The sequence below is a fragment of the Paramormyrops kingsleyae genome, chromosome 14 (assembly GCF_048594095.1).
Source record: "Paramormyrops kingsleyae isolate MSU_618 chromosome 14, PKINGS_0.4, whole genome shotgun sequence".
Lineage (NCBI taxonomy): Eukaryota > Metazoa > Chordata > Actinopteri > Osteoglossiformes > Mormyridae > Paramormyrops > Paramormyrops kingsleyae.
Window position 1 is genome coordinate 18,476,249 of NC_132810.1, and position 142,700 is coordinate 18,618,948.

The 142,700-nt window shown below is 45.1% G+C and overlaps 6 protein-coding genes and 1 long non-coding RNA gene across 12 annotated transcripts in view; 4 read left to right on the plus strand and 3 right to left on the minus strand.

Moving 5' to 3' along the window:
- Window positions 1-7,370: 7,370 nt before the first annotated feature.
- On the minus strand, window positions 7,371-52,925 carry prkd3 (protein kinase D3). Of its 3 annotated transcripts, XM_023808045.2 has the most exons (20): window positions 52,810-52,913; window positions 52,624-52,680; window positions 51,059-51,891; window positions 30,576-30,714; window positions 24,756-24,887; window positions 23,617-23,774; window positions 22,331-22,523; window positions 21,891-21,968; window positions 21,487-21,670; window positions 21,273-21,396; window positions 20,181-20,258; window positions 15,181-15,457; window positions 13,675-13,727; window positions 12,809-12,881; window positions 12,508-12,614; window positions 12,132-12,293; window positions 11,635-11,733; window positions 11,287-11,554; window positions 10,211-10,296; window positions 7,371-10,090 (listed from the first exon to the last, which is right to left on the minus strand). In XM_023808045.2, exons 3-20 carry the CDS (start codon window positions 51,347-51,349, stop codon window positions 9,917-9,919), a joined length of 2,676 nt encoding a protein of 891 aa, XP_023663813.1. In that variant the 5' UTR covers window positions 51,350-51,891; window positions 52,624-52,680; window positions 52,810-52,913; the 3' UTR covers window positions 7,371-9,916. The 3 variants fall into 3 exon arrangements, with proteins under 3 accessions (XP_023663813.1, XP_023663826.1, XP_023663804.1); XM_023808058.2 differs by having other exon boundaries at window positions 13,675-13,724; window positions 52,624-52,925; XM_023808036.2 differs by having other exon boundaries at window positions 52,624-52,925.
- Window positions 52,926-54,476: 1,551 nt separating this feature from the next.
- mocs3 (molybdenum cofactor synthesis 3) lies at window positions 54,477-63,281 on the minus strand. Of its 2 annotated transcripts, XM_072698752.1 has the most exons (13): window positions 63,041-63,281; window positions 62,622-62,748; window positions 62,371-62,463; window positions 62,040-62,160; window positions 61,384-61,461; window positions 60,774-60,888; window positions 60,509-60,617; window positions 60,151-60,213; window positions 59,286-59,449; window positions 58,412-58,459; window positions 57,408-57,504; window positions 56,720-56,821; window positions 54,477-55,079 (listed from the first exon to the last, which is right to left on the minus strand). In XM_072698752.1, the coding sequence occupies exons 1-13, from the start codon at window positions 63,131-63,133 to the stop codon at window positions 54,922-54,924; spliced, it is 1,368 nt and encodes a 455-aa protein (XP_072554853.1). In that variant the 5' UTR covers window positions 63,134-63,281; the 3' UTR covers window positions 54,477-54,921. The 2 variants fall into 2 exon arrangements, with proteins under 2 accessions (XP_072554853.1, XP_072554854.1); XM_072698753.1 differs by lacking the exons at window positions 56,720-56,821; window positions 57,408-57,504.
- A 64-nt stretch (window positions 63,282-63,345) lies between these two features.
- On the plus strand, window positions 63,346-72,540 carry qpct (glutaminyl-peptide cyclotransferase). 2 transcript variants are annotated; one of them, XM_023807530.2, is made up of 7 exons: window positions 63,351-63,846; window positions 68,472-68,618; window positions 68,705-68,986; window positions 70,045-70,212; window positions 71,095-71,194; window positions 71,438-71,554; window positions 72,169-72,539. In XM_023807530.2, the coding sequence occupies exons 1-7, from the start codon at window positions 63,730-63,732 to the stop codon at window positions 72,312-72,314; spliced, it is 1,077 nt and encodes a 358-aa protein (XP_023663298.2). In that variant the 5' UTR covers window positions 63,351-63,729; the 3' UTR covers window positions 72,315-72,539. The 2 variants fall into 2 exon arrangements, with proteins under 2 accessions (XP_023663307.2, XP_023663298.2); XM_023807539.2 differs by lacking the exon at window positions 68,472-68,618 and having other exon boundaries at window positions 63,346-63,846; window positions 72,169-72,540.
- A 6,340-nt stretch (window positions 72,541-78,880) lies between these two features.
- On the plus strand, window positions 78,881-107,829 carry LOC140578306 (connector enhancer of kinase suppressor of ras 3-like). Its single transcript, XM_072698758.1, has 13 exons — window positions 78,881-79,211; window positions 92,342-92,505; window positions 96,358-96,560; window positions 97,695-97,782; window positions 99,781-99,822; window positions 101,049-101,168; window positions 101,427-101,486; window positions 102,690-102,758; window positions 103,314-103,460; window positions 104,695-104,819; window positions 105,112-105,296; window positions 105,798-105,884; window positions 106,510-107,829. The coding sequence occupies exons 1-13, from the start codon at window positions 79,151-79,153 to the stop codon at window positions 106,803-106,805; spliced, it is 1,647 nt and encodes a 548-aa protein (XP_072554859.1). The 5' UTR covers window positions 78,881-79,150; the 3' UTR covers window positions 106,806-107,829.
- A 6,522-nt stretch (window positions 107,830-114,351) lies between these two features.
- On the plus strand, window positions 114,352-124,287 carry ipcef1 (interaction protein for cytohesin exchange factors 1). Of its 2 annotated transcripts, none has more exons than XM_072698759.1 (11): window positions 114,352-115,155; window positions 116,880-116,933; window positions 117,611-117,647; window positions 117,832-118,001; window positions 118,308-118,381; window positions 118,829-118,900; window positions 119,287-119,345; window positions 120,032-120,114; window positions 120,897-121,215; window positions 122,268-122,449; window positions 123,229-124,287. In XM_072698759.1, exons 1-11 carry the CDS (start codon window positions 115,117-115,119, stop codon window positions 123,424-123,426), a joined length of 1,287 nt encoding a protein of 428 aa, XP_072554860.1. In that variant the 5' UTR covers window positions 114,352-115,116; the 3' UTR covers window positions 123,427-124,287. The 2 variants fall into 2 exon arrangements, with proteins under 2 accessions (XP_072554860.1, XP_072554861.1); XM_072698760.1 differs by lacking the exon at window positions 114,352-115,155 and adding an exon at window positions 115,190-116,719.
- Window positions 121,103-133,089, minus strand: LOC111842233 (uncharacterized). The gene is made up of 3 exons (XR_002837856.2): window positions 132,806-133,089; window positions 121,867-121,956; window positions 121,103-121,239 (listed from the first exon to the last, which is right to left on the minus strand). It is a non-coding gene; the product is annotated as an uncharacterized lncRNA (long non-coding RNA).
- Window positions 124,521-142,700, plus strand: part of LOC111842177 (SR-related CTD-associated factor 8) — a 27,481-nt gene continuing 9,301 nt past the window's right edge. The window contains exons 1-3 of the mRNA XM_023808536.1: window positions 124,521-124,704; window positions 126,548-126,631; window positions 142,675-142,700. The exon at window positions 142,675-142,700 is cut by the window's right edge and continues 19 nt beyond it. Of these exons, the coding sequence (XP_023664304.1) occupies window positions 124,675-124,704; window positions 126,548-126,631; window positions 142,675-142,700 (140 nt within the window). The 5' untranslated portion in view covers window positions 124,521-124,674. The remainder of the gene's footprint in view (window positions 124,705-126,547; window positions 126,632-142,674) is intronic.

The window sequence follows — 142,700 nt, forward strand, 5'->3', positions numbered from 1 at the left end:
AGTTCAAGTGGTGTAATCCCCCCTCCCACAAGCCAGGAGTCCAAATTGATCCTGTTCACCCATAGCGTTCCCGGAAACAATTTCTCACTTGTTTGTTCGGTCGGTCTTAAACATGGGAGTACCGCAGAGATCCATCACGCCGAGCATGTGACCCCTAAAGGAGGAGGGGAAAATACATATGGGGCGTGGCCATACAAGTGACACGGCCTGACACGTGGGATCAGCGCCAAGATGGATCTGTGGTTCTGCCAGGGGGCATTTGGGCACGTTGCCGATATCGCCGGAGGACAGAGACACTAACGGCAGCCGTTTGTGAGAAATCCATCGGTGCCTGTCATTATACAGCGCTCTTCCCCGGCCGGTCAGGTGCTGGACGCCATGAGTCAGCTGATTCACGTTAAATATTTGTTCAGTTCGCGCTTTGACCCACATCAGCTTACATACTGTATCATACAAATCGACAGGCGCTGAAACATCTGGCCATTTGGGGTTAGGTTCTATTTTTAGGGGTAAAACAGCAGTTCGACCTTCAGGGATGAGAGACAAACAAGGTTCCTTAACCAGTACAGTGACCTCCTTTAACAGTGGGAAATAAAAGAGCAAAAACTTTCCACACACAGGTTTTAAACAATCGTTGACTTATTAGGCTTTGCTAGAACCTTTTAAGCATGTTTCACCGTATCGCTCAAAAACATTTTGACAATATTTTCTATTTTGGTTTTTTGAGTGGAGGAGGTAGCAAAGAAAGAACGTTTTAGCGAAACAAGAATTTTACAAATAATCCGTGTGTTGTCCGGCATAAACGAAAAACGTTTTGGGCAGTACTCATGTAAGGAATGCACTTTAACTCCGTTTAATTGCACCTTAATTACAGCCATTTTTCTGCTCTGTATCTCCTTCGGGTTATTGCTTGTATATAAAACACTTGCGTATCACACTTTCCTGGCACATACTGGCATGAGGGTAGTGGTTCTCCACCTTTTTTGCATCACGACCCAACCATGCCAGGTCAGACGCGACGCTATATATTAAGTATAGGTTTAAATTAACGCCATGATCGAGCGCACAGTGCACTCTGCAATTTACGCTAATGTGTTTATGGCACAAATATGATTGGATGTGCCAGTGAATTTTAAATTAAGCGTCCGTGGTTTGGCTTCTTGGATTGGTTGAGTGTTCACTAGTTTTGCGCTAAGCATTTGCAGACCCAACACCATTTTATATAGGTTAATTCTAGGATTGGGGTTGGGAATACTGATCGTGGATCAGCATAGGAGCTTTCTGGTTTTAAAACAATTCCAATTCTGCCTCGCGACCCTTTCAGAATTGGCCGCGACCCAAATTTGGGTTGGGAATCGCTGCACTAGGCATAGTCTTGGGTCCAGATTCTTTTTGTGCACCATCTGATTAGCACACAAGTCCATATAATCTTTTTTGTGCATGTTGAAGTGTGGTTGTGGGGGGAGCGTTATCTGTACGCCTCTCATTGGATTAGACGTTTGTGGTTTCCGGTCACCGCACGGATTCGTTCCTTTCATTCACCGAGGGATTCCACAGTCTAGTTCGTTCACGACCGAAATACACTGAAATAACTAGTAGCCTAAATAATGACATATGAAGTATGTAGAAAAAATCAGAATATTCAGCAACTATAATTATATATTCAAGTCGCACCATTTTAAAAATAAAAAGAACTTAATGCCATTTCAAACATCAAATGAACCCGCCGATGCGAATACGTTCGGGGGTGGGGGCGTGTGTTGAGTGCCTGAGCAACTTGCCCCCTTTTGCCCGAACGATTGAAAATACTCGACTTTTGAGGCGTAAGGTGTCCCGTCTCGATCATGAAAAATATACTAAGGAGTTCCCCGGTCGGCAAAACTTGCTGCTGCCCTGGTCGACCTTATTCCTCTCGAAAAGTCCCTGCACGGCCCTGCCCTGATACATCCAAGGGTAACCAGAAACCTCGGGGAACGAGAAATATCTAAACGAACACGTGACAGATGTAAATGAATGATTCTAAACGAATCGTATCGGTGAACGAACAATAAAGAACTGATGCACCGAAAAAAATCGTGATTTCCATCTCTAGTATAAATGGTATGAGAAATCCCCTGCTGAACTTAATTAATCGTCATGCATAAAGCGACACCTAGCGGAAGACTGGATGGCGTTTACCGGGCACTTCCCCCCCTCTAATGCTCGCAAGCTACAGTAGTTCATATAAAATATTTTACACACACCGCATAGTAAAATTTCTTCGTCCACCTATTATCAACACTTCAAACTAGAGAATAAAAATTCTTCCTTATTTTTTTTTTCTTTCAAAGACTATAAGGTGGCTGTGATCTAAACACTCCTTAAGATTTGGGTCGGATCATTTATCGCGTCCACCCTGTGATCGCAGGAGTGTTTATAGCGGAAGCGCACCAATCAGGTTCGTAATTAAGGGTTTTTTCCCCGTGTTTTGAATTGTGTTATTTTTAAGGACGGATTGCAAACAGATGGGGGCAATCGCATAGAGAAAGTTATGGTCTGTGGCTTTGCGTAAAAATAAATAAAGCACTGTCGCAAATGAATCCTCTTTATTTGTTAAAGATCATTTCGATAGCATTTAAGAAGTAATGTCTTTTGGATTTGAAAGGCCACGCCAGACAATGTGTCACATTTCAGTGTACCATAAATAAAGTAGGCCTGCTATAAATTTAACTAGCGCCTTGGTATCCACGGAATCTCAGAAATGCTTAATGAGCTATTGTCCAACTCGAATACAGAGAGGTGATTACGGAGCATCATTCTAACAATGGTGTTAAATTCCTTCTTCAGCGACGCACCAGATGTTACGGCTGCGCGTTTTCCCCCTTATTCTGGAAGGAGGTTGTCATTGAGAGCGGAGAAAAATAATAAGCCAGGGACGTGATTCTTTTGGAAGTGGTTCTATTAAATTTAATCCTCCTTTTTTGAAGTTCGGAGATGTATAGTGTTATCGTATCAAGTGCACCACACAAAGCATGTACTCTGCAGCGGCAAAACGAAGCGTTTTATGTTTTATAGGAAAGGTTTTATAGCCTATTCGAATTGAAATATGATAGAGGTATAATCCGGTGGCATTTTAGTGTCTGGTAATCGTTCCCTCTTATTTGAATAGTATCGGTACTTCGGGGATTTAGTCCAAAAGTGGAAATCTCCTAAATAATACATTAAATCATTAACACATTAATGATTCCAACATGGATGGGTGTGTGAGGTTATTTGAGTTACGTCAGTTTGATTTTTAGGCACTATTATGATTTTAAAGGAAGTTATGATTTAAAAATGTTTGAAGTATTACCTTGGGGGTTCGAATCCCACCTCCGTTATCTGTGTATTCATCTGAATGCGCACTTTGCTCCTTCTCTCCCGCAATCTAAAGCTAAGTTGGCAGCTCTGAAATGGCCATAGTGTCGGCCCTGTTCTGCTTGTTAGGCTGCGGTCTGCCTGAGAGACCCCGTCCAGTAGAAGAGGCCCGAAGATGCATGAGTAAAATAACAGCAATAGGCATGTGCAGGCTACGAATGAGTTAATCGTTAAAGTTTCAGAGTCCAACAGAGGAGGGCGCTGTTTCTCATTTTTGAATTAAATGTCGAATGTATGAAGTCCATCCACCTGAATATACACATAAGGAGTGAAAACACAAAAGAAGCTGGATTTCCTATACATGTATTCAAATTATATTTAATCATCATGTGGACAGAACAAGTAAAACAGAAGCGTAGAACTTTCTCCACGGAGACATTCTGCTACTTTATTCAGTAGAACTCTGGACTGTTATTTGTGCATTTGTCATGCTTATTCTTTATAAGTAATCTTTGGTATCTCATATGTTGTCATTGATTGCCTTCATTCATTGCCTTGTGAATACATTACAAACTTTATAATTGTGTGTTAAAATAACGCATACCAACAATGCCAATTCAGTTCACAAGGTAGTGTGCTGTAGTTTTGAAGTCTCAGTCGATACTGAACGATATGAATTAAATATGTAGTCATGTATATATAAATAAATAAATAAATAAATGTATATTAATTGGTTTCAATGGAAATATTTGTTCAGTGAGCAAACATGGATGCAGCGCAGCATAATGCATCGTCTGATGGTGTCTAGGTCTCTGTGGTTTGCTAGGAAAATGGATGACCGCTGGCAGGGAGTCGCGGAGTACTCTAATCCAGAGGCTCCCAGGCTGCTCGCGTTTGTTTTGGTGCCAACGATCACCGCAAAGTCAGCAGCGCTCCTGAGACGTGAGGTCTGACGGTTCAAAACCATCACCTTCTTTACTTACCGTCTGCGTGTGTTTTTGAGGGACCGGTGACAAGGAGTCCTGCTACTGTCGAGGAATCGAACATCAGCACAAAGTGTTTTTTTTTTTTTTTATATGGACAAGTTAATATTTGTCAAGGACAAACTCTTCTCCTTGGTTTTTTAAGTCGCCATCTGTTGTCCATTACGCGCGTATACAAACTGTATACATTACAAACTTGTTTGATCTGGGTTTTCTGGAGAAGGTCTGAAACTTTTAATGAACTGCCAAGTCTTACATCATGAAGGCCTGCTTCAGTTCTGCTTGTAGATCTTGGCAGAAGAGCACAGTCTAAGCCACTGGTTCTCGAGTTTCACCAGGCTATTGTCTGGTAGCTACGTTCATGTGGCCATTTACATTATTTTAAAAGCTCCCCATCTTAAGGCTGGCCAGCCATTTCTGCGTAGACGTCTTGGGCAGAGAGGGTAGAGAGGTGTTGCATATTCTTGAGCAACAATCATTGGCCCTTACAAATATTCCCTCAATTAAAAAAAAAAAAAAAAAAAAAAAAACAGACACCTACATTTCCGCAGTAGCCTCTTCAGAGATGGCTGCATTCCGGGGGCAGACAGGAAGACGCCGTCATGTGTCTGCCAGACCTGAAGGGGGCAGTCTGATTCATAGGATGACTCACTCCACGGAGGATGGAGAGGGGCTGCCCTGATCACAAACTGCACCCACAATGCAGACAACAGGCGGATCCATTAAGAGTGGGCATTTCAAATAGAAAATGGTTAAATGTAGGCCTACTATAAATTTAACTAATTTAGATGCAGTAATTTTAACTGCCTAAGCTTGCGGGATACTCTTTAATGTGGTTTAACAGGGGGATCATTTCAGAAAGAAGTTAAAAAACAGAAAAATTGAATCCTGAGTGGTATGGAGGTGCTCTTGCTCGTGTGTGCATTTTGCTCTTTGGATACAACAGAATTAGACTTAACGCTGCCCCTGTTTGTTACTCATTGAAACCCCTAGTGCCACATCAAAATAAAAAAACAGAATGTCTGAGGGTGGCTGGAATCTTAAACGGGTCATGCGGCTGACTCAGGAAACTCGCTGCCTGTACGTGACAAACGCCACATGGGGGTGAACATTACAGAAGTTTTGCGCAACAGCAGGTCGAAGCCCACCTACAGTACGCTGGAGAATGACGACCCCTCCCCCACCGTAAACATCACCCACAGCTTTAGCGGAGCCGAGTACAGTAGACACTGAGTTATCTGCGGGGCCTGAGGCGAACATGGCGGTCTCTAGGACTTTCTGGAGAGCACCGAATCTTGTCATTAACTGAAGGCCGCAGCCAGTCCCACATGGACGTCAGGTCCAGACTCTCCTTTGCACATCGATTTTTTTTTTTTTTTGCATTCTGAAGTTTGAAACCCAGCAGAAACCTCCCATTCAGTTCCCCCACAGGCGTGCTGCTAGTGATCCTGGCCCCTGTGAAAGCCTATATATATATTATAATGGGCCCCCAACTCAGACCAATCCAGTTATGTTCCAATTTTTTGGACATCAGAGGCCCTTGGAATCATCCTAACTCCCCCTCCACTTTATGGCGCCCTTGATCCCTCCCCCGACCCCACCTTAGCTCCACGTCAAAGTTTTGGGTTTTGCTGCCATCTTCCATCGTCATTATGCTGGCCCACAAACGGCAGGGGGGGGCGAGGATGACCGCAGAGGCCCAGAGAAAGCCCCCTCGTATAAAGATGGGGAACGCCATGCTGGCTCGCAGCATAATTATTCGGTAGGATCCAGAATTGGCGTATTACTGCTGCAGTGGACTGGAACTGCCTCCCCCCCCCCTCCCCCGCATCCCCCGGGGAACCCTCACATCTTGAAGCTATTAGTGACATGCAAGACGTTTAACAGGCCCCTGCCGACCACCCTCCGGGCTGCTGGCTCGCTTGCCGCCATGACAGAGCCACAATTATACGATAAAATTTCAGTGGGCTACTAGCGGCAGTGAAGAAATAAGCAGGTGTATCGCTGAGAGCCCCCGGGGGAGAAAGTGCTGAATTTAACAGGGGGGGGGGGGCATGGCACAGCACACTAGCGATTATCTCAGGAGCGGCTCAAAAAAAAAAAACACATTACCTGTGTGCAAATGGCACATCGTACGCCATTGCAGATATCTATGTACTTGTTTCAATGCAAGTTCATTGTTTAAAGTGGATGAAAATATTTACTGTTACTCATAGCTGTGATTCTCGAACCCAGTCCTTGGGGACCTCAGGACGGTCCACATTTTCGCTCCCTCCTAGCTCCCAACACCAAGTACTTGGTACAGGGAGCGAAAATGTGAACTGGCTGGGGATCCGCGAGGGTTGGGTTGAGAAACACTGAATAACAGTACAAATGCTTTTACAAAGTGCCCTTTAACCTATTACTCAATGCACTATCGCTCGATGATGTGGGCAGATAATTGCGTGAGATGCTCAGTGATGAGATGAACCCTTCTTCAGCTTCTGAAAAGCATGTCCTGATGAGTGATATATTCAGGGCTCGGTGCCACATCCCCCGCCGATTAATGGAGCCCCTTCAGACATACGAGCTCCCTCAACTCGGAGGGCTCAGGTGTATGGGCCTGCGAGCCAGAACACATGCGCTGGCGAGCAGATGGCGCGAAGGGCACGGGAGGCCGGGGCTGGGCCACAGTTAAGTTCGGGGTCTGGCCATTAGCCAACAGGTTTAATGTCGATTGAATTTCAGACAGGAAGATGGATTGAGCACAAGCCAAAACGGGGCGGGGGGCACATGAGGACAGATGAACGTCGTGGGTTCAGCCACGTATGACTCATGTAATATAATGTTGGTCACCGCCCCCCCCCCACACACACACACAGTGTGACGGGCTGCAAAACTTCCCAGCAAAAGCTACTTGCGGTTCAGAGGTGGTGGTGGGGGGGGGGGGGGGGTGGGTGCACACACCACGTGATGTGACTCATTCACTGGTCTCCATCACTCGGCCGTAATAACTTACAAAAATGCCAGATTCACTCGCAGTCGGGGAAAGAACTACAGCGAAGGCCATCGTGATGTTACAGGTACACATCTTTTATTAAATCTGTAGGCACTAAACTATACAGACACTGACCCCTGTCAGTCCAGTGGCAACACAGAAGGCCTGTCCATGATTGTGAGATAGATTCTGCTCCCCGCTCCACGTGCCGATCGAGGCGTGGGCCAAGCAGGTGCCACATTTATGCTCTGTTGGTGACCCGGGGCAGGGTCCAGCCCAGGTGCTGTCAGCTGTGACCGAGTAGGTGACAGCAGTCACACATGTCGAGAATCCTTCTTTAAGGCATGGGCGTCGGTTTGTGCGGTCGCCGGCTCGTGTGAATGTTACCAGCCGCTCAGACTCCTCCCGTCCTCCCCTTAGGTCTGCAGGCAGCGTGAAACTTGCTGGACTCAGACGCAGAAGGTGCTGGATGATGGGTATTTCAGAGCGGCTCGTTGTGCAACACACAGACACACAATGTTCGGGAAGTGTCACGTTTGAGACGGAACCTTTTTTTGCTCAAAATGGCGACGTTTGGAATTGCTCACGCAACACGAGGCTCTCCACTGGCGGCATCTGCGCTACGGCAACAACAGTGCACCCCACTCCACGTGTTTATTAAGGCTGCAAGACAGCGTGTCAGCAGAGAGAGCCGGTGAGGAATGTACTGAACAGAGACCTACAGGCTCTACAGGGCCTGAGTCCTTTTCTTTGGATTGCACTTTCCAAGAAGGTAAAAAATAACAATAACATAAATAATAATAAGCATCTGAAAGGCCTGAGCAAACCCATGCATGCACACAATCGGAATGTTCCAGAATGCCACCCGCTGACCACCGTACACAAGCTCCAGTCCAGATTTAGAGTGCATCAATCTTCTAGTTCTCGTTCACGTTAGATGATGCTGCTTAATAAAAATAGAAAATGGAGAATCCTGCAGGGAGAAGGTGCTTCCTGACACAGTTTGTAGAAATGAAGGGTTTTGTGTTCCTTTGCTCTGGCTCATTAGCCATGAGGAAGTTGTCTAAACAGAGTGTTTTGATCTCAAGTCTTCATCTCTGTTACATCAGTACCGGTGGATCCCGATTCAGATTTAGGACCCAAGATCACTGATGTCCCTGAGACTCAGACTTCTCCTCTGCCAGCCCCCTCGATCCAGAGTCCCCACAGTGCATTGTGGGATACCCCGGCCGTCACGTGGGGCTCCATGGATTAAGCACACCCTACAAACTGTTTCCTTCTGCTCCCCTCTTGTAAACACACAACTCTTTGATAGCATCACAGACTGGGGGTGGATGATTAAAAAAATAACAGCTAACGCTGTAAGCCACTGGGGATTGTTCTAAGAGACAAGTGGCAATTAGAAATGAAAAGATTTAGATTTAGATGGGTGGTCAGTAAACTGAAAAAAATAAAAGAGAATCTTAAAATGGCATTTTAGTAACAAGAAACCCCTTGTGCCACACGTATTTCGGTTCTCAGTAATTATAACAGTTTTTAAAAATTGAGGTCTTTCAACTGCATTTCTGTATAATACGGCCAGTTTCAGCTGGGTTAACTGGCATGGCTGGTATATATCAAAATATTACAACGATATTACAAAAAACACAGGAGAGGAGAAATGTCACACACGGGACACTTGAAAATGTCACTCTTGCTGAAAATAACGCCACCATTAATATCCATCACAAAATGTCATTTCAACAAACAGGTTAACAGGAAACACGTTCACGTTTGCCACATTGATACACTTTGGAATAAATAACTAAAGTAACTGTTAACCCCACCCACCCCCAATTGTTTTTAGGGACACATATCATCTGGGTAGCAGCTTTTGATTTCTCCAACGTCTTTGTCCACAAGCTGGGGTCAGTCGAACACCAGATAATCGAGCCATGGTTCAGAAAAGCAACATAAATGCCAACCGCATTCATAGTACATGTTCCAGTTAAACGCCAATCAACACAATCATTCAAGAGAAACGGCTCTTTTGAAAACAAAAATAGCACTTTTAGCTTAAGGAAAAATGAACCTACTAATGCAGAGGTTTTTAAAAACATCTTTATGAAAACAGCCCTTGCACGACGTGCTTTTAATCTTCGGTTTGCTCCTGGATTTAGCCCTTCTCTGGGTTGAACGAGCGTCCAGTTTCGGTTACCGAGCGCTCCCACACACAACAAATATGACTCAAGTTTCGAGCGAAACTTTCAAAGTTACCGGTATTATTTTTTTTGTAGTCTACTGGAGGTGACGAGAACCTCTCCCGGAATGTCAGGAATTGTTTAAAAATGGGGAAAAGAGGAAAGCCCTGAAAATTAATGTCACTAGTCAGTAACGGGTTCATTGTTCCCCCACAGTGCCACACTGCTAAAGCACCTACACAGTGCCACCTGTCTGTGTCATGTGGTACTGCATGTTCTGGCCCGGTTCGTCCAAGCCTGCCCCCCTTCGTTGCTCCAGCTCAAATCCCACACTCTCCATTAGCTGGTTTCTGGTGAAGGGAACAACTCCAATCATATTTCACAGGAGTGTTGTCCTATATCTACCTCCCTGGCGCTTGCGACAGGCAGTCCTCCCGCCTCTAGGGGTCCTCGTCCATGTCATCAAGGTTGGGCGCCATGATGAAGTGTTTTGGATAAGGCAGGTTGTGCTCATCGGCGTACTCCTCCCACCGCGCATCATCACTCTCATGGGTGATGTAGCGCTCCCCCCTGCGTGTCTCGAACTCCCTGAGGTCCAGCCATGTCTGATAGTCCTGGGAGACATTTAGACACCAGTTTGGTTCTGTACTACAGCGTCAAACCAACCTTCTCTCCCACAGTCCTATAACTTTTGGCCAGTTTCTGATCAAAGTGCCACAATGGAAGAATGTTACCTGCAGCCAGGGGTGACTGAGAGACTTGTCCACGCTGTAACGTTTTCTCATTTTCACTTGCAGAAGGTTGTTGATCAGATCAGTAGCTGTTGATGCAAATAAATGAGTCAATTATGTAGAATCCACAGACAGAAAAGCACAATGTTTTCACTCATGTACAGATAATTAGTGAGCTAACAGTCTGTATTAATCACCAGTGGCTGGGGGCAGCGTAGGTTATGGACTGCTTTGCTAGCACAACAGAAACATCCCATTTGAATCTGCAGTAAAGATAAGATCTCTCCTATTTTCTCATCTCTTGAGAATGAGTTAAGAATGCATTTCTTTTTTTTTGTTGAGGAGGTGATGGGCAATGTTGAGGGAGAACAGTCCCCCCCAAGACATGTAAGTGATTTCCCGTACACACTGAAGGTCACGGCTGCTCATTTGAGAGCTGCCACAGCGTCTGCAGAGGCGTAGGTGGGCCAGACGGCTGGCCTCACCCAGCCCAGCCTCCATATACGACATGAAGACGGGCCACTCCTGCCTCCCGCCTGTCCACTGTGATTGTAGTTCACCTCAAAATATCCTCCTGTGGCATCCCTGCCCTGTTTTTTCTGTGTCCAGATGCAGTAAATATACATTCTAAAACTTCACATCATATTATTTATACATGTATACATAAAACTTATGCATGTAAAAATATGATTCAAGTATTTTTAGTTACATAACACCCACCACACCTGGTTTTAACCTTTTTTGGGGGGGTCAGCTCCACTGGGGCTCTTTAGTAAGTCAGCTGAAATTCCTACACTAAATGGAGACCCATAGAGACCAAATGGTTGTATTCACCATTGCAACCCAAAATGCCACATGCAATTCTAAAGTACTCTTTGTAGTTGGGTTAAAGTTAAAGGCAGTTCTTCTGTCTTTTGAATAAATGTTAGAACTTTTCGACAAGGTCTAGCTCGAGAATTAAATGTATTTAATGAAAACATTTTTCGGTTTTTGTGTCTGAGGACCGTCACGAAGCTAGGTGCAGTACGCATTGTCAGGTATCCAACGGCCACAAGTGAGCCATCAAATGCCGCTTTTACCTTCTCTGGAAATTTCTTTCCAGGGAGTGGGTGGGTACATGAAGGCCGCGTTCTGGATCTGGTCATTGATGTCCTCGTCTTCGTTGAAGGGGAAAGTGCCACTCAGGCTCACGTAAATGATGACGCCCACGGACCACATGTCCAGTGAGCGGTTGTAGCCTTTGCTGCGTAGAACCTCAGGTGCCAGGTAGGCTGGCGTGCCGACCACAGAGCGGCGGAATGACTTCTCGCCGATGATGCGAGCGAAGCCGAAGTCGCACAGCTTCACCTGGGGAAGCAGGCAACATTCGTCACGGAGGTCGCCGGAATGTTCTGGAAGCTGTGCTGCGGCAACGTGCGGGGACTCACCTGAGGAAAGGGCTCGGCCGATGCCAGGAGCACATTTTCTGGCTTCAGGTCACAGTGTACGATGTTCTTGAAATGCAGGTGTCTTAGAGCCACCAGGATCTGTGGGACCACCAAGCCCAGTAAGTGAAATCGCATGAAAGAACCCCACAGAATAACATGAAAGGACTCGACGGCACCATACACAGGCCGTTGCTGAACCGTGTTCATAGCCAGACTCTGGCCAGCTTGTTTAGCTTAGGGATTCTGAGGGCGACCTGTAAACCACAGGTTTGTTATGGCCCAGCCACTAATTGTGAGCAAGCAAATCCATGCTAAATGGAAGAGCTACTGTTGTTTACATCATCTAATCCTACAAAAGAAACAGCATCAAATGGCAAGCTGTGGCAGACTGGGCTGGGACGCGGCCCAGACCGCGCTTTTCGTAAACAGACACACTTCCGGAATCAGAAACGTAAACTCAAGTAGTGAATCACCGGCGCCGTGGCACCAGCACCAACCTGCGTGACCAGGAACTTGGTTATTCGCTCTGGCAACTTGCTCTTCTCGCTGGACAGGATCATCTCCAACATGTCGCCGTGGAGCTTCTCCATGACTACGAAGACCCTCTCTGGCGTCTCGAACATGCACTCTAGGTTTACGATGCCGGGGTGGTGCAGGTTCTGGGAAGAGGAGGAGATCTTAGTGAAACCAAGGAAACTGACCTTCTGTGGGAATCACTTGCACAGTTAGGTTATCAGGAATTATGACAGTTTTTAGACAGAAATGTCAAAGCAGACCAGCAGAAAAACCCACGTTGGCCTATAACATATTGCTTGGTTACCAACACCATTGATAAGATGTGGCAGTTATGGCTCTTTCTGCTTTCCTCCTCACCTGCAGGATGGCGACCTCGTTTCTCAGCTGGCTCTCCTGCTTGGTGGGGAACCTCATTTTGTCGATGACCTTGATGGCCACGTCTCTCCCCGTCTTCCTGTGCTTGCCTGACAAACAGATAACTTTCAGCAGGATGGCTAGGCTTCCCTAACATGTATGGTAAGCACGAGCAATCACAAACTACACAACAGATATTGCACACTTGCTGTTGTCACGATTCCCCTTGCTGCTCAGAGAGAAAGATTCCTGCCTGGTCACAGAGAGCTACTGTATGCTGGGAACAGGGGAAGGATCACCATACCTCCATATACTATCCCGAACTGTCCAGACCCCAGAACCTCATCCGCAAAGATCTGGTAGACTGAGCTGATATCCTGCGGGTGAAACACAGATCCTTCCTCTTTAGGCGATTATTCAATGTCATTTTTAATGTGTCGGACATTTTGGTAACATTTTACTCAAAGCATTATAATGGTCGGTATGGGAATTAATAAAGTATGACAGCATCTTTTAATAACAGTCATAAGGCATTATAGTGTTGATTATAATACTTCATAAGCTATAATGCATTATACATACCTTTATAATGCATTATAATGGTCGGTATAAGCATTAAGGATGTTTTGTACTGCATTATAAAGGTATCTATGGGTCATTATAGATGAGAGCTTCATAAAGCATTCATAATGCATAATAAATATATCTATAACATGTTATGCCTTTTCATAAATATTCATGGAAATGTTTACAATGAGTGCATACTGAATGCATTATAATGAATTCATAATAATGTGTTATGAATGTATTCATAGATTCTTACAGACATGGCATTCATAGAAAGTGTTACCAAAATAGTTAATTACAGCCAGCAAAAATCTATCTTGTTCTGAATCTCTGTTTTGTCCTGGGTGTAACTCTGAAAGTCAGCAATTTCACCAAAAGATCCCCAGAAAATCAAGGAACCTACTCTGAGGTATCAGCCTTTATATAAAAATAAATTCTAGTCTCTCTTTCTCTAACCTTGTGATTATCTTGCCCTTTCAGTGGGTAATGCCACATATGCCCACCACGCTCCTTATGGCGTCGATAAAATTGTGAAATAGACCATAAAGAAGAATTAAAAGAGACCCGATGGCTGTAAACGGTGAACAAAAACGCCGCACTCACCACATTCTCCTGAATCTGGCAGTTAGACACGGATATGCTGATGGACAACTCTTCTGGTGGCAGAAAGACATATACACGTGATGTCAGTGAAGCGTGGCGTTCTGGTGGCGTTCAATGAGCAAGTGAGATGAGGAGTTTATCAAAAAGAAATCAGCAGAAATATTACCATGAGCACAATTTACAAATTCAATGCAACTAGGTCTCCGCACACTAGGTCTTTGTAAACACAAAAACAAATGTCTCGATAAGGGTCAGACTAAATATGCATTACTGTATTATGATAATTATGTAGTAATAGCAGAAGCAATTATGCCCGTGTCTGATGATAATTACAATGCAGGCTTTTGTATCCTATACCTTAATGTTTTCAGTGATGCTTTGTGGCAATCGATTCTATTCGCAAATTACAAGGAGATATTTTACCCGAATTGCGGCACGTGTCACGTGGTTATAAGGACCAGGGAAAGAGCCCACCAACCTCCGGTCGAATACGGTCGCCGTGACCGCAACACTCGGGAAAAGAAAGAACGGCGGCGGTTTCGGAGACCGCCGGGAGCGCGCCGGCATCGATTATCATGGGGGGGTTGTTCTCCGAGGCTAGGAGGGGTTTGCCGCTGGCTTTCAGAGCGGTTAGGGTCAGAGCCGGAGAAGGAGCCGGCCGGCTGCTGTTTCAAAGCCCCGAAGCGAGAGGAGGCCATGCTCATCTGGTTCACTTTACTGCGAGCTGAGCGTCTGGCTCGCGCAGGGCTTGGGGAGGGGGACTAACTGCATCCAGACGGTCCTGCGGCTGGGGGGGGGGATCAGGCTTCTTTGTCGATTCCCTGCATCCCCTCCCCCTTTTGTACACACAGATATTTTCACGTATATAACTGAAAACCCCGGTTTGTGTTGTGCAATGGCCCCCCTACGCTCTCTTTCATTAATCACCCTTTCTGGAACACTTTCAGACATTACAAAAAGTGATTACAAAATGTCATTACAAAATTAAATGTCAATTTTCCCTCATGATGCAATTCCTTTGCCTATAATGGAAGGTGACGGTCGTGTAACCGAGATGACGGGTGGCACATGGCACGTTACGCACACATCAGTCCCACAGAGTTGCAAAATAGGAGATAAAGAGAGGCGAGATTATCAGGTGTTCAGGCTCTGCAGAAACAGCAGCCATTAGTGGTCTAATCCAGCACTGTGACCCGGCAGGGCTCTTCTGCCCCCACCCCCTTCACTGGGGCACACATCAGACATGGCTGCCAAACAGGCACCTGACAGAGAAGGGGGTCCCTGGCCGCCTCGCCTCAAGCCAGCAAACCCGTCGTTCTGCCTCACAGCGCCGGTGACTTCTGGTTTCAGAACCCGTCCCCCCAGGAATGCGGGATTCAGGTCACAGACACGGCACGTTTTCCCAAGGTGGGGAGAAGCGGAACTCAGAAGCAAAGCGGCAAGGGAAACATGAGGCTGGCATCCCCCCCCCCCCCCCCCGATTCCCTAACCCAACTGGATACTCACTGTGGTCCTTGCCCTGTCCCGCCGTCGTGCACACGCTGGGCTGGGGGGTGACGGGCATCAGTGCCTGTCGGATGGCCCTCTCCCAGCCCTGGGCCACGTCCGGGCCCACCCCCGAGGCAGCCAGCGCTGGGTTGTGGTACTGTCCACCGCCGGTCTCGCCCACATAGTACACCATGGTGTCGGTGATGATCTCGAAGCAGTGGGGATTGCTGCCCTGGGCCAGGCTGCTGAAGTCCTTCGCGGCTTCCACCTGCAGGATCTCTGACAGGGGAATCTCCTGCGTGGTGGGGGCGGCGAGGGGAGGTTATCCGTTAGAGTCCCACTGTCACGAGGGGCAGGCGCCTGGCAGGGAAGTCACTGCAGTCTACCCCGCTCTCGCCCCGCCCCTGACGCCGCCACCTGTGTCTGCAAGCCGGGAAGCGCTCTGGTATCCGTCCCCTGTCGGGCCCCGGCAGGCAAATGAGGCGCCAACGGCTCGGCCGACTTAAAGATTGTGCCGTCCCCTTCGCCTGTGCCGCCGAGCACATAGAGAGAGCCACCAAAGCCCTCCCCGGCCAATCGGAGCGTGCCTGCGCTCTCGCCGCGGAGATCAGATGAAGTGCTTGTGGTTTGCAGCACCAACCACGTGACCCCGCCCCTCCTCCCTCAACGCCCCCCACTGAAGTGCTCTCTGATTAGAGGGCATGCTGGAAAAAAAATAAATAAAAAACCTGGGCATGAGCCAGACTGGCAGCCGAAGAGACAGAGCGGCTGCTGTTCCGGGGTGGCCCTGAGGGGACGCCGGAGCCCCAGGGTCCCCAAGGGTAGCTCTGCTCCCCCCCCCCCCCCCCCCCAACTAGTCAGGGAGGCAGTGCAAAAAAACCACAAGTACAGGGGTCCCAGCTTCAAAGAAGCAGCTTCTATAGCTTCCAAATGTATAAAAAAGAGAAACGCAGTGAAATCGCTCCCATTCAGAATGGACATGGAAAAGCAAGGGATGAAAATGAGAGGCAGACACACGCTGTGGGGAAACCTCGCCGGGAGCGGCTGAGAGGCCGAGCGGCCGATCGTAAGGTCAGAACCGAAGAGAGACACCCCAGGAAGAAACAACCGAGCTACACGCTTCTCCACACCAAGGCGTTCTAAAAAGAGCAGGCCAGTTAAAACACACACACACACACACATACGCACGCCGTGAGAAGCGTGGCGGCCAGAAGAGCTGACAAAAAGCCCTTTACGGGCTGCTAGCCTTCAATTAGCCACCTCTTTGTCCCAAAGCAGGTTCAGCGCCAAGCTGATAATAAACACCCTTATGAAACGACGCCTGAACACACCCTGCAGTCCCAGTAAAGCAAAGGAAAGTTGCTGGGAGAAGACAGTAAAAATAAATAGATCTGGTGGCCGTGGGGGGGGGGAAGAAAAGGATTGGAGTTCCCTGACCAAGCAAAAAAATAGCCCTGTTACATACTTACTGTCAGGCTATGCAAATTCACCCCGAAATACAAGTCAATCAGAGGCTCCTTGGGGACACCCCCCTCAACTAAAATAGTGCTTATCATTGTGATTTCTTCATTTTTTTTTCAATAGGCTGAAAACCACAAGGGTTATGCGACTCACCCCTTTTCAGATCTCCTCCGAACATCAAGTCATTATTTTAGCTACTGTATTTCACACTAAAAGCAAATTCCCTTAAATGCGCTTTTGCGAATTGAACAGAGGGTTATGAATGACATCTATTTCCGTTCTTATAGAGAGAATGCACCTTGGCCAGAACTACTGCCCACAACTTACAGCAGACTTCCCAGTGAAGGGAATAGCCCTCAAAACCACCTAACATCTCACACCAACGGGGGCAAAACTTTCCAGGCAAAACTTTACGAAATAACGTACCAACCTCCTGAAAAAAATTATACAAGCAGTAGCAGGAATAAAAACAGCGATTTTTCAGACCAGGATGGCTCAAATATCATACTACAGAGAAATAGACACACATATCTACAGGTGTGAAGAGTCTTCCGATAAGGCGGATGCACACGTGCCCCGACAAACGCACACTGCTCTGACACACACCACAAGCCTGGATCACATTTGGAAGCATTTTACTGGGTCCGAGGCAGGGTGGGGTCCTGGGTGGTTGGGAGCTATTTCCCAATTACAGTGCTATAAAGCCACTGCGAGGATGCTAACGGGACCCCAGGCGGGGGCTTCTGGGGGGCTCGGTGGCCCCTCTCATGCCCGCTATCACGTACATGGGCGAAAGGGGCAGTTGCTAATGCGAGAGTCATGCTGAGGCGACGCACAGGTGCCGTGTTCAGTGGGCTCTCACATATTCAATGTGATTTCAGATATGACTAAGTGATAAACTTTACACCGGCTTGATGTTTCACTGGGGAAATCCTTCCACGTGGTGTCAAATCAAATGCAAACACTGCTGTCACCCACACTGAATCTTAACGCTGCATTCATACACCTCATAATAATATATCTGTTTACTTACAAACGTACGCAGTTTATGCATGGAGATACACTATATGGACAAAAGTATTGGGACAGCTGGCCATAACACCCACAGGAACTTTTACGACGTCCCATTCTAATTCCATAGGCGTCAATATGTAGCTGGTCCCCCCTTTGCAGCTACAACAGCTGCCACTCTTCTGGGGAGGCTTTCCACAACATTTTGGAAGGTGTCTGTGGGAATTTTTGCCCATTAACCCAGAAGAGCATTTATGAGTCATTGATGTTGGACATGAAGGTCTGGTTCATAGTCGTTCTGGTTCTAGTTCATCCCAAAGGTATTCGATGGGAGGTCAGGGCTCTGTGCAGGTCAGTCAAGTTCTTCCACACCAAAGTCACCCAAACATGTCTGTATGGACCTAGCTTTGTGCGCTGGGGCACAGTCATACTGGGACAGAAAAGGGACGCCTTCCCCAAACGGTTCCTACAAAGTTGGGAGCACAGAATTGTCCAAAATGTCTTGGTATGCTGAAGCATTAAAAACTCCCTTCACGTTCTCCTGGCATCTGCCAAACCCAGACTCCAGACAGAGAAGCGTGATTCGTCACTATACAAAACATGTTTCCACTGCTCCAGAGTCCATTGGCAGTCCGACGCTTGGCATTGCACTTGGTGATGTGAGGCTTGCATGCAGCTGCTCGGCCATGGAAGCCCATTCCATGAAGCTTCCGGCGCACAGGTTTTGTGTTGAGATCAATGCCAGAGGAAGTTTGGAACTCTGCAGTTATTCAGTCAATAGAGCGTTGGCAACTTTTACGCACTATGCAGCACAGCACTTGGGGGCCACTCTGTGGCTGAGTTCCTGCTGTTCCTTAACACTTCCACTTTGCAATAATACCACTTACAGTCGATCATGGAGTATCTAGCATGGAAGAAATTTCACGAACTGACCATTTGCAAAGGTGGCATGCTATGACAGCACCACACTTGCATTCACTGAGCTCTTCAGAACGACCCATTCTTTCAGAAATGTTTGTACTGTAAACCTGACTGTATGGCTAGGTGCTTGATTTTCTACACCTGTGGTGATGGTCTGAATGAAAGACCTGACTTTAATGTCCCAAAACTTTTGTGAATATAGTATATGTGCAGGGGGGAGGAGGTATCCCACTCAATACCATTTAATGGAATTAGCCATGACCTCAAACCAGCACAACTCAAAAAGACTGAAAACAAAACTGATCTGGTATTTTTTTAATAGGATGTAAAATAATAAAAAACAAAACCTGTCCCCACTGAAGGTATGATATGTGAGGTAAATGCATCATGATCCGAGATGTGCTACAATCAGTCAAACTGGATAATGTTTCATGTCCCTCTCGGTGTTACTCAGCTTATCATGAGACATCTGTAGGTTTTGAATGTCTGTCTGTCTCTCCAGCACTTTGTTAGTACGAGAGGTTAAAACAGTGCTTCCCAATCCAGTCCTTGTGGACCCACAGACAGTCCACATTTTTGCTGGTAGGGAGCAAAAATGTGGACTGTCTGGCAGGAAGATCAGAGGGAGCAAAAATGTGGAACGACTGTGGGTTCCTGAGGACCGGACTGGGAAACACTGGGCTAAAAGATAGTTAAGTCTGCAGTCTTCTATCGTTTAAGACCAACTTAAAGATTCCTGAGACCAACTAATTCACGGCAAAAACCTGCATTTATTATGTAATAAGCAAAGTCATAAACTTTGCATATAACATCTATGTAAACATAAAACATTAATAATGATGAGTTTGAGGACTCATCTCTCAGAGGGTCCCTGTGATACAAGGACAAAAACAGTTATTATTAAAGCAAAGATCAAAATAAGCAATAAAGTGAGTAAAAACCAAGAGTATTTTTTCTTTTTAATTGAAAGAGGCTTCAGCTGTACTAGTAAGGACAGGAATTACTGGGAATTTTCGCAGCTGAACTGACAGAGAAGTGAAAGCCCTTTCACTCTAAGGGAAACTAGCGGTCTCAAGGGGATTTTTCACTGACCACGCGGTCGTTAAGGCCCCCCACCAAGACAGTTCACCGCAGTAAAACCTACATTCCTCTTTTAGTCAGACAACGTGGGCGTGCCCTGATAGGATGACCTTTTTGTATGCATATCGCCAATAGCTTCAAGTTCATCACTCAGAATCCTTCCGCAAATGCAAAAATTAATGCAGAAATATTAAAAATACAAAGGTTAGGGGCCCTACAGCAGTCGTGCCGTGGTATTTCGTTTGACGTAAACAGGAAGTACCAGGCGGTTTTCTGAAAGGGGCGACATCTGCACCGCAGAGCCCCAAAGGCAGGGGTGATACTAGGAATTTTTAATGCAGTGGGCATAAGAAGGGCCAAAATTCATACCGGGGGCCAATCTTATCTTATCATTAGCCAATGATATGTTTTGCATCGGTGTGTGATAAGAGAGGGGGGCCCATCCAGGGGCCAATCATCTTTCAGGTGGCGCCAGTGTCCCTCTGGCCCCGCCCGAGTATATACCCCTGCCCAAAGGAGGTAGAGAAAGAGTGTAGATGTCCCACCTTGTAGTATTTGGCTGCAGTGTCATTCTGAAAGAGCGTCAGGCTCTTGCTGTCTAGCCGCCAGTAATGCCTCTTCCTCTGAAGTGAGAAGCAGAGATTAGTCAGCCCAACAACCAGGAACTCGCATGATACCACTCAGAGATATCCACTGGTCTTCATGGTGGGGGGTCGCTACTCCTTTGACATGTTTCTTCATTGCTCTAAAAAGCATATTGTGTCAGTGCTAGAGACTGTATGACTAAAAGTCTTTTAAAAGCTTATTTCACTACAGTATGGTAAATTGTAGTAGACTTATAGTCTAGCATGCCACAGTATTATATTCAACAGTATAGTGCAGTATACACTACCAGTCAAAAGTTTTGCACACATTGAGATTTTCTACATTTGCATGTTACTTAATATTTACTAAACGTACACTCAGTATTCTTTACTGACAAATAAAGTTGCAATATCTTTAATTTATCAAAGTAATCTCCTCTAGCAGTTATAACAGCAGAGAAAATTTGAGGCATTCTTCTTCCTACAAGGGACTGCTGTGTTTCAGGGGATGAAACAGTTAACTAATGCATTTAAAGTTAAAGGACAGCCTAGAATTTGACTACGCCATCTCCACATAACCGCAGGATGTCAGACGTGCACTGTTACATACTCTTCCCATGTTTAAAGGAAACTTGTTTTATTTGACCTAGATTTTCCTTTACAGTTGTTCACTCAACTTTCCAATTCTTAACAAGAATAAAAAATCTGCAGTTTATGAAATAATTGGAAAAGTAGTGAAAAGCAGTGGTGTGCAAAAGCTTTTGGCTGGTAGTGTAGGCTAATGCAGTTACTTCTGTACTTGTATGAACTGACTGTAAGTCAGTCTGGACAAATAAATATCCTGATAAATAAATGTAAGATAAAATCATAGTTATTTTTCTATTTTTTACATATAAAAGATACGTATGGATTGCGATGACGGAGATAAAAGTACAGCCAATGATGCCATAGAACAGGCTCTCTCTTATTCACGGGCCTGGAGGTTTTAGAGAAGAAAGACCTGCAGATATCCCTGTGGGCCCCCCCGGAGAGCCGTCCGGGCCCCGCCCTCACCAGGTTGTCTCTGCTGGTGTAGTGTACCATCCAGCCCTCCCGCACCACGGTGGAGCTCCTTCTCTTGGTGTGCTTGACGGACTGCACCACTCGCATCAGGGGGATGTTACTGCTGGTTGAGGGGCTGAGGACGGCACACGCAGGAATGGTTCAGGTCGAACAACGCCGGAATGTTTAGTCTTGAGACACTTCTTGAGTTCGACAGAGCAGCTACCTGATGGTCTTCACCGGCTCCTCGTCCTTCTCTCCATCGAGATAGGGGGAGTCCATGAAGAAGATCTTCTCCTCTGGAGTGGAGGGCTCCTCAGGGTCATCTAAGCCTCGGTTGCCATCGCTGTTCATGTCGTTGCTGTCCACCTCCATGGTGGTATCAGAGTCCGGCCCTGGGCTTGCTGGCTCTGGGGGTTGGAGCCAAACCATCAAAATGGCAGCAGAGCTGCCCACTAAGCATACATTCTGCTGCTATGGTTCTTCTCCTGCCAAAGTCTAAATATAATTTTCAGACAAATTCCATTACAGTGTTCTAGAATACATGGTTCTGCTCTGTGCTAATATGGTTCTCCGAAGCTCTCCACTGTACAGTGGTGATCACTGATCAGTGATTCAAAAAGTCCTTACCTCCATTGAACACAACTTCACCAAGACAGTCTCTGGGTACTTTTGATGCACACCGCTTGTGACAGTTAAACTTGCAATCTGAAATGAAAAGTGATAAATAAAAAAAGCTATTTTAAGCAGTGATTGTAGAGTAATGCAGATGTCAAGATTCAAGAGGTTTATTCATGAATGTAAACAGTACTCATAGGATTATGGGCTCTCGTACACAGTGTGCACAGAGTGATGTCAGTGTTAAAGTGACTGAAGAGTCACTGTACAGTCCAGTGGAAGACCTAGGGGCACTGAGACTTGTCCTGGTTTAGGAGCCTTATGACCTGGGGAAAAATGTCAATTTGTCCCAGTGGAGATTTATGAGTAACGAGTATGAATTCTCAGGTGTGTTTAGTGAATGATGCAGTACGGTTTAGTAAGGTTTAGTAAAGTTTGCCTAGAGACCCCACCTTTGCACTGCATGCCCTGGCGAAAGAGCCCCTTCAACAGGCATTTGCAGTACTGGCAGATAGTGGGCCGTGTGTATGAATGCACCACAAAAGTGTGGGGCACCTTCACCCGACCCAGGACCATCTTCTCCATCCAGATAGGCCTGCCGCTCCACGACGGGATGCGCTTCCCCGCCTCCTGGTGCGACCGTTGCTAGGGGGAGACGGAATTGTATGCGGGGATGTTTAGGTTCAGCACAGGCAACCGTCACGAAATATTTTGCCAAAATGTAATCAATCAAAGGTAAGTACAATTAAGGATGGATATAAAACTTCTACAAAGATAGCTCTCAACAGCGTTTTTTAAGAAGAAACACAGAAGGGTTTGCAATCAAAGTGTACAAGTACTCAGCGTGTTACAAGCAAAGCTTAGAGTCAATTTAAGAGGTAGGGATTAAAAGAACAACAGCGGAATAAAACAAAAAATATCAATAAGACTATATGAGGAGCATGTGACCTGTAATTTTGACAAAACTAAACAATAAGGGACAAAGACTTCCAAAACCCATCTATATAGTGGAAGGATTTTATTAGAACATTTCAGGATGACAACCATGTTGAAGGGTCGAACAACAAGGTCCTGCAAACCTTCAGATTACAAGGCAATGTCCTTATCCATCACACAATCCAATGCATTAACGTCAGTGGCGGTGTTCCTCAAGGCACCAGTCTTGGACCCATATGGTTATCAGTATACATGCATATATCTTCCTCTGATCGATGCTAACAGTTTCAGACATATTGCGACTTTTTCCTGCTAAAGAGATGGCATACATGTACATGTATTACTGAAACCAGATTAATCATTGCTGTTTCAAAACTGGCAACAAGATGAAAAGGACTTGACATATAACTTCCTGCCATTTTTCTTGGACCAAGACCATGATCTTAGGCCCTCACAAACTCAACCAAATCAAAAGACATTGCCGTATCTCTTCCCAATTAATGATGTTCCTTTGAAGGCTTGATCAGAAACATCTGTTCTGTGTCCACCTCATGACTCATGTATCCACCTATGGCTAGAGCACAAGATTTCCTCTGTTTCTGCTACTTATTGGCCCAACATACTTCCTTACTTGGAGTTCACAATATTACACTGTCAGCCATTTATGCTTCTGGACAGGTTCAGAAGACAGTCCAATTAAGCACGTTTCATTTTGTCCAACAGCAGTGCTCATCTTGGGATACAAACACCCAGGCGCTTTTTGGGTTTAAATGATGAGCGGGCCGCAAAATAATGGACCTACCTCCTCCTGTGCCACGGCAACATGTTTGGCTGGAGTGGGCCGAGGGACCGACAGCGAAGGCCCTGGCAGGGACACGTTGGACAGGCGGCGCTTCCGTACCCCGCTGCAGTTGTTTGGGATCTTAAAGGCGCAGCGTTTGTGGTAGTTGAGCCCACATCCTACCAGGAATCACAGCAGAGTGAGTCTCCCACAGAAGTCTCAGAAGTATAATATAACGTTTGTATCTTATAGACAGAATTCATTTAGAAAATCAAGAATTCAGTTGAGCTTTATTTGAAGGTTTAATTCTCAACTTTAGCCACTAGAGGTCTCACTAGAGCCTATAAACGGTAAATGTAGCATAAACCCATGCTAATAACCAGTTTGATAATGTTCTCTGAAACACTCTCTGAACACTGAAGTTACAATCATCAAGTTTCTGTCTAAGAAGCCATTGAATAGTGTTATCATCATAATTTGATAACTCAGCTAGAACATTTTAATGCTACCTTTTTCAGTTAATGGTGGAGTGGATATGAGCAGGCAGTGTACTCCCCGTGCCATGCCCTTAAATTTTACACCCCTGACCCTCCGCTTGCCCTGCCTTCTGGGGAGGGAAGAGTGGCAGCACATGGCACTGCTCCGCCCGGTTTCACCAGCGCCGTTTGAAGATCCCGTCCGGCGATTGCCGACGCACGCTGGACTCCATTCAAAGATCCAGATTTGGGCTTCAAAGGCCTCTTTCTGTAATGGCAGGAAGTCGCACGCTCGGTGGGGGTACCCTGCAGCTCAGCGCCATGTGCTGCCATCGACCCCCGCCCACTGCCCCCATCCCCAGGGCAGAGTGCAGAAACGTGACGGCTGACTTCTCTTGGAGTCTTCGCGTAAACTTCTGAGGCTGCTGCTGCCCCCTGGCTGTGTCGTAAACAGTGGCCAGAGGGCCAGTCTGTGGATATTCTGTGGCTGTGTTGGTCTCCATGATAACGGTCTTATGTACGGATGCTAACGCACCTACCACCGCACTTAGGCGTTCTTTAGTGCACAGGTAACCCTGCTGCTTTGTCTGCATGTGTGTTAGTGCGTCAGCCAGACGGTTTACATCCACGTGAGTGTCCACGTATGTGGGCCGCATTGCCAGTGGTCCGGGGTCTTGCACTCACCTTCACATTTGAGACCCTGACGAACTAGACCCCACAGCATCTCCCCACAGTAGTCACAAAAGGTGGGGGCCTTGTACGAGTGCACAAACAGGGCATGGGGCCGGATCTGGAAGTCCTCGACAGTAGCGAGAGCTGCAAGGCGGGCAGGAAGAAAACAGAACTCAGATTTCATGAATCATTATCATACATTGTGTGTGGCTCTGGGGATAAGGACTCTGTACCTGTGGCCAGACGGTCATGGGTTTGAGTCCCGTGGGTGGTAAACTGAGTCACTCTTCTGTTTCCGGATGTAAACTTTATTTACAAAGCACTTTTCATACATGTGGGATTAAAATAAGGAACACAGTATGCAACTAAGGTACAGGTCAAAAAAAGTTTGAATGAGAAATGTATAAATAAATGAGCAAATTAATAAAATGTCAAATAAAATATAAATAAATAAACAGGGATGCAATACAAAATAAAAACATAACTGAACAGGATGGAATCTGCAAAGACTGAATTTCATTCTACTTGCTACCTGTACAACGACAATAAAGAAATTCTCTTCTATTTTCCCACACTGCTACTGCTTTGTGTTTAGGTTAATTTTCCATTACATATTGCATTATTTTATCAACGCTGCATTATGCAACAGCAGTGGATTAGTCATGTCCCCACTGAAAAACATTTGGAAAAATAAGCTAGCTGATCCAGGGGTCAAAAACCAAGATTGAAATTACATTTATGTTTGACGTAAAAAAATAAGTGAAACGAGGGTAATGCATTTACCAAAACAGTTACACATTATAGAGTCCAGCGAATGGAAAGCACCACAGCCCTTACGACAATACAAGGGCCTTGTAAAGTGTAAACTAATTACACCGTGAACTGAGTAAATAGCTAGAGGGTCGTGCTGCAGTGACAGAATTCTGACAGTAGGGGACACTCTAATTGAACAGTACAGCAAGGAGAGAGCGACATAAGGTAGGAAGTGGTGGGGGTTTCTGCAGCGTGCTTCTCTGACTGACTAAGGCAGAATATGAGCCTTTTCCCTCCCCCAGGGCCTACGGGGGCCTGTGGCTTATCACATTATGCATTCTCTCTAGCAAAATAAAGGGTGCACTGCAGTCGGGGGTGCAGGAAATCACCACAGACGAAGGGAGAGAAGTGTTTGCACAAAACATTAAACCGAAACACAAGTCTGGGAAGCCATAGACTGTGCTGTGGGAAGAACTTACCAGGTAACTCTATAAGACAGTCCTGTAACTATGTTTATAGCGGAGACACAAGGTTAAATAAAAATCTCCTCGTCAGCACACTGCTTTCTGTTGCTTTTACGGAACTCTATGAACCATGCTCATTATTAATTTATTATTATTATTATTATTGACTGCAGCTATTGGTCTGGATAAATGCACCCGTTTACACAGCTGGATACAAGCTGAATCTATTCACAATAGACACCTATAGCAGTGTTACTCACGAATGCAGGATCTAGGCAAGCTTTTCACCACAAGCATAGCTTCATAGAAAGCAATGCAGCTGAAGGCCAGTCTGCTTTGTGCTCCAGCAGAGTGGCGAGATTGTAACCCGCCAGAGGTGTCCTCTACCACTGCCTTATTGGCCACCGAGTCCCCCAGTCGGGTCACTGATGGAACAGGAACATTCCAGAATGGTGCAAAGGTGCACAAACAGCTGCTCCTGACTGTGATTTCAAGAAAACTGTCAGCCTTCATTCAAAAATGTTACATTAACCTTCCTTCAAAAACACAGACCGACTGAGCATAACATACATAAGGTGGATTAAAAAAAAAAAAGCTTGCAAGATAACCAGTGCTTAGTCTAGTGGGGGCTCTGCTGACATCACTTCCTGTATGACAGACATTCTGGGCCACACATGACGAGACCTGACAGAAAGTGTCTGCTATCTAATCACAAGAAGAATATACCTGGAAAAAATCAATCTGCAGAGACGTTGTGAAAACCGAACGGCATCACACTCTAGATACAAGGTCCTTCTTACAGGCACAGACAGCCAGGCACAAAACGCCCAATCCAGATCTCCCCTGGTACCAACTTATTATTCTAAATTAATAATACCTCTATGCTACTGTGAAATTGCGTCATTACACACTGCAATCCAGCATCTTGTCAGCCACACGAACATAACGCGAACAAGTGACCTTTCGAAGCCTCTGAAAGGAAAATCAGCTTGTTGACAAAACCATGACTGCAAAGAACCAACATACCTTGGCTCTGATGAGCATGAACCCCCCCCCCAGTTCTGCCACGCCCTCAGCTCCCCCCATAACGTGGTCATAATCCTCAGTACCGAGGCTACAGGCACTAGTTACATTGACTTAAGCATCCCCCCCTCACAGGGCCATCTCCCTAACCCAGATTTATGCCTCAGGATACAGGAGATCCCAACACCAGCCAACAATAACCGGGCTCCCTAGTCCAGGATCTAACCCAAATCACCAAGTAGGCTGCGGGGGTTGGCTTTATATTTGCACAGGGTCCAGCTGACATGAATGGAAATAGCTGATTGATTCTGTCTTCGTGACAAGCGTTTGGTTTTTCTGAGAAAGCCAATCAGCGCTGGTCTGTCACACGTACCACGTTAAGTAAAAGTTCAAATAATCAACTCTTCCTAGTTCCTGCTTTCAAACAAAACCTAAGTAACTATATTTTTGACAAACAATTTCGGGGGAAATGGAACAAACACATTGGTCTGTTTGCAGTGCCATGACAACAACATTCCAGCGACTTACTTTGAATGTGAAATTGGTGCTAATTTCGTCTTTTCGAACAGACATTAACATGTTTGCTGTTTGCCACAGGACAGGGAGGATTTCACCTCCTGAAAGACTCTCTATCTTGCATAGTAAACAAGTTTGTGCAGAGAAATCATAAAACAAAAGATAAACACCAAGAACTAGACCTTGGCAACAGTGTTTTCTTTATACAATTTACAGAGCATCTGGATAAATGGATTTTTACAATCAGAAAAGAAACCCACAATTCTTCAACTGGCAATAAGTCATTTTTATAGTAACGGGGGTGTGGGGCGAGATTCCTGAAAATTTCCTTATAAAGAAAAGTCAAGAACAATGCAGAACTTAAGCTCATCATTACATTGCTGAAGGTCTTACGGGCAAAAGGCGAAAACAACTGGAGACCAGCAATATGAGGAGAAAACCTTCTGAGAAGTTCCCTACATAACCTCTGCTGCCACCGAAAATGGCACAGCCCCCTATCACATCAACACCGACGAGCACCATAGTCCAGGAAAGGCCTGAATAGACATCTGCGAAAGCCAGCATGAGGTCGTGGAAGAGGGCACCACCCCAGCCTGACACAACCTGCCCTAAGAGGCATGAGGTGTCCTGTGGTTCCGTGGCTGTATGTAACACATGGACACACATTTGACAGCTGTTCTTGACATACACACAAAATCTGAGCGGGGGACACAAAGGTCCGATAAGGCATACTTAGGGTTTCTACAGAGAGAGTTGGTTGGAAGGTGGGCATTGTGAGATACAGGCAGGTCGCTTGTCCATCTCACCATAACAGACAGGGCCTGTGCAGAACAAGACCACACTGTGCAGAGACAAGCTGAAGGTATATTTAGTGCCGCCAGCTATGCGTCTGCAGGAAAGCCCAGTACGTTGCAGGCTGTGGTGAGTGGTTTTTTTTTTCACATTTCTCTCAAGATCGGCACCCTGCACCAAAAAAAGCTGAGAGGAAGCGGCCCACAGTAGCACCATAGCGACACGTTTTGCTATCTCTCAATACTCTGGTATTCTCTACCGAAAAGAGATAAAGGTTTTTGAGGTATGTTGGGCCCTGGTTAAGTTTTGTACCTGGGGGGCTAAGAAAGAAGACAACAGCACAGTCCGGATGAGGAAGGACAAAACACTTCCTGGTAAAATCCTTCCGGAAGCCACTTTTATTTATTTTGGAGGATGTGTCTGCTGCCAAAACTCCCTAACAGCTTACCAACAACAGCACAGCTACTGTAGTGAAGAGTTGCCCCTCTGTCCTTAGACCACTGCACAGGCAGCTGAGACATAGCACCTCCTACTGGAGACAGCATTTAAATCCATTCATCTCCCATGGCCATTCATTCATTCATTCATTCATTCAACTTCCTGACCTATACAGGGTTACGGGGGTCTGGGGCCTAAGCCCAAAACCAATGGGCACAACAGGGAATAACCCAGGATGGGGTACCAACCCATCACAGACACACACTACATGGACAAAAGTATCGGGACACACCTCTAAATCATTGAATTCTGGTATTTCACTCAAACCCACTGCCAAAGCACCTAGCCACACTGTTTCTGACATACCCTTCCAAGTCAAGCTGTATTTTCTTACAGCTTAAAAACTGCCCGCATCTCTTCATTGTGCCCTGCATATGCCACGTAATGTTATGTCTTAAATTATTTGTTCTGTCATCCATTCATATTTAACGTTTTTCAATAATGTAAAAACATAACGGCAGCAAAAATCAATGACCACACTTCTGTAACTAAAAGAGCAGCACAACTTAGTGTGTACAAGTCGCCAATGCTCTGTTGACTGAATAACTGCAGACTTCCAAACTTCCTCTGGCATTGATCCCAACACAAAACCTGTGCGCCGGGAGCTTCATGGAATGGGCTTCCATGGCCGAGCAGCTGCATGCAAGCCTCACATCACCAAGCAAAGTGCCAAGCGTCGGATGGAGTGGTGTAAAGCACACTGCCAATGGACACTGGAGCAGTGGAAATGTGTTCTGTGGAGTGACGAATCATGCTTCTCTGTCTGGCAGTCTGATGGACGAGTCTGGGTTTGGCAGATGCCAGGAGAACGTTACCTGCCTGACTGCATTGTGCCAACTGTAAAGTTTGGTGGAGGAGGGATAATGGTATGGGGTTGTTTTACAGAGGTTGGCCCCTTAGTTACAGTGAAGGGATCACTTAATGCTTCAGCATGGCAAGATATTTTACACAATTCTATGCTTCCAACTTTGTGGGAACAGTTTAGGCCCTTCTCTGTCAGCGTGACTGTGCCTCAATGCACAAAGGAAGGTCCACCAAGACATGCTTGGGTGAGTTTGGTGTGGAAGAACTTGACTGACGTGCAGAGTCTTGACCTCAATCCCATCAAACACGTTTGGGATGAACAAGAATTGAGATTGTGAGCCAGGCCTTCACATCCAACATCAGTGCCTGACCTCATAAATGCTCTTCTGGATGAATGGGCAGAAATTCCCACAGACACACTCCATAAACTTGTGGAAAGCCTTCCAAGAAGAGTGGCATCTGTTATAGTTGCAAAGGGGGGGCAATCTCCATATCAGTGCCTGAGGATTTAGAATGGGATGTCATAAGAGATCCTATAGGTGTATTGGCCAGGTGTCCCAGTACTTTTGTCCATGTAGTGCAGGGTTATTCAAATCACGGTCCTCGAGGTCCGAGCACTACTGGTTTTCAAGCCTTCCTTTACCTGTCAGTCAGGTGTGAAGCCTCTGACCAATCAGAATCAGAAATTATTAAACTAACTACCTGGGAGAACTGAAAACAAGGCCTGGATTTGGAATTGAGGTCCAGATTGGAAGAACCACGATGTAATGTATAAAATATATTTCAAAATATAATTACATAAAATAATTTCATAACAAATGTCTTTGATATCCTGCTTTCTACCTGACTACAATTTTATCAAAACCATAAACCTTACTGAAGACACTGTCCCAGAACAAGAGACACGGAAAGGGACTCTCAGTGGGGGCTTCTGATGTGGTCCCAGACTGGGGTTACCACAAACCACGGCGACCATGCTCACCAGAGAGGACGACCTCAATCAGGTCCCCCTCGTGGATATCCTCAGCCGATGTCAGTCGCTGCAGCACATTGTCGGAGCTCAGGTCATGCCGGAACAGCAGGATCTTGTCGTAGAGGCCGAAGAAGCCGCACTCCGGGAACTGGGAAGAGGAGGAGACGGGATAGTCATCAGCAAGTATCCTGTTTCTGCTCTTAGATCACGGACTTTCATCCAAGGTTCGGGGGCAACATGGCTGATCTCCTTCAGGCCCGTGCTGCCGGATCCGTAACGGATGTGATGACGAACACCGTAACGAACGGTGACAGCTGGGAACTAAGTGGAGCTGTCCGCAATCCCCACTCCCCTACCCCCACTGTCATCCGGCGTCATTCTCACCCACCCGCCAGCCAACGCTTTCACACCGAGGTGCCGAATCACACCCTATGGCTAGAAGCAGAGCTAGCACCAGTTTCAGTTAACGTACACAAGATCGGGCCTTCCATCTTTGTCAGGCAAACAGACGAAACGGCGAATGAACAAGGCCGAACCCTCATACGCCACGATGAGCCAACTTGACCCATCGTTAGTTCAGGGATGTCGTTTAAAAATGATATGATGCCTCCAACAGTATAGAAACGGTGCAGCCAGCCGGTTCGTCTCCAAGACGACTTCCATGGAGCCAAGAGGGGTGAGAAACCCACGGCGAAAGCGTGGGCCCAGAATGAGCGTGGCCGAGATCACCGCAGGAGGTGGTGGGCTGGGCGGGGTGTTTTGAGGGCAGAATGAGTCAGGCTACAGCCCCTACACCCCTCATCCCGACGTCACCAGGGATAAGTCAGCGTCGGATCTGGGCTCATGTCACAGCAGAAGAATAGAAAAAAAAAAGCAATTGTTCGCACATGGTGACAGGATGTGCGGAGCGTGAGGGTGAGGATGACCTCGCACTTTCAGGCGATGACAGAACACAAGGAAAGTATCACGCGGACAATCAGCGACACTGCAGCATGCATCTGTGAGTGTATGCAACATGAATAAAAATAATCACTGCTCGACGCTCTTCATCGTTTCGGCGATGTTTCGGGCTTATGTACAGAGATCATTCTGGGGCCGGGAGCATTACAGCTGAGGTCACGGGGGAGGGAGGGGCCTGGCCTCCCCACACCATCATGCCCCGGAAGCCGGCAGCTCCATGCTCTGCAACGTCGAGGTGACTCTCCAAAGTCTGGTTAGGTGAGAGAGAGGAACCGCAACGTATGAGAAGACGATAAACATCCTGCCTCACCCCCCCAAAGGGGAGTCGCAGGGTACAGTCTGCCAGGGATGCGCCCAGACAGCCCCCAGCCCCTTCCTCCTGCGACATATTCTCAGGGTTCTCCCCTGCTCATAGCCCCCCTCCACCCCCCGGAGACACTAGGCCCCTCGTATTTCACCTCTACGTCATAGAGTCACACTCCCAGAACACAGGAGGCACCTTCTTTCGGCCCTTTTCTGAACTGGGTCCGTGTCAGCGTGCCGAGGACCCCACGTGGCTGTCCCTTCCACTGCCTGTTATTAAACACCCAATAAAGCGTACAGGGTGATGAAAACGCGAGGTTAAACTCAAAGGCAGCACATATCTTCTCGCTCATAAGAAGGGGAAAAAAACAACAGAAGTGGCTAGAGGGGAGAACAGAGAATTGAAGTGCCAAAAAACTACAAACACGTATAAATCGTGACAGAACGCGACAGCCAGACTGGGTAGTATTTCGGGTTCACTTAACCGCCATTCCATCTAGCTGAGTCGCTCACTTTTTAAACCCAATCAACTGGAACCAATCTCCTGCCGTAAGGTAGTAAATAATGTCAAAATAAGCTTGAACTCAGGCTCTGTGACCCCCGTGCTCATGGATGCAGCTCTTGATGCATCCTGTTGACGCCGTCCTCCTGCACTCGAAACTCTTTTAATATTTCAGGGACCCGGGCCATTATTCCTGTTAGACAGGCTACGTGGAAACGCAGAAGCACAGAGAACAGGGGGGCTGAACACTGAGGACGCTGCTCTAAAAGCCTAGGGGTCGCCTTTCCCGGGCCGGGCCTACATTACTGTTAAAAAGGCTCCTTTGCTTCCATGGTGGGGAGGAAATGAGGGGTCTGAGTGCCAGGAAAATCAGCCCCCCCGCAATTTTTTTATGAAGCACAGCTTCACTCGTCCTTCATTGTGAAAGAATCGTATTTCCCTGCCCGCCCCCCCCCCCCCCCGACGCAAAGACAGCTGGCCAGCAGAATGGTGTGTGTTTTTCTTGTTTTAAATCAGTTACATTTGATAAGCTCAGGGACAGAGAAGGGCCTGAACGAACGCAGGGCCCATCCTGTGGGGTCGGGATCAAAGTCAGGCCCCCCGGTGGCGAGACTGGTTGCGCACAGAGGTCGCCATGCCAACCAGGCATTCTGGAAAGTCCATCTCGCGCAGGTGCTTCCCCCAGCAGCGGCCCGCCCCCACACCACAGTCACGGAACAATGCCACTGGCGGTGTTCAGCGAGGGAGGGCCTGCCGGGGCCCCTGGTACCGGTGCTGGCACGACGGGTGTGTTGAGAGGCTGCACCTGTGAGGGGTCCCTGGGAGAACGCCAGCGGGGGGGGGGGGGGGGCGTGACACATTCAACGGAAGGAGGCCCACAGAAAACAACAGCGCCATCTCCAGGACGAGGATGGCAAAACATGTGAGGGAAAGGGCTCAGTGCTGGCTGTACCCAGACAAACAAAGCCACATACTTGTTCACTATATAGTAGGCGAAACATAGTATGTGAAGTGAGCAGTATGTCCAAGTCCTCAGTATAGATGACAGTAGGTGAACGAAACCCGGATGGTACACTACATTTTGTGAAATTCCAAAGTGTGCAACCGATGGATGCTACGCTATCCCACAAGGCCACTGGAGCTGCGACCAGAGATGAAAGACTGCTGCTTGCTCAGAAATTTGTGTCAAGATGGCGGAGGAAGAGCCGTCTCTGTACAAATGTCAGTAGAAAACAATACCCAGTTGCAAAAGTTGAATTGAATATGTATCTTATTTTGTTGATAGTTTTCAATTATTTTTACCTATCACTGGGGTCAAGCTACATCATTGTAAAATACCCGGGGTAGGTAATATGCAAATGCAGTATGTTCGAGTGCATGCATACTGTTCTCATACTACACTAACGGTCAAGTAGTAGGCTTCTAACTAATTCAGTACGTACTGTGTAAGTATGCAATTTCAGATGCGCCTCCAGACTCAGAGGGCTTCTCAGCATGACAGCCATGCGGACCCTCAGAGGTCCGAACTCAGCGTCTGCCCTTCAGTCTACACCCATCTGGAGAACTGGCCCATTGGGCTACGACGCCATGTATAATTGATCTGCTTCATTCTGACGTTCATGCAGTAGTAATTACTTCCCATTATCCTGCCATTCGAGCAATCAGAAAGGTAGGACAGAAAAATGGCCCACAAAAATTCAGCGAAAAACGTATCCCGTAATTCAGAAAAAACCTTGCTTCCTTACATATTAACATTTATATGTTTTTAGCCGACACTTTTATCCAAAGGGAAGAATAGAGAGCACAGGGTCAGACAGTTCCTAGAGAAACTGGGGTTAAGGGCCTTGCTCAGGGGCCCAAGGGTGATTCTGCTGACCACAGGGTGTGAACTGGCAACCTTCCGATCACATGCTCAGCGGCCTAACCCTAACCCTAACTCTAACCCTAACCCACTGAGCAGCACACTGCCCTGATACTACACAACTTCACTGAAACAGAGCTGGTCACTAATCTCCAGATCTCCATGAGTCACATCGTCCTGGATGACCAGTCCACCAGGCCCATTTCTCAGGGTCCTGGAAGCCTGTCATGTGAGATGCAGCACTTACACCTAGCCATGGCGATCAAAGCCATAAGAATACCCATACATCTTCACAGGAACACATAAGATTCCAGGGAAACACTGACTCTACTCCTCGAGGCTGGCCGTCTGAGTGGAGCGAGTACGTGGTGCAGGCCCACAGTAGAGAGCTTAACACACGTTAATCCCATGGTGGCTTCCGACTGAGCACCATCCCCGGCCCGAATGCTCTTCCCAGCATCAGCTGCCGCTTCTTTATGCCGATTTCACAATTTGGCCTCTGCGGAACACTGTAAAACGAATGTTTCCATGCCATAATCACGTGGCATCATCCAGGCTAGGTCATATGACGGGGGTGACTTCACCTGATGACCATCCTCAAATCTGACTGTATTAAACAGCATCACGTAGGAAGCGGTGATGACATGGTACAGAAATACCTTGAAGGGAAGACTCCCACAAAAAAGCAAATTACAAACTTACAAGCCGCTCCGGCACTCATTACTGCGCAGGCAAAGGGACTGGGCACCTGGCGGCTCGCCCACCTGTACCTTATTATAACAAGGTAAACTTCAACCCGCTGACCTCATGTCCGCTCTCCACAGTTAGCAGAGGAGTGCCACATCCTCACCACCTCCCTTTGAGTCATCCGCTTTTCACAGGTTATTCAAAGCACTTCCATTCTTCAGACCCACTTTCGTGAGTAGGCCGACATCAACGTCAAATGACATTGCAGCAATGATATACTCATAGCAACTTGTAATTGTGATATTCTCACCCATGGTATTTAAAGCAAAACCGACTGACATCAAAATGGATTTGTCTTTAACATAACTTCCAGAACATACAGCACTATAATCTCAGAGAAGGTAAAAGCAGCTGTTGGGTTGAAGAAAACCTTTGAAATTTCCTGAGGTGTTCTATCTGACGGCAGGGGTTTGGGGAGAGGTGATATCGGGAGGTCGATCATGATTGCGATCCCACAAGCCGCAGGAGGAGGTTATGGAATCTTTTGTAGGTGAGCAGAGGAATGCCGCAGCTCCTCACATCATATAAACTGTTTGTTTTACAAGAGAGTAAACACAGCTCAACGCTCCGTTGTGTCTTTCCACATCATACGTGATATTAATCTCCCTTTCTGGAGATTTTAGCAACTCGAGGTCACGTGAAATGGGCTTCCAGTCTAGATTAAAGGCTACTGCTGTGCTTGCGAGGTAAATCTGCGCAAGGTGGAAGTACAACTTCCAGAAGCTGAAGGAGCCACGGCCAAGACTTCTGGCAATTAAGCATCTTTAAAATGAAACGACGGAGATATAGAGAAAGAAATTAAAAAGCCCTCAGATATTTGATACTTGGGGGGTGGGATTTATGTTATTGGCCTCATGTGATGCCATCTGGAAGACATGCTTGCGGTTCGGGGCTGTATATCACACGTTCAGAGCATGAGTGTAGGGCCCCGCCCATCCACCCCCCACCCCCCGCTTCCCCACGTCTCTGTGCCCTAGTCCCGAGAGAAGATCATCCAGCCCCGTTGGCCCGGCCGGCGAATTTCCACTCCACATGTTTTTCCATTCCAGCGAGGCAGCTGGCCCGGGCTGCGCACTGGCCTGCATCTAAGCCAAACTGCTCAGATCTTTGCAGGGAAAAAAAAATGTGAAAATGAAGACTTGGACAATGTTACCTTTGCTCTTCCAGTGCCTGTTCTTTTTAGCACCATCTCTGGCATCTGACAAAGGACCCCTTTCCACCCACATCTAAAACATCATTTCATGGATGCTGGTATTTTTGGGAGACGTCTTCATCATATCATACTACATTCAAATGGAAAAAAAATTGCAATCTATAGTCTTTGAGAGTATCGGTAATGAATGTCAGTAGTGTTTTGCAGCACTGCCTCTGACTATTATGGGATGCATGCCTGTATATTCATTCATTCGTACTGCTGCTTCATTTGGTGCCTGCAGGAGCCCTGAAAATGAGAGACACCTCGGGACCTAACACACACAGATTAACGATCCAGACTAATGGGACCTCATTTCCTCGGCCCACGTCTGCTCGCCACGGCGCCACTCATGAGAGGAGCCGCACTCATTTGACCATTATTGATGGGCTCCTGACGCCCCTTTACGCAAGCAGAGAGGCCCCCGGGTTCTGCGGTATTGGGGCGGAGGCAACGTGCATGACTTTGCGCGATCAGGCAACAGAGTAGACGCCTTTCAGGTCTTCATACAATCCTGGCGCATGAGGCGCCACAACACGAGAACTCTGCTAAACCCCCCTTCATGCTCTGCAGGTGAAACATTTGCTCATAGCCCAGCCCCTTCGAGCTGAGGGTGGGGCAGACCATCTCATAGAGGGGAAGGGGGTGAGGGCAAAGAAAGGCTCCATGTCAACATGGTGGACACAGGTTTTCATATGATGCTCCCTACAGTCTCCTGTCTTCCAGACTTCGTTATATGTAGGGAAACTGGATCGAGCCAGGGTTACGGCTACCTCTTGACGAGGTGGAGAGTGCCAGCAGACACTGAGACTGATGCATAGCCTGGGGTAATGATGGCAGCTGCATGACATGATAAGTGGCACTGCAAACCAACCCCAGAGACCCAGTGCCCGGACCTGGGCCAGATTGACAACGAGCACAGAGACAGCTATCATCACAAAGCCCAGTGGATTCCAAGCACGACATGAGGAAAGCAAACAGCAGCATCCATCACAATTTTCCATATTCTAATGCTCTGTTTTCCTAACCCAGTCCTTGGGGAACCCCAGACAGTCCACATTTTTGCTCCCTCCCAACTCACAGCCAATTGAGAACACTGAGTATCTAGTACAGGTGGACTGTCTCTGTATCCCCAGGCCCGGGTTAGGACACACTGTCCTAATAGAGATCGATATTAGGCCTCTCATATTCCGACCCCATCTACATAGGAGTGAGAAGGTCCTGCGCATAAAGCCGGGACCTGAGATTTGCTCGGACTTCATCAGAAGCACTTAGAACAACATCGATGACCCAGCGTCAGCTAGATTAAAGATAGAGACTTCTGGCAGTTAAAGAATCGGACCAGTGAATGGGCAATTTTCTCTGTGTGCTCATTAAGCGGAAGGCGGGTGGGATTTGGATGTGGCATCACTCCAAGACAGAATAAAGCAGGAATTAGTTGCTGCATGGTGCTCCCGCAGTCTGTTACCTGACTGAAGTGCTTGATAGAGGCCGGGGCGGAAGCCAGCAGTGCAGACTGAGATGCTTATCAAATCATGGGCACGGGGGGAGGGGTGCAAGCAGTGCTCACTACAGGGCTGTCAGCTGGGGATCCGGGCCGGGGCTGTAAGGGAAGCCACCCCCCCCCCCACTACCTCACCCCCATGAAGCTCATGTCACATCCTGGAACCACCCAGCACCGGCATGGTCAGATCACCGCGGTGACAACAAAGGGCCCGTCTTGCTTCCGGAACATTCCAGACAGGCAGCATTGAAATATTTTTTTCATTTCTATCATATGTGAAAACTGAGTTTTTATAAATTTAAATTCTGTTAGTGTTAAAAAATGGCAAATTTTCTTAACGGAAATGCAGCAGGCAGCACAACGGCTTTGAATGTGGCCAGTAACTTTGACAATAATGCTGTAAAAATGGGTGAAAATTGTGCTTTGGATGAACAAGTCACCTAGGTAACCAAACTGTATTGTACACATACACAGCATTAAATACTGCACACACTGCAGTAATGACTGCAAAATGACGGCCATCCCACTGTTTCTTTGCTTATTAGCTGTAATCCACTGTAATGCAGCTTGATCTACCCGTGTGTTCGGAACATACACACCAAGCACACTTTCACATGGAGTCTGGTTCTCTCAAGCCACTTGCCAGTTTCATACTCCACAATTTAGCGAGACATCAGCTTAAAACTGACAGAAAATGCCCCTCATTTATAGGAAATTTGTTTTGATCTATGTCATTTATTCTACTCCATAAAAAATTATGTTTAAATGCTAATAAGACACTTGGGGTGTTTTCGCCATCATGGAAGCCAAATGGCATGCAACGCAAGCGCTACTGGCCTTCTGCATTTGCTACTTTTATACAGAGATCAAGCTCATGCCAAATTAGCAGGAAAGCACTCTGAATGCCCGCAAGGACTTGGGAAGGGCGACAGACGTATGCAAGTCATTACTTCTTGCACATTCCATGAAAAACAGAGGCTGCAATCTCGAAAACAAGGGTGCTCCAGGTTAGATGATGAATTCTCTGCTCTCATAAGACCTTCAACATAACTGGAAATGTTACCATTACAGGGCAAACAGAGCAGGCTGCTAGGTTTGCACTGGCAGAAGGCACTCTTGGGAATTATGCACTGTTAATATAAAAGCACATATTTGCCATCTGTAACCTGGTGCTACAGTACTTAACCTCTATTAAATCATTAACATACAACAGAATTACCAGCAGTACCGTCATACTACAAAACTGAACAGCAGAATTTACCCTGAAGTTTACCATTTAACAACACAGAATTGACTTATCCTTGCATAATATGCGCATGCACATGTCTTTGAAAAAAAAAGACAACCTTAGATGGAAGTCTGGGGAAATGCAGGGTCCCGTAAGTTAATCCTCTCAACTACGGTGCATGAGTCGTGTTGGCCGGCGACAAAGGGAGTGTTTGTTTGTTAGGAAGCACAAGGCCATCCAGTGTTTCTGTCACAAAAAAAAGCATTTTCCATGCGAGTTAGTTATATCATTTTGGAGGGGAAAAAAGCACACACATGACAGCTTTCAAAAGGGAAAACCATGAAAACAACAGCGCATTTCATGTTTTTTTAAATGGGGGCTGGAACAGAACGTGCTCTCCTCCATGCAGTCATTAATTCACACTCTGAGCTAGTTCAGTTCTGATGGCAGAGTTATTAGGACACTAAGGAGGCTGAGTGGACTCTAATGCTGCTTCGAAGAGATGCTGATACTACATGGGATTTTTCTATGCATGGAATGCGGGGAACGGTATTCTGGGTATTCTAATGTAACCACGATGTGGACGTCACTGTGTCATTTTGACATCTTTCACCCTACCAGGAAGGTTCAAAGTGACAGCAAAAGTGACCTCACGAAGAAATGGACTTCAATACTGTGCCGTGTCATATTATGTAAAACACCCCCCAAACACACACACACACACAAACCCTGTTTGCGAGTTTCCCAGGGGGGCCAAACCAAACATGCTCACAGCTGGAGCAATAGACTCCCAGCACCCTAGCTACACATCATTACTTGCATAGCTTGCATTTCACACCAATTCCACTTTTGGTCCAATTTTACTCCCTTGTCAGACACACGCCACATTTTCCATAAGGGTAAGCTGAAACCGATTTTTACCCATAACGCACTGGGATACACTCAGGTGCTTTTGATCCAATACATAATATACACATCTAAAGAATAAGAAAGAAATTAAGAAGGAACTCTGTTCAAGAACATTTTAGCCTGTCAGTGACTAGGTAGCGATTTTTCTCCATAAAAATTCTTTTCCCTGTGCCACCAAAAAAATAGTATCTGCAAAAAATTGTTGGTGTAAAGACAGTACGGGTCCTAGACTGCTTCCAAGGAGGATCCCTTCTCAGAATTCACGTTAAAGATGAGCGTCTGTAACACGCTTTCGCCTGCAAGTGTCGGGCAGCTTAGGGGGCAAGCGGGCTGCCCCCAAGCAGGGTGCACCGGGCCAACACATTCAGCCTCCTGGGCAGGTCCATGGTGTACCGGGGAAACGTTTCACCTTCCAAGCCCTCAGAAAGATGGCCGTGAGATTCGACTGGCAGGTAACATGACCATACAACTGAAGGATGCTGTTCCACAGCTAACACAATCATGTTTTTACACTGAGCCCTCCTATGTTACCCCCAGTTACCCTTTTGGCTCGCAAGACATGAATACACTCCAGAAGATCTTCAAGGCGAGTCTTCTGTCCCACTCCCGACAGATAAAGTCGGTGGTGTCCACTGACCCTTCCAATGGGCAGGAAGCACTAGGGGACTCCACCATTTGGGTCGATCCAACAGCCAACAGAGTTAAATGTTCCCCAACGAGAAGCGACTGGGCCTGAATAGAATTTACATGAGCCCTCACCGGGTGTGCTGATCATCGGCATCAGAGCCAAAGGGAGGGGGATGCACGTGGGGTTCTGATTGTGTGAATTAACATAATAGCAGGAAATCACTGCTTTTCGGCACATTCCCACTCCATCTGTTGATGCAGCAGATGCCCCGAAAAAGCCATGTTGATTGACAGGAAGCATGACATGATCCAACAGATGGAGGCGCTAGCTAGCTAGCTTGCGACTGACTACCCCATCACGACTCCTGGCAGAGCCATGACATTGCAGGTAAGAACATGGCCCCCACTGTTTCCCAGATGTGTTTATGGGGGACAACAACAAATGTCCAATGCATGAGCATGACAGATGGGCTGCATCAGAATCAGAGCAGAGCCAGCAGCATGCATACTGAGGGAATGTATAGGGTACCTTCAAGACCTGACCACAGGTCTCTATATACACTCTCCCATCAAGAAAAAGTTCGACCATGAACCACAAAAGCAGCATGTCGCTGATACTCAATGGCCGGAGCCAAATAAATTAAATAGCCAGTACCTGAATCCACAATCAGTTAGCTAAAAACACATATCACATATCTATTAGACAAACAAGGGAAATATAAGCCCTATGAGGGCGAACCTGCTACATTAAGATGTTGTGAAACCTCTCCGATGTTTCAATAAATGACATCACACATCTCTGCTACACTCTATTCCACCAGCTAACCAGTCCACCAGCCCCCATACCTTCCCCCCCATGTCCTGTCCATCACATCGATTAACACTAAAGTTCGATTGCAACAGAACCTCGGCTGACCCGTGAAAATGGATTGGCCGGTGGCTCAGAGGTTGTCCAATTAGAAAAGTGGCCAGGTGTACATGCATCGCACATGCTACAAGGATCAAGCATTGACCGTAATGCTTGATCCTCTTGGTGAGGGGTTTGGGGGAGGGGTTATGTAATGGTGCCCTTTGTTGGCCTGACCATGGCATCCAGTCTACTACATGAGGGTGCCCATCACAAGTGGGTGGTTTGCCTCGGTCAAAACAGGTCTCTCCTATCTCATAGCACATGCCTTCTTCTTTCCAGCATGAACAAACTCTTTGCGTCAGAAGCTTGGCATACAAAAATCACGTTTGAGACAGAATGAACAAACAAATAAACAAACAGAGGGCCCAGCCTGAAGTTGATCAAGCCTCCCCCTTTCTGGTTTTGTTTTTTTACTCTTCTGAAAAACTTTGATCACAGGCTTTGTCTTGGGTTCAAAGCGGGCTGGCCTTCGTTAAAACGGCCTCGCACCTCGTTACGCCTGCTCCACAAATCGCCCGGGGGCCCCTCCGCCGCCACCGTTAGTACTCCTAATTACCATAGGGCCTGACCAGAGAGCACAGGCCCCGCCCTTCATCTGGGTCCCATCTGAGCACCAGCTCGAGTCCAGCTGAATGAGATATTTCCCCCAGTATTGAAAAGTGAAACATGTTCCCTTCTCGTCCTGCATCAGATCTGCTCTGTTTGATTATCCTCCCTCCTATCCGTTCATTCCTTTGGCCAAAATGGTGGAATGAGGGTTCAGCACCGCCGAGCCAAAGCGGTTTGGGTTGGAGGGGGGCGTCCCAGGTGATCCTGTCTCGCCAGGGACTCTTCCAGCCACCGTCAAATGCCCCCCCGTCAAGCCTTACTCCTCTAACCCCTCCCCCCTTCCAAAGCAACGGCTCCGCAGCCCCGCGACCGGCTGCAATGAAATCGCTGGTGCAGATGGGAGAAATTAGACGGCCAGCTCAACTGGAGGGCGGTTAAATCTCAAATTACTTTCAGACGCGTGGCGCGCGCAGACCAGCGGCACAGCCAGCGGCTCCGGGTCGAGTGCGAGTGAATGCAAGCCCGGCAGGAAGTGACTCCGGAGCTTCGTCGGGTCTCACTTCCTCACTGTTGTAAACCCCCCACCCCAAACGAACGCCCGTGCTCAGACAGCACGAATCCAGCTCCCCCCCCCACCCCCCTGTCAAAATGTCACCACACTGTTAGATTTCAGATTTCTGACTCACTTTCGGTACTCCAATGACACATCACGCGCGGGTGGTGTGTGTGTGTGTGTGTGTGTGGGGGGGGGGGGCTAGGCAGACGGACACAGAATCCGTGGGAAATTGCAGGCAGTCTCACGTTAGCACGAGCGCTAAGCGTTAATGAGCCTGACACACAGACACGCTGCTCACCGGCACTCCTCACTTTCCCACAGGATCGCTGCTGCTGTTCCGCATCTGGGGCCAGAGGTCCCACTCTCCTGCCACCCACCAGATCGCAGCATTCTCCAGACTCCTGCCATACAGCCCTAGTTACCATGGCAACACAACGCTTTGACCACAACCATCTACGCAAACCTGTGAAAGAATAGCTGGGAGCTCGAGTTAGCATTAAAAAGTGCCCTTGAAAAATCCCGGCTTGCGTTTTAATATTTAAAAACATAACGTGCATTAAAGCTATTAACATTCCGGCAAAAAAAAAAAAAAAAAACACCCACCCCATACACGGAACAATACTGCCCTGAAATTAAGAGCATTTTAATGCAGGATATTGATGTGCTTAGCAGAGAGACCAGCACGCATCCTGGAAGGATTAGACGGTGCGTATGTATATGCACATCTAAAGTCTACTAACAGCAGCTTCAACAACCTGGTTCTGTAAAACCCTCAAATCTCAACAGATTTTAAGTGAAGTGCAGTGGGTCGAACTAAAAACAGGGGAGCGGGTGTGATTACAAAGGCTGTCGAGGGTCATTACTCTGCAGCATACATGTTAAACTTGGCACGGGACACACTGCAAGGGACACAAATCATTTTCATTCCACTGTGGGGCAGTTTAAGTCGGGCAGCGTGGAACCCCTAACTGTGAATGCAGCTGTGAGACCTCCCCCCAGACATGGGCTGCAGGAGGGGAGGGGGGGATGAAGTCCAGCATGTCTTTGACACATTACTCTAGCTGCCTCTCAGAACCAGCTAAAATATCCCGGGGAGAAGCAGGCAAGGTGAAAACGTTAGTGAAACTGCCATTTGAGGAAACGTTTGCTTTCTTTTTCCTTTATTTTCCCATGTAATTTGTAAACTTTTTAGGACTGAAGTCTGAAATCCTAAAAGATGAGGAAACAGAGTTCAGCGTTTCCAGCCCTAGTCGACTCCACCACACCTCAACATGGCGGCAACATCAAGGCTGAATTCCCGAGCCTGCGAGCTGACCCCAGCAGCCCGCAGAATCACGCCCGAGGAACGCCTTTGTTCTTTGTTGTACTTCTTTTTTTTTTTTTATCGGAGTCATGAACTTCCGTCCTGGGAACACCCCCCCCAGTCTCGATGCATGGGACAACTTGGGCGACACCAAACAGGAAGCCCTACGTAATCAGATGCTGTAATGTTTATTTCCATCCATCACTCTTGGCCTTCCCCAGCACAAAAGCCCAGGCACCGGGGCACATGGGGGGGGGGGGGTGCCTTCCTCACTGTCACCTAGGCCTCATGCAAAAGAACCTAAAACCATTTTGCTTAATTAACATCCTAAAACCCGCAGCCTGTGCTCTCGTACTTAAGCTCAATAAACCATCCCTTGTTGCGCATACAATTCCGGTGAAACTTTAAAGGTGAAACAGTCAGGCTGCTCCAACAAAAAAAACCTACCACGCAGAGTAGAATAGCATTACAGGACAATTATCCCAATTACAGACATAATTAAACTGTCAGAGCCCTGAAGGAAAGAAAACTGCAAGAAAGCAGGCCGTCGCTTCCTGCGTTTAACTTCAAAAGCCTCCGTCTGCTAATGTGGGCCCTTGTGAAGTTCTGTTTTGCCTGAGTTTCCAGAAAGATTACATCATCACGAGCAAAAGAAGCGCAGAAAATCGGCCGTCGCAAACAGCAAAGACAGAAACGGTTATTTTACGCATTTGGATGTGTTTTATGTAATTCAAGGACTCCTTTTCAAATCTTTCTGACAAATTTTAAAAAGCTAGACACAGGCATGCGTGTTCATTACATTAGGTAGAGAAAAGTTAAAGAGCAGATTCCAAGGCCAGAGTGATCTTCAAGGAATATGACCTCAGTTAACATTAATCCACAAAGCATGCCAGAAATGTGTCACCACAAACGTAGCTACAACATTTTGCTACTCCTTGCAAAACAACTTCCTTCGACAATCTTCTATCCAACGATTCGATACAAAGAAAAGCAACCTGCAGAACTGGAAAAAACACTAAACAAAGCAAGGCTTCTCTGGGGCGAAGCTTTTCAAACAATGAACTATACAGCTGTTCGTTTGTCCCCACAGCCAGAGCGAATTTCAGAATGGTTATTCACTAAGTGGTGGCAATCAGCAGAGATTTATCTTGTGAATTAAAGAAAATTAGGGGGGTTACATTTTATTGGATGAAAGTATTGACCCACAAGGGCACTGCTCATCTTGTTTTACATACACAGTTGTACGTGACGGTTTTGGAACTGGGAAGGGATTTTATGAAATTCCATCAGAAGTAGGGAAAGGAATTGATGTGTTTGCAAGCCACAGCAGGTTCGGACGCTGTGCCTGTGATCAGTAGGTCGCTGGTTTAAATCCTGTGGTTGGCAGCTTGAGCTCAGTGTTGGGTGCTTGAGCAAAGCCCATACCCCCCAAACCAGGCACTGTTTGACCTTGCTTCCTCAAAAATATAACTTTGGAGAAAACGACAGACAGATGATAGACAGACAGATTAGTTAGTTCGTTTCAAAGAGACTGAGCAACTGAGGGACCCCAGATATAACCCAAGAAGATGTTGGTCTACTGACGAGAACACGGGCCAAGGTAGAAGAAGAGAACACACACGTGGACTGCATTATTCCAGCACCTGAACACCACAAGGGGCTCCTCGATCCACCCCCAAACTCCATGTGCTCCAAGTGCCAGGTTTGGCCTGTCACAGATGCTGACTCTGCTGATCCAGAACCACCAACCTTAACAAAAGTGTGATGGGAGATCCTGTGAATTTAACACCTACCCTCCAATGCCCTGTACCCCCCCAGACCGATGTTTCACCCATTAACGAGGAGATCGAGCTTTCGTCAAATCAGTCACACCTCCTATGAGAAGGTGGACATTGTACTTGCTATAGAAATGTTTCCTTAGAGAAAGATTTTCAGTCCCCGTTGAATGCAGGCGGGAAAAACCAGGTTCCGCTTCGATTCCACGGTCATTCTTTGCATGTGACGGAGGATTTACGGCGAAAGCCGCTTCTGCGGAAACGTGATTATCTCTCCCTGTTATCAGTCTCCATTGTCAAATAAAGATTAGCATGCCAACCCTTCGCTACGCCAGACAGCGTGTTTATACATGTCTTTAGGAACATTTAGCTGCCTTTTCTTTGCCAGCTGTTACGGTACAATCCAGTTATATGAATCTGATTTAAGCCAACCTTACAAATAACACTTTAATGAAAGGCACGAGAGGCATGGATAAAAATGGCGTAACCAGAAGGTTGCAGGTTCCAGAGATTCATGGGGTTCTGAACTGAGCCCAAATGTATATGTGACAGATGCACAAACAGGGTACAAACCATAATGTTACACATGGACTCAAGACTGGGGAACTCAGGAGAAAAATAGAGCAACTTTTTTTTATGTACTTAAAATTAAATCATGAAAATCATGGAAAATGGCTTTTAAATTAAAGCTTTTTTCATACTTTTAATTTCCTGGGACGCTCTTGCAGGGCTGCTTTGGTGCAAGCATTCCAGTCTAATTAGTAATGTGTGTGTATTTGCGGTGCAGCGACTGGTAAATCGCTTACCCATAAGCCTTTGCCTCGGCTCAGGAAATGACAGCACACAGGGGCAAGGTTCCATCCAAACAATATCTACTGAGATATTACCACATAAAACACTTTTCCTGTCCGCTCCCAGATGGTTCCAAAGCACCGTGTGTTTTTTTTTTTCTCTCTGCTGACCGGAGGAATTTGTGAATGGCCGAAGTCCCCTTAAGGGTCCCGAGCCAAATCCCGTATTAAAATCTGACACCACGTACGGATTGCAGCAGAGTCTCTGAGTGTACGAGGATGGCCCCTTTGGTGAGAAAACACCAGAGTCATTCTTTTATTTCCCCTTCGTCAAAATTAAAAGCAGATGTCTGCACGTTGAAATGACAGTACAGAGGATGACGTAAGCTAGTCACTGAGGCCTCGCAATAATAATATTAAAACTGAATCACACCACGGTTACAATGTCCTGTAATTTGTATTATGGTTTTACAGTACAATTACTCAAATATGCCCTGTGTAAAAGTATTTGAGGGCTTTATTCCTTATTAAATATTGTAATCCTACTTAACCAAACAATCAAGTTAAAGCTCAGCACCTTTCTACCTGATAGCAGACAATGAGCGACTGTTTTATGGTGACGCTTGGCTGGTCTCTGGAAATGTCTGCCGTTATGGTTTTTTCACATGAATTTGAGCCATAAAAAATCACCTTTCAGACACGGAGAGACGATGACCTGGAAAACGGCAATCCAGAAACCAAATGACATCACACACAAGCAAGGTTTACTTTTTCAATTCTAGGGGTTAAAACTCCTAATCTGTGTTGTTACGGCATTCATCCACTGTGCCTGACCACCTGGGTGGTGATGTAACGTGATTTCCTGCTCAGCCCACAGGACAGTGAACACAAAACCCACAAATGAACACAATACAGAAGGAGAAAATACATATTCACTGGCTTCAGTGGCCCAGGCGTGACACCCCCGAATGTCACAAGGTGCCATCAACGTGACAGAGAGACCGGAGCGCTCAACGTCATGTAAACGCAAAGGCATTTTCAGGAGCCGGAGCCGCCGCTCGCATACGAAATTCTTGACATCTTTCCAGGCTGTAACAGGATCCCAGAAAATATCAATAACAATTGGATTTTCTGCTCCGTGAACCAGAACTCAAGATAACTAGTTTGCGAACGCCGGCAGAGCAGTACACTGCCCTACAGGAGTGCCGACTTGACCCAAACTGAACCGTGTTGGGTTAGTAATTCAATCTGTGCGACTCCTTCGACCAGAAATACTGTGTCGCGGCATGGGCTGAGCACAGTCCTTTTCAGATATCCTTCTGATGGGGCAGTGATCACTTCCAGCGGCCCAATGAGAATGAATGGCCCAGCCAGTGCCAATGAAAGGGGAATGAGCTGGAATCGTGCTGCTCACATGATAAATGCAATTCCAACACTTTGCCCAATTAGCCCGATTTTCCAGCCCACCTCTACGATTCAGACGGATACGAACGAAGGCCAGCGTAACCCCGACGTGAAACACGCCTCGCTCTATTACACATGCATAAGGGAAAAGTTCCAGATAAATCCCTGAAAGGTGACGTGAGTTTCCTCAAACAATTTTGAGCTAGATCTGGTGCCCCATGCACCCCGACAGACCGCATGCAGACAGCAAAGCAGCGTCGCATAAGGGAAGATGCTCGCCGTCTTGCGTCATCACAGACGGTGCATGCGTTTGGCACTCGGCCTCCCACGGGCCTCTCTAACCCACTGCGAACACGATTAAGCTGCGCGGAATGAAAATGTGTTTTTTTTCGGGGCTTTTTCTGTTTAATCAGGGGCAAAAGCAGCTCTGCTCTTCTCATTTCCTCTTACTGGCTTCCAGGTCACTGGGAATCAGTGCAGAATAAATGAATTACATGTCTGTTGTTTACATAACGTAAAACCATCAAGGCCTAAGTGCTGGCTTTCTGTGGAAACCTCACCGCACGCACACATGCACGCCGGTGCTGTCCGCACACCCATGAATCTTGAATATTAATTTCCTCTTTCTCACTCCATCATCTCAGAAGCTCCCCATTCAGGCTGAGTAAGTTACAGCCTTACGGGGCCAATGTGAGTTTTTCAGCTAAAGGTGAAACTCGGCACGCAGGAGGCCCAACGTCCCACTTGGCCTAAGCGCTGAATTTTTGGTCGTGGCCCCCAGAAATTAGAATGGAGCCTCCCCCACCCTTGGATTTACAGTTCCTCCTAGACGTTATTCTCCTTGAGAGGTAGATCTAGCCCAACAATACTGCAGCGGAAACTGAGCTGATGGTTCAATCCTCTCTACCTCATTTCCCCCCCACCCCCCAGAAGATTTCGATTTCTGTCTAATCAAACTCTCCCCTAATACGGCCGTATTTTTTATTCTTTTTAAAACTGTATTCAAAATAATGCTACTAATGTAATTCTTCCATCCGAGATAATGTCATAATACTGATTAATTATAATCGATGTTTACATTGCAGTTGAAATATGTTGTGTGGAGTTTGCATGTTCTCCCCGTGTCGTCATGGGGTTTCCTCTGGGTACTCTGGTTTCCCCCCACAGTCCAAAAACATGCCATGGTTATTTGGAGTTGCTAAATTGCCCGTAGGTGTGCATGTGTGAATGAATGGTGTGTGAGTGTGCCCTGCGATGGGTTGGCACCCCATCCTGGGTTGTTCCCTGCCTTGTGCCCGTAGCTTCCACGACAGGCTCCGGACCCCCCGCAACCCTGAATAGGACAAGCAGTTTCAGAAGATGGATGGATGGTGAAATATTTGGGGAAAAAAAATTGTGGAAACCCAACTCCACATTTACAATGAGTGCTGTGCACTTCCAAGAAAACTGTTAAGCACCAATTAAACGGTAATCGATGCAACATGCAAAAGCGGAGCCAAATTGCTCTCATGCGCAGCTCTTTACTGTCACGGCTGAGTAAATATTTTCTGTTTGCTTTCTTTTATTCTTCCTTTTTCCAGGCACCGATGGAATGAATGGTAAGCGTGTGCCCATTTAGGCATTTCTGCACTCCAGCTAATCATTAGTCTAACATATTTTCCAATTTCCATTACAATTTCTGCAAAAACAAACATGCTGTTGCGCACTCTTCTCGTAGCAGACGCTGAAAAGAAAAAGAGTACATTTTCTTTCTCCCAGCCTTCGCCCTACCTTCCATTGCCAACCTTTTTTCATTATGTCCAAGAACTGTACAATTTGTAAATGACAGTTCCACAAAACAAGGGGTTGCCACTTGTGAGAAACACCAAAACAATTTAGAATGTCGTGACGGAAAGTTCTGGGCAAATGAAGCCACAGATGAGCTTAGCTGGTCATTTTACACCGGCCAAATTCCTTACACCTTCTCCCAGTCTCCACAACATAATCCCTATAACCGTTTCCATTCCTCCTAAAACACAGAGTGCTTGCTGCATGAACACAAACACAGGCGAGCGTCACAGAACACGGTAACCCATTTCTCCCACTAACCGTTGCAATGGTTAAAACTTAATATCCTGTCAGAAAAGCAAACAAGGCACACAGAGACACCTGGTTCGCCAACAGGGAGACCCGACACGGCTCGACGACAACCTGCTGCCATATAAGCACATGGCCCCTCAATGCTACTGTGCAGGATTTATGGTGCAAGACACAGGTGTCACTACAATGATAAGAAGCAGCAGAGCGTATAGGATGTAGTAATAAAACCAAAAGAACTGCAATCTAAGGGTAACTTTCAACACCTGCTTCATAGGTTTGAATATGAGCCAGACGTTCTCATAGGTTAACGCCGCTTTCCGGTGTCTTCTCTATATAGCAGCGGGGAGGTAAACTGGGCCAAGCAAAGGCGACATTCAGCATCACCCCCAGCCCTGCCATATTCCTGAACTGTTGCTTACTAGAAGAAATATCTTGTCACATCCTGCTAAAGAAACCTCGCCATGTTGCAACGTTTAAAGTGCAGGGCTTAACTGAGAAAGCAACACGACGGTATCTGAAAATTAAGCAAGCAGATTTCAAGACGATAAGGGGGCACTGTAATCGATGCCAACACCCTACAGCATGTAATTTTGCACTCTCTGAACGCTGAGTCAACCCCCCCCCCCCATCACCCTCTAATTGCACATCTGTGCTTAAAATACATTATATATTTATTTCAATAATGCCACTGAAACTCCAGTCTTTAATTGGAGGTGGTCTCGGTGACTACTCTTACCTTTACATAGACCTACAAGAGCATTTATTCCAGCTGAATTTAAGAGTGGAAAACTGTTTCTTTTTTTACGTTAGAAAACAGAAAGATACTGCATGTACTTTTCCAGTCATTATTAAGCTATTTTCACTCCAGATGGAACTGCAAATTGAGGTAATTTAGTACTGAAAGGTGACAACGTGGAATTTAAAGCTGTACACTGCATATTAGCATTTTAACAACCATGTTAGTGTATCTCAGTAGTATAGTACAGTATGGCATAGTGAGCCTATAGTAAAGTTCACATGAACGGAGTTTAATCGGCGCCACGTGTTGGAATGTGACCCTCATCGAAGGCCGCATTAAGTATTCAGGTTACATAAATAACTAATTATTTTATGCAAAACAAAAATGACCTAAATACCTAAACGGTTGTGTTTAATCCCGGTGAATAATCTGTGTAATCCCCTACAATACATCGGCACCATATAATTTTATATAAATGTTAAATATAACTACAAAACTAAACGTTTTAGGTATTGGGAGTCCAGAAAAAATGGTTATGAGAGACATTAATTACCTTCTGGTCCACTATCGAACAGACAAGATCTTTGACGGCAGACAGCGATAGATCATGCGCTTCCAGGTTAACCGTCTCCCGGGTGAGTCCGATCTGGAGGAGGAAGGAGACGCCGTGAAAGGAGCCTCGGGAGTTGGTGGGACTCGGGGCACTCAGGCTTCCGTTAGAGAGCCTGCAGAAGGGCGCTGGGGGGCTGGGGGACGGCGACGGGGTCGGCGGTGCAGCGGGATGCTGAGGATGAGGGTACGCTTTAGGCAAGGGCGAAGGAGACGAGCTGCTGCAGGTAGACATTGGGGTGTCCTCCGATTACCGAGATGCTCACTGTGCAAAATATATATATATGTATATATCAACCGTCCAGCGTCCCGAAAAGGTGACCAAAGTATTACCAACAAATATTACGCCGCTGTATCGTTTTCTCCATCTCGCAGCCTGGAGTGACCGAATACAGCACCTCCCAGATAAATGATCATCAACCCCGATTTCTCGGGTAGGGGGACATTTCGGAAAAGATATGCGGTATCCTAAAATGGGGCGCCTGAAGTTATACAGAAACGTGGCTTTCGAGTCAGCGGGAAACGCCTGTTGATTCCGACTTCATCCTCGGATTGAGCTCGCAAAGCGCTTAAAGCCAATAAATAAAAATGATCCCTAATAAAAGAAATTGAATGCTGTTTCGTCTCTTCCACGTCCTCTGCTGAAGGCGGCTGTATTGCTCCCAAAGCTCGATTAGATTAAGGCCATTCTTTGGAAATGTTTCTTGCTGTATGTAGTCCACTTTTTGCCAGTTGTAGTCCACTGTCAGTCGACGTTCTTCTTCAATCGCCGGAAATCTAGCAACAAACATGAAAAACGGGGAAAACTGAGCGGACACTGGCTTTAATGGATAACTTCACAAACGCACGTTTCTGCGAAATACAGCAAGGAATAAGGCACAGAGCGATTTATGTACGCCTGGTCGACGTAGACACCTTTGAAAATTAAAAAGGTGCTATTAGAGTAACCCATAGACAAATATTGAATTCACAGCGCATATTATAACGACAATACGATTTTAAACATAAATGAACAGCGAAAATGTGTGACATAATTTTTTTTAGTCGCCTCACATTTCGATGACAATCTACTGCTTGCCAGCAACACTTAAAATACAAATATACTTCATTAGGAAACCACCGTTTTCATTTTCGTTTCGGCCTTTAAAGATTAGTAAAAAAAATGTATTTTTATTAATAAGTAATGCTTTGACAATAGCATTGCACATATACATCAGTACCTGCAGTTTCACATACCATGCATGTGTATTTAGTTGCAGGACTTAGCAGATTATGCTTCCTTTTCTAATTTCTAGTTTCATTATACGTCTCACATCTGGAAACAGAACTATTCAACATCTGGGACCCTCCCACTTTCAACAGAAAAGCAGACAGAATAACCACCAAGTCTGTACATGTCAACAAATGAAGTTACACTAAATATATATTGGATATTCTAAATGTGACATAGTATTTCTCACCAACAAAATCTAGTCAATTTCATATTTTCCTCATAAAAAAATACGTTACCTCCGCTTTTTCAAGAAGGCGGTTTTTACAACCCTGGCAAAAGTACTGCAAAAACTTCTAAATTCAAGCAACACCAGAAAACGAGAAATGAAGAGTTAATTCACAGTGCAGTTAGCAAGAAAAAAAAACTTCTGCCGGAACTTTAAAACTGAAAATATGTATAAAAATCAATATATAAGCGGATACCCAGTCAAATATCCCAAAGTTCTCCCCCCCTTCAAAAAAACTTTCTCTTCTATCCACAGCCAGTTAGCTAGCTCATGCGCATCTTATTATCCCTCCAGCTGTGACTGCACCCCCTTCTTCCAGTTAGAATGGAGAAGAAGAAAGGCATTATGGACCCTGGAGTTCATGTGGCCTTCTCCGCAATTTTTTTTACCAGTTGTAACGGCGATGCAAAACTACATATCCCATTTTCAATAGAAAATGCTTTTGGCGTCTAGCTGTAAAACACGCATGCGCGTTTATTAGCACGGTTTCCCGTTATACGGAGCCTGTATTGTAGTGGTCTCTGTAGTATTAACGACCTCTAACGGTGAAGTGAAACGCACGAAAGATATAGTGATGTATAAAAGCAGGTTCATGGACACGTATGAGTTTTATTTACTTCCTGTGCCTTACGTGCTAAAATAAAATAAAATCTTGTATGGAGATATGACTTAGGAACAACTATTTAGCGTTTCAGTGGATTAAAAGCTTAAGAAACTACCCGCATAGTTGCATGTTTGACGGTTTTTATGAGCACCATAACAAAATACAGAATTAAAACTGTTAAAAACAACTCTCCAGTTCAGTGAGATCAAACTTTCGTTACACAATTACTTGGGTGTATTCCTTATACCGTTGCCATGTTGCTATAGCACCCTGAAACATAATACTGCATCATGAAGTGCAAGAAGGAAATGTAACATTTCGTAAATATTTGAGCTAGATAATAAGCAATTAATTATGTTAAAGATACATAAATATATATCCAACACAACAAGAAAAATGTCCTAAAAAAGAAAACACGGAGGGGTTTACTTCGAAATTTTAGGAAAATCTAATCGCTATAATTAATTGTGGTATATTGAAGTAAAACACCATAAATAAGATGGACAGAAAAAGGTATCGGATAGGAGGGCGGTTATGAGAGCTATGTTTAAAAAGGGTAAATAATGCGTATTGTTCGACTAAACAAACAAATGTCATTGAAATCAAAACTAGTCATTTCAATTGTTTCTCGAAGGAAGCTGCAGAAAGACGAAAAATAGCACAATAAAGGCAGAAGCCCTCAAAACGCCATCTCAGAGGACACCAGACTTGTATAAAAACAGATGCAACCATGGTAGACAAGAAAATCCCCTAAAGTTCTGAATAAAGCACATACGCTTGCACAATAACAACCAATATTTTAAACTGAATTAATGCTCCATTATAAATGGGTTGTCCCCACCCTACATTGGTGGAGTCCCTGGTGTACCCTACAATACGTATCCAACATGAACAGGAAGATCTGTGTAGGTCAGAAACAATGTTAATTTCCTGTTATAAAATGTCTCCAGTTAACCAATCGAACTGTCCATATCGGTGCATCATGACACAATTTTTGTTGAGGGGGTGATTGTTGACAGCAACAATGTGCTCAATCAGACAGTCACATCATAAATCTGCAGAAAACTCGGGCGGGGAGTCACTGTGGGATGACACATCCAGGTTCATGAAGCACTTTGGAGACTCAGCTTTGCAGGAACCCGGCTCCGCTTTACCTTAACAACATCCCACTAGTCCGGAGTGTTGTGACTGCCTGGATTCGAAATGTTAAATGGTACCGTACAATAATTTGATTGTTCCAGAGATTTCAACACAGATGGTTTAGGTTCCTGTATATTTTTAATATATGACTGATAAACAATGGAGAAACTTAACAGCAGAGAAGACGAGAAAGTTGCAAACACAATATAAAAACTCTTAAGTAGCAGTTATTCTTGCATTCATGATGCTCTTTAAAACTTCCCACCCTCACAAAATTCCTATTACCCCCCTCCCCCAATGAATTAACAACTGCTACATCAAAAGATCATTGGACATGCAAAATTTGTAAATATTGACAGTTCCACTGTGTTGCGGGTGCTAAGATGGCAGCCTGATTGACTGTTCCTGAGTGTTACCTTTCCACTGACAGGCATTAACACATCTGCACTGGAAACCTGCAGCTAAATGGAGTTAAAGATTAATAGACTGCAGTTAGTATATGGGAGTCACTGTTAGCGTAAATTTAACCACATTTCCCGGCCTTTCTGCACAGGTTGCCCGGAGTCAGTATTGCGGGAAACTCGGGTCGATCTTCTGAGCCCATGCCATCAAGCCTCCGCAGATGTCCTTCACCGTCACATTCTCAGTGTCCACGCCGGACATTTGCTCCAGGACCTGGACCGCCTTCTGAGAGTCGTTGCCCAACTTGCAGATGATGTACACTGTAACAGGCAAACGCTTATGAAAAACAGTAAAACTCTGTTGCATAACACCAAACCTTCCACCAAATACGTCTGATCTTCCCAGTTCCCCTAAAACAGCACCAGCTCAAAAGCACCGTGAAGTTTGCGAGAAATAGGTGTGAGTTGATTTCACAATAGAACACCCATCTATCCATCTTTTTTTTAGGGGGGGGGGCAGAGCTGTCCTGCATCCCAGGCAGCACAGGCCACAAGGCAGGGAGGTGCTCCCTGGATGGGATGCCAGTCCATCACAGGGCACACACACCCCCACACACATTCAATGGGCAATTTATAGATGCCAATCAATCAACCTGACTGCATGCTCAGGCCTTGTAGGTGAGAGGCAGTTGCGCCCCCTACTGAGCCACCATGCCATCCTCATAACAAAACAAGCTGTGGAAAATCATTCTCCTCCCATGAGCGCCACATAAAACTTAACATAACTCTTCAGCAGTAAATTCTCTCTGTGGACAATAATTCACCTGAGCTGCAGTGCATGGCTCAGGAGCTGCCAAACTGGGCCTCATGATCGTAAAACGCTGGTGAACAGGAAGGCCAGTGATGATTTAAAAAAATTACAAGGGAGCTCTACTCAAGCGTTTGGGGGGGATCTATTGACTTATTTTCATGCATATCGAATCTGCTTAGCAAGGGGGCTGTGACATAACACAGTTCACATTTTTTTTTTTAATTTATGGGCTTTATTTATGAACACCCTTGAACCATTATGATGTGCATGCTAGCTCCATTTTTTCTCTTCTATTCTTGGGTGCATTTTGCTGTGCTTGTGCCAGTTTACTAATTTATTACACTCTGTAGTGTAAATTCTTAATTGCGTGTATAATTCTATGCAAAAAAAAAAAAGGATTGTAACAAAACAGTCATCAGCCTGACCATGTGACCTTGATTTGACAGCACGCTTACCAAAATAGTAAATTAAAATTACTCAACATTAATAAAACATACAGCATCACAGGCTGCACCTATAGTCTGTGGAAATTAAACCTTGATCATTCAAGAAGCGGACAGCTGCTTGCGCAGAATCCAATATTTCTGTATTGGGAAAGAATCTCTTAGCAACAGCAACGTCAACACGGTCAATGGATGCCAAATAAACCTGGTCTTCAGCGGGACCAGCAGCCACAAAGGCTTAATTAGGCAAGAGGAGACTCGGATCACTTATCTTTTTTGTTGCCAAAATGTTGCACTGTCTATCCCACTACTGTGTAACGAGGGGCAGTGCAAAACAAGAGCACCCATGCAAGCAGTCTCATGCAACCTCATCTGCACACGTGCGGCAAAGGCAGCAACAGTCTGCAGGCTTCCTCCAAAAGCCCCGCCCCTCGTTACCACACGCTCAACATGTACACGTCCAGGGGCTGTTTGGTCTTACCCATGCAATAATTTGGAGGTAAATTTACATTGAGCTTCATAGAACACCTTGCCACAAAACATTCTACAAGAATCATCAGTACCCCCCCCCCTCCCTCATTATGACCTGTACACTTTTATGTGACTGATTTCATTGTGATTTTGATACTTTAATACTGGTTAATGTCACACAAGATGTTTCCTTTTTTTCCCTTTCAATATAACCCCATTTGAATGGCGAAGCCGACCAGGAATGCTCATCTCTGTCTGCTGTTTGGAGTCTGATATCTTCTCTTTAAGCTTCTGCATATCTTCTGCTTTCCTGTCCTCTAAGCTTGCAAGTGGAATATCTGTCAGATTCATGGGAAAAATAAGTCTGGTGGCATTTCAGTACCAAACAGAATGTGAATAAGAACACAAATGCGTCTGGTAAATGGTATCGAAGCAGGCGTGCGGCTTCCACCAGACTGTAGGACAGCTTCATAACACAAGCCATCAGAATTCTTAAGTCACGTTCATATTAAAATCTCTGCCGAGCCAAACGCCATTCTAGTACTCGACCTCACTGTACGGTTCACAATAATTCTATTAAAATCTCTATGGTATTTGCACTTTGCCTATAACACTCAACAGAAGCTGCTAAGGTTTCCTTTTGTGCAATAATTGATGTCCATCATGCTGTTCATTATGCTGGTTATATTTAAAACATGTATAGAGAAAGCCCTGTATCGAATATTGTCGCACTGTTCAGTGTTGTTTTTGTCCTTGTGCACATTGTATTGTATCTGTTATATGTTGATGTATGTTGCATCGTGGGCCACAGAGCAACATTCTCTCATTTCACGATGATGACAATAAAGTACCTTGAAGCTTGAAATCAATGATTGTATCAGAGTGGCGATTCTGGTGCCACAGTGATGCTGAAGCAAAGGATACTGAGAGAAAAGGGCAGGTGGCAAATGTTCACTTCCACTAGGGGGCGAACGTCCAGCAAGAGGTGGGGTCTCCCACTATCCACAATCTCCTTATATTCCTGCAAATTCCCAGCGTACAGGACAGTTACGGTTTACACCAGCGATTCTCAACCCAAGGGTTGTGGCAAGTACCGAAAGGGTCGCGAGGCAAAGTTGCAAATGTAAGCGTTTCAAAACCAGCAAGCTCCTGTGCTGATCCACGATCAGATTTCCCAGCTCCAATCCTAGAATTAACCCTTATAAATGGGTCTTGGGTCTGCAAATGCTTGGAGCAAAACTAGCGAACACTCGAACAATCCAAGAAGCCAATCCTCAGATGCTTAATTTAAAATTCACTGGCACATCCAAACAGATTTGTGCGATAGGCGTTGATTGCACTGTGTGCTTCATAATAGCATTAATTTAAACCTATACTTGACATAGGGCCACTGAGCCAGCAATGGTAAAAACTGGGTCGCAGTGGAAAAAAAGGTTGAGAACCACTGGTTTACAAAGACAGATTGTGGTTTCTTGCCAATAAAACTGATGGGATCATTTTACTTTATTTTAAGACAAAAACAATATATAAACACAACCTTGCTTCTGCATAGCTGCCCACTGCGACAGAGGCGACTTTTTAGGTTGCATTTCTGCGGCCGCAGGGATTATTAAAAATGGCATTTTTAAGTGCACTGCGATTTGAAGGCCCGGTCTCACCAATAACTCCCCAACCTAATGCATTTATTCACCAGAAAGCAAACAAACGTGAGCTTATGTAAAAGCTTCACACCCCCCTCACCATTTCAAATTAGTGGGTGGGTCGTCCTTAAGGTCTTCTGTGCTGCTCAGAGCTTGTGCTATTTGCTAAGGTCCATCTGGGTAATTGCCCGAAATTGACAGGGCAATCATATAATTATATAACCGTAATCGTGCTAATCTAAAACCGACGGCCTTAAAAAACATTGAGGGCCCTTCTGTGTGCAGTACCTGGACAGATATCCTCTGTTCACTGGAAAGCAGGGTGAGTCTGCGACACTTCAGGATGCCGTAGCATTAGCGAGTTCCGGAACAGGGAGACACAAAAATACCACGCATCATTAGAATCCAGTTTTATCATCAAAACACAAACATATACTACAAATAACCAGTTTCATCGGTGATTAAAAAGAAAAAGCGATTATTATGCATGATTCGGGGCTATTTTAGCGCCCTTTAATGAACAAAGAGAGGCTGTGTTATGGGGTCAGGCAGGACGTGTGCTTCTTACAAAACTGCACACTGTCTTGGACAAAGTGAGGTCTGGGCACGATCTAGCCCCCAGGGGCTAAATCACTGGCTGAACACTCAGCAGCGCAAGACCCCCCCCCCCCCCCCCACTGCCCCCACAGAGGTTACCGCCCTAATGGCTCAGGATCGCAGCCCAGCACACAGACCGTACACTTGTCTGGATTACGCAAGAAGCCGCACAGATCACCATATACCTGCCTCCATACCTTGCCAATTATCACCAGAACAAAAAAATATACACAATTATTGTGATAACAAAAAATGAGCACATTTATGAACATAGATTTCTAATCCCTGGTAATTCAAAACTGAAGATGTATCCATTCTTATATTAACATTATAGTAAGCGCAGGCTTTAAGATGATGCTTATTATTTTATGATATTGTTAACGCTAGCTTATAAACTCTAGCTAGTTATTTATTGTTTCTGTAACTGTTCTTTGATATATATTTTTGCCGTTGTTTACTGATGTAGCCCTTAGGAATGATCCAAATCATTTTTAATTGTAGGTATAATTGTGCAATGAGAATGAAGAACACTGAGCCTCCATCCCCCCCGTCCCCCCCGTCTCACTTTGTCCGTAGCAGCAGATCCGCAGAACTCCTCGTAGTTCTGCAGCTCAGTGACGGTTGGTCTATCCCCACACACCACGCACTCCGTCTGCCGGGAACGGAGTCGGATTGAGCGGAGACGGGACGTCTGGGCCTCGAACATCAGCAGCTGCTGCCCGAGGGACGCTGGTACAACTTTGTCAAGGGAGACCAACTGCAGCACGCACAAAACACCAGGGGGCGCCACTCGCAAGGCGGCCCCCACAGCCCCTACTGCCGTCCGTGCCCTGGCGAACTGAGACTACAGCAGACACAAAATCATATTAAATATATAAACCTGCTGCGCTCCAGAAAACCACAAAAACACAATTTTACCATCAATACTAAAACCATTTTTAAAATTTCCATCTGTTTTCTATAAACATTTATCAACTGCAGACGTATAACAAGCTTGGAACATGTCTGTGGAAGCAGAGGAACAATAGACAGAACAACCAGGACAACCAGTCCATCACTGAACACAGACACACACACAAACACACAGGATGCTTCAGGAACATCAACCTGCGTGTCTTTGAACTGTGGAAAAAAAAACTGTATAAGGGTCATAATAAAGGCTTTAAGAAACCTTGTGGGCCTTCAGAGACCAAACCTTGTTTCGTAACGTTTTATCTGACGGACTGAAGAGGAAGAAAAAAATAAAATAAATATTGGCCGCTTCCTTGCAGGCGCGATGCCACAAAAGCCCATTGAAAGTGTGATTCATTCAAAGGCCGACTCATCGCCCTGCAGCCAGATCTTGTTTACAGAGGCAGCGCCGCCACCACGGCCATGAGACAAAGCGCAGAAATAAACGCAAAACGGCCGTCATTGTCCACGGAGGATACATCCCTGGCCAGAGGCGATCTTCAGAACCTCCAGGGCTTGGAAGCAGCCCATAATCCCTGGCACTGCGGAGTTTGAAAGAGAAACGCTGTATCAGAGAAGACACTGCAAGGCCATGAACGCCATAATTTTCGAATTATTATTATATATATATATATATATATATATATATATATATATATATATGATTGGTATAGTTATATATATAGTTTTAATGTAATTTCAAAATCTAAAAAATGAAAAATTGTTTCATGGTTGTTTTGGAGGACAGTGGAAGTGGGAAAGCTGAAAACAAAGTGTCACACCTGCCATTTAAAAATAAAGGTCATCAATAACTGGGAAGATTCGGCCAAGACTCACCGACGCCCAAGACCCCTCCATCGGAGCAATTGGTTACCGTCTCCAGGGGCGGGGGCACAGGGTACAAGCACCTGTAGCAAGGCCCTCCACGGTAGTTATATACTGTCAGCTACAAGATGCAAGAGGCGGAAGAAAGAGGCAGGGGTCTTTAAAGGGAGAAGTAGCAGTGCCAGTGAGCAGACTTTGCCATTGGTCAGCCAATATGCCAATCACCCAATCCCGCGTGCTCATTGGATGACAAGACGGCAAGCGGCCGAGGCCTTACCTGTCCCTCCATCCGCAGGGCGCTGGCGGACACCAGAGGCTTCCCGCTCAGAACGCAAGCATCGTTCACCAGGTAACGCGTGGGCACATTGTCCGAGCAGTCAGCCACAATGTCGTACATGGGGGAAACGTTCAAGGAAGCATACCGTTGCTGAGCAACATACTTTAGTTAGTGTAATTTGACAAATGGCACAGTCTCACACACACCCATACATAATCTACAGGATGAACATGGAGTAGGTCATGTATTTTACACATAATAAAGAACATCAGTGTCGGCTCAGGGCGTTACTGCTGTGACTGATCAGGTAGCCAGTTCGAGCCTCGGTAGAACAGTCACATTTCTGTTTGGCCAGTAACGCCGCCCCCCCCCCCAGCCCCCAAGTGCCGAATAAGTGGTCTGACCCTGTATTCCTACCTCAAGCTCTCCTCTCAGCTGTACACGTGTGTCAGAATGCACCCCTCAAAAGAGAGCAAGACGCAGTTTGCAAACAGAAGCATTCCAATACAGATTATTCCATTTTAGGCAAGCGTGTTTTTTTTTCCCCAAAGCAACCTTTTTAACGGGCTGCTTCTGCACAGTCCAGGCCTCTGGTTTTGCCCGGGAAGGATACTGCTGAATGAGCCGCAGCGCGTTGTCGGGAGAGAGCTGCAGGTGGTACGGCACGCAATGCACCGCGGAGTTCAGCCTGGGAAAGCCGGCGACAGGAAACAGGAATTACAGCTATCAGACGAGGCGTCAAATTCACCGTTACGCTCTGAGCACCTGCAAATGCTTTCATTTAAAAAAACGTCAAAGGCGTCTCATTTGTACAACTAATCATTGTCTTTATAGTTTTATTATACATTATACATCCATCCATCCATCCATCTCCCAACCTCTTATCCTAAATAGGGTTATTTTCATTGAGTCCTGTTCTGTTCCTTGAGACTAAAGACTGGAACACTACAGACAGCACTGGGACTTAATATGGTTATAACTCACCTTTGTAAATGTCTATATGTTCTGCAAGCCCAGAGTATCAACATGAACAAAACCGGCCTTGCAAAGAAGACTCTTATTTTCTCAGTTTAGTGTTTGACAGTGTGACAATGTGCATGAGCGCCCTGCGAAAGACTAGTGCCCAGTCCGGAGCGCCACCACATCACTGACGGCAATTTAATATGCGGTTACTGAAAATGGATGGACCGTTTGTGAGGAACTCAGCTGCAGTTTAGGTCAACAGTGCCACCCAGTGGCGAAAGTGGGACGTTCCGCGCAGCCCACCTTCCGACGGCCTGCGCGGCTGACAGGGATTTGGGTTTCCCTTGCGTGTCTTCTCCGTGAAGCACCTGTCTGTGCAGGTTACTCAGCTCCACCTCGTCGTAGTCCAGAAGACCCAGACGCCCTGTAGCGGCGTAAAGATTAATATGGGATCTGGCGGCAACGGTGTCATAGATCATTAAACTGTAGTCACTTTTGTAAAGAGGTCTGGACAATAATACTGATTTACGAATACGGTAAAATCACGTTGGTGATAACACAAATGCTTATAATATTATTGAAAACTGAATTACACAGCTTCACAAGACGATTGTCTGCCTACATCGTTACATACCGATGCCAGCCGCAGCCAGGTACTGCGCCAGGGGGCAACCCAGTCCGCCACATCCGACCACCAGCACCGACGTGCGAGACAGGAGTAGCTGTCCTGTAAAACGGCGAGCTGGGGTCAGGCACACAAGTTGTTCTTTACTCTCGTTACCCGTAAATGTGTAGATGGTGTTGCACTTATTAAGGTGTTTAGTTGCACGTGTACACTCGTATGTCGCCGATTCCGAGTGTTTTGGGAGTTACTTTAAAAAATACCTTGCACACCAAGCTCTGGAAGGAGGAGCTGTCTGCTGTACCGCATTATTTCTTCGTTTGACAGAGTCGCTTTCGCTTTCAGGGGTGGCAGCGGACTGACATTTTCTTGCATGTCGATAGAATTTACCTGAGAAAAAGAATGTTTCGTAGAAAATTAAGGGAAAGAAAACACGTTTTACCCAATTAATTAAATTACAGTTATTTATTTAATGCATATAAATTTTATTTGTATTCTGCAACTGGCGACATGGGGAAATATTAATACATTGATCAAAACAAACTTTAACCGGAACTTTGCTGTCCCCAGAATGCAGCGCAGAGCTAGCGACAGGCAAAACAGAAAAAGTTAATTATCTGAAACGTCTCTGTGATTTTATACATCACTTTCCAATTTAATGATTCGTATATCAGACATCTACCTTCTGTAATCGTGCTAGTTTATCCTTTAGAACAGCTATCTCCTTATCTTTCTCCAAAAGCTGCTCCTTTAAGCTATAAAACTCTTGCTCCATTTTATTTTCTGGAAATGGATTCTCCTTATGTTTAGCGAACTATAATCAAGACAGTGAATAAACGGGATAACGAAGACATCCCATAAACTCCCGGTTTTAGCTTTGCTCTGCACCCACTTCCGGGACTACAACGGGGACACACGTGGCTTGTGACCACGTGGAGGGCGGTGTGGCGTCATGTGACTTCTTTTAATGACGTAGCCTGAACTTGAATGTGTCTGTTAATTACATAGCTCTGGTTTTTTATTTCGTGTCGTGTGTTCTTGGTTATTATAAGCGAAACGTTCATTATTTGAACAATTAAAAATACGTTTGTAAAACGTTAATAAATACTTAATAAAAATGAGCAACACTTTTGTCTACGAAAGAAGCTGTTTTTTAAGCAGAAATGATGTGTGTAAAGTATGCACAGCTGAATGTAAAATATGGAGAGTTCCCTGGAGCTGGAGCTGAAAGAAAATGGAATCGCTGTTCCCAAATCCAGAATGTACTGTTGCATCAGTGGGGTTCAAAAAATCGGTGACGCGCCCGCGAGTCCAGCCTCATGTTCCTCACATGATCGCAGGAGAGGAATGTAGTCGGACTAGTGTATAGAGATGGTCGAACGGCTGTTGAGTGGAAACATGTATTTTTTCAGTATATTTGGCATTTGCTTAACAATCATCAGTCAGATCAATGGACAGGCAGGCGAAATATCTTGGACGCAACAAAAGGTACTTGACAGTTCTTTTTCATTTCCCTATATTTACTGAGTGTTTTTCTATGTTTGTTTCAAGTTTCGAAAATCTGGCATTTGAAATTTATTTTGTAAGCAAAAAAATATCTGTATTTAATATAGATATAATTAAAGATGAACATTTGTGTAACTCAAAGATTTACACAAAAATAGATTTACAGCTGCGTTGAATAAATATGTAAAGTTATGTGATAAAACCAGTTCTGTATGTATAAAAATTCTGAAAAATAAATCTACATGTCATTTTCCACCGAATTTAAAAAGGAAATTGTTCTTTAACAGTACGGATCTTTTAAATATACTTCAATGCACTATAATCCATCTGTCTTTAAACATCATCTGAATCAGCATGAGGTCATTGCTGGTTGTAGAATAAAACGTCACTGTTATATTTCATAAGTATATTTCATGAATGAACTAATTACTGTTTTAAATATTTTAATTTAGTTTATAAGCATTTCACTAATTTACCAGCGGTGTTGTTGCCCCCACACTCTGCGTTTAACACAGATGCTTCTGTGTACTCTCCAGCTTTGTTTGTCCCTCATCCTTTCATTGTCTCGTTGCCATGGCAGCACTGTCTTCATCATTGATCTACCAACTGGAGATCTTCATATTTTTAGGTCCTGAGCCAGACCTCCTTCGAGTCTACTGACTCAGTGAGTCGTTCCAGCCCTTGGAATCACATCTGCGAACCGATGTTCTCTTCAGGGAACAAGTCCCATTAAATTTAAAGATCCTGAAGCTTCAACTGGAGAATAAGCTATAAGGCAAAAGCTGTGTGTGTCTTTGCTACTTAAGAACATAACCACTAAGATATTTCCCCAGATTATCATGGTTGCAGCCAGAATTCCATGTGAAATATTGTTTCTCATCGTCTCACACTGTAAACTGCAAAACCTGCCCTTGCATTGAGACTGAACCAGATTTTCAGAATAGAAGCAAATTTTATTGAAATGATTGTTTCTGTGGGGAATCACTGCAATTAGTTCAGGAAAAATAAGATACTCTGCTACAGTTTTACTCCAGAAAAATTTTCACGAGGTAATCAGGCACTATGGTGTGTCTAGGTCAAGTGTCAACTTTTTGTTTTTTTTTCCATTTCATTTCCAGAGTACTTGGTCCTGAATCATTGTGGAGGTGCAGTGCATACAAATATTACATCTGAATTAATATGGTTGCTTAGAAACCAGCACATGGGGAATTCCACCCAGTTGTGTGTCCTGCAGTTGTGTCTATCCGTCTGTTGGCTAATAAGCAGATAAAAAGTATTCCATAGGTAACAGTGACTGAAACCTCCGGCTTAACGGTCAGCCTTCCAGCAGTTTCCAAGACAACCAAGAGTCTGTTTACCTTCAAGGTTGACAACATGGGGTAGAATATGAATCATCCCTGTTCCTATGCAGGGTACGTACAGCCCCTCATCCTCACTTGAGATATTCCATTTTTGTTATCCTACGGTAATCTCAGAACTGCCCGTTTGTAGCTACTTACTAGGCGAAGGATGAGAAAATAGCAGAACCAGTCATAAATAGTTGTCTCACCACAGGCTGTGACTGTCCCCAAGGTTTTGTGATCATGACAGACAAATGGTGAGCTCCAAGCTGTAATCATGCAGGGAATCCAGAAGGGTGCAGATCTGAACATCCGGAGTAAACCTGGTGGTGTAGGAGCGAAATCATGTTAGAAAGGGTCACGCTTCTACAGTACGTCACCTTTTAACGCACGGAAAGGCGAAATGGATGCCCTCATATGTACACAAACTCCCCTGCGGCGCACTCATGGTGTGTTTGTGGTAAAAGACCAGGGCAGCCGGCCTGGTCATGTAAGCAAGGACAAACTTTAAGAGCAGAAGGTCTTACAGAAGAGCAGTGTGTCTGCATCATGGTGGAAGATGGTGTTAATCTGTCTCCATACTAAGTGGTGTTTGTTTCCATAATTAACCCTGAGAAGAGGCTGTTTCGAAGTATCACATGGAAACAAAGGATTTAAGCACAGTTTGTGCCACAGAAGACATACACACAGTGTGGTATTACAGTAAAGGAAGAAGGTTTGTCCTTGTAGTGGAGGATGTTTTTTTCAAACCTCTCATGAACAGTCTCTCACCCTTAGAAAGGAACTCTGTAATTTATCGTCCCATCTTTCAAAATAATAGGACCACTTTACTGCTGGTCTTTCCTTAGTACTGTTTTCGTCGTGGAGCTTGTTTCTGCTGTGTGGTGGAACCTGCTGATGAGAGGAATTACAGAGAGATTCAGATGCACCTCCTCCTCTCTGACTCCGGAGTCCCCTCGCGGGTGCTACTCCTCCCCTTTCCTCCTCTCTTTTTTTTTTGGTCATTTGATCTCAGAATCCTGCAATTTCCAAGCAGTTCAGCCATACCCACAAACAATTTGGGGTTCCAGTGGAATCTACCTCCCGGTGCAGTTGGCGTGCTGGCATGGAACGAGTGCTCGGCTGTTTCGAATCTACGTTTTGGTCCGCCGGGGAAATTATTTGTTAAACGCTGCCATCAGCGGTAGCCTGTGAGAAAACATGTTAATGATTTCATCCTTCTGAAATGTTCGCATTGGGAATGCGTACATACTTTATGGGCTGGCAGTGTTGGTTCTGGTTAGTCAAGGGTCTCTGCATGGGTTGTACTATGGAAGCTGGAACAAGTATGAATTATGGGGCAATCAGGGAGAGATTTCGGTCATACTGGGAAGCTTTTAGCTAGTAAGATGGCATAATAGCATCTGGTTGGTTTACATGCAGTTATGCTCACAGGTGAGACTTGTGAACTGCTGAACTACTGGTCAACAGCAGTGGTTAGCACTGGTGCCTCACCTCTGGGACCCGGGTTCGAGTCTCTGCCGTGGCTCCATGTGTGTGGAGTTTGCATGTTCTCCCCATGTCTTTATGGGGTTTCCTCTGGGTTTTCTGGTTCCCCCCCACGCTTTATCCATCTGGGTCGCGGGGAAGCTGGAGCCAATCAGGCGAGAGGTGGGGTCCACCCTGGGCAGGTTGCCAGTCCACCACAGGGCCAACACAGACAAACAGCCATACACACTCGCAGTCACACCTACTGTATGGGTAATTCAGAGTAGCCAGTTGACCTAGTCTGCATGTCTTTGGACTGTGGGAGGAAACTGGAGCACCCAGAGGAAACCAGTCCAAAAACATTCTGAAGTTAATTGGAGTTACTAAATTGCCGTAGATGTGACCTGTGATGGGTTGGCTCCCCATCTAACGTTGAATAGGATAAGCAGTTACAGAAAATGGGTGAATGGAAAATGGTTAGCATAGCAGCCTAACAGCGTCAGAAGTGACCTCATGCCCTTGTTCCATGTATTGTGTAGAGGTTGCATGTCCTCCCATGTTCTCATCAGTTTCCTCCAGTACTTCAGACATAGGGTTTAAAGGACATTTCAATCTGTAAAGTGTCTTTAGTCTGTGATTCTGCGTACATGCATCCTGGGATGGACTGGCACCTTGTCCAGAGTGTACCCTGTGATTAAGGCTGTTGCAAAATTACCCTTTATTAGTCTCACCTGAAATCATTTGAACTCAAAGTACCAATATTATAAAATAATGCGAATCAGCTACGAATTTGACTTGTGCAACGTCATTGTCAATGATGTCCTCTTTGTCTCACTGGCTCAAGTTAATTATCTAATAAACGATTTGACTAATCGATTCTTAGAAATTCTGTTCATGCTTGCAATTTCCATTTCAGGAAAGAACGATTATATCAATACCACAATAAGGATCCCATATGAGAAAGTCTAAATGTAAGAGTACCAAAAAGAAATCTTGTCAGTCTGTTATATTTCAGGCGGTTAGCGGAATAGCTCTGCCACATTGGCTGAAAGCTTGTACCTGTCAGCAAGCTTCAACCCACTGAATACTTTTATTGAATGAAACACAAAGTGGAGTTATGATCCCTTTAAGTTAAAGCTGTAACTCTAAACACATAGAAACACAACAAACAAAAGTGCAGCATCAAGCACAGATTTCCTTCCACACTCCTCTGGCATCTGCACAGCTGACCCTGTTTAAAAAATCACTTATTTCACTCAGAACCAGCTGGGTTTTATAAGAACGAGGCATCTGTGGGCACCGGGCTGGGGATCCTTTGCCATGGAAAGAGAAAAGTTCATCCAAGCCCAACATGTGCTTTTGCTGACTGGCTCACATGTTTCCGTTCTGCACAGGGTGGCACAGTGCAGTGGTGCAGTAGTTGGCACAGCTGTCACACACCTCTGCAGACCTGTGTTTGAGCCTCTGCCCTGGCTCCCTGTGTGAGGCATTTGTGTGTTTTCCCTCTCTCATTGTGGGGTCCCTTTCCTCCACACACAGTCCAGCACAGGCTAAGGTGAACTGGAGGTGCCAAATTGTCCATAGGTGTGTGTGTGTGTGTCCTGTGATTGGTTGGCACCCCATCCTGGGTTATTCCCCACTTTGGGACAGACTCCATTACCCTGCATAGAACAAGCAGCTACGGATGGATATAAATTAAAGCAAGGCTTTGTGTATAACACGACCTGAGCAAACATGGGATTTTAAGGCTGTTAACTGGGATTATATTTGCACATTTGCTGTCTCCTTGATTCACACTAGCTCTCCCACAAGCCCAGCACGCTCAGCCCCAGTGACACGGAGCGTGTCCTGTCGCACACGGACCTGACCCGCATGTGGCAGAAGGACCTGCTTCCCATGCTGGTGCCCCGTTATCCCAGCTCCCCCGGCAGCCTCTCTGTGCAGCAGGTCGGTGTCACGTGAGCTGGGCCCACCTGGAACGGAAAGTCGGGCAGATCTGACCATGGACTTCTGACGGGTCTGTGTTTCTCCAGCACATCCTGAGAACCCTGCGGTCGCTGGAGGCCGGCTGGGACACGGAGGAGGATCGCTTCCAGGCCTACACGCCTTACGGCTACATGACCTTCACTAACATCATCGCCACGCTTAACCCCGCCTCCAGGAGGCGCCTGGTTCTGGCCTGCCACTATGACTCCAAGTACTACCCGCCTCAGTGGCACGGCCGTGAGTTCCTCGGCGCCACCGATTCTGCCGTGCCGTGCGCCATGCTGCTGGAGCTGGCCCGCGCTCTGGACCAGGAGCTCATAACCCTAAAGGCAGGCATCTCATTGGCTCTTTGACTACTGCACCATCAGCACCACCTAATTTGACCTAGACCTACTACAGCCCACCCACTGTGCCACCACATACAGCTACCTTTGGCTTGGTCAAACCCCCACTCCTTCTGAGGTGGGGGGTAGCATAGAAACCAAGTTGAGAAAATACTCATAGCAGTTTAGAGTACCTCCTAACACCTTACTAGTGTGGACTACAAAGAAGGAGTTCTGATTATCCAAAATCTGATTAAGCAGTGGGTTTGCCTGATAAACTAAATGTAAAATCAGTTATTTCATCAATTCTGAATTACTGCACAGTGCCGCATGCAATGAAGCGGTTTGCGTGACTTTTTATGCTTACATTTCGTGTGACTGGAATATCTGTTCCAAAGGCTAAAAAAATACAAAGTAAACGCCGTACTTTCTCAGTCATGGTCGCTTACTGCCAAGCATGGGAGAGTTTTAACATCAGCCTCCGTCGGACGTTTGGAAAACAGCGGGTCGTGCCCCTCCCCCAAAGCCTGCCCACTGGTCCCACCACCCCCCAGGGGACAGATTTTGGAGTGAGAGGCCTGTCACTGGGGTAGAGGGCACGCTTTTCTGACACCACAGTCAGTGGCGCCGAGAAATGTCTGGGTAAACAAACCAGATTCACGACCTGCCTCCATATTTATTTAGCAGAGTGGGAAAGAGAACAAGACTGTGTTTATTCTCTGTTTTGTGCTGTGACTGAAAACAGAAAAGGAAAATTACACTTTTATCATATATCATAAGTAAGTTTAATATCTACTTACTACGTTGTAATTATATCATTTCATCCACATGAAAGCTGCAGAGGTTGCAAAGGCAATATTTTATTTCAGCCACTAGGTGGCAGTATTTCATCCTGGCAGCAGCTGGAGGCATTTATTATTTATTATTGTAACACCAAGAGACAGGTCCACTGTACATCTTTTGCTTCTGACAGGATGGAAGACCTGACGCTGGGTCAGCTAAATCGCTCTGTCCCTGTAACCCGAAGCAGCCTGAATAGCGCAGGATCTCCTTCTCCATCACAGGACTCCAGCCCTGACCTGTCGCTGCAGCTGATCTTCTTCGACGGCGAGGAGGCTCTGTATCAGTGGACCTCCACTGACTCCCTGTACGGCTCCCGCCATCTGGCCAAGAAGATGGAGGAGACCGTGCATCCGCCCGGCGCCACGGACACCAACCTGCTACACGGCATTGTACCTACGCCTGTCCAGCAGATCTGTCCTGCTCGCGCATACATTCGTCATCCTGTATTCCCTGATTTCCATCCATTGACTAAAGATGTGCTGTTTAGGTGAACTGCAGACTGTTTGCCTTGGGTCATGTGTGTGAGAGTGCGTTGTGATGCACTGGTGCCTCCTACAGGATGCACCCTGCATTACACCCCGTGCTGTAGATTCTACATTACAGTTAAATAAGCATTTGAAGATGTATACATGGATTAATGGGTTCAGTATGCAATCTCTGCATCATACATCTACTCCCATATCCTAGATCAAAAGGTGTCAGAACAACTAACTATAGTTATAACAATAAACTCTATTCTGATTCTGATTCTGAAGCCTAACATACCCGCCACGTACTGGACATGGTGTCTCAGCGTAGAGGAGTGGTCCTGTCTGTTAGATTTGATTAATACCAGCAGCTGGCAGGCAAATCATGCAGAAACATAAATGTGTGGCGAAACGTATTTTTATTGTTAACGGACAGAAAGCTGCAGATGCTCTCGTTATCTCGTATCCGCGCGAACAATTAGATAGCGATGGTTCAGTTAAACAAACAGATAAAAACCACCATTGCAAAAAAAAAGATAAGAGTTTAATAAGCTGCAGCTGTTGTTTATTTTTTAAAGTTCCATGGTGCTGGAACATCCAGCGAGACGGAGGTTGATGGTCAGTCAGGGCGCCGGTCACACGACAACGTTGGCCTAGGCATGACCACATGACCACTCAATAGGCTCCAGGCTGGCCGTTGAGTCTCTATCCTGTTTTCAGCCAGTTCCCAGTTTCGACCTTCTCATAGAGCCATTTCTGTTGATGGAAAGTTCCACACGGTGCTTCCCTCTTGATCTACTCCAGGATCTCTTTGTGCTGCTGGACCTGATCGGTGCCTCGACGCCCCGTTTTGGTAATCAGTTCCCCAACACTGCTAAGTGGCTGAGCAGGCTGCAGAACATTGGTGAGTCTCACCTCTACCGTAATTTGGCAATTAGGATCACTCACATTGACCAGTTCATCATCAGTGTTAATTCTCCTTAGTTCCTTCGACTCCTCCGACCATTTATGGGTTCTAAATTATGCATTGTTCCTGATGGTTGCTAAGCTACAAGCTGACCTGCATGAACCACCCCTATGCCTATCAAGTGTGACAAAAGAGACTGACACCAACTGTGCGGTTCCTTGACTGCCCATTGGTCCCCAGAGCGCCGGCTGCATGCCATGGGCCAGCTGGAAGACCATCCAATAGCGGTGCAGTATTTCTGGCCTGGTCTGCCTGTGGGCCCTGTGGAGGACGACCACAAGCCGTTCCTGAATAAAGGTGAACCCACTTGTTTTCATTCCATACATGAACTGCTCCTGCTTACAAGGACCTGTTATTTGTTTATCTCTTAACTTATGAAACAAGAACCCCAGCCAATGTTACAAACCATAAAAGCAAGATAAAGATTTGGTCAGAAACCAGCTGCAGTGAACAGCAGTAAAGTGTAAATGTAAAAGTGTTAAGTAGATGTGTTTTTCTTTCGAATGTTGTTTTTTCCAGTCCACCAATAAAAAAAGTCTGCGCAATTCATCGCATGACCAAATAGGACAAAAGGTAGATATTAGTTTAGGGCATGGCCATGCATTGTGAAGGTTGCTGCAGGACCATTGAACAGGAACTGGTCTTGAGATAAATTCGAACTGTGAGTCACTTTGGATAATAAGGATCTGTGCAGCAGCTGAATATAGGCATAGTTATGCAGCTACTGTGTTAGTGTGTCAGCGGACAGTGAGTGATTCATCGGGATGATGTAACGCTCTTTGTCTTAAAGAAGGGCTTGGGTTATTCTCGGTCTTTTGTGAGCCGGAATTGTAGGTCAAGTTGAGTAACAGGCCGTATCGTGAAGCCTGAGGTCCAGCTGTCTTAGTGGTTGTTTTCCATTTGCCGGTCAGGTGTGCGTGTGCTTCATCTGATTCCCACACCATTCCCATCCGTGTGGCACACCTTCGACGACAACGAGGAGAACCTCGACCGCGCCACCGTCCAGAACCTCAGCAAGATCCTGCAGGTCTTTGTGCTGGAGTACCTCAACATGTGATGACTCTCCTCGGAGTTCCCACCACGTTGCGACTCTGCTCTCCCATATAGCTTGTGACTATTTTAAACTCTTCCAGCACGTCAGCTCAGAAGTGTGTCTTTTACTGTTTCTCCTGCCTTATAATGTGTTGTCATCTTGTTGCCTGAGTAAATCCTCCCATACCAGAGGATCATGACAGTAAAAACAGATTAAAGGGAACAAGTGGAAACAATTTGTCATTTGAATTCTGTTACTGATTGCAGTCCCGGTGTCCATGGGTTCATAAACAGCAACTAATTAGCTGGAAAGAAACTAAAAAAACATGAAGTAAAAAACACCCCATTCTAGGTCGATCCTTTCGATCTGCATATTAATTACCTATAATTGCGTGACAGCATTTCTGAGTCAGTTGGCTTATTGTGTAATGCACTGCCTTGGCCTACACATTTCATCAACGTGTCAACATATGACAAATGTGTTACTTGAGAGACAGAAATCAAACAGAATACCTTTGTTTTGCCAGGAAAAGGCTCATTTGTGTTAAGAAGGGCCGTTTACAGATATAATGAAAGACATTAACAGCAAAGGCTCCGAGGTAAAAATTAACTTCAGCTATTTGCAATATGGGTTCCTTAAATTGATTTTAAATAATTTCCTCTTTATGGGAAATGGGAAATTTTACGGAAAATATTAGCCTAGCTGTTTATTTTTTTACAAGGGGTTAGAAAGTCAGGCTGCTTTTCTGTGTCTTATGAGTTGTAAAATAATTCAGGGTAATACAGGCATGTTTGTAGCATAGGTCATATGAATGTCATTTTGTTCATATATATATATATATATATATATATATACTCTTGGGGAAATCCAGGATAAATTAGATGCAATTTTGAGTAATAAATGCACCTTTGTGGAAGGAAGTATCTGTTGCTACTGAACGCCAGAAAACAGGAAGTGATGAAGTCCCACCTGCCCACGGCACTCATTTGACTGGACATGACGTGTCCAGCTGTTCAGCAGAAGCGCGGCCATTCCCCCAGGGTCTGAACACTAAGCAACTAGAGCCATCCGGCTCCGCTCACCCCTCCCCCTCTGAATCCCTGGTCACCCCGGTCATCCATCTGCAGAAGGAGTGTCTGCTGTCACAGGTCTTGGTGGCTTTTAGAAAAGGGCCTTCAGTAAGGCCTCTGTGGGAGAGGGGGGGTGAGGGTGGTAAGGGGGGGTGGAGATGTGTGCATGCGTTCACTAAGCAAGCTGCACATCCGCCGTGTGCACTGAGGGATCAAAGAGATCGGATTCCTCAGAGCAAAACACACCTCAGTCTTCTCAAATGAGAGAATTGTGGGATTACATTGACTTAAGACGCTTTTATCCAAAGCGATGTACAATTGAGAGAGCAGGGAGTGTGTCCCCCTGAGTGTGCCCCCAGAAGGGTGCAACATGGCTTGGTTTCCTGTCCAGAGATAAGAGGATTGTGCTTTTTCCCCATGAACAAGTTGTGAATCATCATCCAAAGGTACTGTCCCTGATAGGAAATGTGTCACCATTTCGCCAGCGGTTTTCCCCAGAGTTCCTGGTTGTGTTATGTTACTATGGACTTCATGATGTTTTTGTGTGTGGGTGAACTCAGAAAGATGCTTGGTGTCCTAATGAAGAGCATATATGCCATCTATTATTTTAATTTAATGTCATAGCCTGTGTGTGTCATTTTGTGTGAGTGCATAAGGCACCAATGCATTCCACTCCAACCTCGTGTGTGTGTGTGTGTGTGTGTGTGTGGGGTGCTCTCCTCAGTCCCCGTCAGCTGCTCATCCCAGTGGGGATCCCCTCCACCTCCCCCCCTCCCCCCCCCAAGTGGAATCTCCCAATCCAGTCATCTCCCCCTAGGTCAGTGAACTGTGGGCCATTACATTCAGCCGATGTGGGGAAAATTGCGATTTTACACCCTTTCAGGCATGCCATGCCATTGCAACACCCCCCCCCCCCCCACACACACACACTTAGATATTTAAAGGTTCCAGCTTCTCTGTAGTGCCTTGTCCTACAGCCCATGTGACACTATCCGCTGGCATATCATTGGCTGCTGTGGCATTTGTAATTAAATTAATATTATTGTGGATTGTGGGAGATACACATTGGCTCCATAGGTTCACTGCCATTGGGGTCTTGGATATAATGGGGAATGCAGAGAAAGTGCCATCTTCCTGCCCCCTTGTTTTTTTTTGGCTTGGACCTACGTTCGGACCCTCGTCTCTGCCAGCACATGCGTACACACACACACACCAGGCATTGTGTCCATCTTCCTGCCTTCTGGAGCACCTGCTGTTTCTAGATCTCCTGCCCTGGGGCCAATGGGCGGGTGGGGGGGGAGAGGCTAAGCCATGCCACCTCCTGATCCTCTTAGTGCATCTCTCTCCATAACGAGGTTATCTCCTGAGAGCGTTCTCCAAGAAAAGAGTGGATCTTATGAGCAAAGCCCACCCCCCCAACACCCATTCAGTACCTTCGTAGCAGTAGAAAATATATTTGTCTATATTCTCCAAACTCACTTATTCCAGTTCATCACTGATTCCGTGTTAACGCCTGTGACTTTCTTCTGCCATGTCTAGGAAAGTTCTCATCAGTCAACACCAGGCACTACAATAAAACCAAAAGAAAACAAAGCCTGTAGGTGTGAGACGATCGGTCTTGCTTGCACATCACTTTAGGCAAACGCATCTGCCAAATAAATAGATGTAAATGTGTTTACATTATGTGTGCACATGAATTACAGCCAAGTGGGCAGCTTACTTGGACAAAAATTATATATAGCTGCTTTTAAAGTGCTAACATGCAGCTCCTTATAATTAAACTTATAAAAATATTGTCTTTCATTTACATTTTCTTTCTAGTTAGATTCGTCTTGTTCTTTGCATAGAACCTTAAATCTTAATGGAGACTTTAAGAGGCCAGAAATTCATTCCCACTGCAGTTGCTGGAAACAGTAACTAAGCAGATCCATGCTGTTCCTGTTGCGGCGCTCAGTGTCGCATGCAGGGCTGCAGCAATGACAGACCAGGCTGACCGTCACGTGGCCGTTTTTTTTCTGTGTGGGTAATTTTTCCCATTTCATTTCTATTCCCTGCTTCCAGGATCACATTGGCTTCATCTCATCTGGAAAGTCAGCGATGTTCTTCAGGACTTTCCCAAGCTCACCTCTCCGGCTGTTTCCCGCCACGGTGACAGAGGTGGTGATGAACATGGTGGGGGTTTACAGACATTTACTTGTACCTGAGGTCTGTGTGGAGAAGGTAAAAGTGAGGATGACCCCCCCCCCCCCACCCCCCACCCCTTTGACAAGTACGTAGAACCTCTTCTGTCAAAGATCCTGAAACCTGGAGGTCATCTTGTTGGAGGAGAAAACCCAACCTCCTCACCCAGGTGCCAGAACTCCCGTACAGATAAATCTTCAAGGAGCAAAACAGCTATAACCTTCTCCTAATTGCACCCTGTCAGATCATCTGCTGGAAGCATATTTGCCGAAATAGAGATCAAAACAGGAAGTACCTGTTGCACCTTTACGCTCATGATATGGGAAAAATGCTGCAGTTTCAAAATTCGAGCAAATACTGCCCTCGGAGAGCGAAGTGCTGCTGGACACGAACACTTCCCCGTACCTGGGAAGTCCTTTACGGAAAGGCGTTTGTTCAAAGAGGAATTTAAAAGAAAACAGAAGTGACTTTCGTGGTGGTGTGGATTATTTTATTGCCCTTCTAAAAAATGATGCCTGCTACAATTATCACTTCAATTTACTAACAATTAAGGCTCCACACTTTGCGTGCAGAAACAATAGGGACTCTCCCTGTTTAGGGAAAGTCTGTGTGTGTGTTTGGCGTGACTTGGCTGGGTGGGGGGGCAAAATGATACCTTTTATAGAGAAGACCATCTGCTATGCTACACTGTGAATACACGCCCACATCAAAGCCGCATAGTAAATATACACCCACATTAAAACATCACAATGGTATCTTGAGGCAGTTACCTGTTTCAACAAAAACGCTGTTGCCCTGAGGTGGAAAAATGAAAAAAAAAAAAGGCTGAACATCATTAATTCATTATTGTAGCATTGAATTATGATGTGCATGATTATATAGCTGTTCCCAGAGCATCGTAGCTCTGTCTGTATCATGTCACGAAAACACGCAATTTCTCACACCAAGCGAGCATGTAATTCCTGTTAATGTTGAGGCTTTTCACGAGCAAAACCTGACTGACAAGCATTCACTATCTCCAGGTTTACTTTAGAGGGAAAGACTGAGTGTGACACAAACATGCCCCACGACAGGAACCCCCCCCCACCAAGGGCTCCCCGTCAAAACACCACCACAAAACTCCATAATTGCTTTTTAGTAGCTACTTCTCCTGTCGAATTTGCAGTCACTGGGTATCTGTCGTGAGAAGCACAGGGAGCAGAGTGGCATTCTGCTTGAAAAGGACTCCGGTCGATTACGGGACAGTGGCACACAAAAGGAAGATTCGAGTCACCAATAAAGCCAAACCACATGTCTTTAGACCGTAGGGCAGAACCTGCGCTAACAGTGGGGGGAGATGCAAACTCTGCACATGCAAATTGGAATACAATCTCACAACCCTCTTAATTTAGGGCAACAAAGCAAGCCTTCACACCTCTGTCAGTTAGTGCCTGTTGGCTTAGGGTCCCCAGCTCAGGACGGTAACCTCTCCAGCTGTCAATTCTCATCCCAAGGTCACCTGTTCTCCGCCTTTTTTATTAGCTGTGTAACAAGTGTCAGGCGACGCCTGTGGCTTGGGCAGGAAGCAGTCGCTACATGAAGGACCTCGGTCAAGCGGCAAAAATTTAACTGCAACAGCCAGACAACATGAATTGGGCATTTTAAATGGGGAATGTTACCAACATCCTGTAGTTACTGGGGTAGTAAAGAGGAAAAAATTAACTGACTTCTAACTTATGTCCTTATCTGAGTTGTTCACTTACGTAATTAACTGGATGTGTAGCTGATGTAATGCTCTAAGTAAAAGACACACATCTCTGTTGGCTCCATTGTCAAAAAAAAAACCTAGTGGTAATTCGTATAAATTAAACGAACTGTTCGGTGACGTATTTTCTCAACTGAAAGGGTCTTTCTGATGGGACACTGTAGCGTTATTATTTTGCGTATCAGCCGAGCGCAGTATCTTTCAGGTGGACACAGCGAGTGTTTGTAACGTGCCATGAACGCTAAGCTTGTCTTTTTATGGCGGAGGGATATCATGCAGCGGTTGGACTTGGGGGAGGGGGTGATTTTGCAGCGATCTAGAGAGGGGACAATTTCCCGTTTCCATTTGGTTCCCATTTGGGTTCCCGTGAGCCTCTGAAAGACGCAAGCTGCGCTATTTGAGAAATGATTTCTAAACCATTAAAACTGGGTCTTACTTTAAAACGACAAACTATTGAGCATATACTTAAGCTCTTGAGATATCCACCACATTGCCAAACTATGAATCGAACTAGTGCATTTAGAAAACGAATTGAAAAGACGCAAGTCGAAAGTTTTGGCGCATTGTGCATTTCTTGGCCTAATTTATAAGATTTTTAAGAATAATCATGCACTGAATGCATGCAGTGATGCCTGCACATTAAAGACCGTGAATATCTCACGGCTGACACGCTAATGACATGAGTAAATCTCTGTCTTACAGCTTCCTCCAATCTTAAGATACGCAGGCTACGTCTGGCCATCGTTGGGTCGTGACAGATATCACTTACTGCCTAATTCCGTCTCGGGTACCCCATCAATCAGACAGCTTTCACCATTTAACGTCACGCCGGGGTTTTGTGCTTGTTTTGAACTATTTTATAGCCAAATATGGACTATGATTCTTTTTATATTAATATCGGATTCGTGTTATTGGATTTAGTTTTAAAGTGTTGTATCCCTTCTGGCCAACAGAGAACACTGGTGAGTTACATACAATGACAGAATTCCGGATCCACCGGCTGTCTCACATGAAGAAAGTTTGTATGATATAATGATAATTACACTTGTTTGTGGTTTAGGCCTATTTGTTGATCTTAAATTCTTTGTTAGAGTGCGTCGAAATAATAGGATGCCGGTTGTGCAGTATTTACACTGGATTTCCAGAATCTGGTGTCAGTTTCCCTACTGACGCTGGGGTGTAAAATGCTGACTGCGTTCATTCCTTGGAACATTTTTATACATCGTAAAGACAGCCCCAAATCCGTGCCAGGAAAGCGCATATACTCGCAGTGTGAGAGTAAATACTTCAACATGTACGAAACATGTCAGGAAATGTGCTTGTTTTTTCACGCGCATCAATGACGTGTTTAGCTATAAAATATTTATGATTTGAAAGTTAATTTTCAAGAGTTACCTTACAGGGTAACTCAGATGGACAGTATCTTCCATTCTTATTATGCGTGAACAAACACATAAAAGTACAGATTTAAAAGCTGACTAAAATTGACGGCATTACTGTATGCCTGTCGCTCTTGTTGTTATTGTCATGTAAAATAAAAGCGCTTGAATACTCGCTCCTCCCCTAAGTAGTTTCAGCTGTATGTGGTTGTTGGAAAAAAGCTGAAACTGCAACCTGATACTCTACTGAGTTTCCCCCCTCCCTCATCGTCTCTGCTTCTCAGTCTGTGCAGGCTAACAAGTAGCTTCTGCCGTATGTGATTGTCTAGGCAGGACCAAAAGAGGATCTCGCTTTAGAGACCGCGTTATAGAGTTTGTAGGGATAATAGGACTATGGTGGTACATTGGAAAAGGACGGACACATCGTTTTCGGCGCTTCTTTTATTTCTCGGGATACTTTTCTGAAGCTAGTAAATCACGAAAATAATGCAAGCCATGGATCCGATAGCAAAGTGGTCACCGAAGCAAGTCGTTGACTGGATGAAAGGTATGAGTTCGGGAAAGTTTTTGTGTCCACTGAATAACAACATACTCAAAATTGTGAAGTCGGTGAACCGCTCGATGGTTTGATCGTTTTGCGTCTAGCTGCTGTGTTTATGCGACTTTCACGTAAACTTGAGTTTTCCCTACCGATTCGCTGCAATTTACCATCAATGACAATCATCATCATCATTATTATTATTATTATTATTATTATTATTATTATTATTATTATTATTATTATTATTGTTCAGATATAATTTCCGCAAATATCATTTGTTGTCAGTGCTGTTGTACCCTTTTTAAATGCGCTTTGCTTTCTACGTTCTCGGCCCTTTGATCTCCCCAGTTGGCAGTAATTTGTGTTTCACGCTTGAGACGGCGTTCCCACGGCTGGGTAATGTTTAATGGGTAATCCTCGGTCGTTTCAACTTCAAAAAGTAGCTGAGGAATGTATCAGTATACTTAATATATAAGGTGTCGCGTGTAAATCGTGCATGAATAAAGTAACTTTGTTACTCCGGTGTTTTGCTCGGATTTGATATCGCATAATTGTAGCTTAACTGGTAGTGTGTATGTGTGTTAAGTGTTTTAAATGGAAAAACTCTAATGAAATATTTAGAAGGCAATTCTACGGCTACAAATCGTATATGAACTTGAAATTACACACTATACTCTTGAATATTGTTTTCATGTTGCAGCAAGTGCGGATGATCTGACGACCTGCTTTTCAAGTGGAGTATAGAGGTTCCCTTAGATTGCGCAAAAAATCAGAGCGAAAAGTCATCGGTCCAATTTCACCTGTAAAGGTATCGTCTGTTATTGACAAAACCTGTATTTCCAGAACCCACAATAGGGTGTCACTCTCCCTTCCACTAACAGCCTATCTGATTGAAACAGACGTCAAAGCTCGTCTCCGTGATCCTGTCACGTTGTTTAAACCAAAATTGCAAAATTCACCAAAGCTGTCCCGTTGATTACTACTTCAAATTTGCAATAAAAGGCAATTATTTGTCAGTCCAATAACAGGAACTTTATTATATTCGTGTCTTATTTCCTTCCCAGGAAATACGTGAGGGCTTTTCATCATTCAGAACAAATCTGTAGTTTGCTGCCTCCAAGTCGTAATTGACACGTGTAGAGCCAATCAGATGGATGTTATCATTAAACGGCTCAGTTATATATATATACACACAGGCATTAGCCTATTTATTAAAGTGTGCTAAAACTACGTAGCAATATGGTCTGCCCGTTATAATCCTTTCGTTTAATGCTCTTCGGAGTGACTCACTAATTGGTCTGTACGCACAGAGGCTGAGCTGCCCGTGATCACTGGCTTGCATTCTCTGCCCTGCCACCAACAGCCAGCTACTGGGTCATATGTTGACCTGGGGTTAACTCCATAAACGCCCGATGGACAATCGACCGCTGTGTCTTAGAGGGTTGCAGTATGTGCTCCTTCACTCGTCGTGGTGGAGCCGGGGCTCGCTGTCTGGAGTCCCTAGGCTAATGATTAACACCCAGACCCTTTACTGGGCCGCTCTTTTCAGCGTGAAGAATGGCACCGGTCGGAATGAGTTTGCAGCAGGACCACCGCGAGGGAGCCGGTGTTCTGTCGAGTTGAGCTACTTTGTCAAGTTAGGCTACCGTAGTGCTAGTCGATAGCCCTAGCCGTAATCCTTACCCTAACCCCCTAAAACCCTTACCTTATCCCCTAACCCTAATCCCAAAACGGTGGAACTGCACATGCGCAGAAAGACTCAATAGCACGTCTCGATAGGTAGCTCAACTCGTCAGAACACCTGATTTCCCCGTGAACTCGGCAAAAAAATGCTCATTGGGTTTGTCTTCATATACAGACTGCGGAGTTTATTTTAAATGAGAACTGAATGTCTTAAGGGTTTGTGCAATAGATGTACCAATGCCCCCCGCCTTTTCCCAAACCTTAACACAATACTCACGGAACCTTACCCCCCCTTGTCCGGATCTGACTGGTATGACACGTGATGTCATGCGTCATCATTAGTCTGTCCCCTCGGGGAAGCCTTCAGGTCTCGCGTACAGAAGGTAACTTTCACAGACGTCGGCCTGCTTTGCATAATTGATCGTAAAGAGCTGTTGTCATTTATCCTAATCGAAGCCGCATCTCCCCAAATCGGGCCTTAAATGCGCGATAATATGCTCGCTGCTCTATGCCGATGCTATGAAAGGAATGTTTAGACGAAAACTCGGCCGCATACTTTCACGCTTACAGATACCGTCTCGCCCCCCCTCACTTGTCCAGCGCTAACGTTCTGCCAAATAGTTTCCATTCCCTCCCAAGTTCACTGATGTGTTTTAAACATGTCATTTTACCCTTCTGTTTAAGATGTTTTCACTTTGCCTTATTAGTTGAAGTCTTGCCATTTTCTGTAACCACTTGTCCTGTTCAGAGTCTCACAGGTCTGGAGCAGGGGTCACTTGCACCATTCACACCTAGGGGTGATTTGGTAACTCCACTAAAGCATGTTTTTGGACTTTGCGGAGACACTGGAGGACACCCCACAACAACACATGCAAACCTGCAAACACCACACACACTGGACAGCGTGGCAACAGTGATAACCACTGCACCACCATGCCACCCCTAATAGCTGAAGTACTCGTGTTTAAAAATGTTTCAATGCAGGAAACAAAGTAGCTAGATTTTCTTACTAGTAAATGTTAAGTATCTCAGGATGGAAATTAGCGCGAGAAAATTTTAAACTGAATTTGAGAAAACAACACTTCTTTACACAGCGTGTAGTTAGAGTATGAAATAGTCTTCCTGCTAGTGTAACGCAAACTAAAACCCTGGGTTCCTTTAAATCAGAGCTAGATAAGATTTTAACAACTCTGAGCTATTAGTTAAGTTCTCCCCAAACAAGCTTGATGGGCCGAATGGCCTCCTCTCGTTTGTAAAATTCTTATGTAGGATTTATTTTAAAGCTAATTAAGTTTCATTGTAGGGTTTTAGAGTATTAAAATTTTGTAAATTTTAGTGTGATCTATGTGGCTACAAGTAATTTAATACCTTTTGAGCCTAGGTTTTGGAGTGCAATGTAGAAAATTTAAGTTTACCAGTAATCAGGGGGGAAATGAACATATCAGTCCTGTCAGTAAACCGCGCGAAAGGCAGCGATTCGGCGCTGTCTGTCTGACGGGGCGGCACAGCGGCGGTTACTGGCCGGGGCTTTCGGCGTAACCGGCTCGGTGGGTGTGGCGAGTTTGTTTTCCCGCTGCGGGGCGTGATGGAGCATCACGGGAGCTGAATCTGGAGAGACCAAGCCAGGTGTTTGGTTCTTATCGATCTGATCGTGATCAGTTGGTGATAAGTGGAGCATCAAAGAAACCCCCCCCCCCCTTGTTCCTTGTAAATGGCCCCTCGTTAACATTGAGTTACTGGAATGCTACTGTGGGCTTTTTTTATTTTATTTTGTGATTTGTGCATTTCCTTGGGTGAAATTCTTGTCTTTATCTGCTCTAACCTGAAAGCAGGACTGCTGTAGGGTTGAGGAAACGGGTATGCAGATTTTTCTCCATTCCTTCAACGGACACAGAAACCGCAAAAACAGAATCTGAAGTTTCTGCAGTTTTCTCTCTGTTTCAGATGTAAAAAGTTACACTGGTTTCAAGCTGCTGCACAGATGTCACTTTTGGTTTTGGCGATCATGTGGCTGCCCAGGGCCTCTTGGACCGGGGTATGGATGTGGTACCTTTCTGCACCTGGACATGAGTATCTTGGTAGAGAGGAACATCCAGCTAATTTCTCCAAAACCGTGTCTGTTGACTTGGGCCCAAAACATAGTAACTATTATCTTTTCCTGTTTGTTTTTAACATCGTTCACTGTGCTGTTAATTGAGTCCAGAAGATGTGCCTTGGGTCAGAGTTCCTGCCCTGTCCCATTGTTATAATAGTTCTGCAATGTTTGTTTTTGCTTGAATCAACGTTCACTGTGGAAGCCTGAGAAGGGCAAGTGGGGGCTGGGGGCTGGTTTGCTTTTTATTCAAATTGTGATATGCATTGCAAATTCAAACGGCCTTATCTACCCAGCCGTGGCACCCTGCTTGAAGAGAACCTGAACTTTGAGTCGACTTTAGCTTCTACACCAACGTTCTAGTCGTAGACCTTTAGTAATCCGTTCAAGCCGCCAGAACGGCCCATGGTAAAGCTGAGAATAACGGAAGACGAACCGGTTACATCTGCCCTGTCATGTGAAAACGTCGTAAAGCCGTCATTAGCATGAGTTATTTCCTCACCTAACCAGAAGACCTGGATCCACCCTAATGATGGGCTGTTAACAGTGTCTGAAATGTTAGCTGGGCCCGAGTGTTGTGTCACACCTTATTGGTTCCTGGGTTTGGACCTATTTCTGCTGAGATTAGCATGTCCCTTTTGGTCTTTTTGTACGAAAACAGAAGCATCTATCGGTGACCCGTTTTAGACTCTCTACTGTATCTCTGCACCACCTGCTAAGCAGATGCCCACAAATCTGACCCCAAGTCAGACGCCAAAGGAGGCCTCTGTCCCCTTCCATCTGCCCTCTTTGAGCAGCTCCGGTAGATCGGATGCCCTCTTTTGGTCAGCATGTGAGCCCAACCAGGCTACTGGCTGCTCAAGACCCAGTTGACCAGTAGCTATGAGAGGAATGCTGTTGATTTTTCTCAGTTGCTATTCTAAGTCTCTCCCTTTTGGGAAGAATCTGCTGACAATAGTTCTTGGTGATCCATGTAAGCACATCGACTGAATCGGTGGCGTTAGTTGGACGCTGTACCGATTAGAGCTAAACACAACATCTCTCTGTAGCCAGAAAAACTTTAGGCCAGCTGCTGTTCCTGTCGCCGCCACTAATCACTGACTGCTGGTCTTATTCGGTTTTCTTCTCCCAAGCCCTGAAACTCTCTCCATTCTTTACATTGCTCATGACCTGCCTGCTGAAACGCTTTTGGTTAATCATTAGGAAAAGAGTTTATCTGAAGGCAAAGATGCTATACAGGGCACCATATTGATAAACGGTTTGTTTAGGCCGTTAACGTTCTGTCAGGTGGAGTCAGACTATTCGAGATCGAGATTTACAGATTAACACCTGCCCGCTTTCCCCTCTGCATTCTGCGAAGCCGCCAACACATGCGTTCGTGACATCGCATGCTGAACATGCGCGGTTGCCTTCCTGAAATGCAGCCGTGAGTGCGATTTCCGAAGGTTTTTGGCTGTGATGCGCGTCCCTTCATTTTCCTGCTGGAGTGCTGATGTGCGGAGCAGCTGCGGTTCGCATTCCGCTCGCTTCCCACCCGCCTTCCGCTGACCGACCTCCGCTTCCTCCCATCTCTGCTGTCCAACATCCCTACACGTCTTCTCAGTTGCGGCTGTGGGGGCTGTAACAATCTTTCTGGTTCCTGTCGAGTGGGATTGTGGGAGGCAAGGGACAGGGGCACCAGGTGTTTGAAGAGAACCTCCCCCAACTAACCCAACTGACTCTAATTATTTCGTGGACCTTTGTGACACTGAACTTTGACGGAAATTAACAAAACTCCCCATGAAAAAGCACCGAAAGTTCCTGAGGGAAATACCTTGTGACACTGCTGCTTGGTGTGTCATTTTGGTGTGGCCTTCTTGGTGTGTTTAGTGATATACCTGGGTAGTGCAGAACCTGTTCCTTTTGTTAATTTATGTAAATTTCCCCAGATCCTTTTTGCCAGATTTTGTTTATTAAGACGAGAACAGGAAGTCTGTCGGAAGGGCAGATACGTCAGACTGAGTCACTGCGCCGGCGGTTTTGCCCTGGATTGTTCAACTGACAGGAGTGGCATTCTGGAATTTCATGGAATATTATCTAATTTATTGGAAAAAAGAAAATACTATTGGACAGTTGGAATACAGTGTCAAGTTTTCCTCTTTTCAGTTCTGTGCTTTTTGTATAAAGTGCACAAAAGCAGAGTCTCTGTATGGGGTCAGGCCGTTGAAGACAGATGACCAACCTGTGGCCTCTGTTTACTAACGCCTGGTATGTAAACGTTAGAGGTGTTTCTCCTGTGCAGCCTGCTGGAATAAACCTCCAGTCCCTCCTTGTACCTCTTAGCAGTGGTCGTGAAAACCAGCCTGGCGTGATTCACCGATTTTTTTTTTTTTTTTTTTTTTTTTTTTTTTATTTATTTTTTTTTAACTTTACATATGCTCAATTTTATGCAAATTCCAGTTCCCAGAGTGAAAAAATGCACCCTTCTATGTTCGTTCTTAACCCAGCTGTGCACCAAAAATATTCCCAGTTCCCGGGGTGATTCATGCCCTGCTGGGATTAGCTTGGGTTGCCCGCTGAGGGTCATGTGTACCAGTGCTGTCATGCCTTCTCACGCTGCCCCTTGCAAGGAACATTACCTGACATCCTGTGTGCGTGTGCGTGTGCGTGTGTGTGTTTTAAAACCTCCTCCCCCCACTTTGTTGCACTTTAATACAAGCTGTGCAAAAATTTTTGTGTGCTTTAAATAATTTACCCATGATATTTTGACTGGAAACGTACACCTTGGGGTATTGAATTTTAATTATATATTTAAAAAAAAAAAACAAAAGGTGAAATATTGGCTGAGTGGGGGATTTTGCCAGGGGGGATCAATTCTCATGATCATTAAAGTGACTGTGCGTAAAATCCAGAATTAATCGTGAGAAATAGTTAATCCAGATGGGCACAGTAGGCAGAGGGGTGGAAAAGCAGGGAAACCTGGGAAATCGAGAGTGTTGGCAGGTATGATTTCAAGAGCCGTCAAGTCGGCATTGTCACTCTGCAGCTGTCCGATTGTCATCTAATTTTTTGGACTTCGATGCATCCTCGCAAATCAGTAGATGAATAAATGGCACTTTTTTACTTAACTTGACTCATCTCTCTAACTTATGAGCATTGTGGTTGGAACCGGGCAGTGAACTTGCTTTCGTGTGGGGACTCCTCAATTAGTAAGCCTTGTCTCTATGGCTACCTGAATGCCCCGTGTGTTCCCCCCCCCCGCCCCCCCCTTGTCTCGCAGAGCCCTGCTTCATGCCTTTATCACTGGCAGCCAGCACAAAAGGAAGGGTTGACGTTTAAAGCTTAGATGCCAAAACGCGGTAATTGTGTGCCTGCCTGTAGGGCTTGGGGGGTGGGGGCAGGGCATGGGGACCGGCGATTTGTCGGTTTGTCACAAGATGGCTCCATTCGTAGTCTGATCAGCCCGGGGAAATTCTCCATTAACCAACTTGCCGGGTGGCCTCTGCACGTGCCGGAAAAGCAGTGCACGGGAAGATTGTTGCCCTGGAGTTGCAAAATTAATTCCCATATTGCAGTTAATTCCCATGGAAAGTTGCCAACTTGGAAAGCTTAAGTTCCCATGGAATGGAAAGTTTCTGGAAATTTTCCACCCCTTTGCAACCCTAGACAGGCGTGATCAAGATTTCCTACTCTTCCACCACCCCCCAGTGCTAAGGGCTTCAGAGGTCTCTCCTTAGAAAGACAGACATGGTTAGATCCCTCATCTAGCATGTGCAGCAGCCAGGGGTCAGGCCTTTACGGCCTCTCCCAAATGAGTGATGGCTAGCCGGTGCCCTTCACCCGATCGCACATCTTTTACAACCCCAACTTCACACACATATGTGGCGGGAGACTTGGGATTCGTTTCTTGTTGATTTCTGAGGAATCGTTCACAGGAGTCTGAAAATGAGCATTTTTGTGGTGCTTTCAAGTTTTTAGAACCACCTGCAGCCATAGTGTGAAAGGGAATCAAATTAATTTATTCAACTCAATCTCCTGTGTTAAGGCCGCGTTTATGCTCCATGGGGGGGCAGGTATTGAGACGATTTGGCAGTTCAGCCCTCTCTTGCCAATTCACCACTCAGCCACTATGGACCATCTGTGTGTGGTTCTCAATGGATGAAACGCACCACAGTTGCTCCTACATGCTTGGACCATTGTAGGCAACCATGCGTCTGAGGTATGTGATGTGGTTGATGTTTAATCCTATAATTGTTTAACGGAGGTAGCGACTATGACAATTGCAGTAATTTTGGTTTGGCGCCAAGGTGTGTGGAGACTGGAAGGGTAGCGGCAGACAGTCATAGGTCTATTACGTGTCATCGCTGTTTCGTAATGTTCTTTTCATGCTGTCCGTTTGCTGTGAAGAAACTTTAATTTTGGTTTCAAAGGAGGTGCATTTAGCAGCTTTGGTACAAACCAAAAAGTTGAACTTGGTGACCGAGGGCTCAGCTAAAATTCCCCAATGACTGACGCGTCAGGTACCCATAATTTCGGGTGAGTCTTTTTCACACGACCTGGTCTGACTTGATCTGAGCGTCAGCGAGGTGAAACCGAGCCAGTCGGTTCCTCTGGCACGTGAGACACGACTCTTTCATTACCATCCCTGTCAGATGGAGGACATCTGCAAGAAAGCATTTCAACACCAAGGAAATGTTTACTGAAAAACAATCCTCAGTGGCAAACAGGATCTCTGTCAGGATGGTCATTAGTAAATGCAGTCAAGTGGACTTCTGCAGGTGAGATGTCTGAAAATGGTGAAGGAGCTACAGATCCAAAGTCAAACCTGGTTGTGAATGAAACCAGGACACTCTACAACACATGGCACCAAAACAAATGAAGAGGATTCACTTGTAAATGTTGGGCTGCCGGAGTTTTACAGTGAACATTTTGGCTGTTGGATACAGTTGTTTGGAATGCACTCTTGATTTTTTGCATCAGAAGACCTTATAAAAGTGGTTTCTACATGGTCATTCTAGAATCTTGGAATTCCCTCTATAGAATTTGGAGAACAATGAACATTCCACTAATTCTCAAATGTTTGGCGGGTGGGGGACAGAGGCTATTGAAAGGTACAGCATCGCCGGTATTGTGCACACTGATTTCCCCGTCCAGTGGGGGTAGAGCTGCAGATGGCAGTAGCTCCCACTGGGAATGGGGAGGGATTCCCCTCTGGCATGTGAAACTGTATTCCCCGCCCCCCCTTCCTCCTATAGTAGTCGCTCTTATAGCTTAAGTTCTTTTTGATATTTTTGAACAGTGTTTGTTTGCAGAGTGCATTCCAGGGCTGGGTGGAGATGTGCTTCTGGATGACCAGAATGAGCAGGATTTCTCACTCTTTCAGGGCGATGGGTGGCGTTGCATCCTGTTGGAACACATGTGTAGGTCACCTAAAAGCTGAGGCACATTTGTTTCGATGGTGTTCAATGCCTCATAGATTATATCTAGAATTACGACATCCAAGTCTGAAGGTACTTTTTTTTTTATCAATTCATGTATGCCTTGTGATTAAAACGTGCTTAAAATCCCAGAACTGATTTTAAACCTCTATCATAAAGGGATATAGCAGCAGCAACAACAAGATGATGACCTTTGCTATCGTGTGTTGCGCATCCATGGGTGCTGGTCTGTTCTCTCTCCTCCAAGCATTCTGGATGTTCCTGGTCCCAAATAAATAAACACCGCAGTTCCTCCTTGTGAATGTGAGGAAGGAAACCTTCGGTTTATCAGAAGAATATAACTAAGGGACAGATATAAAAAAGGTACAGTGGCTTCTATTGGCAGAAATTCAGACAAAGGTCTTCATGCTGAAGCCTTTAGATCCTAATTGGTGGCACTTGTGAACTGTTACAAAGGCAGTGGGGTCCTGTTCCACGGGTCCTGTTGATTTGCCTGTCTGATTTGGGCCTACCCTAAAGCAGGAGATTGGAGGTACACAGAGTGGTTACTTTTCCAGTTAGAAATTGTATAGTGGGAGGTGACAGAACTCCATGGGGTGTCAACAGGTGGAAAACGTACATTCCCCGCCCCTGCCCCCGCCCTACCCCCACAGAATATCCCACCCACTGAGAAGAGGCTTTTTTTTTTTTTTTTTCTAGCCCCCACATCAATCGTTTCTAAAGTTTCTTAAAGAAACCTTTCTTCTCAAATTACACCAGAAAGGGTTGTTTTTGTACCTATTTGTGGATGGTTGGTGCTGCCTCAGAGAAAACGGCGCCATACAAAAAGGGAACCAAAGCTTGTTCTGGAATCAGTGGCTTTTAATAAAGTTTGGAACAACATTTTGAAAAAACATTACTCGCATCATAATAAAGATTAATCGCTGTCCACCCCACCCGCATATTTTCCAGCAATTGAACTTGCTATATTGCTATTTGGATAACTGTACTTAAGCAGTTGGTAACAGAGCTCCTTGTGAAATACTCCTAGGTGAGATTGCCGTTCTCTGAAGTGGTAAACCATGAATCATGGCACCATCTACAATACTGTCATCTTTACCTAACGTTCCACTGCTGTGCTGCACCTTCTTGCTGCGAGAGGGCTGTGAACGAAAAGGACGTGACTGTGAGTCCACTACTCTCTGCTGGATCTGTTAAGAGCTTCAGAGGAGAGCAGGGAGCTGAGCGTGGCCATTTATAATGACTTGGGGTTTATACCTTCTGGACAAACCAGCCAGTTGGTGGGATTTCAGTGATGTTTGGAAGACCGGCGTCTCGGCGCTGCTCTTTGATCCTGCGCTGATGACGAGCGTGAACCCCGCAGAAGCCTTTCATCTGAAGTGGTGGAGTCGCCGTTTGACACGAAGTCCGGAGACGACCCTCTTGATTGCCGTGTCATCCACACCCCTCCCATTGTGCCGTCTGACATTTGGGGAGCACTTGTTAATTGTCGGGCGCCGGCTAGGCTGTGGAAGGCATCTTGGTCATCTGTGCTTGCACGTAACATTGACGGTCTGTCACCCACAATGCAACGCGTTCGATGCTTTCGCAAAAAACAGGGCTACCTATTCCATATAATGCAACAATTAAGAAATAAAAGTGGATAACGTTCCTGAGCAAAGTCCCAAAGTCTGTTTACATCTTACTTAGCAGATGGGTTAGGGTTAGATGGCCCCTGGAGCAATGGGGGGGGAGGGTAAGGGCCTTGCCCAGGGGCCCAACAGTAACATTACTCTACTGACCCTAGGATTCAACCTGGCAACCTTCTCTCATCATACGTTCCTTGTATGATGGTCTGACAGTAGGACCTGTTACTTGGACAGGCCGAAGGACAAGTCCTGCTACCCCATCTCCTTCCCCTTCTGTTACTCTATGTCTCCCTCCTTGATGAAAGTCTCTCACCCCCCCCCCCCCCCCAGTCTGGCTTTTAGTCCAAAGCCCTATCCTTGCATCTAATAGGTTCTGGCTTCCTCCTTGCCCAGCGGGATCTGTTTAATTAATCCCCGTTACAGGGCCTCCGTAGGGCGCTGCAGTCTAGAAGCCTAAAGCTGATCTGCATTCCCTGCCATTAAAGTCCTCCTCATTAGTAAATGAGACCCACAAGTGAGAGAACCCACTTGTGACCTGTAACTCTAGACTCGAGTTCAGATCTCGCTGGATTTCAGGGCCGAGCATGTGTGTGCGATTTATGATTTCTCAGCTTAAGTGATTATACCTTGTTCAAGGGTACAGCAGCATTTTCCATTGCTGGGATCGGAACAGGCAGTCGTTTAGATTGTCGGCCATCTTAACCACAGTGCCTCATGTTGTCTGGTTGAAGGTCTCGCTGGCAGTCGAGCTCTGATTTTGGATACGGTCGCTGAAAATCCATCTTATCATTCAACGGTCAGTGAGATGTTGATTCCAGACTTGTGGTCCAACACTGGTAACGGATAGCCACAGAGAGACTAAACATATATTCCAAGTACAAACCTTTATTATACATTATGGGGGTGTACTTCCTGGTGAATTATGCCATTTCAACATAACTAGAATTTCCCCCCAAAAACTTCAAAGATCTATTAAACCGGCAGCCCCCGCATAATTGCAGTGGCGTGTTTTTCTTTGGGTTGAATTTAGGTCGGTGCTCTGTCACTTTTAACTTTTTTTGGACCTTCTACCCTCGTCGGTCCTGGGAATTCTGAGCAGAAGTATGCAAGCTCTGTTTTGACAGCGGCTGACCTTTAGCCACACCCTGGGTCTTACCAGGTTCCTCGTCTTGCAAGTGAACATATTAGAGACGTTGGAGATACGGTCCACATCCAGCAGCTGTCTCGAATTAACGTCCCCAATGTGAAAACAAATAAACCCCAGGCAGCTCTCCATGTGAGGTTGTGAAGTGGGACACTCCCCCCCCCCCCCCCCCCCCCCCCCCCGCTCTCCTCATAGGTGGGGAACAGTTTCCTGCTTTTTGTGGCACCCGTTGCCCTTTCACAGCCCCGGAACAGTGGATTAGCACCCTCCAACTGCACGGGAACAGCCTCAACCCGTGTGTCGATCGCTTTGCATGATGAATGTCGGTCACGCTGCAGCTGACCGACACGTGGGCAGCAGCACTGAAGCACTGCAAAAGATGAAAGGGCAAAAATCCAGGCGTTCTTTGCAAGGGAGATGTTAACATTTCCTTTGAACCCCAAAAACAATAATGGAATTCTATAGTATGCAGGGTTTATTGCAGGGTTCTGGTCCTCCAGGACCAGAATTGGGCAGGTCTGCTTTATCGTGATGTTCAGTTTCAGTCGGACTTCCCTGAACTTTTGAAGCTCTGCCTTAACGATACCTAGTAGGAAACGTTCAGGTCCTGCAGTTAGCTGTAGTCATTCACTGCAGAGCTTAGCTGTCCTGTCTGTTCTCCATCGTTTTAGGATCTCTCCAAAATCTGGGTGTCTGTTAAGTTTAATGGTTTCACGGTCACATCCCATGCTGGCATCCCTCGGTGGAAAAACTTGTAGAAGTGGTCAAATGTGTGCTTAATGTGTTCTTGGGTGCACTTTGATGGATGCAAGGGACAAGTACGCATGTGGTGCTTGTGATCTCCCATGTACGCTCCTCAACATTTTTATCTTAACATGCAGGAATTAGATGGAGATATGATCTGGACAATGCTGTAATGCAGTGTTTCCAAATCCAGTCCTCGGAGACCCACAGATGGTCCACGTTTTTGCTCCTTGCCAATTTGTCTGCTGGTCCCTGAGGACTGGGTTGGAAATTACTGCTGTAACAAGGGCTTTAGGTATTGGGTGCCAAAGGTTTGTTGTTGTTGTTGTTGTTGGACTAACCCAGCCACGTTCCAACCCCTTTAGCCAGACTGCTGCCTTGACGCAGGCTTTTGTCTGACCGTGTTTTCTTTGACTCCGCCCCCGTAGGCTTGGATGACAGCCTCCAGCAATACGTCTACAAGTTCGAACAGGAAAAGATCAATGGCGAACAGCTGCTGAAGATCTCGCACCAGGACCTGGAAGAGCTGGGCGTCACCCGGATCGGACACCAGGAGTTGGTGCTGGAAGCCGTGGACCTCCTCTGTGCCCTGGTCAGTGCTAGAATATCAGCCTCTAACCCAATGTGTTTTCGTTTCAGTCATACAGTTTGGCCAGGGCTTGTGTCCATCGCACCAAGTTGTGTGAATCCCACGTTAAACCGAGTCGTGGCATCTCCAGTTTCTCCTGAGGAACTCCCTGTCTAACCATGGTGATTGCTACTGGCCACCTCTGGCCTTTGGCTGCCATAGTGCATTTCTCAAGACCATTTGTGGGCCAGGAAAGGCACTTATTGTTTGTTCGCAGTGTCTGCTCGGAATTCTCAGCATTCCGTCCCATGCTTCCCGCTCAGTGGTGAGTGACGGTCCCTGGTCTCATTGCCAAGGCTTTTTTTTTTTTGCATTGGCAGGCAGGTATTGATTGAAAAACCCTTTCTTCATCAAAACAATAAAAATTATCAGATCTCCCCCCCCCCTCCCCACACCCCCCATCTCCACATCCTGGTTTGGACAAAGTCCCTTCTCCAGAGCGGACTCGACTCCAGGCCCGTTTTCTGTGTCTGGCACATGTTCGGTGCCTAGCGTGACACAGATAAGATGTGTATCTCTGGGCTGTGGTGTCATGAGTTACAGGGACGCTCCGCACAACCCGGCTCACATGCATGATCTAGCAGGATATGGAGTCGTCATCCTAGCATGGCCAATAAAGAGGTTTTCCTTTTTGAACTGCTAGGCCTAAGTCTACAAGAATGTTTTGGATCCCATACTGTTCACCTATGCATTTATTGTTAATTGCTAATAATATCATTGGGTACTGTTACCATGGGGACCAAGTGAACCCTGGAACTAAATAGGCAACCAGGATATTTATGTGTTTAATATGTTGTTACCATGGACTGCAGGTCAAACAAGGGTGTGGACTTGGATGTGAACTAATGCACATTCTTTGCGACTCAGTTTACCTCGTATCTATTGTACAAACAAAGCAGGGCCGTGGGCAGAATTTCAGCAGATTTTCAGGGTCAGAACGGAAAGCACATCGCATTTTGGTTTGGGTCACGTAAAGGAGGCCTGTTGGACAAAATACTGTCCCAACTTTTGGGCCATCGTGTGACCGTGGACAGGATTCCTTTGTCCCCAACCCCCACAGCTCAATAACTGGGCCGCGTAAGATGCATTGTTCATTGTCCCGGTCCGGATGGACAGGGAATGCAAAGTGATTCCTGCTCTGGAAATATTCACGACATCCCTGATTACACCACTTTCTATAAATTATTGATGGGGGGGCTTTCTAAGGAAAAGATTTCCTTCGAGGTCCACGAATGAGTCAATGCTTTGTTTTGCGCATAAAGTCATTGATACGGTTGTCCTGAGCTCTCCCCCTCCACGTGATTTGGCCTGCTGATGTAACGACTATTAAGGGACTCTGAGGATTTCCTGCCCCCCTCCCTGATGAAACGGACAGGCAGGCGGTCATAAGACAGTTTGGTACCCTTCCTCGTGCCTCCCTCCCAACCAGCACAGGGGTTGGGGACTGTGTGTGTGTGTGTGTAGCATATTGTTGCAGACAACCAGGACGTTTGGAAGCTTAATGACCATTAGCTGTGGGGTCTCGGCATACACAAGCAGCACCTGTCCTACGTCCCCGTAACCAGGGTAGTTTACAGGGGAGGACAGCTGATTGGCTCCCGGAGTGCTCCCTTCCCTGTCACTCACTGAGCTAAAGCATATGATTGGCTAATAATATGGTTGGCCCTTCTTATGCCGCCGCCTCCCCCAACCGCCGCCATTTATCCAAGAATCGGCCCAGCCGTAATGTGGGGCTTCGCTCAAGCAGATTTCATGTCAGCGTTGGCATCTCCTGAAGCGACCTCAGCCGACCTCAGGACGGCGTTGCGAGGGCTGTCTTTGTACGGTCCTGGCAAATTTCCATATGTATGGCTGAGCCATTAAATCAAAGATGTTCTTGGTGTATGATGTTTTAATAAACTGCTGTGGGACCCTGTTGATGGCTTATGCTGCGACTCCAAACACCCCCCCCCCCCCCGCCACTGGGACCCCCCGTGTCCGGGACGGGCCCCGGTGGCTTTAGAAGCCAGAGAGCAGCGAGCAGAGGTGGATAATTCAGGCTTGGAAAGTAAAAATCCAGACCAAGATTTTGTTTCAACCAACCAGTTGAGTATAAAGAGTCACAGAGTACTCAACTGGCTAGAAATGTCAGGTTGCCGCTGTGTGATGGTCTCTCTGTGCTGGAGAGCAGGAAACAGATGTGACCTCTCCTACTACCCATACTGAGTGAGATCTGCCGCAGAGGAGGTGATGGAGGAGGAAGTCCCTACCCCCCCTCCCATCTGCAGGTGTGGGAGGCCCGAAAATGACACCCTTTCCCCTCCTCTTCCCCTTCCACTTATAGAAGGACATTTTTTCCCCAACACCTGTTTGAAACAGCGCCCCCTGCCTGTTTTTATGCTACTTTCCCAATCCCTTTCACTGCACCAATCCCCATTTATGGTACTTTCCGCCATTTAATGCTGGTCAGCTTACGTCAGTGAATAAATGAGCTTGTGTGTAATTATCCGGCTAAAAATTTCTTTCACAGTGACTGTCCTAAATGTTGTGGAAGTTAGTTTGTCTGAAGACCTGTTTGAAGTCCAAAATTCAACACACAGTGACACTTTTATTAACCCTGAAGTCTCCATTTCAGCTCCTCAACAGGGCATTTATGTGTTTGGTCATTGGCACTTGATCTAAGACTGGTCTGCAGTCTGGTACCGCTAAAAGCCGCCACCGATTACAGTTTAAGGGGTCTGGGCAGGTTACTCATTCCCGTTACATGCGAGGCGCAGTGAGCGCCAGGCATGCGCAGTGAGCGCCAGGCATGCGCAGTGAGCGCCAGGCATGCGCAGTGAGCGCCAGGCATGCGCAGTGAGCGCCAGGCATGCGTGCTGGTGACGGGCCAGCGTTTCCCCCTGAACGAGACTTGCCAGAACAGGAGTCACTTCCAAGTGCTCACTGCGCATGCCTGGCAAATGAGTAATGGGAATGAGTAATCTGCCCAGACCCCTTAAACTGTAATCAGTCAGACCAGTTGCATTCCTTCTCCGGCATTAAACGTTCTTCCAGTGCCGGCCTTCAGGAGCGGTCTAAATTAAGCTGCCTGCTTCCTCTGAAAGACTCGGCGTAGCTGATGTGCTGCAGCCAGACCGTGGCTGAAATGTAAATATGTACTGGCGGGATATTTAATAAAATATTTGCAGTGGGATTAGACTGGAGTGATCTGGACGGGGTCTGGGTGCATCTAGGGAGGGTGGTGGCATCTTTCTAAAGATTTGACCACTTCCCACTCGTTGACACTTTTGTTTAGTGCTGACGCTTCTAGAGCAGGACAAGTGTGACGAAGGTCGCGTCTGGATCTCGTGAGTCTTGCACAAGAGACTACTGCTGTCCCCCCTCCCCCTGCACCCCCCAGTCTGGTATGGGACCTTGAGATCCTGACCATTGAACAGCCTTAGCTTTCCAGCCGTACTTCTTCAGGGTGTTTGTTCCGGGGGGGGGGGGGACAGCAGTAGACCACCAGCTCACCCCACGAGCAGCACCTCATCCCATTTTGCTTCAGAGGAGTGGAATGCATGAAGAGGAAACAGGCCATGGAATGTGTTGTTGGCTGAGCTTGTGTGAGTCAGGTGATCGACTCGTGCCTTCCGGGGACATGGAAGTGTGGCAGAATTCCCCTCCCATCTCGTCCAGGCCACAACTACTATTATGTCTTCAGTGTTATTTATCTTGGCCAGTTGCAGTTCAAACCCCATAACACCAAAATAGTTTTCTGATGACCCAATGCCTAGGAATGATTGAGCAGTTCCAGCGATAACGATTCCCCTTTGTTCCGGTGCTTTCTCTTTGTAGAATTATGGCATAGAGACGGATATTCTGAAGAACCTGGTTGCCCGGATGAGGACGGCCACCAGCAATCTGCGTGTGTGTACGTCTGAGCGACGGAGGAGCCCCGCCTACAACGGCAGCATGTGCCGCAAGCCCCCGAACGATTTCCTCACCCTCGTGGTGGAGCTCATTGGGGCGGCCAAGAACCTTCTGGCTTGGCTGGACAGGTGAGGTGCACCTGGTGAACCTGCTACAAAGCTGTCTCTGGCCTGGAGATTTTCTTTAAAGGTGGGGGGTGTGAGAGGGGTCATAATCTATACAGAGGCGCTAACTTTATTAGCCAATGATATGTTCTGAATTGGTGAGTGACAGGGGAGTGGGCAATCTGTGGGCCAATCAGCTTTCAGCTGGTGGTCCCGCCCCCCAATATGAGCTAGCCTGGAGAGGCCACCGTCTGGAAGCAGCATGTGGTATCATGGTAACTAATAATTAACTTGTGGGATGTCTTCCTTTTCCAGCTGGAATTTATATTGTAGGGCTGTTATTGGGTTAATATTTTGGTCAGTTCAAAGGTTTTAGTATGGAAAAACCGTTCCCCTCACCTCTGGTATGATGTTTAGAGCGGCTGATCTGTAAAACATAGACACATCACTCATCTGCGGTTACTGTGCCTTCATACAGTGTTGTCCCCCCCCCCCCGCCCCCCCCCGCATTTTCTTTCTCCAATTGCTGTCAAAAGAGAGCAATGAAATCCGATACTGTCTGGTTTACTTCCTGAGACTTGGTAGGGTTCAACGCCCGGTCTCAGATATGTGTAGGTCTCTGCTATAACTGACGCATAACCTGGAATGTTTGTTTAGCGGTTGTCGGGTTTATAAAAACCACGTGGTGGGGTGGGGGGTAGGGGGGGGGGGCATCCGCTCCAGCGATGCACGACTCTCACGCGGCATCCATATGGGGGCATCCATAATCCTGTTCTTTGCCATCTGCAGGATTGCTTGTTTGACCACAGAGTGCGTAGAGCCCTCGAAATGACTAGTAGCCAAACAACGTGCTACGTTTTCGAGTTTGAGAATGTTCCTGAGCAAGATCCACGAATAGAAACTGCATAGACATGCGTCTGAGGAGTTTTATTTGGGGGGTTAGGGTGAGGGGAAGTTCCATCACAACAGCCTTTTTTGTGTGCTTGAGTTTTAAACACTTGTGGAAACAGTGACCCCATTCCACATTGGGTTCACGTCTGGGAAACCTTCAGAATTCACCTGTTCAGCAGGCACCTCGATTTGTACTGCTTCCACAGCTGTGTGCCCCAGCATGGTAATTGGTGACATCTGTTTGTGGTTTTTTTTTTTTTTTTTTAGGACACCCTTGACGGGGATCAGTGACTTTACTGCCACGAAGAACAAGATCATCCAGCAGTGCCTTGAGCTCACCACCACTGTTCAGCAGGTCAGGGAGCCCATGGTCGGCCTGAGATACACTTGTGTCTGTCGAACTAGTCCAGTGACGTTTTCGAGCAGCGGTGCTCACCTCAGAAGCCTCAGGTCGCTTAGTGAAAGCACTGTGACCTGCCGGTTCTGATGGGGAACACTGCACTTCACACTGTGACCTGCCGGTTCTGATGGGGAACACTGCACTTCACACTGTGACCTGCCGGTTCTGATGGGGAACACTGCACTTCGGGAACCTTTTGTGTGGCCAACAGCCAATGGATTTTACAGTTTCATAAAACCTCTGGCTCTCTTGAAAGAAGTTCCTCTGAAGTATCCCAGAGCCAGCTGTTTCCAGTTTTTATTCCTCAGAGACGTTCCACAAGGAACGTGGAAACGTGTGTCTGGCAGGGTAATAATTCAGGATGGGGGGGGTCAGTCCGATTTTTTCATGAATTATTTACTGGTATTTCACCGCGGTGCCTGAAAGCTTGTGTGAGATGGAGAATTCAAGGGCACCAGGTCGCGTTCCACGTTTGTGGCATGATTGATTATGAGCGTGTCTGTTGTATGTGGAAACCAAAAGGCTGGTCCAAGATCTTGGGTTTAACACAATGCATACAATGGAAAGAGGACATAGATTCTGATCCGGGCCAGTTCCCGCGGTGCTCGTCCGCAAGCTGAGATTTATCGAACTTGCTCCGCCCCCGCTGAGAGCCATGACCAATAGCGTCCCACACCGACATTTGGATTTCGGCTTGCTGCGAGTTTGCCCGCCCCCCCCCCCATCAGCTGTCGGGTAGTTAGGGCCAGATAAGCCTTCCATTCAGGTCTCATGGATTCGGAAGTACTGTGAGAGGAGCATGATAGAGAACAGCAGCTCTTCTGTCCGATCTGGCAAACGCTGTGAAGGGGGTGGGCAGAGATCAGAGACACACCTGTCTGTGTCACGACGATCTCAGCTGGCGGCAGCAGGTCTGGGACGGAGGTCTGGCTAACAATCAGACACTACTCTAAATCTTGCACCATGCAAATGAGTTGAAGATGAGAACCTTTACCTTTTGGGTGGAAAGTGTGCTATATGAAAATAAGTCAAACTAGACTGAATCGGATATGTAAACTTAAATGCTGCGGCTGTCAGGTTACGCCAAGTCACATGATTTTAATAAAGGATTCTAAGTTCAGGTGTGGTTTTGGTATCATGAAATGGCCCCTTGCATCTTCTGGCAATTTTGACAATGTATTTATTTTGTTGATGGAGGGTCTGACAGCTGGGAGCTGTGGTAATATTTGCCTCCCAGCTGGCAAAACGTGTTTCAGTTGATGAGAGATGACGCAGACCCCCCGAACCCCCCCCGAACCCCCTTGGTTATCACTCAAATAAGATTCCCAGCGCCAAACAAACCCCCTTTTGTGGAAGAAGCATGCGGCTATGCCCAAACATGACAGGACCCCTTCCACCCCGTTACAGAAACGGACGTGTCCCACATTCCGTCATCCTGTCAGGCGTGCAGTTCTTGATGCCGCACTTATCGTGGCACGGGGCAGGCAAGCTGAAGCGCTGCAGGCCTCAGTCAGAGCGGCGAAATGTCAGGCGCCGACGCGGTGTGATTGGCTGATGGGGTGATTGGCTGACAGGGTGCAATTGGCTGACAGGGTGTGCTCTGCCCTGCGGGACAGTCACTCTGCGCAGAGCTTTTAGTCAAAATGCTGTTTTCATTACAAGATGAGGAATATTATTTGCTTATCCTTTTAGTACATGTGTGTGAGGTTCTGTTCATCTTCTTCCACTTAACTCATTTAATCAATATCATTTATCTGTACATTTTTCTGTTCTCTCCTGTTTCTGTAATTCTTGTGTGTGCTTTACCAGATGTGTGTGTGTGTGTGTGTGTGTGTGTGATTTTTAACTCAATTTTATTATTTTTTTAAATTTACGCTCTGATTGAACATGATACTGTTCCAGTGGCTGATTCTGGTGGTTTTGTTTTGAACGAATGCACCTCTTCTCTTGCAGGATTGCACAGTTTATGAGATGGAAGAGAAGATTCTAGAAGTCGTAAGTATGGCGGCCGCAGAAGGGGAGTGGAGCTTCTGGGGAATCGTTCGGTCAGCGGGCTTTCAGAGACTTTAGTCTCCAGGGCCCCCTTTTTTTTGTCACACAACGGGGGGGGTTTGACACCGCTGAATATACCCCCTCCCCCCCCCATTAATCACAGTTTCCTGCGAATGACAATTACCAGGCCTCTCGTCCTGACAGCAAACTTCCTCTTTCTCAGACGTGCCGGTGAACTGCAGAGCTCCTCATGTGATGTCGTCTCCTTCCTCCCACCCCCCCCCCCATTTTTTTAATGTTTATGCAGCACTGTGGCGGTATGCGAGTCCGCAATTCAGGCAGGCCGTCGCTGGTCTCGCTCAGCCAGGCGCTACCGCAAAATGCTGCGCTATAGAGTGTCACTCACTCTCACTCACTCCCAGGGTTTGGGATTATTGTTTCTGGGCCCCAGATAAAATGTCACCTTGGGGCCCCCTGCCCTCATCTCAGGTCTCAAAAACTAGATACATATCTAGCGAATACTCAGAAGATTGTAGCCAGCCGTCTGGTTAGCATAACATGTTGCTTCAGCATCTCTGCTTATGATATTTAGTGTAGTGACAGTTTGTGGCCGACAGGGCGGTGCCCAAACCTCGGTGGGCCCGTGCAAATGCGCAGTTTGAATGCTGGTAAACGCCCACATGCACCTCATGCTCCAGTCTTCGCTGATTTCCTTCTGAGCATTTACGGTCGTTAAGGCCTGTATCTTATCAGCTGCTCCGTGAGAAGAAACACGTTTATGTTTACGTCAAGCCATTCGCCCTAATGATGACAGCGTGATATTATCAGCTGTGCCTCGCGCAGGGCCCGAGCTGTGATGATGTAATTATGATCGGAACACCAGCCTTATCTTGCTCCCCCACTCCCTGCGTGTGCATTTCGAAAGAATGTAATTTAGTCGCAGTAGAGATGCCAACGTTTTTTAATGGAATCATCTCACCCTGTTGAGTTGACCAGTGTTTCCTAACCCGGTCCTCGGACCCACAGTCGATCCATGTTTTTGCTCCCTCCGAGCTCCTTGCCAGGCAGTCTATATAAAACGTAGACTGGCTGCTGGTCCCCGAGAACCGGATTTGGAAACGCTGGGGTAGACCTCTGAGTCAGATATGCTTAATCAAAGTAATCAAGTAACTTAGCTTTTGCACGTCATCATTTAGTATATTAATGATGGGCTCTTGTCTGAATTGCAGTCAAAGGTTTTGAATGGAATCTGTGACCAGACTATGGAAACTACCTCAGACCCTCTGACCAGGCAGATTACCCGCCTGGAGGAGGTCCGGATTGTCAACATCAAGCCCGGGGAAGGACTGGTGAGATGGCAGCATCGACATCACCGAAACCCCCCCCCCCCCCCCCCCCCCCAGATCACAGAGACCCCCCCAGATCTCTCACGCTTCCCAGAGTGTTTTTGTTTTACTAGTGATGGAGACTTTTACAAGTTCCTCTTATAACCAAAATACCCTCCAGGTGTTGTCTCCCCCCCCCCCCCCCCCCAATTGTGATTCACATCTGCAATCGTTTCCCAGTATAACCATTCACACCAGTGTCGCCCTCCTCCTCGTTCCCAGGGCATGTACATCAAGTCCACCTACGATGGGCTACACATCATCACCGGCACCACAGAAAATGTGAGTATGATGATGACTTAGGGTTTGGGGCAAGTAGGACTCCCACCAGCAGGGGGTGCCCTATTTGAATGACCTTTTCTCCTCCTGTTCTTGAAGTGATAATGTTGTCCATTGTCTTTTACTGCGAAATTTTTCCTGTAGGGTTTGGCGATGATCCGTAATGTTAGCAGTGTTATTTAAGCAAATTTTAAACTATAAGAATTTACCTTCCCCGTTAGTTTCGTCCATCTACGGTGACGTTCAGATTTTGTGGTATCTCTGATAATTTATGAATTATATAACCTTATTTATGTCCAATAAGATATGCTTTATAATAATATTCATGTTGGTAATGCCATGGATTTTGAGTTTTGTGTAACATATTTTTCTAGTCTTGACGGTTCTCTCACTTTTGGTTTGAAAAGGTCTTTTGACTAATATGTTTTACATCCCATAAATGCCCTTTGTGCATTGTTAGGAGTGATATATGATACATATAGATCCTGTGCTCACCTAAAACTCCACCCACACCCCCGAGCCTGTATAAATCTTGCTGGTATGACAGACATTGTTTGAAAGCACATTGTTTTGGGGGGGAGGGGCGACAGTGAGAAGTACAGGCGGCAGCGAGTGCCCCCCCCCCCCCCCCCCAGTGAGTCTGCATGTCTGTGGGAGAGGAAGGACTTCACTAATAGAGGGGTTCAGGCTGAGCCGCAGACGCTAACCTGTTCTTTATTAAGTGGGACAGAGGAGATGTGTGGGCGAGGGAGGGGGGGGGGGTCTCTCTTCCCCATCCCTAACTGAAGTGGCTTCCCCCTCTGAGGGTCCATAATTAACCAGAAATGAGGTTTGGCCTATTAGCCAGAGTTTCACGCAGCTGTGGAATTTCTATCCAATTAACCGTGGCTCCATACATTTTCCCATGGTGCTCTGCTCCTTTATAGATGTATACACAAGCGGCTTTTTATCACAATAACAATGGGCCGTCTCTTGGTTGCACGAAGCTCGTGCACATCGCTTATTGTTCAGACCGTTGTTTTGAGGATGTTTGGGGATCTCCCACCGCCCCACAAGAGACAAACGCCGTCCTCCCCATTGTTGCGGAGCGGATATTAGCGGAACAGGCCCTGTTTAGGCCTGTTTTTCTGGCTTGTGGATGCGTCGTGTTCATGATAAGCTCAGGGCCAGGGGGGGTCTGTACTCATCCTCCTGCTGTGTCTCTAGTCTCCTGCTGACCGGACGCACAGAATCCATGCAGGAGACGAAGTGATCCAGGTCAACCAGCAAACAGTGGTGAGTGACACGCTGAAACGCTTCCCGCTGCCGCTTCTCTTTCCATGCAGTGAAAGCAGCCAACAGGGGAATTTTGGTGATGATGGCATTTTATAATGGTTATTTTTTTGCTTTAGACCAGTGTTTAATCCAGTCCTCAGTGACCCACAGAAAGTCCATGGTTTTGCTCCCTACCTCAACTAAAGCAGGATCTGAAGGGGTTTACAGGGGCTGGTGGCGGTGATGACGACGAAGTCAAATCACTTTACTGTCATTTCACGCACGTGGAGAAACTGAATTTCTAGAGAGACAGCTAGAACAAAGAACAGCTGAATGAGACACTGGACAACAAATGCTGGATTGAAAACAAAACAATGCAATAGTACAAGTGTACAAGACAGAGCATATATGCAGTGCAAAATATTGCAATAGTGCAAATACACAGGTGAATACCTATCCGCGATGATGATGATGATGATGATGATAGTGGTTGTATCTGCTGTTTTAGATGTGTCAGTAGACAAAGCAGATGCATTGTGGGAGGGAAGCTGCTGAACTTGTGCACTCTTGGTGCAGGTGGGTTGGCAGCTGAAGAACCTGGTGGCCAAGCTGAGGGAGGACCCAGCTGGCGTGGGACTGGTGCTGAAGAAGAGGCCCACCGGCACCACTGGTTTCACACCGGCCCCCCTGAAAAACATGCGCTGGAAGCCCCCCCTGGTACAGGTACATAGACTCCATCTTTTTTACCTTCCTCCAACATGGCTTCAGTTTACAGTTTTAAGTTCCGATAAATTTTCCTCATTCCAAATTTTCCTGGCCGGGAACCAAGCGCGGGGCCGGCTAATCCTATAAGTGACTTCACCGGCTGCCTAGGGCGCCCCCTTCTGGTATTTACAAAGCTTCACTGCTGCTGCCTCAAGCAAAGGCTTCACGGGCCCTGCTCAGACACCCCTGTGCAGCGACGAGAGGCCCCAGTGCAGACTAATGTCAGTGATTACTGCGCTGCCTTATTGCATCTGCCTGGGCTGGCCCAGATTAAATGCTCCTCCACGCCTTGTATTGACTGGAGCACAGCTCTTTATTTCACTTGTTTTGTTTGTGGAACCGGAGCATGCAAGCTCAGGCAGGTATACAGGCCACCCAAACAGAGATGGGGGCTGGGGGGCGGGGGGCAAGCAGCAACAAATCTGGGCTGTGTAATGCGGCCAAACAATAGGGCATATTCTGTTTTCCTAAATTAGCGGCACAATACCGGACAGTTGCGTCATTCTGCCTGGGTCAGTGTGTACAGCCCCCAGCTCGTGAATGGCACGTCTGGATGGGGGCCCAGGATGCATGTGGGAGGGGTGATTACAGAAGTGCCCACTAGACCGTGAATTCCCTGTGGTGTGAAGCACCTTCTCTCCCCATAGGCGAGTCATGCAGGGTCTTAGTCACCTTTCTGCAGCAGTCAAACACTATAATCCACCCATTGTGTGATAGTCGACTCGAAGGGCCTTTGTGAGGGATCATGAGGCAGGTGCTAAAGACACTGATAAAGGATGTTTAATCTGTGCAGTTGTACAGGAAATACCAATTCGTGAGATGCTATATCTCAGAGCACATAAACAATGTTCTGGGAAGACAACAGTCTGATAACACCCCCACCCCCCCCCCCCCCAACTGAGGGCAATTGAAACAAGCAAGGTTTTGGCTAGTGAGGGAGTATTCCACACTTCAGTTTGTTTGCATGTTTGTTTGTTTTGCATGTTTGTTTGTGATAAATCCCTGCTGTGACCTTGGGTTGTATTTTGAATCCAGATGGGTTAGAGGTGTAATATGTAGGAGGGTGGCTTAAAATCTTTGTTTCAGCTGAGGAGACGGGCTGCTTTAACCCAGCGAATTGTTGGTGAAAGAGTGTCCGCCTGCCTGCCGAAGGAGCGCTAACCTGCCCGTCTTGCATTGTTCTGGGTTCCAGAGCACCCCGTCCCTGGCCAAAGCCCAGCCTCCAGCCGGAACAGGAAACACCTCCCTCAAGATGGAGAAGCCAGCCATTTTAGACCTGTACATTCCGCCTCCTCCATCTGTACCTTATACCCCGAGGTAAAACAACCCCCCCACCACCAATCAGACCTTGTCATGTTACTCCCATGGTTGTGGTTTGAGGTTCGGGTAGAGAGGATCTTTTCTAGTGAATATGTCGTGTTTGATACAGTGGAGGTTTCTACCGTCAATTTGATAGCTTTTATAAATGACTTATCTGTTGACAGTCTTGAGTCGCGCCGTCTCTTCCCACACCGTTATGACGAAAGTCCGTTTCTTTTCCTCTGTAGCATTGTTTTCATTGACATGCTTCTTCCTCCCTCCTTGCGATCCTGTTTTCCTGCTCGAGAAGAGACGCAATGAGGAGCTCGTACACCAACATCAATGTGAGGCCAAAGGGCTCCGAGTCGCCCAACTCCTTCCTGGACCAGGAGAGCCGGCGGCGCTTCACCATCGCTGACTACGATAAGCTGGGCGTCCAGCCCATCGAGGTCAACGTCGTGCAGCCGCGGATGAGAGGGCAGATGCTGTCACGCGGTTAGCATCCGACCCGCTGCATCATAAGTACCGTATATTAACACGTGGATGTGAAATAATAAACCAAATTAATTTATTTTGCACAGTGGTTAGCACTGTTGCCTCACACCTCTGGGATCAGAGTTAGTCCCCAGCTGGGTTCCATGTGTGTGGAGTTTGCATGTTCTCCCCCTGACATCGTGGGGTTTCCTCCAGGCTCTCTGGTTTCCCCCCACAGTCCAAAAACGGTGGGAGTTACCAAATTGCTTTGTGTGTGTGGTGGGTTGGTGCCCCATCCTGGGTTGTTCCCTGCCTTGTGCCCATAGCATCCGGGACCGACTCCAGACCCTCCCGGCCCTGCATAGGACGAGCGCGCATGGAAGATGGGATAGATCCTATTTTTTTTTTCCATTTATTAAAAACCCACTCTTTAGCTTTTCTGGCACTCCTGTGTTTCTATCATGAAATGATAAATCGAAGAGCGATATTTATAAGACTGTTTCCCTTCCCTCCCCCTCGCAGGTAAACCCCGCCCTCTGTCCATGCCAGTGGACACCTGCCTGGTACAGAATGATCCATTCTCCAAGCCCTGGACCTCGGGACGAAAAGGTAACACCTTCGGCATGGATATAGATGTAACCTAACTGAGAGCCATCGTCCTCCTACCTATTAGTTGAGCTTCATTAATGAAATTGATGGGACACTGTCCAGACCAGTAGGGGTGGCTCAACCACTGTCCTGCTCATGATCTGTACATCGGGGAACCCCCCCCCCCCCCCTTTTTTTTTTTTTTTTTACATGAAATTTATGTAGGAGATACTATTACCCAAAACGTCATTTTTGAGAAGGCAAGTTGAGCCTGTCCCTGGAGTGACTGGCATTTAAGGGTTGTGCTGTGGGGCACAGTCATGGGGGAAAAAACACTAGTGATCCTGGGATTTGAAACCGGTGACCTTCTGCTCACAGGTGCACCGCTCAAACACCCACCCCCCACAATAAATCACAGGAATGCCATTCCACATTTTGGGTCAGGTAGCGATTTTTAATTTGTTCCCTAACATGTCATTGAGAAATCAGCTAAGTGCAGGGGCCCGCCTAGCAAAACAGGGGCCCCACCTCAGCAGCGATGGAATGCTTCAGCTTATTAAATCTGGCCAGATAAGTGAAGGGTGCTGCGGGGGGGGGGGGGGGGGGCGTTGTGCCAGTCCGGTCATCTGCGTCATTTCTGCCTCAGGCGAGGACCTGCTGTACAGATACCTGAGCAACGAGCGCATCCCCACCATCACGGAGGAGGCCCCCCAGACCCCGCTCCCCCACAGGTCCGGCGCCGGAGAGAGACTGGTGCGCGGCGTGGACCGCATCCGGGGCAGCCGCCTGCTGGTCAGCGCCGACCTGCACAGCAGCGCCACCATCCCCTTCCAAGACGACGTGTCCAAAAAGTCACCGGTGCCCCCCACCCCCAAGAAGCGCTCGTCTGAGCCCTCGCTACTGGTCAGTTGGATATCACGGCTTAAACTACTGACTCACTAACTCGTGCTTCCTGTCTGGGGCTTCCTGTTCGTCTCACCCTGGTGCCTCTCGCTGCTATCTGCGGTACAGCCGCTTGGGGGAGGGGCTTATCCTGCTGGTGGAGCTTTCTGTATCCCCCCCCCCCCCCCCCCTACCTTTCCGGAACATTTCAGTGTGTGAGTGGGGAGGGCAAAATGGTCCTGGTCTGGGTTCTACCAGTGTGGCTGTTTTCTACTTCAAGAAAAAGAAAACTTATTCAGGTTTAGAACACGTTGACCTTGTTTCCATTGTTGTGATAATTTAAATTATTTCATTGTTTATTGTGGAATATTTCCTGTACAGTTTATGTTGTGTTGGTTTTTTATAATTATTTTTCACTTGCCAAAGTATTTCACCCATTTTTTTCCTATGCCATTTCGTAATACCTTCAAATGTAATAATTTAACAGCAATAAGGCATCTTTGTCAGTTTGTATACACAAAGCTTTTGTGTATTTTTTTTCCTTCCTGTTGTTCACTGTTGCATTTTGGTTGAAAAAAATGTACTCACTGCTGCCAGAGGCCTTTAATCTATGCATTAAACTTTTTTGCACAGTACTGTTCAATGCAGGATTTACCCAGACTTACTTGTAACAAGATACTTGTGTGGATGTGGTTACCATGGCACCAGAAGCCTGGGGTCAGACAGAAAAGGTGGGCGAACAGATGACCATCTTGAGTCTTAGAGATGTTGTCATTGGCTGAGCTCAACAAACTTGAAAATTGAAGCTGGTTGATTATTGGGTGAAACCCACATATTTCTCAGTGATGTTGGTTCTATTGGCTCCAGAGCGTTGACCTCAGCCCCAATGAACCCTGGGAACTAGAGGGCCATCTGCTATCCACACAGGTCAATGTCTCAGAGCAATAGTACTAATTGCTAATGCGAGTGAGCAACAGTATTAACTGCTTCATGTCAAGAAACATGTATCCCACGATGCATTGCAACTGACTTGAGTTTTGTAACCTTTTTGAGTATAGAATATTAAAGGTGCAGTTGATTTAAATTATTCCTTGTTTTGTTTTTTATTTCAAATTAAACAAACTTCAGTGTGTCACATCTAATAACGGCACAAATGAAGTGGCTTTGGTTGGGCACCACACTACCCCAGGACTGAAAGAGCGACAATATAAACGGAAAGGCCATGAGCAGATATTTGAGACTAACCTTATTCACGTCACTTGCCATCTTCCCTCTGCGACCTTCCGGCAATAATTCTACCCCCGGGCTTATGGCCATGTGCTGCGACAGGATATCTCGCCTATTATTACAGGAATGTCCATTGCTGAGCCGCAGCCGTAAATCCCTCACACTTGTGGTAATTTTGACGCATTAACTGCTTGCGATTCACTTACGCTTGAATTACAAAGAGGGAAGAAAAAAAAAGTGAATCAGTTTCAGGCACAGGTTGCACATTTTTTGTTTAATTTTATGGCCAGAAGGAAAATTCAATCAAATATTTGTAATTTAAATCAAATGGGTGGCATTTAAAAAAATTCAAAAGTAATTAACCTAGATGAGGTATATTCCATTTATCATGTTTTTAATAATGCACACTATCAGAGTCTTCTAGTTTGGATGAAAATCACACCAGCAATAAATTGAAAGACCATAAAACATGCTGAACTGGGGGGGGGGGTAATCCTTTCCCTTCTCCTCTCTTTGCATCTGCATGCTCTGTCTCTGCACTCCTCCTGCCTAAGTGTGGTGCGTTTCCTAATCTCTGCTTGCTCCTCTCCATTGCCTCCGCCTCAATGTGCCTGACCACGAATGAGCTTTTCTTCTGTGCACATGCTCAGTGGGTGATGGGCGGGGCATGTAGGTGTTCCTTGGCTTTCTAAATTTCGCTTCCTCTTGGGAGATGCATTGAAACCAAAGGCATTCGTTGTCCCAGGCCAACTGTAAAATGCTGGCTGTGAATGCAGTTTCTGGTGGGGGTGGATCGCGATATAAACGCCAGCATCTAAAAACAAAAGACTACTTCCTGGGGTGTGTCTAGTAATGTATACTTTTGTTTGGTTCAGTGGCTTTTGATTTCCTACTTTGAAGACCACATCAGGTTATTCACACTGAATTATGACATCATTTCCTGCTTTGATTATTGTTCAGTCTATTTTTCCTACGTTGCCCTTTGAAACCCATTGTATTTAAAGCAGATGGTCAGATATTAATGGCTGCTGATTGTTTGTAGTGGTGTTTTATCTCACATTGGCCCCTGATTTTAAACTTTAACAGTTATGACGCACATGTGGGAAGCTGCAAAGCTCTTGAACAATGTTAGGTGAATAGAGAAGGATTCATGCACAATTGAGGTCAGACCCAGACCTCAGTGGAAAAACCTGATGTGGACCCGTCCAATAAAAATCGCACAGTTGGTTGACTTGATAGATGTCAACTTGGGACTGGTTTGCCCCACCTTCCAGTACTATCCTGTGGGCAGATTAACTCTCTACTCTCTGTTCACCACAGGTATCTGACTGGATTTCCAGCAGCAGCATTCTGGACAGGTGTGTACATGCCAGGTGTTTATCACGAATATCCAGGAGCCACATTCAGCACGATTCTGTACCCAAAAATACCTCAAAAAGCTACCTATGCGTAGGAGGGACTTTGTGCACCGAAGGTGTGATTTAATGCATCCAATTCCTTCCAGTAATGAAACTATGGTTATATTTATGATAAAGCCTGTCAATATCAGGGGGAGGTGTGACGGGGGGGGTCTGCTTGGGTGGAAAGAGTGCAGTGGCTTTCGGCCTTAAATCTGCAGCCAAAGATGCAAGAATAGCAAGCTAACATTAAACCTGGAAGAAACCGAAAGGAATCAGAATAACAAATCTGAGAACGTTTCATGAAAGCATCAGAAAAGAGAGATGTGACCCTTGACCCTAGGGTGCACCTGTCCCTCGATTTACACATCTCTCACAGCCTGACACAGGGTTGCCAAAGTTGGTCAGCTGGCTGGTATGAGATTTTCAATACGAGACAAATCTGGACACGCATTTACACGTATGTAGCAGTTTTATTACCTTGTAAACAATCTGTAGGGTTTGCAAACTGCCCCCAACGCTTTTGATTTCAGGTCTATTGTGGACTAATGTAGATTTGCCATAGGATTTCTTGCGTGAGCGTGGCAGTCTGAAAGCGTGAGCATCACATCAGATGTGTGTGAGCTGGCAACCTTGCTAGCAAATGGGAAATACGCAAACTGAGCTCAAGTTCAGTTTCAGTTGAGTTTAAGTTCAGTTGAGTGGATGGAAAGGGGGTGTTCTGTGTTGATGGTTTTATTATTATTTATTTAGGCAGCCCAGTAAGCATCACTGTTGCCTCACATCTCTAGAGTTGGGCCTGCACTGTGTGTGGAAGTCTCCCAGTGCCGTATGGCAGTGTTTCCCAATCCGGTCCTCGGGAACCCACAGACAGTCCACATTTTTGCTCTCTCAGGAGCAAAAATGTGGATCTCCAAGGACCGGATTGGGAAGCACTGCCATAGGGGTTTCCTCTGGGTACTCCAGTGTCCTTCCTTAGTCCAAAGACTTGCAGTTAGCCTGAGTCACCTACTAGTTTCTGATGAAGTCTGTTTGATGATCATTGCCAGGACAACCGAAGACACAGTTCCCTGTTTTTGCCTGGAAGCTCTCAAAATGGTTCCCTTTCAACTGAAAAGCAACATCCTGTCCATAATTAAGAGAAATCAGCTTCCTGCTTAAAAAGCAGAACGCCTTACTCTGTGGGGTGTAATTACAGGCTTGTGGACAATAAATCTCACTTGTGCACCAATGAAGAATCAAATTCATTGGTCCCCTCAGGCAGTGAATCTTTTTATATATTTTTTTTACTTTTGAGGAGAAAATGTGAAGCTGAAGCACCCAACACAAGTTTATTATTATTATTATTATTATTATTATTATTAAAAGGTAGCTAGGTGCTGGGAGAGGTCGGTTGATGCTGCCACACCGGGTGTGACTCACACATATTGCCTCTCCTTAAAAACTGTTTAAAAAATACACCTTCCCTAAATTAAATTATTATTATTATTATTATTATTATTATTATTAAAAGGTAGCTAGGTGCTGGGAGAGGTCGGTTGATGCTGCGAATTTTACACGGTGTGCAAATGCGTGATTCTTAAATCGTCTAATTAAATATGAGATGGTGTGTGGCTCAGCGGGTTGGGACACTGTGCTAAGAATCAGAAGGTTGCCAGTTTAAATCCCAGGGCTGGCTGGGTCATTTCACTGTTGGGTCAAATAGACCCCGCTTTCTCATAAATGTGTGTTGCTTTGGATAAAAGTATCTGCTAGATACATTAAGGTGTAATAAAGTTAATTATATTACTGGAAATCTGAGCATGCACTGGGATCCAGTGTCAGCTGCTCTGAAGGCCTGATCACTTTGCTAAACTGCTTTTCTCTCTCCTCTCTCCTTAGATACGAGTCAAGCACCAGATTATGGTCCTTCTCTCAAGCGGTAAGGATGTTTTTCAATGTTGGGCTGTGCGCCACCTTGCCAGGACAGTGGAAAACTGGCAGTGGTGGTTTTATTCCGTTTATGGCGCCAGAGGCGGTGTCGCGATGATGTGGTTAGCACCGTCGCCTCACACTTCTTCAGGGTTCGAGTCTCTGTCTGAGCTCTACCTTCGTGGAGTTTGCATGTTCTCTCCGCGTCGTCGTGGGGTTTCCTCCGGGTAGTCCGGATTCCCCCCACAGTCCAAAACGTGCCAAGGTGAACTGGAGTTACCAATTTCCCCTTGCATGGGAATGTGTGCGCGTCAGTTCCCTGTGATGGGTTGGTGTCCCAGCTTGGCTTATTCCCCACCTTGCATCTGTAGCTTCCAGGATAGGGTCCAGTCCCCTGTGGTCCTATGTAGTAGGTATAGAAAATGGATGGATGAAGATCCTTGGTGAGGGGAAGGTGTATAAGATTTGGACTGGATGTCTCCAACCCCGATAATCCTGACTGGGGCAGATTCAGAAACCTTGTCTGTTCCCGATATCAGAAGTTGTTCACCCCCACGGCACCCTGCCTGCCAAAAGCTGGGTATGAGAATTGTGACGATGAGGCCGCCCGTTCATGTTCCTCCCGCTGCCTGTCACATGTGGTCGCTCGCGGGCGCTATTTCGGACCGCCATCGTCCAGGCGCCGTATAATCAGGGAAAGGGGAAGGTTTTCCTTTGGCAGCTTCCCAGAGGTGACGCTTTTACTGAAAAAGCTGAGCCACGCCCCTCTGCTGGTCGCGATGCTGGGGAGCAAAGAATTCAGCCGCCATGACCCTGTGGTTCTCTGACGAGAGGCATTAGCGAGATTCCACAGACCCCACAGGGAATAAAACATGCAACCAAATACACTGGGAGTGTCAGGGGCTGGCAAAGAGACACACAGCAGACCCTTGTCTCTCTATATATTTTCCCATTGATACATATAAATGGAAGCTTACCAGCTATCATTATTTTTTGTTATTATCCAATCTGAACAGGAATAATTAATATCACGGCTTTTCTGCCATATTAATACAAAACGGGACAGAAATGGTGATTCAGCAGCAATAGTGGATCTGTGTCCTCTGACCTATGACACAACTTGAACCTTCATTTTTGCTGTACAGTATACATTATAGTATGCAAAATGAATGCTCTCTGTTCGTTTAGTTCCGCTACAGTAATATAATATGATGTAATTCAGCAATCTGATTGCTCTTAAACATACAGCCCTGCTCTAATGTCATTCACAGCTGGAGAAAGAAAAGAATGACAGATAAACATGAGATCAGTTTTGTCATAGAAAAGTGCTTTTTAATGTGCTAGCAATAGAAAATATGCAGACATCAATACCATAAGGGGTATTTTTAGGGCTCAATTCAAATAGTTCACTTAAATAGTTCTGTTATTATAGCATGGCTTTTGTCAGTATGATTTTCTGGTGAATTTGTCATTTATTGTGGTACAGGGCAACCAAATTATTATTATTTCCCAAAATGTCCCTTGTTATTTTCTGTAAAAGTCTTTCCTCTTGTGAGAAGGGAAACAACAGCACATGTTCCTGTTTTACCGTGCTGCTGGTTGGATGTTTGGACAAGAGGCTCTGGTCAAGGAGTGGACTTTCAGGAAAAGCAGAATGTATTTGAAAATCTCTTTCTCACTTTCTGTTCCTCTCTATTGAGAGCTGTGGCCTAATTGTTATCGAGGAGGTTTGTGTGGCTTATTAGGTTAAAAAAAAATGTTGTATTTTTGCTCAGAAGGCTGCTGGTTCAAATCCCAGGGTCCTCTATACAAGACCCTTAACCACCAATTGCTTCCAGGGACTGATTTCTCAATTTGCTTTCTCAAAAATAATGTATGTTGCTTTGGGTGAAGGCGTTTGCAAAATAAATATGCAAAAATATAGTGCCTTACAGTGTCACTCCAAACCACACGTTAGGATTCTTCTCATTCTTTGGATTCCCGGGTGGGTAAACTGGGTAGGGTAGCCCATCCACCCACATGGCTGTACTTACGTGAGCTGTCAACGCAGCACTCGGGGAGTTAACATAATCCGTCAGCCCCGTTCGCAGAAGGGTCACGACAGTGACAGGGGTAATTATAATAATCAGGCTGTTACTCGATATTCCTGTGCCAGTCTCCTTCGGTTTCGCAGATGCGGATCGGAATAAAAATCCAATACCATCCTCGGCTCCGATCCTGGCACGTCTAGGACCTCGTGAAAAAGAATCGCTGTACTGTATGGTGCAAAAAAAAAAAACAAAAAAAAACGGAGAGACGGCAGGGTGGCAGTTGTCACCGAGCGGCTTCCTTCACGCAAGAGCCCAAACAGACAAGAAGTCATCCGCAAAAAATATCTTAAGAACATTTAAATAGTTTTTAGATTTTGCCTGTTCATGTTCAAACTAAGCCCGCTTCAGGAATGCGTGTAAATTTTCCCGTCCCATTTTCAGGGCAAGAACATTCTGGGAACTTCGGGGGCCGGAGAAGGCAGCAATGCACCCGCAGTGCGTGTGAAAGGCTTCATTATGCAATGCTAACAGTTCACAGGGTAATCCTTGTGTTACACACAACTAGGGCCACCTAGAGAGGTAATCTATTAAATATTAGCATTTCTATAACACACCTTTTCACACACACTGTTGGTCCTTTGCATTGTTGTTGCATGTGTTGCAGTCATTAGTGTGTCTATTGTGTAAGAAAGTGAATACACACCAACCTACACCTGCTACATACGTAATGTCTGTCACTGAACATGAGTAATTTTACAAATCAGAGCAGACTAATCAGCCGAGCTTGGTTAAATATTTAATATCTAAATCATGCGTTCTCTTGAACGCCGAAGCATTTTTCTTCAACCACTTCAGCAGGACGCTTATTTACACCCCCCTGGTCCTTGTTTAGGAAAATGTTTGGATAGAAACTAATCCACGATTTGTTTCTATATAAGGTGTCCTGCTTCTGAATTATTACGACGAGTAGAAGTCAGCGGGTTTAGTGCAGTAGTGTTGGGGCCGATACTTGCTGAAAGAGATTCGGGGGGGGCGACATCCCTCTACTCAAGCGCTAAGAACAGATAACTAGCTCTAACTGACACTTTTGTTTGGGGGGGCACAATTCAACTGGACACTGAAAACAGTGCAATCATTTTGCTTTCCTGTGTGTGCAGGAGCGCTGAAAATGTTCTCAATCTACTCCAACCCCAGTGGTTCAAGATACTTGGGACATACCCACCTCTGGTCCCAACTCTACATTACTCCCCTTTCGTAAACCAACTGGCTGTTTGATTCTTTTTCCAGTTCTACATTCCCCAAAATAATTCGTTTGAATTCTTTATGTAGTACTGTTTTCTTTGTATCAGTCACTACGCTGCACATTGCCTAAACGTGTTCCTTAATAAAATGTACCCGATAGAACAAAATAAGCGGTACCTGTAGTGTTGAAAAAGTCTAGAAAATACCCGTAGCGTGTGCAGTAACTGACTGTCTAGATGTTACAAGAAGGCACAACAGCGACGCACTGTGGTTACGGACTGCCCTGTCTCTTTAAAACAGACGGGAAAATACACACATGCTCCAGATAGAGTCATTAAGACTTCAAAACAACGATTTAGCTGTTTGCTAGGCGTCCCTCGTTGAATTTCATTTGTTTTTGTTAGTTAATGTTCTTTAAATTGCATATATCGTTTTCATCAGTGCTTTTTCTGCATTCTGGTGCAGGAGTAAACATATACAGCGTTAATTACTTTTATGGCACCAAGGGAAAATTCCGCACGTACGATTTAAAGATTAGCGACTAGGACTAAAGTCCCTTATAACATGTGCTCTGTAAAATTCAATCCGTTGGCTCGATTCCAGGTATGATATAGTATATATCTTTGAGTAATTTTGTTTTTTTATTTATTTCCCGTGACAGTCAACATGCAAGAATTGTATCTGTGCGTACGTGATGTTGTATTACTTTGCTTACATGTAGGTAGTTATTTTCTGTTATCCGAATACAAAGACTTGATAAACAGTACACTCATTGACCTGTAGAAATTGACATGACTGCTTGAACTAAATGTACCTTTGCTGCAGGAAGGTATATTTATAAACCCCTTACTAATTACAAGCTGTATCCCTGAAGAAAAGTTTGACAACTGAAATGAAGATTATTACTTTTGTATTTATAGAAAACGGCGATCGCTTTCCGCTCAGCCTACCCACCAAATCTGCTGCTTTATTCACGAATCTCCCGTGATGTTTGACATGCTTTCATTACGCAGTTGAGCGACTGCAAGGACAAATGGCCGGGTGTGTAATCTCCCGGACTCTTATATTATGGGGATTCTTGTCGTCTCTCTATTTGCTAAGATTCACGGCCCCATTCATCAGGATCCTGCCCATGGACCCTGTCATCTGAAATTAGGGGTTTGACTTCTTGTTTGAGACAGTCCTCCTTAATCAGAGGTTTTTGCTACTTTGTTCCTCAAACATAGCGAAATACGTCAATCGGCCAGGGAGCATATTTGTATTACAGGTTACAGGCCTATTGGTATTACAGGTTGCAGTAGTACTAGTAAGTAATATACTCAGTTACCCGGCTTGCGTGACTGAGAGGCGTTTTTTGGGCAAGCAAAGAGGCGTAGGGACCGGACAGACAAGGTAGCCTGGGCGCTCCCGAGCTGAGCCGATTAATTGGTACATTGGGACGCCAGATCTGCTTCATTTGTGTATTCTGTTTTCCTGTTTATTAAATTGTCTTTGTTGATATTATTAATTTAGACTTCACGGTAAAATAATGGTCATAAATTTTATCATGTCGGGCGGGGTGCGTTGGAGGGCCCCATATATATATATTTTTTTTGCCTGGGGCCCCAACTGTCCCTAGAATCGCCTCTGGGCAAGTGGGCAGGAAGAATGAAACCCGTCGTGGAAATATCTGTCGTAATCGATAGTACGAAACTGAGCGGTAAGATGTGGAAACCTTTTTTCTTAATGTTTATAAGTTAAAGGAGACATTCTTTTTAACAAAGGTTTCCCAAACCTGGAAATCGAAGGAAGTGCCCGGCCTGTCAGAAGATGTCATGGGACGCGCACTTTGGCACCTTTCTGTCACCGACTGACCGGCAGACGCTGCATCCTCATTTTCTTTGTTCCTCAGTCCGGCCGCGCTGCGAATGAGGAACCCGCGCGGCGTAGGAAGTTGGCCAACGCGCACAGCTCAGCGCTGGGCTCTTGCTCAATTTTCATTTAGCGATGTAGAAAGATTAAAGCTAATTCTGCGCACGAAGCTGGCAGCGTTTTCCTTTCTCGGTTCCCTTCTGCATGGTCAACAGGATGAGTTCGTCCGTCCTTTTATTTTATTTTTTGTTAAAGTTATGAGTTTAGATTTTTTTGCTGTGACTTATTTGGGGACACAGTGGCCGCGCTACTAAAGGTGCAGTAATCGTATTTGTACTGGCTTGAATAATTAAGACGTATAGGTTATTTTGGGGGAAAAAAAAGGAGAAGAGTATTATTCGGGGGAGGGAGCGATTTAATCGAACTGTGGCTAAGATGTAATTCACTGACGAGTTTGTGCGGTTTCTTTCTTCCAGGCTGCCTTCCCCATCTCGTTGGCACCGAATATGGCAGCTGATGGGTATAATCCAGTAAGTTCCGTTACCGTAGTCCTTCGTTATCTCCAGCAAGGCTGGTGGCACCTTCTCTACAGCAACTGCGTCAAATTTATAACTATAATTGTTTTCTGTTATTTCCCTTCAGGTGGCAATTTTTTTTTTTACGCATTACCAATTAATGAGAAAATTCTCTTTATTGTCGGTTGTGTTGCGTTTTATTTGTCTGTGGAATGAATAATTAATAAAACAGAGTGGCTGATGCTACTGTTATGTCAGTGGTTGCCGTCAATGTGCAACACTTATCCCGCCCAACATGGCTTGTTAGAAGCGAAGTCTTTGAAAGTAAAGTGAAACGCCTCGCAATTTGTATCAATTTACTTTGGAAAAGTGACCTGCTTCGCTCATCTGGGTAGGGTGGTGGAATGGGGGGGGGGGTGAAAGAGAGAGAGACGAAGATGAGGTTGGGGGAGGTGGTAGAGAGCGAGCTGAAGCGAGTGCATGTGGGAGGCTTCATGTTCGGTGTTTAGTGTGAAACAGGATGTTCCAGTCGAGCCGTGTGTGGCGGCTGCGAGCTTCTGACAGCGCTGGCTGCGCAGCCGTGCTTTCACGCCCTGATCTGCGCACGCTCTCTACACCGCACCTGCGAAGCGCCCCCCAACATTTTGCCTTTGTCTGACCCCACTGCTTCTTCTGCCTCCTCTCCAAAACAGGTCTCTCTGCGGCCAAAATCGAAGAAGAAGGATCGAGGTAAGATCTCCAAGGGTTTGTTTTGACTGTGCACTGAGTTATTTTATGGCAAGATCTTGGGCTGCTTTTGATTCTGTTGACTGTGAGTGGTTTGATGATGTCAGAATCGCGGATGCAGCGCTTCCTAAAACTTGACTTGGGTTCGAAAGGACATAAACATCGACTGGCTGTCCTGCATCCCCAGGCAATGTGACAATGAGCCGGAGGAGGATTTCCGTGAAGGAGCTGGGGAATGTGGACCACCAAGGTTGGCTCTACAGGAAGACTGAGGGAAAAGGCTTCCTGGGTATCAAGTGGAAGAAATATTGGTTTGTGCTGAAGAGGACTTCACTATACTGGTATACCAGTCAGATGGTGAGTGGCATTCTCACGAAGGACCACTGATGTTGAGTTTCTCCGCGTTGTCGAATCAGTGTTAGTTAGCTGGCGAATGGTCACAGACTGACCCCAAGGGTTGGCCGACTCGTTGGACCACGTCCAATCAGGTCATGCGGCATGATGGTTCAGAAGAATAAACATTAAAGACCGTAGAACCTGCCAATGATGTTTTTAGCTGTTTCTTCACATTTTTCCTTACGGTCGAATAATCAGTGTTGTAGTAACGGTTGAATGCTCTAAATGATAGTGATGTCTTACACTGTGGTGTTGATTCCCTTACAGGCTGAAAAGGCAGAAGGTTACATCAACTTGGCAGACTTTCTGATCGACCGGGCAGTGGAGTGCAAGAAAAAGCAGTAAGGGAGCAGTTTGCTTTGAAATGTTTTTAAACCCGTCTGTAGGAAACAGATCGCGCTGAAACGTGTGGTGAATGTTTGACAGGAACAGCTAAACCACTTTTGATCACACATATCTTTGCATAATTGGGTGTATGTACAAGTAAAAGCAAGTTAAGCCATGGACAGATGGAAAATGCACTGCAGCTTATGAAAACACGATACTGTTTTTTCGAGTTACAGGAATTATTTTGGCCTGTTGCTTCACGTAAATCACAGCAGCAGAGCTTGTTTTTGGAAACCGAGTCAGCGTCGTCTTTTTTTCCAGTGCATATTGATATGTACTTTCATTTCAAGCAGTTAATCTGTTTTGTTTTGATGAGTTATGATGGTTTGATTTGTCTCGCCTTCGAGTTGGTAGAAAATCTCTCCCCTTTCTGAGCATCTCCTCCCTCCTGCTCTCCGCAGCGCGATGAAGGCCTGTCACCCTGACGTCATGATGTTTTACTTCGCGGCAGAGAGCAGCGAGGACATGAATATGTGAGGACCTCAGGCCAGGCAGTGACGGAAACGTGCCGCCCTGCGCATCTTACTGCGGTTTTGTCGTTGAGAGCCCCCCCTTGCATGCTTGGTGCCGCTGACGAGTCACACTCTGCATCTGTGCTCCTGCATGATGAACCGCCACGATTTTGATTCGATTTACATGTGACAATTCGGCAGCTAAAGCATTCAATTGGTCATCAAAAAGGTTTTGCGACTAGTGGGGGGAAAAAAGCAGGATTGTACCACACAATTGACAGTCATACTTAAGTCACTTAATTTTTCTTTCACTTGTTTCGCTCATCTTAGCATTTAGTGAACTACACTCAAACAGTTTCGGCATGCGTGCAGGAGTTTATCTCACAGATGTGTTTGTTTGCTTTCAGATGGCTAAATAAACTGGGGCTGGCTTCCATTCACTATGAGCCGACAGACAATCCGGGAGGTGAGCTATCGCTCAATGTTCAGCTGGTGGTTCTGGTGGTTTGGCTTAAATTGGAAGTCGTGCTAATGAAAGTGAGCTAACCTCTGCCTGTTGTTTTCACATAGGTGACGTACTCTACCCGTCAAGTTTTTGCACATACTGAGATTTTCTACATTCGCATGTTACTCCCTTAACATTTTAATAAAAATACACAGTATTCTTTACTAACATACATTTACAGTATGTTCACCATTTGAGTACCTTTATTAGCAGGAAAATTCATCTAATTTCGATTCATCTAAGTAATTCATCTAAGTAACCACCTCTAGCAGTTATAACAGCAGAGAAAATTTGAGTCATTCTTTACTACAAGGGACATTACATACTGCTCTGTCTCATGGGATGAAACAGTTAACTATTTTATTTGAAGTTAAAGGACAGCCTAGAATTTGACTATACCATCATCACATAACCAGTTAATAGGATGTCAGACATGCCCGTTACATACTCTTCCCATGCTTAAAGGAAACGTTTTATGTAACTTATTTTCATTCATACTTGTTCACTCAACTATCGAATGCTTAACAAGAATGAAAAATCTGCAGTTTATGAAATAAATGAAAAAGTGGTGAAATCCTGTGGTGCACAAAAGCTTTTGGCTGGTAGTGTAGCTATATACGTGTGTTTGTGTGTTTTTTTTTCTCCAGAGCGTTATAGTGAAGCGAGTGACCAGGAGGAGCCAGATTCCACGGAGGTGCCGCCTCCCCCTTACTCTGAAGAAGCGTCCACTGTAAGAGCAGCTCGGTCTGACGGCTGGATCGCGTGACTCGTTTTAAACTTGTGGCTATAAACAGATCTAATATGTTGGCTTTGTTGGCTGTGTGTTGCTTTTTGTTCAAATGCGGCTTGATAGGCAGGTGACGTGCTGCTATTTTTTAGCACTATGCCAGTTTCTGGTGCAGTAACAAAGTACCAGAGGGTCCCTTTTCAAAGAGACTCTGTTTTCACGGTAACCGACACTATCCATCATCCGTACTCCTGGGGGAATAATTCCACCCGGTGATCTCCAAAGTTAAGAAAACACAGAAGTCGAGTTTTTTTTTTTTTTTTTTTTTCTGTTGTTCCATCCGCACGGTTGTGAAGCTTTTCTCGGGAATCGCAGGAAGCAGGCGAAGCAGAAGACACCCTGGGCAGGATGTGCATCCATAACGGAGTACTCTCTCTCACACACACACACACACACACACACACACACACACACACACACACACACAGATTCCGGTCCACCTAATCCGTATACCTTTGGAGAGTGGAAGGAAACTGGTAGACCAGAAGGAAATCCATACAAAGACTGTGAGGACATGCAAACCCAGCTAGGTAGATCTGACGCTGCAGTACTAACCACCGTAACACTGTCACTTCATGTTTATGCACATTTTTTTTTATTGCTATGCATTGTTTTGATGCAGCTGACAGACTGAATTACCTAAAGCGTTAATCTACACGTGTCAAATAATTAGTGTTTAATGTCTTTATTCTTGCTTTTAATTTGGCGTCCCTCTGTTTAAACAGGATAGTCTCCCTCCACCCTACTCCTCGCCTTCTCAGAGCGAGGCGTCAGGCTCCACCTCGACTCCCATCAGCACGATGACGTCCCAGAGCTCAGTCTCCTCCACGACCAAGAACCGGCGATCGTCGCTGGACATCATCACGCAGTCGGCCAGGAGGGAGGTGCACTGCTCGCCGCAGGCCCACAAACAGCTCCACCTAGAGGCTGAGCAGAAGGGGTGCAATGTGGCGGCTTGTCTGGCGCAGAAGCCCCTGGATTTGGCAGCCAGTGGTAGCCCTTGCGCCGACCGGGGAGGGTGTTCACCAGCAGATGCCGCAGAGGGTGAGACCGCTTAGCAGCTGCAGACTGGTTAAGCACAGAGCGCCCATTAGATGCGGCTAATTACAGACTTAATTAGACCTTAGAATAAAGAGTACCCTCATTTCACTGAAGGTTCCCCTTCCCCCATGTTTGTCTGAGACTTTGTGTGCAGCCACTGGAATAAACTGGAAAATCTTCATGTCTTCCTGTGGGCTGCACTGTGTATTATGGTGGGGGGAGTGGGGTTTGATGTAAAAGCTAGTGAAGATGAGCTAATTCTTATCCAGTGTTTCCTTAGTCTGCTGTGAAAAATTAGGGTAAAAGGAAAAGATTTTTTAATGTTGACTTGACAGTTAATGTTAGATTTGGACAAAAGCGACTGCCAGAATGTTCCAAAATTACTCTTTCGGTTTACAAGAAAGTTGAGATTCACTCTTAAAGATGCCTCTTTCAGTGGCAGGAATGCGTTAAGACCGTGCTTTGGCTGATTTGTTGACATATGACTATGTGGCCGTGACTGTTTTTATTCATTTTGCGCTTCCTCTCAGCCAAAAACAAGAAGTGATGAAGCCATCATGGCACTTAGAGACAGTCTTCCCTTTTGCACGTAGTTAGGCTGTTCTGGGGAGGGGAAACTCACACAGATTGAGTTTCCTGTCGCCGGACGGTTACCTCTGTCATTGTCAGAATCGTAGGTTGAGCTCTTCGCCATTGTGTGCAGGTGTCCGTAGGTCTGTCTGTACCGTGCACCACATTTCCTGGCTGCAAAGCAACAAAATGTTAAACGCAGCCATATTCTCGCTGTTTTTGTTTCTCTTCAGAAGTGATAAATGCGTTAAATTAACTAGTTACAATTCATTTTGATGCAGACGGGTGCAATAAACTGTCATCAGAACATAAACATTTAAGCTTATAAGGGAAATGGAAAACCATTTTTCTACACGTGAATAATATAAATAATTAGCGTGAGAGATCACTCTTTGTGTGCGGCCAGAAATATTGCATTTTATTTGGGGAGATAGAAAAATAATTAATGTGTGTGTGTGTGTGTGTGTGTGTGTGTGTGTGAACAGAAAATGCATCAGATGAAATGGAAAAATTGTACATTCACCTGAAAGAAGCCAGTCTATCACCAATTGGAGACCGAAAACCATCCACTAAAAGGGATTTTAGAAAGTCATTCATCAAGCGCTGCAAAAACCAGACTATGAATGAGAAGCTACATCACATCCGGACACTGAACAGCACGCTTAAGGTGGGTAAGGTGCGCAGCAGGTGGTTAGCTGCAATCTCAACTGACACCGCTAGGTGGGAGAATTGCAGCTAAATTGAACTTGACTTGAACTTAATGACGGAACACATCCCCCACCAGCGCTGGCTAAACAGTTGTAAGATGGATGGATAGGTGGATGGATGAGCACTCATAATTAAGGAGTATTCAGGATGTGAAGCAGACGGACTTAACACCGAGGGGAAAAAAACAGCCTGTTTGCAGCTCTAAGCAAGTATTTTAATGTGCAGTGTCTTTCTGGTTATCTCTCATTTCTGCAGTGCTGTTTGTTGTAAAGAACAGTATACTTGGTATACTTTCAGTTTTTTTGTAGTCAGTCATATTAGCCTGTTGGCCTGTATGAATCTTTACATGTTGTATGAATGTTTTATTGTTACAGCATTGTACAGTAAAGTGTAGTGATGACTAATGACATCATTATATTTTCTTGCTGCAAAAAGCATCTGATGCTCTGTAGCAGGTACCAAACATGGGTAAATACCAAGTAATATGAATACTTATATGAATGGATACCGCACAACTTTAATAGCAATGCTTGTAAAACAAAATTGTGGGATATTTAGCTTCCATGTAACCCTAATGGTAGTTTCCTTGTTTAGGTGTGAAACAAATCAGTCATTGACATCCATATATGGCTTGTGGCTGTGAGCAATGCTAATATAGCGATACTGTTTTGGTGAAAATGAAACAAAAGTTGGTTTAATGGCAGCTTATGGGTTTGCCTTATGTCTCCTTTGTTCTAGGCTAAAGAGGCAGATCTTCTGGCCATAGAGCAGGTTCTGACTGATCCTGATCTGACTGCCTTCAAGTACAGGAAATGGAAGGAGGCCCATCTGCCATTGTGGCAGGACATCTGTACGCCACAGGGGCCTCCAGGGGGCAGTGTGGAGCACCTTGCTGCTGTGGCCAGTGTGGCCCCTTACACAGAAACTAGCGTGTGAAACTGTCTTTGAGGCTCCTGCTCCTTCCACAACCACTGACTTATTGCCTGCTGCTTGCCCAAGCAAAGAGCAGAGCTGAAATGCTGTTACAGCACAGGACTTGTACATATTAAAGTGACAACGCTTTTATTTCTGGGTACTGTTGTGAACACTCGTTTTGTTTTTGTGTTTTTTTTTTTTACCAGTTTTCTCAGTTTTTAACATTCATTTGTGTGTTGAAGCACACTTTGGATTATTGATATAGTGGTCCATATGGTTTTCTTTACAGACACAGTGAAAACTCGTGACAGTAGCTAGACACTCCGGTCGCACATATGAGGCACGAAGACAGTGGGTGTGTTGTTTGTCGTTTTGTATTTTACGCTGGGGTTGGAGAAGTCCTAACATCCACTGGTTCACATTACATTGCTGTGCCTTTTGAAACAGTTTTACTTAATGCCAGTGATTCACGATTCACAGGAAAACAATTCACGACGAAGTATTTGTGTGACTGATTTTAATTGTCTGTAAATATGTAGTTCCTTCTCTTTCATGCAAACCAAGTTTGTAAACATACACTTTTACCCCAGTACTAAAAGGCATTAGGTGTAAGTGACTGGATATACCTTAACAGTATCAGGATTGTGGTGAATTACGGTCCAGTTTCTCAGTGAAATTACCATTTCAGAGGATTTCTTTTTGCGAAATCAGTTAACAATGAACTCTGTAAAAATTATATGTGGAGTTGTACCATTTGCTATTATAGTTTAAGTTGTAAATGTCTTTTTTGTACAGTAGTGTATAAAAATATGTACAGTTCACTCATTTCTACTGTGTTGACCTGGTTCAATTCAGAGAACAATACAAATTCCATGCATAATTTCTCTGGTGTCTTGTGCATCTCCTTTGCAACATTTTTATATTGACAATATATTGACATGACATGAATCTCACTTGAATATAATTTTGAAATATTAACTCTACATATATGGCGGGAATAGAGGGTATCGATTTTCACCAGTCTGGATTGAAGTTGTCACGTCTTGCCGGCGGCTGCCACCTGCAGTAGCCGCTTTCGGCCGCGCGGGCTCGTCGGAGGCTCGCGCTGCTTCTTCTCGCCCCTCCGGCCGCCATATTTGGCTTCCCTACCACCTCTGTTAGACGCCTCTCTGAGAGCATGCGGAAAACCGGGCTGTGAGAGCACAGCGAACACCCTAAAAGCGCCGCCATTATCATATATATATTGTTTTATATATATATAGTAACACCATGGAGGCCGTTAAAGCATTTAATGGCGAGGTTTGTATCTCATTCTTCAATTGAAGTGTATTGGCTTATTCTGGGGTTGGAGACGGATACAGAAGGGCAGTGGGAACCTGGGTTAACTAGGCCTCAGTCCTCTGCACAGGATAGCTAACGCATTCGGAACCGGGCCGTAACGTCAGAAGTTTGCCCAAACACCCGTCTTTAGAGTCTCCGGCTCCGTCGTGGCGGTAGACGAAAGTCCTCCGCCAGCCGCAATCGTCTCGGGTGCGCCGGCTGAGGGACCGTAATGGCGAGCGGGTCCGAGGCGGTGTCGCCATCCTGCGTCTGGGCTCGGCGCCGGGACGCGGCCGCGCGGTTCCGCCGCGCAGAATCTGCGTTTTAAAATGCGCTAAAACCTTAAATAATCCACCTTGTCGGTGTTATCCGTGCGAGCGGATGGTGCCCTCCCGTCAGCGTTAGCCTGTTAGCCGTGTTTTTATTTATTTATTTATATATATAATTAATTTCCCCCTAGCTAGTTACTAGGCCGCCTAAACCGGTCATCCAGTTAAGATGCTAACAGCTGATAATATGTGCACCTATATCATGTTAATCGGCGCGTGAAATTCGTTAGGCATCCATCTAACCGGCCTTTTCTTAGCTGGACGGCTAAATTGCACGTACCATTACGTAGCTATTGCTAACGGTGTACGGGCAGCGGGGTAGACAAAGCCGTGTTTTGCAAAACTGTAATGCGTTTATTAATTTTAGTTAAATTAGCTCGCTGTTGCTTTTGGTACCGATCTTGACTAGGCGGCTACACATTAACAGAGCAGAGGATGACTTCGTAAAACGGCATACAAAGGCTGATCGGGCTAGCTACTGTTTATTTACATCGTTAGATCAAAGTATTGCACTCCCTAAAGGGCTGTGTAGACTGATGGCTAGGTTTTTTTTTTTTTTTTTTTTGCGAATTTTATTGTGCTTTGTACAAGGAAATGCGTTATTGTGTTTTTAAGGAAATGCGTATCCATGTTTGACAGCATGGCTTTGAAGAATTGCCCTTGATTACGTAATATGAAGTAGGCCATGGAGTACAGTGTGTGGCCAGTACAGTATGAGCAAAATATGGTTCAGTGCCCAATCTTGACGTAATTGTGCTAGAGGGGGATAATGCCTGCTTTTCTTAGTTTGGTGATTTGCAAATTTTTTTTTCCATCCCCAGAAACAGATTTGGTCAATATCCACTACATATACATCTGTGTCAGTAATCTGTAGTGGAATATTAGGTTGTCAACTTGCAGTAGCTCTTAAACATTCATTAATAAATTAATAGATTTACACTGTTCTCCAGTGTTTGTGGACAGATTTAGGCAAAGCACTTTCACTGTCACAGTTTGAAACCATCACATTGGTTTCAAGTACTTCTGAAAATACTGAAATTGGTTTGTTGTCACCAATGTGCTCCGAGCCCCTGTTTTTATGTCCAGTGAAATATAACCACCACGCAAAGGTCACACAAACATTTGTGTCATATGTGTGCACAAGTATGTGCAATATGATAGATGTGCAGTCAACTTAAAATGTTTAGTCAGCTTTAAACTCCAGTTGAGTGATACATGTGGTAAATCAAGGTATATTCAGTGTAGTATTAAGATTATATGATACAGCTGAACGTCAGTAATTCCTAATCATATTGCAGAGTTCTTCACATTTTTCCTTGGAAAAAAACACCAACTTTTACAATGTGAAAATAATTAGATCTGCATTTATGTAGTTAGACCGCTTTAGGTAGTTTAATATAACTGAAAAAAGCCTACAAGGGAAACATCTAAGCCATTTCTGGTGTCCTCAAAAATGTCAAACTAATGTCTTTCTTCTATACTGTGTCTTTCAGTTGTACTCTCTGAATGAATACAAGCCTCCAATATCCAAAGCAAAGATGACCCAGATAACAAAATCAGCTATAAAAGCTATAAAGGTAAGTATTTGTTGTAAATGCAGGAAAGGGAAGCTTTCACAGTGTGCGTCTCTCACTGCCTGTACCCAACGACTCCGCAGAGCCTCATCTTACATGTGACATCATTCCCTTGGGGGTGAAGACCCCCCCCCATTGCATAGCGACATTCAAGGGAACGTGCTCACTCTTGCCAAACAACTGCATACATATTTTTGTTCACATCACGGACACCTTTCTGCAAAAACAATTCATAAGTGCGTTTTCATTTTGCTTTGGAAATTGAAGATGACAGAATAATTGACCAATAATTTATTAACTTTTTCATCCCTCATACCGGTCCCCTTGCCTTCTTCAAATGACCAAAGTAGGAAAATCCTATAGCCAGTCTTTAGTACTTCACCACACTTAAGCATTTCATCCATAAAGGCTACAGAGGTTGCTATGGAAACAGAATGTCATCATCTTTCATCCAACCCCCTAGAAGCTGCCTTCTGTCTCTTGTTAATAGTGCAATGAAATTTTTTACCAGCATACTTCCACATATTTCTCAGTTCTAATTCCAGTTACTCAACCAGTTAAAAAAACACTTTCATTTATCAGCGTTTTAGACATGGAATCAGTGATTTAAAAGTTGATTTGGATCATGAAGTTGGAAAGACATTAAATCACTTAGAAATAACTTAGGCGTGCAATTCAACATTCTGGGCTGCTAAGAATAATATTGGTCCATTGCAGAATAATGCATAGTGTTTGAGCCACATAGAACCATGGACACAGAATCTGCAAGCCTTTTGAGTCCTGTCCCATTAATGAAAAAGCCAACACCAGTGGATTCATACACTAATGTACAGAATTGTTAGGGGATTTGTACTTACAGAGCCCCTCAACATTATTTAGTAACTAGATTAAGCAATTTTTTTTGATGCTGTCTTGTTCTCTCATAATAAAATATAGCCAAGACATATGTATGAACATACGTGTGTGTGTATATATATAACTTATATACTTTGGCAAAGTTTGTGTATTATTATTTACCTAAAGTTTTCTTTTGCTCCTATTTTATTCCAGTAAATCACAAGATGACTTTAACCGAAAAGCATGAGTTCTCATAAGTCATGTTGATATTCTAAGTCAGTGGGTCAGAATAGATATTTTAAGTATCATCATTCGTGACAGGTTTAAAATTTGAATGGCTGTATTGAGAAGGGCCTTGCCATAGAGGAGCAGCAGTTTGTTTGCAGTGCCGGTATGACTGCTGTTCGGCCTTTTTGCACCCTTACTTATCCTGTGTGTCGTGCATATTGAGGCTTATCAGGCGATCCACAGCTTGGATATCTGCTGAATTCTCATTGATAACTCTTACAAGGCACAGTGATTGTGCATTCAGTCAAATATGAAGGGTTAATGTAGTAATCTAGGTGCTCTCGGATACAAGTCTCATATAGATTTAACACATTTATCTGATTATAGCCATGGTAATTGAGTAGAATAACTGTCCTTTATACAATAAAGTCAAATTGTGTGAATTTGTCATGTCCTATTGCATGATATGTCTTGGTTTTGTTTTTATGTTGTCTTGTTAAAGTTAAAGTTGTTAGTTTTTAGGAAACTAACAGCCAGTGATCTTAATACTGTCTAAATACCCTTAGTCACTAAACTAAAAGATTAGTAAGGAAACGTAAAAGCTTTTAAAAAGCGCCTGTCACAGACACAAAGGACGCACTGTATAAAAGAATTGGGATGGGCCGATCCACATTTTTTCCAGTTCTGATCCGATTCTGATAGACAACTGCCGATACCAATACAGATTGCAATACAAGCGCTTCTTTTACCTATTAATATTTAATATATAAATACTAGAGATGCGATATTCGGATCAGTATAGGCACTGATCCAGACCTTTTTGATCAATCTGCTATCGGCCATGAGTGACCGATCCACGTCCGATACTTACTCATTTAGTTTTTGGCAGTCTCTAAAAGATATTTTATTTCGTGTTAAATCTGTTTTTACAGGCAATCTCAGGACAGCTTTTTCCCATTTCAGATGTGTGTTTTTTGCGGCGTTCAAGCTGAACACTAACACAGCCATTCAGTTTTTCTGCTACTCAGTTGGTGTGAATGCCGTGACTTCCACCTGTTGTGACGTCATGCGCATACCCTTTGCAGTACGAGGAATGTAAGAACACGAGATAAGGCGACAATCTCTGAGTATTTTACCCTTCCAGCATGAGGAGCATCAGATAAGAGGCTGACGATCTGGAAGTTAATGACACTTTTAACAGCAACTAGTAGCACAGCGATTTACAGTCTGTGTAAAAAAGTTTTGAGTGGTGGGAGTAGCATTTAATGGAAAATCTCACGAAACAAAATGCACACAATTGTGCAAGACAATGCGAGTAATGTGATAAAAGCAATGGATGTTTTGGGAGTCGCTACATTGATCTGTTTTGCGTACTTATTGCAGCTTGTGATACTCGAGGGGCTGCTATTGCAACAAAGCATTTTTGAGACTTTTGCAGCTCAGTTTGAATATCTTCCATGAGAGTATACACAAGTGGTGAATGCTTAACATGCCCCACAGTTTTTCTCCCAGTAGCAACAGTGTCACTTACACTTTGTTGCGATAGCAACCCCTCGTGTATAACAAGCTGTAGCGAATGCACAAAACAGCCCAAGCTAGCAACTCCCGAATTATCCATTGTGTCTTCTAACAAAATTGTGTGCGCTTTGTTTAGTGGGATTTTCCACTAATTGCTACTTGCACCCGTCAGGACTTTCTTTTTACAAAGATTGCAAACCGCTGTGCTACTAGTTGCTGTTAAAAGTGTCATTAACTTCCAGATCGTCAGCCTCTTATCTGATGCTCCTCGTGCTGGAATGACTATGCACATGATGTCACAGCAGATAGAAGTCGCTGTGTTCACACCCACTGAGTGGCAAAAAACTGAGTAGCAGCGTTGGTGTTCGGCTTGAAAGCCACAAAAAAAAAAAGGCACATAAAATGGGAAAGAGCTGTTATGCGATTGATTGTACAAATCGATTTAATAATAGTAGTTATCTTTTTACAGACTGCCAAAAACTAAATAGGTATCAGACATGGGTCTGCCAGGTATGGATAACACACGGCACTTTCGTCCTTTAAAAGATCTTCTGTTGTGCTACCAAGTGACTTGTCCTGTAAACATATGTTTATTTGTTGTTTTTAAGGACATTTGAAGGATAATGACATAATCGCATACTACTTCAGACATGAATTATGAATAGCTTTATTGGAATCGGGACACATTTTTTAGTCAGAATCCCTTGACTGTAATTAAGTTTTTAAGAAGTGCATTCCCATGTACAAAGCTGCTTTTGTTCCTGAAGGGTTTTGGTCTTTGGCGGGCAAAGCCAGTGTGGCGTATTGATGAGAAAAAAATCTGGGACTCCGGAGTTTGAATGCAGTTTTTAATCTCTCAGAATAAGTCTTTTCACTTTCCTGCAACACGGAATCAGGAATTATTTCCTGATACTCAGCCACTTGTTTTTTGTTTTTTTAATGCTATCAGGTTAGACCCATTGGTATAGCTTTATAATGTGTGAAAATGAATAATAAACAGCTGGACTGAGACAAAATGCATAGAATCCACAATAAACCTGTTTCTGTTCAGGGAGAAAGTTTCCTTACTGCTGCTCCAACTTTGTGAACAAATCCTGAGCTACAAAGTGTGCAACCTTTATCATCTTTTTTCAAACCTCATTTGAAATAACCAAATTGGTGTAGTTCTGGCTTAAAAAAAAAAGACTTAACATTTATGATGAATTAAAATGTCTAGGGCACCTTTGCATTTACCAGTTTCTAAAGACTCATCATTGTAGCCTTTTTATCTTCTCCGAAGAACTTGTGCTTCTTATGAACGTTCACTGAAAATTTCGTCCAGCCCCTTCATAGTCTCACTGTGTTCAGTGTTATTCAGCTCTGTCAGGGACGCAGTGTCCTCTGGTTTTTAACTTTCATTGCCTAAATAGCCTTTCCTTTGTCCATAGCAACCATTCATGAGTGGGTGTTTGTTCAGACAGCAGTCGGTTTTTAATGTTTGTTCTGTGAGGCTGGCACACCGCTGCCCTGCCCCGCCCGAGTAGCTCTCAGAGCTGCCACAGCCCGCGATTCATTTCACAAGTGTGTACACGTGCCGTCTTGATTATTTTAATTTTTTTGCTATTTGTGTGTGCAGAAATGCATGCCGTTCCTGTCAAATAACACCTCTCTCCCCTTCCCTCAGCAGCTTTCCCAGCCACCTCCCCCCCAAACGCAAAGTGAAGCAGGAAGCGGGCATGAGAGTAACTGACAGATAAGGGCACCCTAACTCAGCTTAGGTAGGAGATGGGCTGTTTCCAAAGAGGAGGAGAAGAGCTGAGCGCGTCCGTGTTCGGGTGACGCGCAGAAAGAGCACGAGCCGATATGCAGGCGGCTCATTCCTGTGCCTTCAGCTCACTGTCCCCTATAGCTGCATTGGCTCTGACTGCATGTTGTAATAATGCTTTGTGGTTGGGCTTCTTTTTAAGTGGATCCTCTGCTCAGTAGGGATAGTTTTGAACAGTGACAGGAAAAATGAGGCTTTGGAAAATCCTGGGCAGAACTATTGTGTGTTTCCAGTCACTATCTATCTAAACTCACTTCCCATTGGCTACACTGTTCATTTCCATTGGGTTAAACCAGGTGGTGATTGAGAGCTCACTGTAGTCCCTCCCACTTTTTCTTTTTTACATTTGTTACATCCATAGCTGTAAAAGGGTGTGATTAATGTTCTGCTGTAGAACATTCTGTTTTTTGGTGTGAGTTTGCTTGTTATACAAGGCATTTCTTATTTAAGCAAATTCGGGTATGTTATTTTTCATAATGAGGTTGTTGGCTGGGAAGGTTACTTGGATGCAGGGTAATTGGGTTATATTACAGCATGTCTGTTATAGCACTAGATGAGAGGTTTTTAGATAGGAATCTAGTGGTTATTCTTTGCAGCAGTTTTCTGGAGGTTTAATAGCTGACTGAATTAGATAACTGTTTTTGTATGAGTTGCTATTAATTCAGATGTTTGTTTAATGTTTAGACTTCATGATCCCGTTAAAGTATTTTGTCTGAGGGTTACTCTTTTGATTAGTGCGTTTTATCCTTTTCTATAAAATATCAGTTTACATGGAATGAATTTCAGTATATGCACTGGGCATCAGCCATAGACTAGGGAGGTCATTCAGAAGTTTTACATTGTGATCAAAATTATTTTTTCCTACTATTTTTGCTTTGCTATAAAGCAGGCTGCTTGGATATGTAACCATCCATCATACATGTCACACTGCTTGTTTCATTTGGTTTATTTTAACAGTAATTGTATGTATTTCCAGGCTTATGCAGAAGAATTGATTTGTTTTGATATTTGACTTTTTTTTAAGTGTTTGCTTGAGTGCGACCTCCTGCAGGTATTAGAATCTTTTATCCATAATATTCTCAGATTCCCCTGGCTTAAGTCTGACATCCTTAACACTAAAGGCTGCCTCAGGAGCTACACTGTGCTACTCAACGACCTAAAAGTCTCCCATCTGTGACAGCATCGGCCTGTCTGTGTGTTTCTCCCCCTTTTTTGTGGCGTGCACATGAAAGCTTCTCGTGAAAGTGCACATGTTGCCACGATGCACATCCCATGAGCAGAAACAAGACAAGTAACTTTGTTATGCAGTCACTGAAGCAGGCGTTAAAATCGCCACTCCAGGGCCTCAACACACTTTTCCTGTGGTCAAAGCAATGACTTCCAAGAGTAGGCTTGTTCAGTAATATGGTATACTACAGTATTTTGACTGTACTGTGGAATTTTGACATCTTGGCAACAAAATTAGATGAAAAGGCGGGTGGGGTGGTCCGGCAAGAAAAAAATTGTCCAACCCCACGCCCACAATTTTTTTTCTGTTGAATTTTGCCAACAAGATTTTAAAATAGTGTTGTTTTTGAAAATACCATCAAAATATCTATATACCACAGTATAATGTCTGGATAGTGTGGGGAAAAAAATGAGATACCATTCAAGTCTACAAAAACAATTATTGGTACTTTGCAACAGTCCTTGTGTTTTCTTTTTCCACATCAACATTTCATATATGTCTAAGAAGGAAACTATGTTTAGGTTGATTCAATGGATGCTCCAGTAAAAAAAAAATAACTTACCTGCTTACATGGAAAGACATCATGTACAGATACATGTCTAAGATGTGTTGAATTCCTGATTTGTGCACATCACCAGTATATTATCTGCTCCCGCGTGTATGCAGTTTGTCTCCTTGCAGTCAATGTGTCCAGCTTCTTTCCACGTCAGTGAAATTTTGTTATGTAGACTAAGATTCCCCCACGTTATCTGTGCTGTGAAAAGTGTAATGTCAACACAGCATAAGCACTCAGCGAATTGCATGACCCTGCAGCCACCTGACCGCCCTACCAGGAAAAGGGCTCTGTGAAGGTGCAGTGCAGAAATAAAATAAGCTTTATTTCATATGGATGCCTAATACAGTTTGAACTTCAGACTGCATGGATTTTTAGATTTCTGACTGTATATTTAAACATCCAAGGGAGAAACACATCTGCCTCTGTAATCTTATGCCTTATACCAAGGGCATTGTGCTTTGTATTGGGATCTCGCTGACTGTAAATATTCTACATGTCTTCCCTTAGGAAAGCCTTATTACTTGGGAGGGGATTAAAGCATAGGTTGTGGCCAGAGTGCTCTATAAATTTAGCATTTATTCTTTCTGTTTACCATTTACACCTTTGGGTGATGCATTACAAGTTAAGTACCTTTTTGGAGGGTGTGGTATCAGGGTCCTTGTAATACTTGAACCAGCAGCTTTCGAGTTATGAGTCCATGTTTTTAACTGTAATTCTGTGCGCTTCCCTGAAGTGCAGTGAACGTCCGTCAAACACAGATTTAGCCATGCATTAAGTTTTGATTTCACTGTTACTGTATCACACCCAGATGTGGGTTGTGTATCCAGTGTTGTGAAAAGATTCTTAATTTTTGTAATGTCATCTTCTGGTCGTGCGGTAGTTCCTGTTGTCTTGGAGAATTTACGTGGTGAGTGGAGTTCATGCAGCTCTTTTGTCAATGATACTTTGTAACTACAGTAGTTCAGCGGTTAGGATCCAGGTCTGCATCATCCAGGCAGCTACCACAAAAACAAACTTCACTGAATGAGTCTTTTAAAATAAGCACAGAGGCTTAATTTGCTGTGGTGGGGGTGTTGTTTTTTAAAACCCATTAAGGTTTTTAAAGGTCTTCTGAACGTATAACTGAGGTCCAGAATATCCTGCGCATGACACTGGCTAAAAGGAGCCCCTTTTTAGATTATGTGTTTGTATGCTGGAGCCATTTGTGGAGTATTTGCTGTATGTAATGTTATCTTCAGTTATTTTTTTTAATTATTTGGATTAAATTGACCTTTGTCTTACCTTTCAAGTAGTGGTGCACTGCAATTTGGGCAGCCAAAAAAGCAAAAAACAGATGCATTATTAATCCTGAAAGAAATTTGGGAAATTTCTTTTTGAAGGCCAGGATTATTGACTGAAATTGAGACATTTAACACTAGAACCATTAGTGTTTTTCAACTTCATTTTAACTGCCAGCTGCACCGTAGTTTGACATATGGCAACTTTTGTATTGGCTAATGGGCCCTCGTGTTAACACAACGTTTATCCATCCTGAAATCAGTGGGACAGTCAATAGTCCTCACAGCTGCGGAGTTGCTGTCACCCCAAAAAAAAAGCCATAAAGCCCATAATAAAGTGATGTTTTTATTTATTTTCACTTTGTATTTCTTGTCTGTCGCCTGGAAAAACGACTAAATGCCAGGCAATGCAAAATGCAATCGGTATGTGTTTATTATAGTGGGCTTTACATAATATTTAAGTACATTTTACAATTAATTTTAATAAAAATGTCCCTTTTTATTAAGCATTTCACCTGCATTGATTTGTATAAATAATTACATTGCTTTATACAGTTGTTAACACTAATGGCACATTAGTGAAAACAAAAGGGCTGCAAATGTCGTTTCACATCTTGCTTGGTGACTAAAGGAGGCTGACATTCATTGTTTTTTATTTTCATTTGACATTTGAAAAGGCATGTAATGTTCAGAAGAAGTCTACTTTTGCTCTTTTTTTTTAATTGGTAACTCAGAAACAATTAATTGAATACATTAATTTGAACAAATTGTTGCATAAATGGTCAAGAAATTACCAAAAGTTTGTTTCAGGTTCGGTGTTTGAACAAACAAAAAAATTAAGATTAAGTTTTGGTACAAAACATAAATTTCAGTGCATCCCTACCATCAGACAGTACTGCTTTGTTTAGGTTCATGGTGCATGCATAGATTTTGGGGTATCTTGAACAGTGCTCCCTGTCATACAATCAGGACAGATGTTTCCATCATGCCCACAGCTGAAGGATCATGGGAGGCAGACATGATCACAGTGGGCCTCCACAAATGTGGGCACACTCTGGCAGAATAAGCTCATGGTTGGTGTAACTGCCAAAGGTCAGGGAAATGGAAGCTTGGCATGAGCCTGTTAGCTAAGCTTTGTTCATGAGAGACCCTCCCACGGCATCACTGTGCACTCGGAGATTTATTGAAAGGTTATTTCTCCCAAACACCTGAAGTTGTAATCTGACTTGCTTTTTCAACCGGCCAGAAGGTGTCGTGTCGGGCTGCAGTGTCTGTGTTGTGGATGTATGAGAGTGAATTCCCCAAGGCAGGTAGCCCTGTTAAGTGTGTCAGCTAAAAGTTGCCAGTTTAAGTCCCTGAAGGTCCCGGTATTAGTATTCTGGAATCACAAGAAATGCCATGTATCCCTAATATTTCCCCTTAGCATTTCTAATTTGATTCATCGGAGTATAATGATTATGGGTTGGTGGCTAACACTTATGTGCATTGTTTATAATTTTAAGCACTATTGACCATTTTGTGAAGGTGATCAATCTAAACTCTGTTCAAAGGCCTCATTGCAGTTCTGATACTGACTGTACTAAGCTATTTGCACTCTAATGATAATATAAGGTAGGTCTGAGTTTAATAATTTAAATCCCCAGCATTTTAATATGGATTCCCTGTCCCATGTATTATAAATGGTTTCTTGAGGAAGAACTTAAGGTGAATCAAACCACTCAATAGCATTTAATGGTTTCCAAGGATACAGTAAAAACCTTATTCTGGGAACAGCTGGTTTAAGCGTCACTTTGGGTGCTGCTGTTATGGCATTAAAATCGCTGCAGTAGAATGGTGTGGCAGGAGAAGCGTTTACTACATATATGTGCTGCCTTAGACTTGGAGTGAGGCAAGACAAAACATTATATGCTTAGTTTTCCATCTGAGGCTGTGACCAGTGATTTTGCATCGTCCCTACATTTTACTCACCCAGCCTCTGCATGCAAAGCGATTACCAGTATATATAGAGCTGTTCATAAAGATATTTAGTGCCATGTTTCTTTTAAACTGTAGCTTTTGCTTATTCACCTGGTGGCAATTCCATAGAAAATAGTTATCCACTGCAGATTAAAATGACTCGTGAAGTTCAACGCGAACATGGATCGAGATGTGTATTTACCATCACATTTGAATAAAGTATTAGTTGATGTGGAACGTTCTTTTTCTGTATACTCTGGCGGTGGTTTTCAGGGCCTATGCTTCCAGCAATTTCCAGTGAACTTCAGGGAGTTATTTAGCTGCAATATTATTGCAAGCTTCTGCGGTATTTAAATTGCAAATTACACTTAGGCACTAACTACCGAACCGGCTAATGTTATTGAGCTGATGTTTTTGAGCACAGTGTTTGCTGTTTACAGTCCGATATCTGGTAGGGTTTACCTCTGAGTCCCTTTTCTGTACATGCTGTGTAACTTCATGTGAAGATTTGTTGTCACATTTTGATGTTTGACCAGTCACTGAAAAGTGCATTTTCAGTTTCCTCTTTAGATGGAAATTCACGCGCTGGTTCTAAAAGCAGTTTCTGAAGCTCATTTCCGACCTTCATCAGCAGTACCACAACTTCTAGCACAGGGGTCCTCAACAATTTTTACCCTGGGCCCAAATTCCATCAACGACACAATCAAAGGTCCCCTGCCCACGAAATAATTTTCCAAGCGGGGGTTGGGGGTCCCACACAATAAAGTTTACCAGGTGGACGTGGGAGGTGTCCTGATTTAGATTTTGTTTTTCTGGAGGTGGCAGTAGGGTAATGTAGCTGTGTACCTGGCATTTTGTTAAATACATATAGGTAGGATTTTGAGTATTAACAGCTAATAATGTCCCATCGTTTGATATCTTGTTGGCTCAAACTAAAACAGGAAGCACAGATAGGAATTTGTAATTTATATCTTAGTTATTAGTCAGCAGTGCCCCAGCAGCAAGATTTTTTTAAAGCTTATTTCCGTTTTTAATGTTCTTTTTTAACCATCACTAATTTTCATTAGTAGCGTGTTATTGTATGGACTAAACCTGTCATGGAAGGGCACATTCAGTATTTTATGTTATGCATTATTAATTGCAACCCAACCAGCATGAGATTTAAATGCGAAGTTCTGTTAATTTACCATATGCGTGTTAAACACAGATGATAGTTTGTAATATTAAAAGCAGGGAGTGGATCAGGTTAATTTGCTTTTATCACTTTAGTAATTCAGCATCGGTAAATCATCTTATGTGGGTTGTTTTCCAGCTGGAATCTCTTCCTGAAATGGAAGTGATGATGCTTCAGCATTATCCAGTGTTTTGGCTGAATGCTGGCATTAGCAGAGGTGGACGATTGGACAGACCCCAGTGGGGCCCTTCTGATGCTCCTAAATACAGATATATGCTCTAGCATATTGTTTCAGTTCGCAAGTGTATGCGTGTTCAACTCGCAGTCTGTTCATGTTGTCAGCCCTTTGCTCCCATTGGCCACTTGTACTGTAAAGCACCGTGATGATGCAGCAGCGTATGAAACATGAGGCTCTGCTGCCTCCTACAGTTTGTGAAAGGTTACGTAATATCGGTGCAGTGATGCTCCCTTTAAAACATATCAGCCGTATTGTTATGTCATTGCATTCGTTGATTCCTTAATAGCCTGGTAACTATGCCTGTATCTGTAAAGTGATGTATGATATTTACCACCATTTACTTTTTTGTTTTATCTTGGTTAAGATAATTCAAAAAGCATTATGTGTGTGCGTGTGTGTGTGTGTGCGTGTTAACTGCCATACGACTGTAAAGTGCACCAGCCCAATTAGCTGGTATAAATTGGTATAATTCAAATATATTACTTGGGGATACTTAAAGGCTATGTATTTATTTCTTGTGTATCAATACAATTTTTCATTGTCAAACGCCCGCAGGAGTTCAGCAGTGCCTCAATAATACATTTTAAGGGTTACCTTTTTGTCATTTCCCATACACATTTAATAGTTATGTAAATGATTGTAGACAGGGATAAAAGTGCAGGTAAATGTTTGTCTGTATTTGAATCACAGCACAAACCAAAAAATTGGAAAAACTTTATTTTAAAGCAAAACTTAAATGTCAGTATTTAAAGTGCTTAACAAACTGAAAATTTCAAAAACTCAAATGTTCAAAAGTGCGTGCTGCTCCCAGATGCCTATAGAAAAAGCTTTGGTTTGCCACTGCCTGACGCTCAGATGCTGCGGTGGGTGGGGGGGGGCTCTGGTGGTCACCCTTGTCACGACTCAGGATGTGTTTCTTATAGCAGTCTTTCTGAAACTGCATTTATGTGTTAAAGGTGTTTTATATTACTATTAAATAATCAGTTACATTTAGCCTGATAGTATAATCAACGTGTTTCATTACATTATTAATGTATTGATGTATATTTAGCCAAATAGCATCAGATGGACAAAATAGACAACGATCACGAATGTTTAAAAAAAGCGTGTATGGATTACGTGTAATATAATTCGGCCTAGGTCTGCAGTTAAATGCATATAATGGTAAAGCAAAATCCCTAATATTGCTTTATCAAGGTACTAATAATTATATTTCAGGTTAAGCAAACGTGTTGCTACCAAACTAAATATACATACAACATTGCAAGTTAAATGTACATTAATAATCTAATAAAGCATGTTGATTATACTATCAAGCTTAATGTAAATGATTTTATAATGAATAGAAACATACCCTTTTAAAGCATTTGTAAACATATAGTTTCAAAAACACTGGTATAAAGTGGCGAAGACCCACTGCTTCTCTGCCTTTGATTGGCTCTGACCATGGAAAAAAACATACACCTGTGAAATGGTAGCTGCACCAGTGTGACCAAGGAAAAAAATGTCACACTCGACACATTTTTGGTCACATGCAACCAAATTGTTGCTGGTTTAATTTCTTTGAAAGGGCTTTATTGTTTACATGCATATTTTAGACGACTATTATTATTCATTATGATATTCCTTTTGAAAAATGTCGCAGAGCACAATGACAGCTCAGCAGTTTCAATATGAACTCTGGGAACATCATGCTTCCCATGACACCCTGCTTTGAGTGTTGTGGGCCATTTCGCTGTCAGCAGGTTCACCGGAGTCATTCCCACTGGAACTAGTGATTTTTCTGTATGGTGCAGCTTCAACATTCGCATCCATGCTTGTCAGGACATCACATGAAAGCTGGGTGCATCTCTTAGCCATCTGAATAACACTGAGGCAGGGGAAACTTCCCACTTTAGTGTCTAACCTTAATGCTGTTGTGATGAGACAGGTGGTTCTGAAGCGAGCTGCATTATTGACTTAGGATATGTCTCTGAGAACAATGGTTAATTTCTTGGAAGTGATAGTGAACGAGTCTGAGTTTCAAGTCTTATTTTGGAATTTTAAAATGGCCGAATACGGGTGTCGCACTAGATTCAAGATTCTTTGTCACATGCACAGTCATACAGATACAACATGCCGTGAAATGTATCCTGAACCACTCTTTTGACTGTGCAACTGATACAAAGGATATGAAAGGAAATAGAAAGGAGAAATAAATAAAATTTTAAAATAGAACTTTGAATATAATATGGATTTGAAACAGATTTACAGATGTGCGATATGCCATAATAAGTTATAAGGTTAAAGTGCATTGACAATGATGACAATGAGTATGAGACTCTGAGATGGTTGCTGTCCAGTATAGTATAAAAGTACTATAATAATACTATAACACCGTGTAGAGAGAGAGGGGTGTGTCCTGACTGAGGAGTCGAATGGCCTGGGGATAGAAACTCCTTCTGAGTCTTTCTGTCTTAGCCGATTATTTAGTTGATTATTTAGTCATTCATTCCTTGGGTTTGGTTTATTTGGTATTTTGCTAAAAGTATCTTTTTCTGAATTACCATCTTACATAATGATTTAATGGAAATCTGTTTACTGTGTCTCCATTGCGGCTTGTGCCAGCTCAAAAAATATGAATGGCATTTTCTTGTCTTACTAAAGACAGCAGGCGTTGTGAGGAGCAACACTGCTCCTCTTCCTAATGTTACCTGATTAACGAAAAATAAAGTGTGGTTACCCACAGCAGTGTTACCCAACCCGGTCCTCAGGGATCCACAGATGGTCCACGTTTTCGCTCCCTCCCAGCTCCTGCTAGGGAGCAAAAATGTGGACCGTCTGCAGGTTCCGGAGGGCTGGATTGGGGAACACTACCCCACAGAAATGGGAAATGAAGGAGGACAAGCCCAGCTGGGTGGAATAAGCACAAACACACAAGTATTTGTCAATGCATCGTTTGTGTCCCAGGCAGCCTTCAGTAGTCAAAGATAAGCCTGAAGTCAGTCCTCTTTATAGAGGATGCCAAGACAGTCTACGCTGTTACCTTCCCTGATTCACTTAATTAAAAAAATAATAATAAACAAATGTTCATTTGAAGGACCTAATGCAAATTGCAAAGATGCAAGTCCTAAGCTGTTACTGACAAATGGTGACCAGACTAGGCTTAGCATTTTGGTGGTCAGAAACTCTTACCTAATGGGGGGAAGTTATAATGGTGCACCTGATACTGCGATGATGTCATCGCTTGACACATAACAGGGTCAGGCGTACTATAATACCTCGCTTCTGATTTGTAACAGAAAAGCGATAAACAAACCGGCTTGGTAATTTTAATTAGGTAGGGAATGGAGAAAGGTGAAATACATTTTATTAATCCCTGAGGGCAAATGGATGGAAATGGAGCAGATCTGAGCAGACCTAAAATGATTATCAGTAGCTTTGTGTTATAAGGCAACACACTGTATTAAAAAAAATTTATGACAGCATGACAATTTACAGTTTTTCCCCCCTTCATTTTCACATAAAATTGCACTAATAATTCTTTAAGTTTGAACCACATTTGCTAGAGCAAATGCTTTCATAGGGAGCATGTTTTGGGTGACCCCGTATAGAACATGTTAGGTTCACGCGCAGTGATGTACTTTTACAGTGGAGCTTTTTGTTAGGTTCACGCACTGTGATGTACTTTTACAGTGGAGCTTTTTGTTAGGTTCACGCACTGTGATGTACTTTTACAGTGGAGCTTTTTGTTAGGTTCACGCACTGTGATGTACTTTTACAGTGGAGCTTTTTGTTAGGTTCACACGCAGTGATGTACTTTTACAGTGGAGCTTTTTGTTAGGTTCACACGCAGTGATGTACTTTTACAGTGGAGCTTTTTGTTAGGTTCACACGCAGTGATGTACTTTGACAGTGGAGCTTTTTGTTAGGTTCACACACAGTGATGTACTTTTACAGTGGAGCTTTTATTAGTGATCAGTGATCAGTGGTCATTGTCAACACACCACAGCACACAGTGCGCAACAACGAAATGTGACCTCTGCATTTGACCCATATGTGACTTTCATGACATAGCAGGGGGCAGCTAATTCAGCGCCCGGGGAGCAGTGCTTGGGGATGGTACCTTGCTCAGGGTACCTCAGTGGTGACTTGCTGGTGGGGGATTCGAACCTGCAATCTTTCATAAACACATATTGTCCATTCTCTTTGTTTCATGTGCTTTCTCATCACAAGGCATGTTGGGAGGACTATGTTGATTGAAAAATATAAATAGGAACAACTTGTTAAGCTAATTGGGTTTGGGAACAGGAATGTTAAAGCAGATGTTTTCACTGCAGTTAAGTATACAGGCCCCATGTGTGTTGTGTTGTTTCATGTATTTTATATTGAATATATTAAAACTGGCATCCAAGGCTTTTTCCTCACCTCTTTTCATAATTTATAAGTCCCAGTGCACCCAGATTTTCTATTGGTCTTCGTTGTTCAGAATCCTACATTAAAAACAAATAATAATTCTAGCTTGAAAGTTCAGACACAAAACACATGGTAGACAACTTAATGTTTATTCATTTATTGGGCTCTGGTGGGGAACAATTTAAAGGTGAAGTTTATGCGTCAGCAAAATTAATATGAAAAATGTCAGCCGTTCACTGGTTCTATACCACACTGTTGTATGACCGGGGTCTATCACAGCTGTTTGTTATGCTTTTCTAAAGTGTAGGGTGTATGTTTAAGGGAGAACAGGCAGATTGTGAACCAGCCAGGAGTCATAGACGCTATTTCTGATAACAGGAACGGTTTTTCTGCAGGAGTCAAAATTTTGGATTATGGTTCTTGTAAGTAAAAGTACTGTGTAAATATCCTCTAGGTTTATAAGAAGGACTATCTGACTGTGGTGCTCTTTGCACGGTCGTCTCTACAGGATAATGGACTTCATGCTACTTTCTAGATATTAGCCTGATTCCCCACTCCACACATGGTTACTCCTCTGGATAATTGTTTCTATAGTGGTTTAATTCCCTTTGAAAGACATGCGTATAATTACTGTGGGCAGATTCCATTAGGACTTTTTCTACTTTCAGCCCAGTATGAAATAGCAATAATCCTGCTCGTGCGTCTAAACGCGGCCATTGCTGCCGCCACTCGCTGCCATCGTGGAAAGTGATGCCCAGCTCATCTGCTTGCACTGCTTGCCTGACTGCGACATGCTGTGTCTTACAGAATCATGTTTTTTCTTTCTGTTTTGCAGTTTTATAAGCATGTTGTGCAGAGTGT

Coding starts and splice junctions, on each gene's coding strand:
- mocs3 (XM_072698752.1), bottom strand. CDS start 63,133: ATGGAGCAAGAGTTTTATAGCTTAAAGGAGCAGCTTTTGGAGAAAGAT. Junction 62,161..62,370: donor CCTGGCTGCGGCTGGCATCG/GTATGTAACGAT, acceptor ACGCCGCTACAG/GGCGTCTGGGTCTTCTGGAC. Junction 56,822..57,407: donor CCACCTGCCCTTTTCTCTCA/GTATCCTTTGCT, acceptor TGAATCTGACAG/ATATTCCACTTGCAAGCTTA.
- LOC140578306 (XM_072698758.1), top strand. CDS start 79,151: ATGCAAGCCATGGATCCGATAGCAAAGTGGTCACCGAAGCAAGTCGTT. Junction 96,561..97,694: donor CTTCTGGCTTGGCTGGACAG/GTGAGGTGCACC, acceptor TTTTTTTTTTAG/GACACCCTTGACGGGGATCA. Junction 104,820..105,111: donor TCTGTACCTTATACCCCGAG/GTAAAACAACCC, acceptor CTGCTCGAGAAG/AGACGCAATGAGGAGCTCGT.
- prkd3 (XM_023808036.2), bottom strand. CDS start 51,349: ATGTCTACCTGCAGCAGCTCGTCTCCTTCGCCCTTGCCTAAAGCGTAC. Junction 13,728..15,180: donor GGGACAGGGCAAGGACCACA/GTGAGTATCCAG, acceptor TTCTGCCACCAG/AAGAGTTGTCCATCAGCATA. Junction 12,615..12,808: donor GTTCGGGATAGTATATGGAG/GTATGGTGATCC, acceptor TCTGTTTGTCAG/GCAAGCACAGGAAGACGGGG.
- ipcef1 (XM_072698759.1), top strand. CDS start 115,117: ATGTGCTCTGTAAAATTCAATCCGTTGGCTCGATTCCAG. Junction 116,934..117,610: donor CAGCTGATGGGTATAATCCA/GTAAGTTCCGTT, acceptor TCTCCAAAACAG/GTCTCTCTGCGGCCAAAATC. Junction 119,346..120,031: donor GCCGACAGACAATCCGGGAG/GTGAGCTATCGC, acceptor TTTTTTCTCCAG/AGCGTTATAGTGAAGCGAGT.
- qpct (XM_023807530.2), top strand. CDS start 63,730: ATGGTCGAACGGCTGTTGAGTGGAAACATGTATTTTTTCAGTATATTT. Junction 63,847..68,471: donor TATCTTGGACGCAACAAAAG/GTACTTGACAGT, acceptor GATTCACACTAG/CTCTCCCACAAGCCCAGCAC. Junction 70,213..71,094: donor CCAACCTGCTACACGGCATT/GTACCTACGCCT, acceptor GATCTACTCCAG/GATCTCTTTGTGCTGCTGGA.